This window comes from Sinohyriopsis cumingii, chromosome 18, assembly GCF_028554795.1.
Source record: "Sinohyriopsis cumingii isolate HCF-2022 chromosome 18, ASM2855479v2, whole genome shotgun sequence".
Lineage (NCBI taxonomy): Eukaryota > Metazoa > Mollusca > Bivalvia > Unionida > Unionidae > Sinohyriopsis > Sinohyriopsis cumingii.
Genome location: NC_142978.1, coordinates 13,072,223 through 13,209,728, shown reverse-complemented (window position 1 = coordinate 13,209,728; position 137,506 = coordinate 13,072,223). Strand labels below are relative to the sequence as shown.

The 137,506-nt window shown below is 37.2% G+C and overlaps 2 protein-coding genes and 6 non-coding genes across 8 annotated transcripts; 6 read left to right on the top strand and 2 right to left on the bottom strand.

Annotated features, from left to right (window-relative positions):
- The first annotated feature begins 740 nt into the window (after positions 1–740).
- Positions 741–823, top strand: Trnal-uaa (transfer RNA leucine (anticodon UAA)). Its single transcript has one exon. It is a non-coding gene; the product is annotated as a tRNA-Leu (tRNA).
- Positions 824–4,810: 3,987 nt separating this feature from the next.
- Trnal-uaa (transfer RNA leucine (anticodon UAA)) lies at positions 4,811–4,893 on the top strand. Its single transcript has one exon. It is a non-coding gene; the product is annotated as a tRNA-Leu (tRNA).
- A 23,356-nt stretch (positions 4,894–28,249) lies between these two features.
- On the top strand, positions 28,250–28,332 carry Trnal-uaa (transfer RNA leucine (anticodon UAA)). The gene has a single exon. It is a non-coding gene; the product is annotated as a tRNA-Leu (tRNA).
- Positions 28,333–28,700: 368 nt separating this feature from the next.
- On the top strand, positions 28,701–28,783 carry Trnal-uaa (transfer RNA leucine (anticodon UAA)). Its single transcript has one exon. It is a non-coding gene; the product is annotated as a tRNA-Leu (tRNA).
- A 2,674-nt stretch (positions 28,784–31,457) lies between these two features.
- LOC149776089 (uncharacterized) lies at positions 31,458–32,369 on the bottom strand. Its single transcript, XM_089942585.1, has one exon. The coding sequence runs from the start codon at positions 32,367–32,369 to the stop codon at positions 31,458–31,460; it is 912 nt and encodes a 303-aa protein (XP_089798711.1).
- Positions 32,370–50,048: 17,679 nt separating this feature from the next.
- On the top strand, positions 50,049–50,131 carry Trnal-uaa (transfer RNA leucine (anticodon UAA)). Its single transcript has one exon. It is a non-coding gene; the product is annotated as a tRNA-Leu (tRNA).
- Positions 50,132–75,743: 25,612 nt separating this feature from the next.
- On the bottom strand, positions 75,744–115,696 carry LOC149776086 (uncharacterized). Its single transcript, XM_089941416.1, has 11 exons — positions 115,585–115,696; positions 92,344–92,477; positions 91,476–91,563; positions 90,412–90,595; positions 86,918–87,137; positions 86,315–86,442; positions 85,479–85,660; positions 82,805–82,915; positions 79,113–80,226; positions 78,233–78,457; positions 75,744–76,836 (listed from the first exon to the last, which is right to left on the bottom strand). Exons 2-11 carry the CDS (start codon positions 92,474–92,476, stop codon positions 76,666–76,668), a joined length of 2,556 nt encoding a protein of 851 aa, XP_089797542.1. The 5' UTR covers position 92,477; positions 115,585–115,696; the 3' UTR covers positions 75,744–76,665.
- LOC149776087 (small nucleolar RNA SNORD36) lies at positions 104,949–105,023 on the top strand. Its single transcript, XR_016416307.1, has one exon. It is a non-coding gene; the product is annotated as a small nucleolar RNA SNORD36 (small nucleolar RNA).
- Positions 115,697–137,506: the final 21,810 nt, after the last annotated feature.

The window sequence follows — 137,506 nt, the reverse complement described above, 5'->3', positions numbered from 1 at the left end:
TTTAAGGGCCAGCCATATTTCTCGAAAAGAGATAGCCTTTCCATTGCCTACCCCTTTTTAAATTTAAATTTAAATTTAAATTTAAAAAAAAAAATCCCAAAAGCCCGAACTCTATTCCCCATGTTAATTTCCCCTTGTCGCTAGACAGACCCACACTATAGTTCCATGTTAAATTCCCCTTGTCGCTAGAGTGACCCACGATTTATTCCCATGTTAATTTCCCTTGTCGCTAATGTGACCCACGATTTTTCGCCATGTTAAATTTCCATTGTCGCTAATCTGACCCAGGGGTCTCTGTAATGCTAATTCCCATTGTCGCTAATCTATCCCCATTTACTACTTGTAGGTTTGTATTGTCAATAAGAAATATATATTTCTTTCCTTGTTTATCTCGGTTTTTTCTCCATTTTATGTGGTTGAAAACTTGGAAAATTCATTTTTCTTTTTAAATATATACATTGGCTGCCGTGATGGGAGAAATGCGTATTTTTAGGATTTTACAATGGATGTTTTTCAATTTAATATACAATATTGGACTTACTGTTATTCAGTCTATAGTCCGGACGTTAGTACATATTAGTATTTGTAACTGACATAGGCTCGAATGCATAAATGATGACAGTTCCGTACATTGACTTTACCTTGTACATTTGTCACGTATCATATATTTACAGCTCATTTATGTATAAAATCTAATGCTTATATCTAGTGTCTTTTTTTAAGAGGCGAGAAGATATGACAGTACGGTGGCCGAGTGGTTAAGGCGTTGGACTTAAGATCCAATGGACGCATGTCCGCGTGGGTTCGAACCCCACCCGTACTAAAACTATTTTTTTTTAAAATGTCTTTTCAAATGAAGAGCAACGTACACAGGATGTGTTGCTAATGGCTGAATTACTGGGGTGACCCGAGCAGGAAGGATCCCAGTTTATTTAAAATATGTGCTTTCATCGGGTTTCATTGTACATAGTGATGAATAAGTACATCCATAGTTCCTCAAAAGTATGGCTCAATCATTCGATAAATAAGGTCTGTTTATCAATTATCTTCAAATGTTGAGTTAAAAATTGCATTTGTTTAAATGAGGGTAGAGCAGATCTAAATGCTTGACTTACTTGCCTGACCCGAAGGAAACTGGTGGCATGGGGTGAATCAAAAGGACATCCGATTATTACTTTACGGGAAGACCCCTTAAGCTTCCAGGTGGTCATAGTTACTATCAAAATGACCAGTATATAAAAGTGATAACTGGCAAGCTGAAATAAATAAATCTAACATCAACATAAATACTGGTAATTTTTTTGTTATAATGATAGCGCCAATTAGAATTCTCATGGAATACAGCTTAAAAAATATAGCGGTTTGTTAGATTTATAACCCAATATATATTTATAATAATAAGGCTAAATAGAATTATCATGCCACATATACTTTTAATGACAGCGTTTATTAAAATTAGCGCGGATGATATATTGTTAATCATAGCATTAATTAGACTTAAAGTGCACCACATATTCATAAATACAGTGTTAATTAGGAAATAATACAATACATATTTACCATGATCGCGCTAGTTAGAATTAGCATGCAACAGATGTTTACGAAGATAAAAATCTCAATATATGTAAGTTATATATGATATTTATAATGACTGTGCTAATTAGAAATAGAAAGCAACATATTATGCATATTTACTGCGCTAATTCGAATTATCACTGCGATATCTAATTATAATGATATCGCAAATTAGAATTGATATTCATACTGATAACGCTAATTAGAAGTAGACAGCAACATACATTTATAATGATATCGCAGATTATAGTAAGGATGCAATACAATCTTTATAACGAGAGCATTATTTAGAATTAGCTTGCAAGCGATATTTTGAATACAGCGCTCTATAGAATCAACAGGCCGTCAAAATGTACAATGATATCGCTAATTAGAACAAGAAAGCAATCAATCAATATATATAAAGTTGGGGTGGGTGGGCTGGAGAGGGTAACCGGGGATTTGTTTGAACAAGCACTAGGAGAGGCCTGGGTGTCTCTTACCCCAGGTCCCGTGATCGCTCTCTACGGTCCTGCTTGCACTATTGAAAAGGCATATCAATCGTTAGTAACACTGCTAAATTGGCTTTTTAAGTTAAAATGATATCTGATTTTTTGAAGAGAGCTTGCATTGCAGTATTCTACATTTAATTTCCCTTAAGTAACTGTCGACAAAATCCTTAATGATGTGATTGAATTGAACGTAACGAAATCAAGTAGTCGTGATAATGCAAGGTTGAATATGCTCAAAACGGGTTCTTCCATCATCGCTTTATGACGTACTCATATAATGAACTTTGCCTTAAGCTCTAGTATCTGTCCCGATGTTCCATATGTGGCCAGGGTGAACATCTTTCATAAAGCAGGTACAGCTTCTCACTGTGACAACTCCTGACCAATATTTGTACTTTCATCAGTTTCAAAACAATTTTGAGAAACACGTTTACATGTAGCTCTGTACTGATTTATCGACCTTTAAATTGAGTTTAGGTCTCCCACTCCTGTATCAATGTCCTGCTTAAATTAACGATGAAACGGCTGAAATAGTGAAGATGAAATTAAGCTAATTGATGATGTGAACAATCGACCACTCATACATAAACTTTAGACTGCAGAGACGTCAAGATGTTATGCGTCTCTGGTTCGCGTCATACCTAAATAAGAGAACTAATCAAGTTTGGATTGGGTCCAATTTATCAACACTTAAGACAGGTTTTCATGCTGTGCTACAGGGATCTATGTTTATTGTGCTTTTGTTCTATATTAATGATCGACATTAGACGATTCGGTCTAGTGACGTGGATATGTATACAGATGACACAATATTATGTACCTTCTCAAGCAACTTTGAAGACATGGATGGTGTACTAAATACAGCCGTAAAGAATGTGATGATTGGTGTCTGACTAATTATATGAGAATTAACTCAAAGAAATCGAAATAATGTGAATTGGTTCGAAGAAGTAATGTTGTCGAACCTAATGTGTCATTGACTGGAATTATAGATAGATATCGCTAAAATATTATGAAAACACATGAGTGTTTTTTTTTTATTTCTCACATTCATATAGTATATTATCAATGCATTTTTAAAGATTCACTAACAATTTCTAGTGATGACACAACTGATAGTCTGTGATTCCAATGTTCCCAATGCATAAAATTGAGATTGAATTTTGATATTGCTTCTTTCTTTTGCTAACGGTTTTTATGGTGGGCGACAAAATCGCTACAACTGCTGTATATTTCCATTACTTACTATCGAGTTTAATAAATCCAAAGTATGTTCTGTCAGCATCATCTGTTTATAGCCAATTTATACAGTCGGTTTTGTGATATACAATTGTTGCTTCATTTTGTTCATGAATAATACTTAACATCTGTATCAAGTGTCATTTCAATTAATTTAATTAAGTAAAACCGATTGTTATTTGTATGAAATGGTTTCGAATTGCTGAATTATCTTGTTATTTGCCCTAACAGTGGAATTTCTTATCATTTAACATGTGTATAAATTTAAAGTAAATATGAAATCGGTAAAGTATTTTAAAAAGTCAGGAATTTTTTAAATTTCTTTTATCTACATCGCAAAGAGGTAATTAATGGTTCCGTGGAATGATGTCTCTAGTGGGAAAACAGGAGGCAAATCATTTTGAAGCTCCTGCATGTGTGTATCAAATGTTCCCAATACATAAAATTAAGATCGAATTATGATATTGATTCTTTCTTTTGTTAAACGATTTTATGGTGGGTAACACAATCACTACAAGCACTGCAGATTTCCATTACCTACTGTCCTATTTAATAAATCCAAAGTATGTAATGTCAGCATGATCTATTTATAGCCATTTTATATAGTTGGTTTCTGATATACAATTGTTGCTTCATTTTTTCAAGAATAATGCTTAAAATCTGTATCTAGTGTCATTTTAATTAAATTAATTAATTACAATCATTGTTATTTGTATGAAATGGTTTCGAATTGGAGAATTATATTGTTATTTGCTCTAACAGTGAAATTTCTAATTATTTAACATTTGTATCAATTTAAAATAAATATGAAATCTGTAAATTCTTTTAATAAAATCAGGAATTATTTTTATTTCTTTTATCTCCATCTCAAAGAGGTGGATAATGGTTCCGTGGAATGGTGTCCCCAGTGGGAGACCAGGGAGCAAATTTCCCGGAAGCGCTTGCATTGTAATCATTTCCAGGAGATCCTTTTAACCATCTGACTGTAAAGAAAACTCCGTCAAGGAAACGTTTTAGTTATTTTGCGCTCATTTGTGTGTGTGTGTGTGTGTGTGTGTGTGTGTATAGTCAGTTGGGGTTTGTTTCACCCTTGGGATATTGTTCACTGTAGGTTTGTATTGTCAATAAGAAATATATATTTCTTTCCTTGTTTATCTCGGTTTTTTCTCCATTTTATGTGGTTGAAAACTTGGAAAATTCATTTTTCTTTTTAAATATATACATTGGCTGCCGTGATGGGAGAAATGCGTATTTTTAGGATTTTACAATGGATGTTTTTCAATTTAATATACAATATTGGACTTACTGTTATTCAGTCTATAGTCCGGACGTTAGTACATATTAGTATTTGTAACTGACATAGGCTCGAATGCATAAATGATGACAGTTCCGTACATTGACTTTACCTTGTACATTTGTCACGTATCATATATTTACAGCTCATTTATGTATAAAATCTAATGCTTATATCTAGTGTCTTTTTTTAAGAGGCGAGAAGATATGACAGTACGGTGGCCGAGTGGTTAAGGCGTTGGACTTAAGATCCAATGGACGCATGTCCGCGTGGGTTCGAACCCCACCCGTACTAAAACTATTTTTTTTTAAAATGTCTTTTCAAATGAAGAGCAACGTACACAGGATGTGTTGCTAATGGCTGAATTACTGGGGTGACCCGAGCAGGAAGGATCCCAGTTTATTTAAAATATGTGCTTTCATCGGGTTTCATTGTACATAGTGATGAATAAGTACATCCATAGTTCCTCAAAAGTATGGCTCAATCATTCGATAAATAAGGTCTGTTTATCAATTATCATCAAATGTTGAGTTAAAAATTGCATTTGTTTAAATGAGGGTAGAGCAGATCTAAATGCTTGACTTACTTGCCTGACCCGAAGGAAACTGGTGGCATGGGGTGAATCAAAAGGACATCCGATTATTACTTTACGGGAAGACCCCTTAAGCTTCCAGGTGGTCATAGTTACTATCAAAATGACCAGTATATAAAAGTGATAACTGGCAAGCTGAAATAAATAAATCTAGCATCAACATAAATACTGGTAATTTTTTTGCTATAATGATAGCGCCAATTAGAATTCTCATGGAATACAGCTTAAAAAATATAGCGGTTTGTTAGATTTATAACCCAATATATATTTATAATAATAAGGCTAAATAGAATTATCATGCCACATATACTTTTAATGACAGCGTTTATTAAAATTAGCGCGGATGATATATTGTTAATCATAGCATTAATTAGACTTAAAGTGCACCACATATTCATAAATACAGTATTAATTAGGAAATAATACAATACATATTTACCATGATCGCGCTAGTTAGAATTAGCATGCAACAGATGTTTACGAAGATAAAAATCTCAATATATATAAGTTATATATGATATTTATAATGACTGTGCTAATTAGAAATAGAAAGCAACATATTATGCATATTTACTGCGCTAATTCGAATTATCACTGCGATATCTAATTATAATGATATCGCAAATTAGAATTGATATTCATACTGATAACGCTAATTAGAAGTAGACAGCAACATACATTTATAATGATATCGCAGATTATAGTAAGGATGCAATACAATCTTTATAACGAGAGCATTATTTAGAATTAGCTTGCAAGCGATATTTTGAATACAGCGCTCTATAGAATCAACAGACCGTCAAAATGTACAATGATATCGCTAATTAGAACAAGAAAGCAATCAATCAATATATATAAAGTTGGGGTGGGTGGGCGGGAGAGGGTAACCGGGGATTTGTTTGAACAAGCACTAGGAGAGGCCTGGGTGTCTCTTACCCCAGGTCCCGTGATCGCTCTCTACGGTCCTGCTTGCACTATTGAAAAGGCATATCAATCGTTAGTAACACTGCTAAATTGGCTTTTTAAGTTAAAATGATATCTGATTTTTTGAAGAGAGCTTGCATTGCAGTATTCTACATTTAATTTCCCTTAAGTAACTGTCGACAAAATCCTTAATGATGTGATTGAATTGAACGTAACGAAATCAAGTAGTCGTGATAATGCAAGGTTGAATATGCTCAAAACGGGTTCTTCCATCATCGCTTTATGACGTACTCATATAATGAACTTTGCCTTAAGCTCTAGTATCTGTCCCGATGTTCCATATGTGGCCAGGTTGAACATCTTTCATAAAGCAGGTACAGCTTCTCACTGTGACAACAGTAGTGAATGGGGGCACCGTAGCGACAATGGGAATTTGCATTACAGAGACCCCTGGGTCACTCTAGCGACAATGGAAATTTAACATGGGAAAAAGTCGTGGGTCACTCTAGCGACAAGGGAAATTAACATGGGAATAAATCGTGGGTCTGTCTAGCGACAAGGGAAATTAACATGGAGAAAAACCCTGGGTCACTCTAGCGACAAGGGAAATTGAATATGGGATTTTTTTTAATAAAAAAAAATAAAATTTAAATTTAAATTTAAAAAAAAGGGGTAGGCAATTGAAAAGTCATTCTCTTTTCGAGAAATAGGGGTGGCCCTGAAAAAGGCCTTTGGGTTTTTTCTTCTTCTTCTTCTTTTAACTTCTTAACTTCTTCCACCATCCTCTTATTTTGTTCATCATTCCTTTCTTCTTCTTTTCTGTTTCCGGCATCCAGTCCGGGTGGCCCATGGCCCGGAACTTCTCTTGGATTTTCATCGAGTTTGCGTTTAGTTTTTCTAGTTCTTCCTTTTTTTTCTATTTTCTTCTTCTTTTCTTTCCTTTGACCACTTTTCTTTGATCTTCTTGTCCTCTTCGGTCAGCACATTCCTCATTACTTCTTCCGCTTTCTGAAGTTTTTCTAACCCCCACTTCGCGAAACACCAATCTGTCCATTCTACAATGTCTTCTAGAGAGCACCTTGCACTCGTCACATGAACTATCGCTTCTTTTAACTTACCCACTTTCACATACGGTGGGTTAATTAAACCTCTGATTCTCTTCTCCTCATCCTCTATCATTTCTTTTACAATATTTACGGATAAGTGGAGGCTGGTTACTTGTCTTGAGACGAAGTCTTTTGTCACTGCATACCTCCATTCCTGTTCAACCCTTTCTGCTACACTCAATCCATCCACCATCCAATACCAACTTCCCATAAGATCGTTGTATAAAGCTGAAGCTGCTGGCATCTTCTTGTTTGCTTATTCCGTAGAATGGGCTCCAATGGCCAACACTGTTAGTTTTATACTGAAAGCGCGGACGTGATGGAAAACATCCCCTAAAAACATAAAATTGATCTTACCTAGATCATGACCAAGCAACGCGCGGACGTGAAGGAAAACATCCCCCTACTTTCTCATTTCATATAATAAAACCCAAACTATACTCTCCACATACGCTAAGAAACCCATAATCTACTATTCACACAAACATACCTGAGCTCTTACAAACACTAACACACAAACACATACCCTCACATTTTTTAAAAAGAGTTAGTGTTTATATTCACACTACTCTACCTACACACATTGGCAAATTGATGGTTATTTCTTTTCTTGAGTATCGGGTAGCCCTTAAAAGGGCTGTTTTTTTGAACTCCAGATGCATCTATCTAATGATGTCACCTTCCTGGCCTGGCGCCACACACGCATCTTCTTCCCCAGTCTCCTTTCACCTTTCTTCTGGGGAGCGCAGAGGGAGGATGATTCGCTTCAGCACCCCAATCCTCTGTCTCGGGAATATTGTACGACATCCTCTCTCCTATTTTATTTTCCTCTTCTTCCCTCTGTCTTCTCTCCTCCTCTTCCTTCTTTATTCTTTCCTCTTCTACTATAGCCTCCGCGGCCAGTTCATTTAACAGGCGCCTGACATATTCCAGATGTATCTGGAGTTCAAGAAGTTTGCTTATTCTGCTATTCATTCTTGTGTTGATCAATCAACAAGGGTAGCTATTCTGCCGAACGAGTTTCAATTTATAGTGAAAGCGCGGACGTGAAGGAAAACATCCCCCTAAAAAACATAAAATTGATCTTACCTAGATCATGACCAAAAAAACAACGCGCGCACCTAAAAGAAACACTCACTCACTTTTTTATGCTACCCATCACTATTTTAAAATTTTTTATAAATCACTTCAATAGACTATCCACATACGCAAAGCAATCCAATCTAACCCCAAATATACACCTCAAACACCAAAAAAGACATCATTTTAATCTACTATCCATACCAACGTACTTGAGCACTTACAAACACAAACACACAAACACATACCCTCACATTTTTTAAAAAAGAGTTAGTGTTTATATTCACACTACTCTACCTACACACATTGGCAAATTTATCGTTATTTCTTTTCTAGAGTATTGGGTAGCCCTGAAAAGGGCTGTTTTTTTGTTTGCTATGGCAATCTTTTTTTAGTTTCTAAGAATGCGATGTCCTCTGAGGATAGACTTTCTGGCGATAGGTCTGCTTCTTCGGAAAGAGAAGAACTCTTTGGTGTCGATACGACAATCGACAAAGCCTCTGTCAGCTTCAGGTTGCTGCTGCTGCTGCTGCTGTTGTTGTTGCTGCTGTTGCTGCTGTCTCTGAAGTCTGTACTTCTCTGTCCATTCTTCTTTCTCCCTGTTCACTTCTTCTCTGAAGAGCTCTTCTATCAGGTCTTCAGTGACTTTTAACATTCTCACATTCTCTATTTCTTCTGGCTTCGGTATCAGACTGTGTCTGACCCTATGCAAATTCACGTAGGCTTCGTTTAGCTTAGCTAGTTTGGAGCACATCTTCGTAGGAGGATGAGTCGACAATGGATGGTTAGACTGGAATCAACCCGGTTCTTAAAGTCAAAGCGCAGACGTGAAGGAAAACATCCCCCACACGGTTTTCGAGTCGCAACGTTCAATGAGTGTCATGAGAGGGATAGTAAGAAATGAAAGAGCATCAATCCAACATTCTTATAGCTAAACAAAAGACAAAGGCATTTTTTTCAAAACACAACATTTTTTATTCAAAAATCACTTAACACTAAACAACAACTCTAACATTTTTAACAATAATCCAACAATATAACATCAAACAATTGTTTCAAATCACAAACATTTTTTTCAATTTACAGTCTACTTTAAACAGGGCTGACAACGTTGTGAATGAAATTGTGATTTCCACTGTTGGAAATCATTAGGCCATTGATGGACACTACGTTTCCTAGCTTGAGACAAAAGATAAGCATAATGGTCACAAAACCATCGATCTACTTTCACATCATTTCTAGAAGAAGAACGAGGATCAAAATGAGTCACTAAATGTCCTAAGGAATAGCCCAGGCTGCGATGATGCAGAAAATACACACAGTACTGTCCACACACCAAGGAATCTGTGCCTTGTAATTTCACATTATTGAATCGGGTGGTCTGAGCATTTCTTCTCATAAAGTCAATGATATCGTCTTCCAAAGGGGGCAATCCGTACGAATCGAAATATTCCACACATCCTTCTTGAGGAAAGTAGACGGCTACCCAGTGGGTTCCTGGGAGATGACTGTCGTCCGTGTTGATCACGTAAGCTAGATGGTCTTTAGGTTTGCGATGAGGAAGTTCATCTTTAGCACAGACAACAGGATTCCAAGAAGCCGTATACGAACTGTGGTTCAAAAGGTAATAAAGTTCCCAGGTATCCATTTGTGTGTTGTTTTCTTCTTCACAGATAATAATAAGTCGTCAATTCGATCCTGACTTTTTGCTTGAAAATGTCTGACAAATAACCGTTTCTTCGTTTCGTCTCCTCACTCTGATTCAGGAGAGCTTCGATACGATGGATCTCTTGAGTGGTTAATGGTGGACAAGAATGTTCACGCAAGTCTTTATACCACTGGTGCAACACGTCTTCGTCCGAGATGAGACTCCAAGCATCGTCCAGATACTCGTCCAATTTTTCTTCTTGACTCAACATCAGGCATTTATCGTGTTGAATTTGACTGGGATGAGCGTTTTGACATCCATAGCAATTTTTCTTGATCAATTCCGTCATTTTTTCGGCCAAGTGTTTGGCAAAACAGCAGACTAAATGGGCTTCTTGTTCTGGCCATCTTGACTTCATCATGACAACTTCTTCGTCTTTGTCTTGAGAATCTTCTCCTTCCACGGTCTCCTCACATTCCATCTTTAAAGTTTCTCCACTAGGTAAAGAGGGATAACAGTCTTCCATGGCTTCTAATAATCTAGAATGACTTCTCTCAAACTGTTGATTTCTATGGTATTATCGAATTCTGCATACAGGATGACGTTCACTGTCTCGTCCAGTGGCTTTGCAAACTGAAGTTCCACACGAATCTGGCCAGATTTTATAGGGTGGAAATGTCCCTCGTCACTGCCTTGGTCTGGAGTGAAATCGAAAGCCCACAAAGCATAACCTCCTGCGTAAAGCTCGTACGTAATGCCGTGACTGGTGTTGGTTCCTAACTGTCCCGTGGCTTCGTACAAGGACAAGTACGACCTCAAATAATTCCCGTCACCAAATTTAGGTTCGAAAGGTCGGGTACACAAGGTCTTGCCATCGCGACTGACTTCGATCTTGGACACGTCAAAGTGTTGAAAGTAGAAAGGATTTTTAGCGATAGCTCCGTTGAAGGCTGTATTCTCGACGATACCAACGATTAAACGTTTGGGTAACTGTCCTTGGAACAGATGATCTTCGATCATGGATCGCTGTCCCCTAGGAATGGTGAAGGTTTTCACTTCTACGCGTCGGATCGGATACTTGGCGGTCGTTCTGCTCAACGTCTGACTGATGTCGTTTCCCACTTTAGGTAACACTTCCACGCGGCGTACGTAGAGTCTGGCTTCTTGGATTTTGGTTTTGTAATTATCGTCACTATCAGCTATTAAATGGAAAGCGGCACTGCTGAGATTCAGTCTCTCCGTTTAGCAAATATTTCTCTTGCAACCACATGTCCAAATGCAAACGATCCATCAGTTCTAAACTCTTTCCATCTTTGATTCTGTCTCTTCGTTCTACAAATCCATCATTGTTGTCTTTGGTTGTATTAGTTTCGAATGTTTCAAATTTGCCTGCTTCGTCAGCTTCCCATACCACACAGGCATTGAGATGAGTGTTTTTGGCGTCTATTCCGTACGTCAAGAGATTTTCCAGGTACGCTCGATAAGGGTAAGTATCCATGCTGCTACTGACTAGTTTGTTATTCAAGTACAAGTCCACTCCGCTAAACAAGGAATGCATGAAATTGTTGACGGGAGCTACTGGCTCAGTGTCTATAGCATTTCCATTCTTATCTTGAACTTTGACTTTTCAAGTACAAGTAACTGCTATTCAGATCGATGTAATCTTCGGGCTGTCCTTTGATTTCAAACTCGATGGGAGCGGAATCGGTCAATGAGGAGACGGGATGAAATTCCACCCATTGGGATTCTTGCATGGTCATCATGGTGGGTGGCATGGCAAACAGATCCAGTTCTGTCTTGGAACGGGCGCAAGACTCTCGGTGCATCATTTTTTTTTGTTGCTGTGTCTCAATAATCGAAAACGTCTAAGTCTCGAACGGTTCTTCTTTTCTTGGCCTTTCTAGCTTGAAGTCTGGTGAAAGGGTGTTTTCTTCGTCGTCTCTTTCTGCCTTGTCCTTGCTGAATGCCTGACTCGGTAGCGTGCAGGGCATTTATAGGTGTGTCTCGTCGGCCCAAAAGGTCTTTGCCCGTTTGCAGCAAGACATTTTTGCCTGCCCTCATGAAGGCTTCTTTAGGATTTTGTTTGTCGATGATGACATTTTGGAGAAATTCTTTGCCTTGTGTCAGTGCCGCATCTTTCAAGGCGTGCAATCCGCGTGTCACCATCGGTTTCAACACCGGGGCCGCCGAACGAAAGGCCGATTTTAACATATCTCCTAAACCGTGTCCTCGCTGTCGAGCAACCCCTCGGTACACTGGATACATGACTTACGAGTCGTGAGAGAACCGTTTTCGAAAATGGAGTTTCACCGTGACTTTCCCTTTGGTGAATGGAATATTTTGTCCCAAATCTCCTTTTATAGCAATGTTGACCGTGTCCAAATACGACTTGCTGACAGGCAAATAGTGAGGATGTACAAATTCCCGGTGGACGTGGTAAGTGTTTCCACCTTCCTGGTCACTGGTCGTGGTACTATCCACTTTGAAAGGAATGACACGCAGTAACGGTACAGAGGTGTGTCCCACCACGTTATACTCCACCACATCGGAGTTAACGAACATCAAATTCAGTCCTTGGTTCAGTTCTACAGGGAATCGAAAAAACTTGTAAAATTCCGTATTGCTGTTGATCTTCGGTTTAAAATTTGGAGCCATTTTTGTGTCTCCACCTAAAATATCAAACAAGTCACGATTAAAACTGATGGACAACGTTTGGGTATCCTGAAATTTCATCAGTAAGCGACGAGCCACTTTATGGTACTCCAGGGTGACACTTTTTTTGACTCTGTTCAGGGCTTTGCCAAAGGCTAACTCGAACCTGGAAGTAATGGTGTCCACCAAATGTTGGCCACTAAAATAAAACCCTGCCGGAATTTTCAAGGTGTAGATATTGAAGGGTGAATTGTTGGATGGTCTTGTGTCCCCTGAAAACCCGATGTCATTCATGGCTTCTTGTAATTGTTGGTTCAGGATTTCGATCTCAAAAGTGTTTTGCTTTTCGGTGATGTTTTGGATTTGTGTAGGGTGAATCATTTCTACTAAAGCCACTTCCCAATGGGCTTCGTGATCTAACTGGATGGCTTGAGGTAATTTAGCCGTGTAACAGCACAACGTGTTGTGGGGAAACACCTCCATGGAACTGTCACTGGGTAAGGTTAAGTAAAATTGGCTTTCGTGACTCATAATTCCAGAGTTCTGTGGCTGTCCGAGGGGTTACTGGACGTCAGAGGTGTGTCTCCGCCCAAAATGGGGTTCTGGTTGTGATTGTTGATGGAGTGGTGACTGGCACTGGCACTGGACACTAGGTTCCCGTGGTTCCCGTTCGAGGAGAATTTCAGGGAGGGATTGGGAAGCAGGTAACCGATGCAACTGCTCAATAAAATGGTCCACAATTGTTTGTCTCCTTGTTGCAAACTCAGATTGGCGATGGCTGCCCCGATGACACAATACACCACGAAGATTTGGCAGAAAAAGACGATTTGCGTTTTAGGCACACGTTCTCCGCACCACACCCACAAGGGTTGTTTTTGTAAATCTTGCACAGAAGAACTAGGTGAAGGAGGAGTGGTCGACGTAGCTGCGTCTGTGTGAAAGGGCATGATGGTCACTTCTTTTTATAGTCGATGACTTGCGAAGCGTCGATCCAAGAATCAAAACTGGGTGGATATCCTTTCCAACGTACTTTGACTTCTTTGACACGTCGTTTGCCCACTTTACGGGTTCTGCGTTCGAGAATGCTTTCGATGTCGTACACGTCGTCTTCTTTTTTGGTCACACGTTGTAACTCGGGCAAATAAAACGTTCCTTTGAGCACTTCTCCGTTCATGTCTTCCAATTTAAAGACGGTAGGATGACGGCCATGCACTCGTCCAGTGACGCGAAACAATTCGGTCGTCCAGTTAGGTAAGTAACCTTTGTCGAAAGTGCGTTTGGTTTTGCCAATGCGCACCCAATCTCCTACGGCCAACTCTCCACTTTTCTTGGGGACAGCCCTCGTCGGGGATGTACCAAACAGGCGCTCAAACACCAACACTTTGTTGTCGGGAGTCACGTCTTGCGGGGCACGTCCGATGCTTCGATGGTAAGATTGGTTGTACGCTTGCACCAGGTGCGGTAAGATGTCGATGTACTTCAGAGTGTGGTGATGCGTAAAATATTTCCACATGCGTTCTTTCAATGTGCGTTGAAAACGTTCCACGATGCTGGCTTTGGTTTCGGGATTCTCGGTGGTAAAAAAATGAATGTCACGCTTCTTTAATTCTTTTTGGAAAGCTTGGTTCAGAAATTCGGTGCCTTTGTCCGTTTGCCATCGAAAAGGGTGACGACCGCTTTGTTTCAACACCCGTTGCAGGCCTCGCACTAACTCGCTGCTTGATTTGGAAGTCAAGGGCACGACCCAGGCAAATTTGGAAAAGACGTCGATGACACAAAACAAATATTTGTAGCCACGATTGTAGCTGGCCAAATGAGAGACATCGGCTAAATCGGCTTGCCATTGATGATCGATGCCTTCCACTCGGGTGCGACTTCTGGCAAACTTGCGCCGAATGGGTTTGTGTAAAGTGTAGGTAGCTTGTTCTTGTAACCATCATTGCACTTGAGGTAAACGGAGACTTTTCAGTCGCGTTTTGGCAGCACGATACAATTTTTGAACTCCTGCGTAACCTGCAGGATGAGAGGGATCGTAGTAAATGCTGGCTAAGACTTTTTCCATTTTTTGTGTTTGTGTGTTAATAAGACACCCACTCTTGGAGGATGCTACTCTTTTTCTCTTGGGGTATTTTCTTGGATTGCAATGCTTTGCGTGTGCGACCGGCAATAGGTGTTGAAGAGGAGGAGGATGTCTGAGCGGGGGATATCGGTTCTTGTTTCACTTCTGTCTTCACTTCTGTCTTCACTTTCTTTTTCTCTTGTGATGAAGAAGGGGTGGCCATCATCTTTTTAATCCATCCAATTCTGGAGGTAGGTGGTGTTGTTAACTTGCGTACTTTTTCTGGTGTAGTTTGAAACCCTTCTTCTTCTTCTTCTTTTCCTTTTTCTGTCTTGGTCACTGGTACTGGTGGTACTGGTACTGGTACTGGTACTGGTGATGGTGCTGGACTTTTCATCAAGGTCTTAAAATGTTTCAGAGTGGGTAGAGCTGTTTCGTCTAAAGCTTTCTGGTGAAAGAGTTGCAGTCGTTGCAAGAGTTGACCGTACTTTTGCGATTTTTCTGTTTCGGACAAATCTTGGCGATCCATCAAGGACTGCAATTCATGTTGTAACTGGGACATTTCGCTCAAATTGGGATTGGGAGGTAAATGCGGGGTGCGTTGTTCTTGCCACGCACTAAAGCTAGTTTTCGTCCTTCCATGGGGTTGTCAGGGGTCGATTCTGAGATCTTGGGACTTCCGAGGGCCTTTTTATCTTGCTCCCACCAGTCCTCCCAACATGGTTCCCAAGACTCCTTTCAGTATGGGGCCTAACAAGAGAGGCAAAATGCCTCCACGTTGGACTAACATCTTCTTCTTTTGACGAATGGGAATTTTCTTTTGAACCATTTGGCGAAGAACGTGACGATGTTTGCTTAAGCATTGTTTCTGGTGTTTGGACAAAGGGATCGTGCCTTTCAAGACGTTCAAACAACATTCGCACACGGTATCGATGACCTCTTTGGAGGCCGATTGAATGAGTTTTTTTCGTAGGGGTGGAGAAGCTTTGGACAGGACAGATAACATGTCCCCATGTTTGACTAAACGTGGTGGTAGTCCTTTTCTTTTCTTTCCTTGGGGTTTTCTGGAGGGTGACATCTTTGAGTGTTCAGGAGCACCAAAAAAACACTGATACCCTACTTGGTCACACACTTTTTTTTATACTGGAACGCGTCGCCACTGATTGTCTTTACGTCGTATTAGTTTGAGGACAGGCATGACACGTCGTGGAGGGGTACGCAACGGACTAAATCGAGCCAGTTCTTGCTTGGACAAATCCAGTAAACTTTGTAACATGCCCGATCTTTCATGGACTTTGATTTTGGGAGCAGGTACTTTGTGAGCAGCAGCCACTGCCACTAAATTGGAGGGTCCTGCCACTGGGGAAGTTCTTTTTGGGGTCATCAACGGAGAAGTTCTTGGTGTGATCAACGTCTCCAAGTACTCTTCAGTTCCTGATGTCATCAACGGAGAAGTGGACGAACGTGAGGATGCCGGAGACGCAGTCACTGCCGTGGCAGATCGTGGTTTGCGAGTGTAAGGTTGCGTCCTGGCCGAAGTGCCTCTCTTGCGACTAGTTTTCTTCTGTGGGCTTTTCTTTTTCTGGGGACTTTTTCTCTGTTTCTTTTTCTGGGGGCTTCTTTTCTTTTTCCGGGGTGGTGGTGTCTGGTCAGAGGAGGGTCCCGCCACGGGAGAAGTTTTTCTTCTTGGGGACCTGGTCTTTTTCTTTTTCTTCTTGGGGCTTCGTTGGATTTTTTTCTTGAGTATAACTTTAGGGGCATTAGGATCCCATCTTAAGAGAGAGCGAATGATGACCCCTCCTAGAGTACCGCTCCCTCCAGGTTTCAAAATGATTTGTTTTTTGGTTTGAGTGTCGATGCGGAGATCGGCCAGTTGGACCAAAGCGACTTTGTTTCGATCGAAAAAGCGTTTGGTTTGATGAGGAATCTGAATGATTCCTTGAAGTATTTGACGTGCCGTCACCGTGAACCATCGTAAGACTTCTTTGAGACTAGCTTCTAAGACACGAGCTCGTATTTGTGGATTTTTTTCTCGACTGATGCCATACAAGGCACGAATCAATTTGACGGGAAGATGCGACTGAAGGGACGTCATGTTCACACTGTGTGTGAGACAGACAAAAAGGGTCTGAGGTTTTTATAGATTTTTTATGTGGAGTGAAATGAAGTCGAGGACGGAGACGTGTACAGGACAAGCCCTCCGTCTTGGCACCAGTGGTGAAACAAGTGGGTACGAAATCGCAAATCCTCGGGGGTCGTAGGTTTCAAATCGACGAGTAAATAGGCGTGTGGAGTTTGAGTGGCATCGTCGTACGCCTGAGTCAGCCAAGGCGTTCCTAACTGTTTGGCTAAGACTTGCACTTGCGATTTATCTCGAGGGCTTTTAAACAAGACCACGTAATGCGCATTGAGACTGATGGTGCGATGGGCTTTACTTTGTTGAAACAAATTTTGGGTGATGTAAACGACACTGGCATTACGGTGATGCCCTTTGCGCGTGAACCACAGTTTAATTTCTTCTTCGTCTTCTCCTAACATGTCGTCGAAAATGACCAAATGGGTTTGACGGGAGTCAGAGACGATGCCGTCGTCTTCTTTAGGAATGCCTTCCACAAACACGATGGAATCGCCTTGACTTTCTCGCAAGAGACTGTACGCCAATTGCCACTCTTTGTAACACCACACGATCCGTTGAGGTGGCCGATCGATCAAATGATGTTTATGTTCGATCAAACGTTTGACGAATTCGGTTTTGCCTGAACCGCTAGGTCCAGCAATGAGCATGTTAAAGGGATGGCGAAGATACAAAGCCTCCCAACTGGCACGATCTAAGTGTTCGTCGATGACTTTGACAGTAGAGGAAGAGGGAGCAGAGACAGCAGAGGTAGCCATTGTGTGAGAAATTTCACTTGTGACACGAAAACAAACAAGACAAGAGTTTATATACTTTTTCAGAACACGTTTATTGAATGTTTTTTTTCAAACATGAATACGAAAGACAAAAATACATAAAAGCCAAAGGCTTAAGTACAAGGATAAAAGGTACATGATAACCATTAACGTGGAATAAAAACAAGTGTCTGTACAACAACATGTTTTGGGTAATGTTCTAACCAGTTCTATAGTAGGGGGTAAGGTCACACAAGTGTCCTCCCGAAAGGGTCTTTCAGGCCTGTCCACGACAGTCCCGTCCTGGGTGACGGGTTCTTCTGACATGAATGGATACAGTTCTTGTAATAATCGATGGTAATGATCCACGGTTTGAATATGGTCACTGAGTTCCTTCCACGGAATCTGTTCAATGACATGTGACATAAGTCGTGGCATGGCAGCCTGTTTTTATATTCCCTTTTTTTCGGATGCAATACACGTACTTTCTAGCCAGAGATCTTCGTTCTCCAGTAGGGAATTTAAATGTTACATACTGTAACCGAAACGTCAGAGTTCGTTTAGAAGTTTCGTCTTCCGCTAAGCAGATTCCACGTAACAAATGTTGGTAATCCTTTACCTCGTCTTCCTCAATACGTTGCAGTAAGTGAATGTCGAAGTAACCAAAATTATGAACATGTACATCATTGGCGACCTCAAAGTTTTGAACAATGTCTGACCACTGAAACAATTTCTGACGAATCAGTTTTCGTATACCATTCAGGTACCAGTGGTTAAAGATCTGGTGACGTAACGGATGCAATTGTTCTTTACGTTTGACTTGTATTTTCACCAGTTCTCGGTAAATGTGTTCTCTCAACTCCACAGGCAAAGCACGAATGTTCTCTTGTAAAGTATCCATGAATAGGTCAGTCCGTACAATTCACAATCTTCTCCTAGAGCAAAAGTAATCCACATAGTGAGTAATTTCTGGCCACTGCCATGCAGGGTAACGTCCAAGAATGTCACTGAACTCTTTTGATGTAAACGGTCTAGAGTAATACAATAGGACGAATGCACACTTGATCCAAAGAAATCTAACACACTGGTTGACTTTTTTCACTTTCCTCTTGTGAATATCACGGCACAAAAGTTCTACAGTCACCCATTGAGATTTCACTCTGGCAAGTCCCTGCCAAACTTCCTTGTAAATCTTCTCTTGCAGTTCTTTAGGTAATGATTCAATATCGTTTTTGAAATGAAGTTTAAATACTAGTCTCGTTGATGTCCAACATTTCATTCCTAGCCAAACTGGTTTCTTCTTCGTCAACGACATGGTAAGTTACTTTAATGTCTCGGTCCCACTAAGGATAAGTAATGACAATTCGGTGACCATCGAGCATGTTCTACGTAGGCTGAATCTTGCGGTTCCCAGTGGTGAAGTGACACACCGCAACTGAAGCACTTGACTTTATCTCCTTCGCCCAAGTAGAAAAATCCGGCTCTGGCTAATTCTTCGGGGGTCGGTCCTCCCAGATACTTAGGCCATTTTCCTTTGAACGATTGAAGACGATTTTCAAAGTCGCAGTATTCCGACAAACGCACAGGAAACGAATATTCGTCTTTCACAGGTTCGTTTCGATGAGGGTTGAGTGACATGGGTAGGAGTTTGCTCAGGGCTGGATGACATCCGTAGCGGGGTAGACGTGAAGGTGAACATTCCCCTTTAAAACGAAACCCAGTAAAATGTCCAAGAGGACGAGCGGCATCACTTTCACATCCCTCAGGTTTGACACACACAGCATCACTTTCCATGATAGGGGTCGTAAGAACAAAGTTCCCATGATGCTTTACGGCATCGCTCAGGTCACAACGTACAGCATCGTACCCATCGCAAGGCTCACAATCGCATTCCACTTCAGAAGCCTCACACTTGAATTGTGCCTTTCTAAACAACTTGTTTTGTGCTTCTCTGAAAGTATTCATCTTGTTCGCTCGGTCTTGGTAGTCACAATGAACTATCGATCTTGCCTACGGTTCCTTTTTTATATACAGACCAATACCGACGTGTCCATACGGTAAGGTGAAATGATTGGGAAGTCTCACTCGCTTCTGGTACACGATTTGATAGATTTTTTCCAGGGGTCGACTGACGATGTGGTGAGTGGGTAAACGTACAATCTTGTTCGGTTGATAGGTGGTCACTTTAAAGTTTCCATCCCGATTGCAAGGCTTCTTTCAATACCCCAAAGTTGACCACTCGACTGGTACGATAATTCAGAGTCAGTCTTTTCACTTTGCACGTCGTGTGCACTTCTCCTTGTTTGTCACGGTATTCGTAGCCGTAATTTTTGGGACCGCCACTGACGAAACTTAGAATCTTGTCGTCGGGATGCTCGTCTGTCCAGGCTCCTAAACGGTCTCCTTCGATGTCAGGGTGCTGTTGACTCGGGTGATGGATGTAAATGCAACTGTCCGTGTCAAAGTACAGGACACGTTCTCCTAACAGTTTTAAAGCTTCGTACAATTTTAAGCGAGCATGGGCTGTCACGTAAGCCGCAATGATGACATTTCCAAAAGGGTCGTCTTGTACAAAGTCCAGATCTTCTTCGTAATTGACCAAGATCAAATCCTCTCGAACGACGTCCACGTGTTTCATGTATTTGGTTTTGTCGTGAATGATTTGGAAGTAGCGGGAAGGTTCTGTCAAATACTCCGTCTTGGGTAAACACGGTCGTTGTGCCATTTTACCCCACAAGCAATTTAACATCACTTTGGCAAACGACCGCCTGCCTTCGTTTTTCTCGATGTGGTCTAAAGAGATGCCTTCTTGTTCGTAGTATTTCTCTTTGAATTGTATTTGGTCTTCGGGAGTGTGACACCAGGAAGGATAGCCGCTGGCTTCTTGCTTCAGTTTCAAAAAGGCATCCACGTAGTCAGCGAAAATGCCTTTCTGACTGAGGTCACCCTTGTGGTATTGTTGTGTCTTAGGAAAGTGGCAAATTTCGTACACTTCTAACAGTTGGTATCCCATGTCCAAAGCTTTGAACAATTCTACGCTGACCCAGGTTCCCGTCAAGGCACGTTCTTCCTGGCTGCGATGACAAGGTTGGTCTTGCTTGCACGTTTCGGCACAAGTACGGCACAAGGGAAACATCAGTTTGCCTTGACAATGGTGAGGTAAGACGGGATGGTATAGGTTCGTGGGAGGCAAAACTTTACACTTGATCAAGCCTTCGTATTGTCGAATGTTTTTCAGGTCGATGTGTTCCGTTAAAAATTGCGGGTGCCCTACAGGAAAGCGACAATATTTGCACACGTAGGGATACAGCGAACACACGTCCAAGTATTTGATTTCTTCTCCTTTCTCTTCGTCGGCTTGGTACAGCAAACAGGTGGCATTGGTCCTTCCTCCGTACAAACTATCCCTCGGGTTCAACGGGTCCATGAACTGGTAACTTTCCACGAGGCGTTTAAACTCGGGATCGGTTTTCATACGGTGATCGTACTCGTGTTCCCACATTTCCACCATTTGGTATCCTTGCTGTTCTAACTTTAGGCGCCGCTGACAAGTGTCCTGGTACAAGTCTTCCATGGTTCGTTGCAAAAACTGATTTTTAGTGCCACGTTCAGGGTAACAGACGGGACATCCGTGAAATAAGCAACCGTTAAACTCGTACACGATCTTGGAGTTTTCTAAGTCCCAGCCATCGACCGAATACGTTCCGATGGTCTTTTCACCCCCTCCGTTGCGAGCATGCTGAATCCACTTGTCTTCCTTGTCGCACAAGTAATGTAACCAACGTAGGGCTTTGACCGAGTATTGACGTTTGACAAAGTGGGTCGTTTGAGGACTGATGACAGCCACGGTGTTTTCAGGCATGAATCGTTGTCGATACACTAAGGAACACGCTTTGGCAATGGTGCAAGCTTCTTTCAAAGGATCGACCCCTCCGTGTTCCATGAACAGTTCTCGAAATTTTCCACAGCAACGCCGTAAAATGTCCACGTCGGAACGACAATACTTTAGCATTTCTTCCTGAAAGTCGAAAGGGTCCGAGGCGTGAGCCTGGTACCAAGCGTAGAAAGCTTCTCGTTGTTCGGTACGCATGTTGTCGGGGTCGTAATAGTGAGCCTCAGGTAAATGGGGTAGAACGGCGTGTTGATTGGCTTCCGTATTGAAAAAGTGTGGAAAGCACCCTTTAGCCATTTCTGTCATTCCAAACGTTTTAGGCATTCGACTCAAAGGCATGGCCAAATAGCTGATCGAATCTTTAAACTGTACTTGTCCCACTTGCATGAAAATGATTTTGGCTCCGTTCAAAGTCACTTTAGGACGCTCGGTGCCTTGTTCCGTATAGTATCTGAGAAGAAACTGTCCATCGTATCCGGAGAAAATGTGAGCCATCACTGTGGCATGACGATGACAATCTCCGTAACGTTCGATGTCCTCTTGGCTCCACGTCTTGTCGATGAGGTGTAAGACCCATTGGGCAAAATCGGCTAGCGTGTTCGGTCCCCGAAAGATTTTTTCACGCCCTCCGGGAATCTTGCTGCAGTGAGGGCAATGACTGAAGATAGGTTCTTGAATGCACTTCTCGTACGCTCGATGAGCCACGCAGAAATTAGGGATGTGAATGCCAGTCTCTTGCATGCATTCGAAATCGAAAAAGATGAAATTGCCTTTCTTCTTGTGACCGTCCTCTTTCTCTGGTGGGGGTTGGTATTTTTGCACGTAGCATTGGTGTTCCAAGTCCACGATGTGGTGACAAATGTGACATTTTTTCTTTCCTGAACATACGTGTGCCTTGGTACTATTGGCACGTATGCCTTGTCCACACGTAGGGCACAATCTCAGGAGTTTACAAGCACATTTCTTCTGTGAACCTTGTGTTTTCAGATGTTGTTGGTAACAGGTAGGGCTGACAAACGTGCGCAGACAAGTTGAACAAGGCACTGGTTCTTCGCTCAGACAGGGTGGAGAGGCCAAACATCCTGGGCATTTCCATCCACAATGCTTGTGTTGCTCTCGATTGTTATAACCATAATCACATTTCTCACAATAATAAGCATATCCCAGGAATCCGGTGATGGTGGTAATGGTATCGAAATGGTCATCGTGATAATAAACATGAATGTATTTTCCGTCCTTAAAATCTTGACCTCGAAACAACAGAGGTCCGCGCATTTCTTGAGGGTGCACTTTCAAGGTGTATCGTGGAGCTAGGGCATCTTGCAATTTTTGCATCTCAGGAATGCCACAGGGTGTGTCTTTGGACAGTCCGGCTTGTTGCAACAGGAGTTCTGCTTCGTTTCGTTGTTTGGCTCGATGGGATCGTTGAATAGTTTTCCAGGCTCTTTTCCATTCTGCCGTGTCGTTCTTGTTGGCATAGGTTCGTCCCACCACGATGGCTCGGGCTAAACACATCTGGCCTTGAGGGTTGTTAATTCGAACGAGACTTGTTTTGGTGTTGCGAAGGTCGTCCACCAATAACATCTTTTTGCGTCCAGTCCCTTGAGGAGGAGAGACGTGGGCCATTTTCAGTGTGGCTTTACCATCGGTGATGTCAAACTGGTCATTAGATTGTTGTACGTGTTGAATCTTGTCCATGACTTTGGAAGGGGTTAGTTCTGCGGGTCTGCTAAACTCGATCCAAACAGGGGATTTCAAGCTGTCGTGATCTATGGATAGTGTCAAGCGATCGTCTTCTTTGGGTTGACATTGTCGCTTGAGTGCGGTGAGCAAAGAATCCCACATCTCGGTGATAAACCCTTCTGCTTTCTCCAATGGTACGTCGGACTTGAAATCTTTAAACTTCACTGTGTAGGTGTAAGCCGTGGTTCTAAATTTTCTAGAGGAGCGCTTTTCCGTCTCTCGAATGGAATAGTACTTTTCAGGGTTGACTAAGGGTGGTGAACTTGGTTTAGAGGGTTCGGATTCTGGTTCACTCATGTCCTCTTCAAAATCACTGGCATGAATTTGTGCCAAGATTTCAGCTCTGGTACGAGGCGATAGATCACGTTTCTGCCTCTTACCTTCTTCTTCTTTCTTCTCGAATGAATGGGATCGTTTCATCTTGAGTGCAAAACGTCAAATGACTCATGTTTAAACACCATAGACTAATTTATAGTCATGGCAAACCAGCGTATATAAAAGGGTGTGCGTCTTGTCCTTTCACTATTCATTTCACTCTCAAGCCGAGCACAACGATGGAAGAGACTAACCAAATCGAACGTTTCATCAGAGCTTTGCGAGGGGTCATTAGAAAATTCTCTTCAGACCAGCCGACGGACTACTCTCCTTCCTTTCGAGATAAAAGTCAAGATACTTGCTATATCTGGCAGAAGAAAGGGCATTGGTCTTCAGAGTGTCCAGACCGTCAAAAAAGGAAAAAAAAAAACAGGGACTAAAAAAGACAAATGTCAAGATACCTGTTATTATTGTAAAGAAAAAGGACATTGGTCTCCAGATTGCCCAAAAGAGAAACAAGAGGAGTCAGAAGAAAAGGATTCTTCAGAAGAAGAGAGGGATTCTTCAGAGGAAGAAGAGGAAGAAAGAAGACAATTCTATTTACAAGAGGCAAAGAAACAGGAGAAGAAAAGAAGAAGGGAAGAAAATGAGGAAATGACGGTGAAGAAATTCAAAAAACAGAGAGACTAAACAAGGAGGCAGAAGAAGTCAATGAACTTTTTATTAAAGTGTTGTGCTGTGAATTGTGAATTGGATTGTAAAAAATGGATAAAAGAATAAATTAATGATATAAGGTAAGTGTCTTTGAGTTTTGATTTTAAAATAAGAAGCTACACTCACGCACTCATACAAAGATACGTACTATAGGGGGTAAAATGGGCTGTTTACTATTTTTTTTTTTTGAGTTATTGGCAAATTGAAAGGGCTATCTCTTTTCGAGAAATGTGGGTGGCCCTGAAAAGGGCCTTTTTTATGGTGTAGGGGTGAATTTAAGCAATCAACTTTAACTGCCTTAAGCCTTTGCCACGGCCAAGGCCTACTTCTGGACTGCGTAATGTTGATGATGATTGGGTTGAAATCACTAAGGGTGGTACGGTAGGCTTAGTCACAGGGTTGACCTGTTTAGCTCGGGAAGGTCGTATTCTCTTCGGTCGTGATAAAGAAGTCTGATACATTTGTTTCAGACTCCTTAACTCCGCTAAAATGTCCAACAGTACCGTGACCGTTTGATTTTCACCCTCTTGTTTCTTTGCTGTTGCTCCTACTTCTTCTTGCTGTTGTTGCTGTTGTTTTTTTCTTACCTCTTCTTCTTGCTGCTGTTGCTGTAGGAGAAAAGCTTGTTCCGCTTCCTTTTGTCGTTGTATAAATTTCTCCAATTCTTCTTTCTGTCTCTGCCTAAAATTCTCCACTTGCGGTAATGAAGAAGGTAACGAAGGTTCCGGAACAAATTCTTGCGAGGAGAGAAAATCCACAAAATCCCAATTCACCTCTTCTGAAAGTAAGTCCGGGTTCCCTTGGGCGGTCTCCCCTGTTGGTGCACCCCAATGGATCGTTTTCTGAATTTCCGTCATGTTGAATCACTGTCGCATAGATTGACTGCACACAAGCGCTAGCGAATCTATATAGACCAACTGACGTCACAGACTACTCTCTTCGGATTGGATGCGAGCTGACTGAATTTTGTAACGCGTGTTTGGATTGGTGAATGAACTCAGTCCGTTTCAATCCTACCTCTACCTATAAATAAGCGCAGTTCACTGCATTGATTCACCTGTTCTCGTCGCTTCAAGATGTGGACCACAGTTGAGTCATCCACCCTTGTGTCTTCCATGATGTTTAGGACGGACATGCTCATGTATGTCCGATCCAAGTGGACCGTTGTCCACAGGACAAACATCAGCCTGTGGATACGTAGGATCTACGTTGAAAGACAAGGATGCCTGAAAAGAGTGCTGATTTACGGGCCAACAGTGAGACGCAGCCTAAGGACAAGAAGAAGACCAATGCGGTGCCATTTATGTTAATGAATACATTAACATAAACCCAAAGGCCCTTTTCAGGGCCACCCACATTTCTCGAAAAGAGAATGACTTTTCAATTGCCTACCCCTTTTTTTAAATTTAAATTTAAATTTTATTTTATTTTTTTTTAAAAAAAATCCCATATTCAATTTCCCTTGTCGCTAGAGTGACCCAGGGTTTTTCTCCATGTTAATTTCCCTTGTCGCTAGACAGACCCACGATTTATTCCCATGTTAATTTTCCTTGTCGCTAGAGTGACCCACGATTTTTTCCCATGTTAAATTTTCATTGTCGCTAGAGTGACCCAGGGGTCTATGTAACGCTAATTCCCATTGTCGCTAGGGTGCCCCCATTCACTACTGACAACTCCTGACCAATATTTGTACTTTCATCAGTTTCAAAACAATTTTGAGAAACACGTTTACATGTAGCTCTGTACTGATTTATCGACCTTTAAATTGAGTTTAGGTCTCCCACTCCTGTATCACTGTCCTGCTTAAATTAACGATGAAACGGCTGAAATAGTGAAGATGAAATTAAACTAATTGATGATGTGAACAATCGACCACTCATACATAAACTTTAGACTGCAGAGACGTCAAGATGTTATGCGTCTCTGGTTCGCGTCATACCTAAATAAGAGAACTAATCAAGTTTGGATTGGGTCCAATTTATCAACACTTAAGACAGGTTTTCATGCTGTGCTACAGGGATCTATGTTTATTGTGCTTTTGTTCTATATTAATGATCGACATTAGACGATTCGGTCTAGTGACGTGGATATGTATACAGATGACACAATATTATGTACCTTCTCAAGCAACTTTGAAGACATGGATGGTGTACTAAATACAGCCGTAAAGAATGTGATGATTGGTGTCTGACTAATTATATGAGAATTAACTCAAAGAAATCGAAATAATGTGAATTGGTTCGAAGAAGTAATGTTGTCGAACCTCATGTATCATTGACTGGAATTATAGATAGATATCGCTAAAATATTATGAAAACACATGAGTGTTTTTTTTATTTCTTACATTCATATAGTATATTATCAATGCATTTTTAAAAGATTCACTAACAATTTCTAGTGATGACACAACTGATAGTCTGTGATTCCAATGTTCCCAATGCATAAAATTGAGATTGAATTTTGATATTGCTTCTTTCTTTTGCTAACGGTTTTTATGGTGGGCGACAAAATCGCTACAACTGCTGTATATTTCCATTACTTACTATCGAGTTTAATAAATCCAAAGTATGTTCTGTCAGCATCATCTGTTTATAGCCAATTTATACAGTCGGTTTTGTGATATACAATTGTTGCTTCATTTTGTTCATGAATAATGCTTAACATCTGTATCAAGTGTCATTTTAATTAATTTAATTAAGTAAAACCGATTGTTATTTGTATGAAATGGTTTCGAATTGCTGAATTATCTTGTTATTTGCCCTAACAGTGGAATTTCTTATCATTTAACATGTGTATAAATTTAAAGTAAATATGAAATCGGTAAAGTATTTTAAAAAGTCAGGAATTTTTTAAATTTCTTTTATCTACATCGCAAAGAGGTAATTAATGGTTCCGTGGAATGATGTCTCTAGTGGGAAAACAGGAGGCAAATCATTTTGAAGCTCCTGCATGTGTGTATCAAATGTTCCCAATACATAAAATTAAGATCGAATTATGATATTGATTCTTTCTTTTGTTAAACGATTTTATGGTGGGTAACACAATCGCTACAAGCACTGCAGATTTCCATTACCTACTGTCCTACTTAATAAATCCAAAGTATGTAATGTCAGCATGATCTATTTATAGCCATTTTATATAGTTGGTTTCTGATATACAATTGTTGCTTCATTTTTTCAAGAATAATGCTTAAAATCTGTATCTAGTGTCATTTTAATTAAATTAATTAATTACAATCATTGTTATTTGTATGAAATGGTTTCGAATTGGAGAATTATATTGTTATTTGCTCTAACAGTGAAATTTCTAATTATTTAACATTTATATCAATTTAAAATAAATATGAAATCTGTAAATTCTTTTAATAAAATCAGGAATTATTTTTATTTCTTTTATCTCCATCTCAAAGAGGTGGATAATGGTTCCGTGGAATGGTGTCCCCAGTGGGAGACCAGGGAGGAAATTTCTCGGAAGAGCTTGCATTGTAATCATTTCCAGGGGATCCTTTTAACCATCTGACTGTAAAGAAAACTCCGTCAAGGAAACGTTTTAGTTATTTTGCGCTCATTTGTGTGTGTGTGTGTGTGTGTGTGTGTGTAGTCAGTTGGGGTTTGTTTCACCCTTGGGATATTGTTCACTGTAGGTTTGTATTGTCAATAAGAAATATATATTTCTTTCCTTGTTTATCTCGGTTTTTTCTCCATTTTATGTGGTTGAAAACTTGGAAAATTCATTTTTCTTTTTAAATATATACATTGGCTGCCGTGATGGGAGAAATGCGTATTTTTAGGATTTTATAATGGATGTTTTTCAATTTAATATACAATATTAGACTTACTGTTATTCAGTCTATAGTCCGGACGTTAGTACATATTAGTATTTGTAACTGACATAGGCTCGAATGCATAAATGATGACAGTTCCGTACATTGACTTTACCTTGTACATTTGTCACGTATCATATATTTACAGCTCATTTATGCATAAAATCTAATGCTTATATCTGGTGTCTTTTTTAAGAGGCGAGAAGATATGACAGTACGGTGGCCGAGTGGTTAAGGCGTTGGACTTAAGATCCAATGGACGCATGTCCGCGTGGGTTCGAACCCCACCCGTACTAAAACAATTTAGTTTTGTTTTTCTGTTCTAGTAATGGATGACTTACAGGAATGATCCGAATTCATCTATAAAGCAAGAAGCATCCTACTTTATTGAAAATAAGGACATACATCAGGATTATATATAGAGATGAATAGGACATCCATAGTTCCTGAAAATTACGGCTCAGTCGTTTTACGCTTTTGCGATTAAGCAAGGTGTGAGTACCAACTGTCGTTAAATCTTGAGCTAAAGGTTGATTTTCTTTAAACTGTGGCAACGATTTACTTCTTAATTAGTAAATCATACACTGATTTAGTCATGCAGAACAATGATTCTATTTGGCGACTTTGGTCACTCACTATTGCACTCCAGTTTCCTAGGCTTGACAGTACGATGGCCGAGTGGTTAAGGCGTTGGACTTAAGATCCAATGGACGCATGTCCGCGTGGGTTCGATCCCCACCCGTACTAAAACTATTTTCTTTAAAATTTCTTTTCAAATGAAGAGCAACGTACACAGGATGTGTTGTTAATGGCTGAATTACTGGGGTGACCCGAGCAGGAAGGATCCCAGTTTATTTAGAATATGTGCTTTCATCGGGTTTCATTGTACATAGTGATGAATAAGTACATCCATAGTTCCTCAAAAGTATGGCTCAATCATTCGATAAATAAGGTCTGTTTATCAATTATCATCAAATGTTGAGTTAAAAATTGCATTTGTTTAAATGAGGGTAGAGCAGATCTAAATGCTTGACTTACTTGCCTGACCCGAAGGAAACTGGTGGCATGGGGTGAATCAAAAGGACATCCGATTATTACTTTACGGGAAGACCCCTTAAGCTTCCAGGTGGTCATAGTTACTCTCAAAATAACCAGTATATAAAAGTGATAACTGGCAAGCTGAAATAAATAAATCTAACATCAACATAAATACTGGTAATTTTTTTGTTATAATGATAGCGCCAATTAGAATTCTCATGGAATACAGCTTAAAAAATACAGCGGTTTGTTAGATTTATAACCCAATATATATTTATAATAATAAGGCTAGATAGAATTATCATGCCACATATACTTTTAATGATAGCTTTTATTAAAATTAGCGCGGATGATATATTGTTAATCGTAGCATTAATTAGAATTAAAGTGCACCACATATTCATAATTATAGCGTTAATTAGGAAATAATACAATGTATATTTACCATGATCGCGCTAACTAAAATTAGCATGCAACAGATGTTTATGAAGATAAAAATCTGAATATAGATAAGTTATATTTGATATTTATAATGACTGTGCTAATTAGAACTAGAAAGCAACGTATTATGTATAATTACTGCGTTAATCTGAATTATCACTGCGATCTATATTTGTAATGATAGCGCAAATTAGACTTGATATTCATACTGATAGCGCTAATTGGAAGTAGAAAGGAACATACATTTATAATGATAGCGCAGATTATAGTAAGGAATGTACAATGATATCACTAATTAGAACAAGAAAGCAATCAATGAATATCTATAAAGTTGGGGGGGGGGGATGAGCCGGAGAGGGCAACCGTTGATTTGTTTGAACAAGAACTAGGATAGGCCTGGGTGTTTCTTACCCCAGGGCTCGTGATCGATCTCTACGGTCCTGCTTGCACTATTAAAAAGGCATATCAATCGTTAGTAACTCTGCTAAATTGGCTTTTAAAGTTAAAATGATATCTGATTTTTTGAAGAGAGCTTGCATTGTAGTATTCTACATTTAATGTCCCTAACGTAACTGTCGACAAATTCCTTAATGATGTGATTGAATTGAACGTAACGAAATCAAGTAGTCGTGATGATGCAATGTTTAATATGCTCAAAATGGCTTCTTCCATCATCGCTTAATGACGTACTCGTATAATGAACTTTGCGTAAGCTCTAGTATCTGTCCCGATGTTCCATATGTGGCCGGGGTGAACATCTTTCATAAAGCAGGTACACCTTCTCACTCATTTATGGATCACTGCTTAAATTAACGAAAAAACGGTTGAAATAGGGAAAATTAAATTAAAGTAATTGATGTTGTGAAGTATCGACCACTCGTACATAAACTTTAGACTGCAAAGATGCGAAGACATTATGCGTTATTGGTTCGCGTCATACCTAAATAAGAGAACTAATCAAGTTTGGATTGGGTCCAATTTAACAACACTTAAGACAGGTTTTCATGCTGTGCTACAGGGATCTATGTTTATTGTGCTTTTGTTCTATATTAATGATCGACATTAGACGATTCAGTCTAGTGACGTGGATATGTATGCAGATGACACAATATTATGTACCTTCTCAAGCAACTTTGAAGACATGGATGTTGACCTGAATACAGCCGTGAAGAATGTGTTGATTGGTGTCTGACTAATTATATGAGAATCAACTCAAAGAAATCAAAATGATGTTAATTGGCTCGAAGAAGTAATGTTGTCAAACCTAATGTGTCATTTAATGGAATTCTAGTTAGATATTGCTAAAATATTATTAAGACACATTAGTGATTTTTATTTCTTACATTCATATAGTATATTATCAATGAATTTTTAAGAGATTCACTACACATTTCTAGTGGTGTCACAACTGATAATCTGTGTGTCCAGTGTTCCCAATGTATAAAATTGAAATTGAATTTTGATATTGATTCTTTCTTTTGCTAACGGTTTTTATGGTGGGCAAGAAAATCGCTACAACCGCTGCATATTTACATTACTTATTATCCTGTTTAATAAATCCAAATTATGTTCTGTCAGCATCATTTGTTTATAGCCCTTTTATATAGTAGGTTTTCTGATATACAATTGTTGCTTCTTTTTGTTCATGAATAATGCTTAAAATCTGTATTTTGTGACATTTGAATTAATTTTAATTAATTAAAACCGGCATCCAGACAAAAGAGCGCCGACAATAGCGCTCCGACATAAGGGCTCCGACAAAAGAGCGCCCTTTAATTGCCAGCAAAAGAGCGACAAATTACCCGACAAAATAGCGCCAGAGACAATAGCGCAGGTTATACAGATAATATAATGTTAAAATTTTTTAAATAACTTAGATGAAGTGTACACATTTTGAAGATGAGAAATCACTTAAATAACGTATACGTACTTTGATTTATAGTTAAATTTCTAAACTGTGGGCAAAGCCTCGTAGATAATCCATCACGTTATCGTTGGCATATGTTGTAAGAAGCGCTTGTAACCTTCCGTTGAGCTGGACATATTTGTTCTTAGAAGCTTGTGGCTGAATCACTCCAGATAGATGACGTTCCATTTCTATTTCGACATGATCTTGCTCCAACCGGAAATGGTTGATCAATTTGAAAATCGATGGATGATTGCAGTCAACAGTTTGTTGGAATAACCGATTCCAGGCTTCAACAGAGTTATTTGTACGTGGAAGATTTTCATTAGCGCGATCATGCACATTCCACATATCCACAGCGAAGCTAGGATTAGCTCTATGGTTTCTTCTTCGTCTTCCTATGTACGTATCCTCCCAATAACCTGCAAGTGACATAATTTCTTGCGGACTAGCCTCCACCAAATTGCCAAATGGAGCAACGACATCATTTGCAGGCACAAAACTCAAGACCAGTATCATCTTCACTGCCATGCGGAATTCCTCGTTGTCGTGATAAAGTTGGGAGAGACCTAATTCTTGCACTTTTCTCCAGATACACTGCCCAAAGTGAAAAAGACAACCGACGAGATGCGCATTGGGAAAAACGTGCTGAATAGCATTATGTGTAGCTTTTTCAAAATCGCACATAATGCTTGCTGGATTCAAAGCAGGTCGAAGTTCCATAATTCTTTCCAAAACTCGTCTATATGTTGCTTCTGCTTTATCCTGGATGAGGCAATAAATCAATGGAACTGCCTTACTATCAATTAGAGCATGGATTGTAAAATCCTGATAGAAAAGTGCTGGTGCGACTTTGAAAGTTCCATCCACAAACCAATGTTCATTTGATTGGAGACGATTTATATTTTCCATTGTTCCGAACATCAGGATTCTGTCTTCATCATTCATTCCTGAATCCCACAAGATAAAATTAGATCCTCGTGTTGACGTTTGAAGAATTTTGGGAATCGTTATTTCCGCAACGTTCTGTGGATTAGGCTATGGCAGCTGTTTGCGTTTCCTTTGTTTTTCTATTGTACATTGCGGTGCGGTATATGATGGTAAATGAGGTGCAACGTCAATCGAAATTCCAACTCTAGCTTGTTGTATAATCTGTCTCGGTTTTTCCACCCGTTCCACTGCTCGTCTATTGTAGCAGACACAACCTTCGCTGCTTCGTTTCTAGCTGCATCCGGATCGTGATTGTGTCCCAGTGATGACTGAACGTTGTCATTTAACACTTTCACCCTTCCACGGCAACCATCTTTCTTGCAGCATCTCCATGACGTACTTCCATCAGCATTTTTCTTTGTCTTTGCGATATCTGTAGCCGTCGACCAATAAAATAATCTTTCCTTTCTGTGATTCGATCTTATCCATGTTTCTTTATTAATAAACTTTTTACAAATAAAGTTTCTACTACACTTTTCACTATATATGTGCAAAATGACATCGTTGATTCTTAGCTCAATAATTAACTTCTACTCAAAACTTTGAAAAGAAACTACACTTTATTGCGCTTAATTGTCGGCGCTCTTTTGTCGTGTGCTTTTTTGTCGAGTCACCATTAAAACCCATTGTTATTTGTATGAAATGGTTTCGAATTGCTGAATTATATTGTTATTTGCCCTATTTCTTATCATTTAACATTTATATAAATTTAAAATAAATATGAAATCTGTAAATTATTTTAATAAAATCAGGAATTATTTTTATTTCTTTGATCTACATACCAAAGAGGTAGATAATGGTTCCGTGGAATGGTGTCCCAAGTGGGAGACGAGGGAGCATATTCCCCGGAAGCTCCTGCATTGTGATCATTTCCAGAGGATCCTTTTGACCATCTGACTGTAAAGAATCCTCCGTAAAGGAAACGTTTCAGTTGTTTTTTTCCATCATGTGTGTGTGTGTGTGTGTGTGTGTGTGTGTGTGTGTGTGGAGTTGGGGTTCGGTTCACCATTGGGATATTGTTCACTGTATGTTTCTTATTTTTAATGAGAAAAATGTATTTCTTTCCTTGTTTATCTCGGTTTTTTTTTTTCATGTGGTTGAAAACTATTTGTTGTTCTTTTTTTTAAATATATAAATTGGCTGCCGTATGGCAGAAATGCATATTTTCAAGATGTTATAATGGATGTTTTTCAATTTAGTATAAAATATTGGACCTACTGTTATTCAGTTTATAGTCCAGACGTTAGTACATATTAGTATTTGTAACTGACATAGGCTCGAATGCATAAATTATGACAGTTCCGTACATTGACTTTACCTTGTACATTTGTCACGTATCATATATTTACAGCTCATTTATGTATAAAATCTAATGCTTATAGAGGACTTCCGGTTATGACATCAGAAGGAAAACACGTTTGATGATCGCTCCGTGAATTTTCAAGTTTTTTTTCCTTTAATAGACATTTTTGCTGTTTTAATTTGTTACAGGTACGTTGATAAGATTTGTTTGATCGCATTCATATATAAGTTAGATATATTTTGAGTGTGTGGATAACTTTATCCACCACACAAAATACTATTTTCTGTGACAATGAATACAAAGCCTGGTCGTGCTGCACGTGCAGCACAAGGAGCTGACTCACACTCTAATGACACCAGTGGAATAGCTAACAATAAGAATGGCATGTCGAGTAACATCGATAGACAGACAGGAGCTTCTCGTCGTTTTGGGAAAGAATGTACCGTGGTGATTGATGTAAAGGATGTGAAGAAAATAAAGGCAAGTGATATTGTTAGAAGTGTAGAAGAATTAACCGGAGATATGTCGGTCTATGCAGTTGTGCCCAAAGGTGCAAATTTGTATGAGGTCACACTACCGAGTAAGGAAGTAGCATATAATACCTTGTGTGGAATTGATATTGGAAGTGAACACTTTGATTGTATTCTTTTATATTCAGACACTATTATTGTGTCAATTCTTCATTTACCAGCATACATCAATGATGATGATATAAGTATGAAGCTCGGTGAATACGGAGTAGAACTTCTTTCTCCCATTCAACGCAGATATTATCCTGGAACTAGTGTGGCTGATGGGACTCGTTATGTCAAATGTAAATTTCCACAGCAGGTAAAATCCTTGCCTTACAGTCTGAAATTTCAGACTGTCAATGGTCAACAATACTTTAGAGTATTACACAATAATCAAGTTAAGGTATGTTCTAGATGTCTTGATCCGGGACATGTTATAAAAGACTGCCCTGATTTTGTATGCTACAAGTGTGGGGAGCAAGGCCATGTAGCAAAAAATTGCACAAGGCAAAGATGTGAAAGTTGTGGAAGTTTTCCTCTTATGTGTACATACAGGATATGTGACAAATGCCACAAAGAGGCGCAAACATGTATGTGTTACAGAGAGGCCATTGCAGGCATTCATTCGCAAGTTGATGATGATATGAGGGAAGACATATTGGAGTTACAGAGTGACGAAGATGATAAAGAAGAAATTGAGAATGCAAAAAAAGATAATGAGAGTGGAGAAAGTGGGGAAGAAAAAGAAAGAATTGGAGTTGATATGACCAATGTAGAAATAGAATCTGAGGAAGTAAACAACAATCATACAATTGGAGATGGATCGGGGACAGATTCAGATGATGACAGGAAGATGGCTGCAGACGTTGTTGAAAGATCAAACGAATCACGTACATGTCAAGAAAACGGTACTAATATCGAAAATTTCAAAGTAGTACAAAGGAGAAGGAGAAGGTTTAATCCAGTACCTAATATGAAGATGAATAGCATGCGACGAACACCTATGAAGAAATGATCAAACACTCAACATTTTTTAATACTTTCAATACACTCATCATAATCATGGCTTTAAATATTGTATCTCTAAATGTAAATGGCTTGCGTAATTTGAATAAACTAAAGTCTGTTTTAGAAATATTTAAAGAGAAAAGAGGCCATATTTTATTATTGCAAGAAACCTTTTGGGATGATGAGTTTGTTGAAAGTATTAGAGAAAATGAGATTTGGAATGGTGACATATTTTATAGTAATGCTGACAATAGGAGGGCAGGTGTTGCTGTTTTAGTAGTGAGAGAATTGAGAAATCAGGTGACACAAGAAATGATTGAAAAGGGTAGGATTTTACATCTTAAAATAGCTATTGATGATAAAGTGATTGATTTAATCAATATTTATGCTCCAAATGTTGTGAAGGAAAGGTTTAACTTTTTCATGAAGCTAAATACATATTTACATAACAGTACTAGTGATAGCACTATCCTGGCTGGTGATTTTAATACAACTTTAGCAGGTATTGATCGACATAACAAAGCCTTACATATTGATGATGTAGCAGTGCGTGAACTTTATAAAATTATTCATGATAGGAATATTACCGATTTATGGAGATCACGAAATCCTAGTACTCGTAGTTTCTCCAGAAAACAAGTTGTACTAGGCGAAATGAAGCAGAGTAGAATAGATTATTTTTTGATTTCCTCAAAATTGCACTCCAATGTGCAAAATATTTATTATGCAGATACATCCTTTAGTGATCATTCTTTTGTATACCTTAAACTAAATACCTGCAAAGTGGAAACAGGGCCCGGATTATGGATATTAAATAACAATGTTCTTTTTGAGGAAAAATATGTACAAAGAGTGAAATCAATTCTTACCGAGGGAAAAACTGACGAAATGTATTTCAGTGAACCACTCATTTGGTGGGATAATGTAAAATACAAAATTAAAAAATTTTCCCAAGTATACTGTACAAGAAGAAATAAGGAAAGATTACAAGAATACTTTACATTGCAAAATAAATTAAAATCATTTTCAGAAAAAGTCGCAAATAAAGAACCATATGACATTAACAAATATGAAGAACTAAAACATCAGCTAAGTGACTATGAAACTGATTTTTGTCGGGGTGCTATATTGAGATCTAAGGCCAAATGGGCAATTGAAAGCGATAGAAATACTAAATATTTTCTAAATCTTGAGAAATATCGACACAACAAAAATGTAATCAATGAATTGATTGATGATGATGGTGTAATTATTTCAAATACAAGAGGAATCTTAGATGAAATACATCAGTTTTATAGTCATTTATATTCTTCGGTAACTGTTGATGATAATTGTACTGATTCACTTTTAAATTTTGTAAACTGTTCTGTATCTGATGAGGATAAAGATATGTGTGATGCCATAATAACAGTTGATGAAATACATACAGCTATAAAAGGGATGGCTAAAAATAAAAGCCCCGGCCCGGACGGATTGACAGTAGAGTGGTATTGTAAATTTTATGATTGTATATATGATATTCTGTTGCACATCTTTCAGAGTGTTAAGAATGACAATATTATGTCGAGATCAATGAGATTTGGGGTTATATCACTTATTTATAAAAATAAGGGGGATAATAGAAGATTGCAAAATTGGCGTCCTATCAGTTTACTTAATGTAGATTATAAAATTTTGGCAAGGATTTTGTCTACACGTTTAAAAATGGTATTACCCAAAATTATTTCTCAAACTCAGACATGTTGTATAGTTGGGAGAGATATTGCTGATACGATAGTCACTGTAAGAGATATTATAGATATGGTTGAGAGAGACAATCTTGAGGGATATATCCTAAAAATTGATCAAGAAAAAGCGTTTGACAGAGTTTGCCACTCATATTTGATTTCTGTTTTACGAAAGTTCGGTTTTGGTGACAATTTTATTCAGTGGATAAAGATATTTTATAATGAAATTAAAAGTAGTGTTAAATGCAATGGTCATCTAACGAAACCCTTTTTAATTAAAAATTCAGTCAGACAAGGTTGTCCTATATCAGCAATGTTATATGTATTAGCAGCAGAACCCTTAGGACTCGCTATCAAAGCAAATCCCACTATCAAAGGTATTCCACTCCCACTGTCTAGTAATACAAGTAAAGTTTTTCAACATGCAGATGATACAACCTTGACATTAGCGGACACACAATCCATTAATCAATCTTTTAATGTACTTGACTTGTATTGTAAAGGATCTGGTGCAAAGGTGAACAAGGAAAAGACAGAACTTCTGTGTATTGGATCTGGTAAACTTACTGATGATTATTGCAAACAATTACAAATTCAAATGTGTGATCAAGTCATCTTAATTTTGGGAGCTTATGTTGGAAAATGTGCAAAGTTATGTGAGCAACTGAACTGGAATGATAGATTGTCTAAAATTAAAAACTTATTGCAACTGTGGTCACAGAGATATTTGACAATACAAGGAAAAGTAACAGTTGTTAATAACTTATTAGTTTCTAGAGTATTGTACATAGTGTCAGTTCAGCCTCTTCCTGATATGATTGCTGATGAATTGAAGCAATTATTTCTCAGATTTATCTGGTCAGGAAAGTCCCATTTGGTTCACTATTATACAATAATTGGTGATAAGCGAAATGGCGGACTACAGTTAACAGATATAAGGATGAAAATGTATGCATTCAGACTAAAATTTTTAAAAAGATACTTTGATGTGAATTGCCATGCTATGTGGAAAAATACCTTTGATCACTTTTTATCTACTGTCCTGAACATGAGGTTGACCAAAGAGTTGTTTCTCATGTCTTTAAATAAGCAACAATTGAATACCCTACCTATATTTTACAGAGAAATGTTTCAGGCATGGGAAAAACTTAGAAATAATATCGATACAAATATTGATGTGAGGAATGTTTTTGAACAACCTCTCTTTTTAAATCCTAATATTACATGTGCTGGTAAAACGTTGTTTTTCGCAGAATTTATAGAAGCAGGAATTGTTCGTGTTCAGGATATTACATATGAATTTGTACCTGGAATACTACCTTATAGAGCTATTCAAGAAATGATATACAAATCAAATTCTGAGATCAAAACAGATAAGATAAAAAAAGACTATAATTGCATAATAGAAAGTATACCATTAGGCTGGAGAAATATTGTTGCAACAGAGTCAAAACCCACTGTAACCAATGGGAGAAATAATATGTTTCTCAGAGTTGATACAAAATTATATGACCTCTGTTTATGTACAACACAACTATTTTACAAGCTTTTATGTACGTTGATTTTTCAAGAACCAGCTTCTGTTTCCTTTTGGAGTAAGATATTTAGTTTGGAAAAGCATAAATACTGGAAATTGATACACCTACCTTTCAAGACCCCAGATTGTACAGAATTGGATTACAGAATAATGCACAATCGAATATTTACAAAAGAGAGACTAAAATACTATGGCAAAATTGATAATGACTTATGTCCAGTGTGCCAGTTGGAAATAGAGGATTTATTTCACATGTTTTTGAAATGTCCTGAATTAAGCTCTTTTAAGAATTATATTGTATATATAGTTGAGATTCTTTTTAAAAATTGTAGAGTTGGTGTTCTCAATAGCACTTCTTTTGAACAAATGCTCATGATAGGATATAACAAAGAAACAAAATCAGTAAATAGTTATTTTTTGAACTACATTCTGAGCATTGCTCGATTGTGCATTTACAAAAGAAGAAACATTATGTCTTTATTAGGGAAACAAATAGACATCGAAAGATTGTTCCAATATTTGACTAGAAAATATATATTATATGCGTATCAACATTACAAAGACAAAAATCAGACTTTGATTACGAAGTATTTTGTAAAAGATAATCCTTTAATGAGAATAGAAGAGGATAAAGTGTTTATTACATTGTAGAATCATTGTTTTGTACTATACCATTACAAAATAAAATTTTAGAATCTTTGTTCTGTAATATAGCTTAACAAAATACTATTGTAGAATCATTGTTTTGTAATATAGCATTACAAAATACTATTGTAGAACCATTATTTTGTAATATAGCATTACAAACTACTATGTACATACTGACTGTATATTTTTAACTTATATACTGTACAAAGCGTTTTTTAAATAAAGAAAGAAAAAAAAAAAAAAAAAGGCGTTGGACTTAAGATCCAATGGACGCATGTCCGCGTGGGTTCGAACCCCACCCGTACTAAAACAATTTAGTTTTGTTTTTCTGTTCTAGTAATGGACGACTTACAGGAATGATCCGAATTCATCTATAAAGCAAGAAACATCCTACTTTATTGAAAATTAGGACTTACATCAGGTATATATATATAGAGATGAATAGGACATCCATTGTTCCTCAAAATTACGGCTCAGTCGTTTTATGCATTTGCGATTAAGCAAGGTGTGAGTACGAACTGTCGTTAACTCTTGAGCTAAAATTTGAATTTCTTAAAATAAATTGTGGCAATGATTTACTTCTTAATTAGTAAATGATACACTGATTTAGTCATGCAGAACAATGATTATATTTGGCGACTTTTGTCACTCTCGATTGCACGCCAGGTTCCAAGGCATGACAGCACGTTGGCTGAGTGGTTGAGGCGTTGGACTTAAGATCCAATGGATGCATGTCTGTAAGGTTTCGAACCTTCCAACCCATCCCGTACTAGAACCTTTTCTATTTCGTTTTGTTTGTTCAGTGAAGAACTATGGAGACGGCCTGTTCTGCCAATAACTGATTTGCTGGGATGATCCCAATTCAACTATACAGCAAGTAGCGTATTATCTTATTCAAAACAATCTAGCGGTTTTCATCTGCATCATAAGTCGGCCGTTTTGATAGATATCCCCGTATTGAGAATGCAATGGTCCAGTTAGAAATAGACTCATAGTATTCAATATATGCCCAAAATATCAACCCGCTCGGAAAATATTTATCAAAAACCAAAAAGAGATTGGATCACCACACACATACCCAGAGTTACTTATGGACTCTAACAAAATTAAACAATCAGCATATAAAAATATAAATCAATTCATAGGCTCAGCAGGACTTAGGAACAAAATATAATTACTATCCCCACAAAACCAAAAGACCCAGTAACTAGCTAAATAAATTTAGAAGCCACCACATAAAAACCAATAACATATCATTCAATTTTATAAAAGTATTAATAAATAATTCACTTACGAAGCACCTATAAAAAACTAAGGAAACCGCAAATTCGGATGTCCTAGATGTCCTTAACGAACCGAGTAATCAGCTAGGATTCCGGTCCTAGATGTCCTTAACGAACTGTGTAATCGGCTAGGACTCCGGTCTCTTGCTAAATAAAGTATAAATAACATTCAGTCTCTAAAAACATTAATTAATAAATAACTTAAAGAGGTAATATCTAAAAACTTATAAATAACATAACGTAGGAAACACACCCTAAACACCTCGACTAGTAATACCATAATAACCTTGAAAACCTCTCTTCATACATGATTTCTACTAAGAACCTATATAAACAGCATAGAACATCCCCCCGCCTTTTAGAACATTTTGAAAAAAAAAATTTGCAAGAAACACCAGGCAAATGCAACAAGAAACCAGCGATGTAAAGCAACCAGGACCGTTCCTCCTTCCCACTGATGACAGCCAACCATTCAACTGTAGGGACCTTTATAGACCCACAGATTGAGGCCAAACTATCAGGGTTCCTTGAATCCATAAATGCCTGGGGGAGGTGGCACCATCCCCTTCCCCAGGAACAACTAGCAGGCTGCGGTGCAGTCAGAAAAAAGTGGCACATGCACAATTGTGCGCACGCCACTATAATTAAACTCAACAAGAACAACGACTCATATGGTAACGTGATATGGCACGTGGAAATTCTGTATATAATGGCGAAGGCAAGGAGATTTGAGATTTTAATGTGCATCGTCCTCGGAGGAAGAAGACTGGAAAATAAGTAAATAAAGATATTCGTTACGTAATTTTCATAATAAATGTGCTTGAGATGAAGTGCCTGAAGAAGGTCTTCCACGACTCGAGAGATATTAGAAATGACAAAGATAATCGTTGCATTGACATTCTTTTCAAAGGCAAGCGTCAGGGTTCGAGAAAAAATTGGCAGCAGTCGATATCTGTCTCTGAGTTATAACAGAGTAGAAACAACAAGGGGGAGGTTCGCTACTAAGGGGGTAGGGTCCAGTTTTTATGAATAAATTTAATGCCGCAATCAGTGACTTAGTATAAAAAATCATAAAAAATCAAATACTCAAATGAGTTCAAAATGATCCATATTTTTAGATACCTATATTAAAACAAAGCATAATAATAGTATTCACTTGACCAGAGAAGTCAATGGCAGTTCACAGCAGAAGAGGATCATGCACCCCAACCCCTATTTTATACCTGCATTTTTCACATCCAAATGCCAGCATGTGGTGCTCACAGTGCAAACGCAAGCCCTTTCCCTGGATGAAAATTTTGAAAAACATACTACTAAATAGTTTGATGCAATTCAGAATAGTTGTCATCCAAGCCGTTTTTGAGATACTCTAGTTGCCTTGAACCCACGTGTTTACTGCTATGGGAGGCTAGCTCTTCTTCCTAGCCAACTATTGGTATTTCACTATCAACATACTGCAGAGCAATTATGGAAGGTGTACATGACTGACATCAATTTCAAGAACAACACCAGCCCAAAACACCTAGTTCACAAATATATCCATATCTATCAATACTAAACAATAATAGCTGAAAAAGTCACACCATAGCCTTAAGTTAAGAAATTTGCCAGGGGCCGATTTACGAAACTGGACCCTGCCACCTAAAGTCATAAATATTCCTTTACGCACACTCCCTTACACGTCATAAATTAATTGGTGCGTGCGGTCGGATTTGAAAGTGTTTGTATAATTAATTTTGAGCATGGTGTATGGAATACTAGACGATGAATCAGTGCCGGATTACCAAATAGGCAGAATAGGCACCGGCCTAGTGGCCCCGCGACAACGGTTCAAAATAATACTGATAAAACGCTTTAGGAGATAATTTGCGAGGGGGCCCCAAGATTTCGACTGCTTATGGGCATCCACAGGGTTTAATCTGGCACTGCGATGAATGACTTCTAACACCACCTGATTCAAGGCGCAACTAAGTGTTGAGGATAGACATGTTGCTGCAAAGTTTGCTCTGATTGACGAAACTTTCGGGATGGTTGATAGCAGTTCGCCCAAGAGGAGACTCCGACATTTAAAACCTACCGCCATTGAAGGTATCATTCAAATTGTAAGTTGGCTAGCAGAGAAACTATACGATAGCCCGAGTAAGTCAATTGATGGCAAATTAGAGCATCCCTGTATGCTGTTCATGACTTTATTACCCAGCTAGCAACTGCTACAAAAAATGTTGCGGCGCAGGAATAAAACAAAGTGCCGTTCTCTGTGCGGTCAAGTATGCGCTGATGTACAGCCACAGGGGTTGCATGCGTCTGGGGCGCATGAGACCTGCCATAGCATCTTAGCACCGGACCATATTAGTATATAACATGTTAATATTGTGCAAGATAGTAAAATGGAAGGCATATTTTCTCTTGTGAGGAAACCAGATTGTAACACTTTCCCCTTGTATTTGACCCCCAAAATTTGCGCAAGCTCAGCATTTGAGCCCATCAAGCGAAACAGGCTCCATGATTCCGCTGCAATAAGTAGTATACATGATGAAAGTTCGGTGCCATGTTTGCGATTGCATGTCTCTACCACTGATTAATTGCCAAATCAGACAAATCAGACGAAATCGTGTCATATCAAACCAGCCATTGATGGAACTGGTTCCTGGTTAGATTATAAGTCCCGTTTCAAGACATATGCCAACTTTAATGGTTGGAGTAGCGAAGAAAAAGGCTTGTATCTCGCCGATTTCCTTCGCGGACATGCACAAGTCGTCCTTAGAAACCTCAAATATGGTGCTAGTGAGAATTATGAGAGTCTTTCAAGGGCGCTTGAAGAACGATTTTCACAGCCCAATCAATAGGAATTGTACACATATGTAATAGAGAGAAGACAAAGAATTGGCGAAACACTTCAAGCAGATGGACAAAGTATTAGGAGAGTTGTGCATTTAGCCTATCCAACAGCAATATGTGATTTCACTAATATTCTGACCAAAGAAAATTTGATGGAAGCACTGGTAGATTCGGATATTCAACTCCGATTTCAACAGGCGCGGTCAAAATTTTTAAATGATGCTATACCCAAGCCGTTGAAATGGAGCCTTTGATCGCGTAGAAATACAGAGTAAGGGCGATCATAGGTACTATCGTCATTTAGGAGCCGATGAAAAGAGTGGGAGGAACTAACATAATCAGTGACGATGGAGCATTTGCTGTTTCCACGGAAACATATGATCAGAGAGCTCCGTGACAAAGTAAGTATCTTGAAAACGTCGTCTAAGCGTGATAAAGTTCCAAGTAGTAACGTTGGTGCACATTCTTATGAAAATGCTTACTCTAAATCCCTGACTCGCTTCAGATGTTTCAAAGTGGCCAGAGGAGACATATTAAGAAACATTGTCCAGTATTAAACCAACCTAAAAAAGATGATTGCAAATATACCAAGGGTCATTCATCGAAGCCGACACTGGGATCACACGAGACTACGCATAATCCACGTGACTGGCTCATTATTTTGGGAGGTCATATGATACAAGATGAGGCACATTTACATTGAACCCTTCGTACTCTAAGGCACCCCACGTGATGTTTGCAGTGTATCCTGTGACAGAAGTATCGTATAGAAAAAGACGCAAGTCACTCTGCATCATAAATCATGAGAATGCTTTATGCAAATTCAACTGAAGAAGATGCATGTACTGAATTAAATAACGTTTGGTTGGAGCTGATTGAAAATGTTTCATATTTACGGAGGACAGAGTCTTTTCTCGAACCAGCCGTTTTGAGTTTAGTATCCAGGGGTACCTTGTCTGAAATTGTAGCACTAGTGCATGATCACCATGTACTGTGTAGTGTAAAATTTTAGAATTGTTGTCAGTAGTGTGCATGGTGGATTGTAGCCATCTTATAATAATGTCCCTATTCACTGCTCCCCAAATGGACTGGAAACTAAGAACAGATTGGTTTCATTATTCTTAGATGATAGCTGCCAATGACTGACTTACTGAGATTATCACAATTATTCAGTATAACAACAAACATCCTAATTTATCCAAGACATGTACTTACATGCGTGACATGCACTTAAGATTTTGATTACATTTAGAGACGAATGCTACATCTATGTTTTAGCGTAATCGTTCAAACTCTTGTTAAAAGAAAATAATTGAAATAAATATTGCTATATGCTCATCAGGCTTGGTATAGTCTATTTAAACCGTGCCGACAACTTTTTCATTTCCTGAATTGCCATATTTCTTATAAATCAAAATACGTCTATATTAATTAAATAAGTATTTCATTTTATTATTAATTGTTTCTAATTTAGAAAGTCTCCAATAATTAAATGTGCCTGTTTGATGGCTGAAGCAGTTTAGAGAATAAGGTCAGGTTTCACTTTAATTGGACAAATGACAATTTTTGGGGCAATTCACTTGAATTTCTAAATATTCTGACCTCACAGTTGGCGTCTGAGTGGTTAAGGCGTAAGACTTATAATCCATTACGCTTGGGTTCGATCATAACCCGTACTAGAATATATGTTTTTTGTTAAAGGCCCTGTGAAATAGGACTACGTTCAAAATTTGTTAAAATTAATGGGCCTATTAGAACGTAGTTCCACAAGTGATATCGCTGTAATGTCAAAAACAATGTGTCTCACACAAATACATTTCAAGATCTTATTATGAAGTCTATAATCAAAATGAATCTCTTTACGTTGGTGTGTCGTTTTCTTAGACACCTGTATGGAAGGATGAAGTAAACTTTTTTCAAACGAGGGTTCACTTGTATTAAGTTTGTTTCCATGTAATGTTGCCTTAGAACACACACACACACACACACACACACACACACACACAGATAGACGAATATTATATGCAGATTTTGCAGACATGACTCGGTTTCGAAGGGAGTTGCAACGTTACACAAACTTATTTGACGCTCCCACTGTTTCCTTATAGTCGAAAATTCATGCATCATTGATGTGAAACTTTCAAGCTATTATCATTAAGACAGGCTGACATTCCCAAGTCTTCGGTACTGATTGTTTATCTAGATCAATTCTATTATCAATGAGACAGGCTGACATTCCCAAGTCTTCGGTACTGACCGTATATGTAGATCAATGCTATAATCAATGACAGGCTGACATTCCCAAGTCTTTGGTACGGACCGTATATGTAGATCAATTCTATTATCATTAAGACAGGCTGACATTCCCAAGTCTTTGGTACTGACCGTATATGTAGATCAATGCTATTATCAATGAGACAGGCTGACATTCCCAAGTCTTCGGTACTGACTGTATATGTAGATCAATGCTATTATCAATGACAGGATGACATTCCCAAGTCTTTGGTACTGATTGTTTATCTAGATCAATGCTATTATCAATGACAGGGTGACATTCCCAAGTCTTCGGTACTGATTGTTTATCTAGATCAATGCTATTATCAATGACAGGGTGACATTCCCAAGTCTTCGGTACTGATTGTTTATCTAGATCAATGCTATTATCAATGACAGGATGACATTCCCAAGTCTTCGGTACTGACTGTATATGTAAATCAATGCTAGTATCAATGACAGGATGACATTCCCAAGTCTTCGGTACTGACTGTATATGTAAATCAATGCTAGTATCAATGACAGGATGACATTCCCAAGTCTTCGGTACTGACTGTATATGTAAATCAATGCTAGTATCAATGACAGGATGACATTCCCAAGTCTTCGGTACTGACTGTATATGTAAATCAATGCTAGTATCAATGACAGGATGACATTCCCAAGTCTTCGGTACTGATTGTTTATCTAGATCAATTCTATTATCAATGAGACAGGCTGACATTCCCAAGTCTTCGGTACTGATTGTTTATCTAGATCAATGCTATTATCAATGACAGGGTGACATTCCCAAGTCTTCGGTACTGATTGTTTATCTAGATCAATGCTATTATCAATGACAGGATGACATTCCCAAGTCTTCGGTACTGACTGTATATGTAGATCAATGCTACAATCAATGAGACAGGCTGACATTCCCAAGTCTTCGGTACTGATTGTTTATCTAGATCAATGCTACAATCAATGAGGCAGGCTGACATTCCCAAGTCTTCGGTACTGACTGTATATGTAGATCAATGCTATTATCAATGACAGGATGACATTCCCAAGTCTTCGGTACTGACTGTATATGTAAATCAATGCTAGTATCAATGACAGGATGACATTCCCAAGTCTTCGGTACTGACTGTATATGTAAATCAATGCTAGTATCAATGACAGGATGACATTCCCAAGTCTTCGGTACTGACTGTATATGTAAATCAATGCTAGTATCAATGACAGGATGACATTCCCAAGTCTTCGGTACTGATTGTTTATCTAGATCAATTCTATTATCAATGAGACAGGCTGACATTCCCAAGTCTTCGGTAGTGACTGTATATGTAGATCAATGCTATTATCAATGACAGGATGACATTCCCAAGTCTTCGGTACTGATTGTTTATCTAGATCAATGCTATTATCAATGACAGGGTGACATTCCCAAGTCTTCGGTACTGATTGTTTATCTAGATCAATGCTATTATCAATGACAGGATGACATTCCCAAGTCTTCGGTACTGACTGTATATGTAGATCAATGCTACAATCAATGAGACAGGCTGACATTCCCAAGTCTTCGGTACTGATTGTTTATCTAGATCAATGCTACAATCAATGAGGCAGGCTGACATTCCCAAGTCTTCGGTACTGATTGTTTATCTAGATCAATGCTACAATCAATGAGACAGGCTGACATTCCCAAGTCTTCGGTACTGACTGTATATGTAGATCAATGCTACAATCAATGAGACAGGCTGACATTCCCAAGTCTTTGGTACGGACCGTATATGTAGATCAATTCTATTATCATTAAGACAGGCTGACATTCCCAAGTCTTTGGTACTGACCGTATATGTAGATCAATGCTATAATCAATGACAGGCTGACATTCCCAAGTCTTTGGTACTGACCGTATATGTAGATCAATGCTATAATCAATGACAGGCTGACATTCCCAAGTCTTTGGTACTGACCGTATATGTAGATCAATGCTATAATCAATGACAGGTTGACATTCCCAAGTCTTTGGTACGGACCGTATATGTAGATCAATTCTATTATCATTAAGACAGGCTGACATTCCCAAGTCTTCGGTACTGACTGTATATGTAGATCAATGCTATAATCAATGACAGGCTGACATTCCCAAGTCTTTGGTACGGACCGTATATGTAGATCAATTCTATTATCATTAAGACAGGCTGACAATCCCAAGTCTTCGGTACTGACTGTATATGTAGATCAATGCTATTATCAATGAGACAGGCTGACATTCCCAAGTCTTCGGTACTGATTGTTTATCTAGATCAATTATATTATCAATGAGACAGGGTGACATTCCCAAGTCTTCGGTACTGACTGTATATGTAGATCAATGCTAATATCAATGAGACAGGCTGATATTCCCAAGTCTTCGGTACTGACTGTATATAAGCCATGCTAAGTTCTATATAGAGCAGTTGCATAGAACATGGACCGTGATGCATAATGCACTGGCAAATCAGGGTCTATGTCGTTTTTTTCTTCCCTACTGATTACTCTAACAACTGCATAGGCCCAGTTAACAGCTTCACTTTATACCCCCCCCCATCAGTCTCTGTGAAGTACGTACTATATGTAGATCGATATCGTAAGCATCTATAAATAGCCCTTGAATGATTTACAGTTAAGACCATACATTATTTATTCAGTGTAACTTTCTTCAGCTGTTCAACAAATTAGGTACTCGGGAATATGGTTAAAATAAATCAACGTTGTCTGCAATGAAACATTTAGATTTTTCGATTCATTCTTTAAGAAGCAATACGTAAACAAGGGTGGAAAAATGAGGGATTCGAAAATTGAATGTTATGAAAGGAAAAAAGTGATTGCCTCAGAAAAATGTAAATAATACAACGCGACCATTCTCTTTTGATATGATTTGCAGTTTTTTGTGCGGATCCGGGTTTGGACTAGTTTCCCCCCTAGATTAACCGGTGTAACAAAGCAATGATAAGTAGACAAAAATTGAAGTGAAAATACCGCGTGAATTTTTTTAAATTTTTTAAATCAGTAAGCTAAACAAAATTAAACTTGGAATAAATAATAAATATATAAGTAAATAAATACGATCCTATACCATGACTTTGCTTGGTATATGGACAGGTTTGTTGGCAACACATTTATACAGTTTTTGTTTTACCGCAGACTGACTAAATGCAAGATTACTTCAACTTTAATACATTCAAATATTTGAGAACGGCTTTAATATATCAGCCCTAGGGTTACATATAACCGAGGGTTGAACAGCTCCAAGTTTACATGTAACCGAGAGTTGAATATCACTAAGGTTACATGTAAACGAGGGTAGAATAGCTCCAAGGTTACATGTAACTGAGGGTTGAATATCACTAAGGTTACATGTAAACGAGGGTAGAATAGCTCCAAGGTTACATGCAACCGAGGGTTGAACAGCTTTAAGGTTACATGTAACAGAGGGTTGAACAGCTTTAAGGTTACATGTAACAGAGGGTTGAACAGCTTTAAGGTTACATGTAACAGAGTGTTGAACAGCTTTAAGGTTACATGTAACAGAGGGTTGAATAGCTTTAAGGTTACATGTAACAGAGGGTTTAATAGCTTTAAGGTTAAATGTAACAGAGGGTTGAATAGCTTTAAGGTTACATGTAACAGAGGATTGAATAGCTTTAAGGATACATGTAACAGATATGATCAGTAGCTGCATGTCGAGTATGCGTTTGTATCATGGGCGTCCAGCAGTAATTTTTCCGTGGAGGTGGGGGTGGTGTGGGGTTGGGTGGGGTAGAGGCAAGCCATAATCCTGTCCGGGGGCAAAGCCAAAATCAATATCATAGATTTATATACTGAGTAATGTATTTTAAAAAAAATCGAAAGACCAGTGGCGAAAGTGTACTGCATCAATTGATAACTTGATTTTCATTAGCCAATTAATGGGGCAGTATTCAGTGCCGTGTACTTTCATATTAAGTGGGCGCGATCATTACCATGTCAACCGGTAGCGTGTGAAAAAATGGTCTGGCATTCTTTAAACGTCCAGCTTTGGGTTTGAAAGACGAATGCCTGAGCAAAACATCAGTACCAACTTTGTTAAGCAAGAAGAAGGCCTTTATTGCGAATAGCAGCGAAGATTCTTAAATAGATTGCGCGAGAAGGGTCAGCAACGTGTCTTCCTTTGTTATTATTATATGTAGGCCTGTATTACATGTGTATAGGTAAATTGTAAATAAACTATACGAGCCCATGTGGTATGTCGCTTGGGCGAATCCATCTGTAGGCTATCTCGCTTTAAGCCTGTTTACCCTCTGTCCGTTCCTCCTTGTATCTGTTTCTGTGTATGTCATTCGTATCTCCACAACTTTCTATTTATATCGATGCATAATTCAAGCAAGGTCAACATCCATCAGTTATCGGTTAAATTATATTATACATTAATAGACCATACGCTGATTATTCAAGTACTGGTTATGACTGGTGGTTTGCATCAACAGACAGTTTGTATCGCAGTACGGTGGCCGAGTGGTTAAGGCGTTGGACTTAAGATCCAATGGACGTATGTCCGCGTGGGTTCGAACCCCACCCGTACTAATAATTTTTTTTTCTTGTTATATTATTTAATCTACTATTCAAAATATGAAATTGATAAAGGACTTGTTTCTTATAGCCTTAAATAAGCAAAGTTTGCAGGTCCTCCCTATGTTTTACAGAAAACGTTTCATGCATGAGAACTAAGAAATAATATAGACATAATATTGATGTGTTGACGACTTGACCAAAGTTAAATTTTAATAATATATCTGATGATAAACAATTGCTGTTCGAAGAATTTACAGCGGCAGGAATTGCTTGCATTCAGGACGTTACGTACGAATTTGTACTGGATCCTTGCTTATAGAGCTATTAAAGAAATGATAGATGAATCAAATCGCGAGGTCAAAACAGAAAAGACAAAAGATTACAGTTGCATAACAGAAATAATACCATTAGACTGGATAACTATTGTCACAAGAGAATCAAAACCCATTGATTCCAATAGAAGAGATACCATGTTTCTAAAAGTTGATGCCAAATTGTATGATTTATGTTCGTGTATACCACAAATATTTTACACGCTCTTACATAGTTTGCATTTCAAAGAACTAGCTTCTGTTTTCTTTTGGAGTAGGAAATTTATTTTAGAAAAATTTTATTATTGGAAATTTTACACTTACCTTTAAAGACCCCATATTGTGTAGACTTTGATTACAGAATAATGCACAATAGAGTATTACAAAAGAGAGACTAAAATATTATGGGTTATATAGTGGCGCCTCTAGATCCAACAATTATGGAATTGAAAGAGGCTATGAAGAAAAGAGCACGCATGCGTGAAAAGCTAAAGAAGCACACACACACGCACACACCAAAAGAACCCGACCCCCCCCCCCCCAAAAAAAAAAATAAATAAAATAAAATAACACCAGCTTGGATAGCATTTCATTTGAATAGTAACGAGTTGTTTAGTTCACGACGTTCATCAAATTTATCAAGTAGGGAAAGGGCCTGCATTCGCACCGTGAGGGTCTCTTGTCTTCATGGCTGTATTAAAAAATTAAGTGGACCCTCAGAGGACTCCTGGTTGCCGTGCAGAAAATTACGAGTTTTAAATAAACCCTATAGGTCTAAACCGTCTAATAGCTTGTCTAACATAGCTATAATATTTATACACATATAAAGGACTGTTTAATGATTGCTTTCATGGTGTATTTGTAGATCTATAAGCCCCGCCCCTGGCCCCATCTTAGGTGCAACGGGTCTTCCAAAGCCTTAATCCAAGCCTGCTTTAGTTCAAAGACGACAGACGAGCCTGACAATGGGATGTGTGAATTTGGGACTGGTGTATATAAACTTCGTTTGTCATTGGCTTAAATATACTTATCAAGACAAGTGAATCATATTTATATGATTTATTGTAGCTATCCAAAAATACGGCACGTTTTGACCTAACTGAAATACTGTTTTGATTTTTATATCAGGCACGTTGATGCGGAATCAGATTAGTACACTATTTAAAAGCCACTGCTATTTAGTGCCGTTATTATTATATGTTTATCTGTGTGTATACAAATAATTATAATGCAGAATCAGCCCCATCTGTAATCATTATATGTTTATCTGTATGTAAATACATACTAATAATGCAGTCAGCCCCATCTATTATTATTATTATTATTATTATTATAAGTTTATCAATATGTATATAAATAATTGCAATGCCTTATCCTCACCATACTACTTTCCGTTGTATTTATTTCTGTCTTATTTACTGTTCGAAAAAATAAAATAATTAATGTAGGGGAGGTAACTGCTTCATGCACCTCTAAGAAGAAAATCATGCCTGGGTACCTAGCTGTTGTGACAAAATAATTAGGGTAATAATTCATTTTCATGCTTTTTGTGTAGATGTAAAGCTCTACGCTCCTATTTTAATGAAACTTACACATATGTCAGAAAAGAACACACGAAACAGTACGTAACTTTATTTTGCACCAGACAACACACAAAACATTGCGCAACATGATGTCGCACTAAACAACACAAAACAACATTACATAACATGAAGTGAAACGTTCCCATAAGTAATTTCACTGCACAGGAGCCAATATACTTTATAAAACTCGTAAATAAACATACTTTTATGACTGGTGAATGCACTAATGGAATAGTCTCATAAATAGCGATGGGTGTGGCATCTTCTACTCCATGTTGGTACACCGAACAACCTTTCAACCTTGATAACGCCACTGTCAAGTTGACCTCCGGAATTCCTGTATCACACCTGAGCCAAATAAGACGTGTATCAATGGTACACATATATCTGCTGAAATCCATCAATGTTACATATTTATCTGTCGAATAGTCTAGGGCCAATAATCAATTGAAAATAAATGGAGAATGCAGAATGCGTCAAACAAAAATTTCCTGTAAGATAAATATTCAGCTTTTTGGTTTATTATGTGAGCATGCACATTATTTGTTCATGGATCATCAGTCGTGTAAAATGGTTACACACGCAGTTTTCAGCTACATTTCTTCTTTCGACATATATAACAGTTTTCTTTGAACCCAAAATTTTATTTCCTTAAAGTAAGTATTAAGAATTCATATCACGGAGTGTAAGTTGTCCAATGTGTGGATTAATGTTTCCTATCGCTATACCAGTTGCCATGGTGAACATAACATTTGCTGTGCTTTTACAGGCCTAGAGGTAAATACACAGGTCATGTCTTTACGGATTATAACATCACGAAAAGCATTTTTATGGGCTGAATTACTCTAATTACTAATTAGTCTGAAAGTTGTTGAAGTTATGGCTCTCCTTTGCTAAAGTCATTATTTCACTGAACATCGCTTGCTTTTTCTGTTTCTTGTGTGTTTTTAGATCTCAATTTGCTTGCAAACTATTGGGATTAATGTGAACCAGTCATATTGGTAAAAAGACTATCTTGAAGTACGTTTGAAGTACGTCCAGATATTCATCCTGATTATGTGGCATAAACGTCTTGTTTTGACGTATTATCTTCAGCAAGACTTGTGTTTTGTAGTATAAAGTTATTAGAAGCTAAACAGTTGAATTATATATATATATATATATATATATATATATATATATATATATATATATATATATATATATATATATATATATATATATATATATATATATATATATTGTGTTGGTCCCTTACCTAAGACCAAGTCAGGTAACCAATACCTGTTGACTATTATGTGCGCGTCAACAAGGTTTCCAGAGGCAATTCCTTTGAGAAATTTTAAAACTTTGATAAAGTTTTTTTTAAACTTAATTTGGCTTACCCAAATCTGTCTAATTGGGTCAAATGTCAAATTTTAGGTCTGGAACTTTCCAGCTGATCATGCTTGAATTTAGCATTCAGCAGTTCAAGTCAAAAGTGAAATTATGGTTTGACAGAACTACAATTGAGAGAACTTTTGAGTCTGGTAATAGAGTTCTCTCTTGCTCATTATTCAAATTTTTCTTCAGATTAGATATTACGGCTCTTACAAAGTTAAGAAGAAAATGAATGAGTTAAATTATAATATTTGTGCTCCTGATATAAAAATAAATTAAAGGAGTACCAGTATATTGAAAGAGATAGCCAGGTTAAACATGCAATTAATTTAGTTGTACCTGCCCCCCCCAGTGAAGATTTAAGTGAAGGAATATCATCGGATTCTACTGATATTGGAGTGACAAATCTTCGGAATTCAGAAATTATAAAATATCTGGACCAGAAACTTTCAAATTTGCAAGAGCAAGAAAGAAATGAACTTAAGTAGTTATTATTTGAATATGAGCACTTATTTCCAGATGTTCCTACAAGAATCAACATATATTTCCATGACGTTGAAATTGTAAATTCAAAACCTGTGAAACAATACCAGTACAGGACGACCCTCTCAAACAGGGATACTTGAAAAAAGAAATTTAGGATTTGCTGTAAAATGATTTTAAAGAGCACAGAAAAGTGACTGGAGTTACCATGCGTACTTGTTCCAAAACCAGATAAAACTTTCCGTATGTGCACTGACTATAGGAAGGTGAATAGTGTGACAAAACAGATTCATTTCCATTACCAAGAATCGATGACTGTATTGATAAGATCGGAAATGCCAAGTATGTCACCAAATTTGACCTTCTGAAAGGATTTTGGCAAATTCCACTAATGGAAAGAGCAAAGGAAATTTCGGCATTCGTGACTCCAAGTGGAATTTACCAATATAAAGGAATGCCGTTTGGGATGAAAGGGTCGCCAAGTTCTTTTCAACGTCTCATGAATATGATTACCTCTGTTCTAGACAATTGTGATGCTTACATCGATGATGTCATCATCTACAACGATACCTGGATATGTTCAGTGACCACAATCCCCTTACTTTCATCGGCAAGATGAAAAATAAAAATCAGCGACTACTAAGGTCGAGTTTGTTGTTACAGGAATACGCTATTGACATCAGGCACGTCAAGGGAAAATATAATTTAATAGCAGACGCACACTCTCGTGTATAACAATGTATTATTTCATGTACACTGTGTGTAATTTATAAGAGTTCTTTTTAACCTCATGTATAATTAATTAAGGGTAAAAAGAAAGTTTTTTTTTATTTTTATATATATCTTTCTTTTTCTTTATGGGGAAGTGTTACGTATATTTGATTTAATTTAATTGTTTGTAAGTTTTAAAATCTTTCTATTTTTAATTTCATTACATATTAAAATAATGAAGTTTTGTTTGCTAGGAACTCGATACTTTTCTAGAAAATAGTTTGACCTTGACTGTTCATTTGTAAACACCTTAAACTTACCTAGTTCCCGACCCTGATTTAGAAATCAGTGAGAGAAGTAAACAACTTTCTATTTTTATCCTATTCTTAGAATAAAATGATTGGTTTTTGTCAAGATCATTCTGGGACTATGTGCTAAAAGGCTGTAATTATACGAATGCATAAAGTTGCTAAGCTCGAATGAAAAGTGTAATCTTATATGTATTTCGTGTATTTTAAACATAAAGGCTTTATAGATGTATCTCTAGAATGTAGTATTATATATATATATATATATATATATATATATATATATATATATATATATATATATATATATATATATATATATATATATATATATATAATTTATATACAATTCGTTCATCGAGATTCAAAACAGCTCTGTCTCCCCATGATGTAGCCGTATTTACACCGTTATGAGTAACACCCCCTTGTTAAGAGAGCCTGAACTCTTTCTTCTCTGTATCTCTCTGTCTCTCTTTCTCTCTCTGTCTCTCTCTCTCTCTCCATGGGCAAATTCCTTCTCATAGAAAGAAAAGAGAAGAAGGTTATGAACACAAAATCTCTTTCATGACAGATAAGCGTTATCACTAACAATTAGCAGATCATCTCTCATTCACTCATATTTTGCAACTCTAAAATCACATTTAGGCATCAAGTACTTGGGAATTTTGGTAATATCATGGCACTATGATGGTAAAAAAAAGATAAGAAACTCATGGGATCGCACACAGTTCTGATACGAAATGCATTCATAACACATGATACAAATAATATAGTGGTTTTTTTTGCCGCAAAGAAGTCACGTTTCTAAAAGAACAAAATCATAATTAGTCTTCCATATAATTTACGTAATTTAGCATATGATTCAATCAGTAACACAAAACTATAGGAACTAACCTACCAGCAAACTTATGAACTTTGAAATAACCCAAGAGCGCGCGCGCGAGAGAGAAAGAGACTAGTTGAACGCTGAAGAAGCCATCAGATATCACTCGTCAAGCCTTTGAGTGGAACCCTTATGGCAAGAGGAGAGTCGGCAGGCCAAAGAAAACACCAAAATGTTCCAATGAGGAAGATATAAAGATGGCGAGAGCCAAGTGGCGAGGAGGTCAAGAAGACACAAGATAAAGTGCAACGGAAAAGTGACGCAGAGGCCCTATGCTACAGGAGGACACCCCCCCACCCAAGTTTGCTGATGATACCGAAATACTATATATTCTTTAAATATGAAAATGTTTACAGTGGCAGGGGATATTTTCATTGGTTGTATCCTCAACGATTCTTAATTGAAGATTATCAAGTTATGTTTTCAGATATTTTCTTTTAATAATTAAAAATGTCGAGATAATTTGTCATAGGTATTTTGTGGCTATGCTATTATTGAGACTAATGTTTGTTTATGCTATTATTGAGACTAATGCGACACTTAAGACACGGAAATAGGACAAGGAAGTAGAGACAGCTACCTGTAGCAGTAGGAAGTCTGAGTTCCAGGCAATTATCTTGAATTGTATCAATTTGTTTAGTACTTAATGATTTTCAAAGCATTACCTTGGGAACGGGCCTGTATTTGCAGCCTGAGTGTCACCTTGTTTCAAGAAAGACATTCCTGGGCCCATGGTGCATAAACTTGCCTAAATGCGGCATTACTGTCCCTTGTACCCTCTGAGGAGTTTGCTTGCATACGCCTCGCAGTGTTACTCAACTTTGGAGGATACATTAAATGGTTAAATACCATCGTGAGAAACCTTACGCTTTGCTAACTGCATCGCACTTAATTTATATTGAATTTTCTGCTATCTTTTCTTTACAATTGCTTTAGTGCAGAATATGAAGGTTTAACCAAATACCTGGAATCAAAAGTCATGGAGTTTTTACTTGCACAGACGAGGCACAGGACTGGATAAGTAAAATGTATCATGCGGCAGACCTCACCATACACAGTAAGAATAGAATATATGTGAGCCGCCATACAGGGACTGATTTTTTTCTTATCCATCCCTTTTGACTTGATTTCAATCTGTGATTGAGAAAGACGTACTCGTGTCCCAATGCACGGAGTCGACAGAATAAGGTATAATGATACAGGGTCAAAACAGTCTAATGGCAGCAATATATTCGGAAAGAGTATGGGCTGCGAGGAGCGTGGTTTTGGGTGGTATTGAAAAACTGTACCCGACAACAAAACCGGTGTTTCCGTTGTTAGTTTTTAATGCTGTTATGTTTTGGATGCTGTTTGTATTTCTTGGCTTTATTTTCGACCACACCAACGCCTTGATTCATCGAACATATGTAACATCTCAGCCTATATTTCTCAGCCAGTTATGCATATTTTCTGTTACTACTACAGTAAATTGTCAATGTCAGCCAGCTACCAGGCGAGACATCGGCTAGCATTAGCCCTTACGGGCAGCAGCAGAGAGGGTGAACAGACCATAGAATTCCGACAAAACAAATAAAACAAACAAATAAAATCATCTCGTAGAAAGGTCAAGATTTTTACAAATGAACTTTTCCTTGAGATGTTTTATTTCTGTAATGACCGATTGTACTAATAAAACCTCAGTTCGAAATAGTAGCTGAAAAAATAAAGAACTCTACGTGTTTATTTATTCTTGTTTATTTTTTTGACGACCAACGTTGGTAGGTACCCTCTCTGCTGCTCCCCTTCTGCTGATATTAATTAAATTATTATGTTATAATAAAATGATACATCCAGAATCTCATACTGCAAGAACAGCACGAGAACGATTAGAAGCAATTAAAAAATTTCTTCCTGTCAGAGACTCATTCAGAAAAAATTGCAAGCGCAGCAAGAAGCACAAGTTGAGTATGAAGAAGAAACTAAAAAACTATTTAAACCCGTCACTGCAGCTACTGAGAAAGTTACAACTGTCATCAGAGATCTTCTTCCGGTATCAGAAAAAATAGCAAGAAGAACTAAACAGGCAAAGAAGATTTTACGAGACCTTCCAACTGACATAGCTGCAGCTCAACCTCCACCTGTTGGTGAGGAAATACTTGAAAGTATTGGAGAACTTCGTACTGAAGTCGCCGATGTGAGAAAAAAAACTTGCATCTAAATCCAAATCAGCAGGAGAAAACTTAAAATTAATTGCAAGATTTAACGAAGGAGTTGTTAATACTATTAGAAAAACTGAAAGAGAGAAATTACCTGAGATGATATTAGATAATATATCTGATAAATCTAATTTTTTAAACCCCCTTAATGAAAACACAAGTGATGACAATTTCATTAAATGGATATATCGCGTATATTACAACAAAAAACAAGCTAAAGGTTCAGAGTTCAAAAGTCTTGAAGAAGAAGTAAAAAGACTTTACAGAGAGAGACTGAAACAACCAGAACAAGGAGAGTCCTCCCAGTATCAGCTTCCTCCACCTCTGCAACAAATAGAACAACAACAATCTTCTTCGCCGCAGCAAAGGTTGAAGTCGGAAATTAAAAGGGCTAAAGAGTCACTTAAATCACCCTCCTCGAAGAAAATTTCTTCACCTTTACGTAAAATTTCTGCACCGGATATAACATTTACACCGATAGATTCACCACATGGATTTCGAGGAAGTGACACACCCACGGTCACCACTGAAGTACTTACTTCGGTAATGCAACCACCAGTATTTAAATCACCTCAAGATGAGCCTAAAACAGGATCTGGTTTATGTCCTGATAATATCATCAATGACGTGTCACGGTTAGAAGTTCTCATAGGAGGAAAACGTGCCGGAAATAATTCACCAGAAATAATTAATGAAGCAGCTGATATTTGTCGGCGACTATTTCAAGGTGGTATCATGGATATCGGCGTTTACCGAGAACTTATTGATGAGCTCGTTGATGACTAGTTGTTAGATAAATGGTAAATAAAATAAGATGATAATACATAATAATCATCGCAAACCTGTACAGGTCAGAGCGGTAAACTCACGATTACCAATCTATAGTGTTATTTACGGAAATGGACTTGGTGATGTTATTCAGGGATTATTTACAAGGATAGCTCCAAAAGTAGCACCTGTAGCAAAACAATTATCGATGAAGGCTATTGATATTGTTCGTGATAAAGCTCCTGGTGCAATTGTCAATGTTGCTGGTAAGGCGTTCTCGGCGATCAAGGAAAGACTAGCACGATTATTGCGACGAAAACAACAACCATCAGTGAAACTGGCAAGTACTGAGATGATGCCCGCAGGCGTAAGTAAAATAATAAATCAAGCTGCAAATCAAAAACAAGCGGCGATATCTGAAGAAGCGGAAAAAAATATAACAGCAAATTTAATAGCAGGAAGTGGTCTTCGTCGACGATGATCATCATTTGGAAAAATGATAATTATAATAAAAATGTTCAGGCGCGAATCAGACCCAGTATTTGATATGGAGGCACCTGTCCTTAAGTATGAATCGGTACGTGATTATCAGTTTTATTCTTATGACGCAAGACAACCAAATCAGCGGGGGAGAATCGAATTACAGGTTCATGATACAAGTAGATATTTCTTGCCCGCTGAGGCGTTTATTGAAGTAGAAGGTAGACTTGTAACGAATGTTGTAGCTAATACGCCATATGCTGCTAATTTGCGTGTTGGTTTTGTCAACAACGGGATCATGGCATTATTTAGTGGCGCCACATATATGATTGATGGAAAAAATATTGAATCAATTCAGAATGATGTCGACGTTGCTACAACAATAATTGGTCTAGCGAGATATTCTGACGACTTTACAAGATCAGCTGGTCCAACAATGATGTTTGCCAAAGATATTACCAACAACGCTGATCATATCAGGTATGCTAAAATACGGACACCACAAGATACTGCAGTTGATCCACAGCCAGTTGACTTTGAACACGCAGCCAGACCAGCTGCTGCTTTTGATATTGTAAAAGGTGATAGCGCGACTTACAATCTGGGATTTGCAACACGCCAAGCAGCGCTGTCAGGAGATAATAGAAATTTTTCGTGTGCAATTCCATTATCTCACATCTTTGGATTTTGCAGAAATGTTAGAAAAGTCATCTTTGGAGCTAAACACACAATTGTGCTCGTAAGAAAAGGTGATGATAATGATGCAATCTGGCGAGGTGCTGGTGTTGCTGATGGTAAAGTAAATATATCAAAACTTTCACTGTGGATGCCAGTAACGACTCCATCTATTACTGAGGAACAAAAATTACTTTCTTTTATGGATCAAGGCGGTAAATCATTGCTATCATGGTTAACAGTAACCACAGATGCTGCTCAAAGCAATATTAATGGTTTATTTACATGGCATATAGCATCACAACAGGGTGTTTCTGCACCACGACATATTTTTATTGCACTGCAAAATATTGACCGGACGAATGATCAAGAACAATCACATATGATATTTGATAACCTTGGAGTTAATGAAGTTTCCTTACGGATAAATGGACATCAAGAACCGGCTGAGGATATATTGTTAAATTTTGATCAAAATCATGTAGCGCGCGCATATCATCGTTTAATGTCATTCATGGGACGTGATCAAAATATAGATACCGGTTTGCAAATATCACAATTAGATTTTACAGGTCTATATCCGATTTATTATTTTTCACTAGAACATCTTGATTTATCCAAACAATCTGTCGTTGATATACACTTTCGAGCTCATGTTACTAACCCACCACCTGGTGGTGCCTTCTACAGAGCGATCGCGGTCATACTTAGCGACAAAGCCATGTTACTTGAAGGTGGTAGTGGTCGAATGAGAGTTGTTGATGCACCAGTGGAAAATCTTTAATTATTCAGAAAAAAATATTATTTATATAAAAAATGTCGTATAGTCATGTTAATGTTACTCTGACTCCCGGTCAGGTAAAAAAGCTTCAGTCAAAAACCGCCAACAAATGCGGAACTAAAATATCACTAAAACGAGATCAGATTAGTGGTGGTCCAAACAAATTATCGTTGACAAATAATCAGATTAAACATTTCAATAAAGCCCTAGAATCAAAAACTGGAGTTCAATTTCATCTCTCCCCGAGCGCCATCAAAGACATGTTTAAAACCGGTGGTATATTTCCACTTCTTGCGGCCATTCCGGCATTAATAGCTGCAGCTGCTCCAGCCGTAGCAAAAGCAGCCGCGTTAGGTGCTGTTGGAACAGCTGCTGGAATGGCACTAAAGAAAGCAACAGGGCAAGGATACAAAAAAAAGGGACGCGGCTTAAGATTGCCAGGATCTCGGTGGGGGAGAGGCCTAAGGCTTCCAGGATCACTTCGTTAGACGTTCCAGCATCAAATTTTGATTTACTTGATGCTGCTAAAAAATTAAAAATATCTGCCTTTAGAGGTGTTTTTATGCGAGATCAATTACCGAAACAACCAAACAAACTCGAAACAGGTATTATTAATCTTGACGAACGTTCCGGACCCGGTACTCATTGGGTATCATACGCGGTTGATCCACGTGGAATCATTTATTTTGATTCGTACGGGTTAGCTCCACCTGTTGAATTTATCAAGTATGTCGCACCACTTCACGCAACAACCTCTGGTTGTAAAGTTTGGTATTCAACGCTACCCACACAAACAATGACAGATCCGCCAATATGCGGCCGTGAAGCAATTAATGTACTCGACGCTATATCAAAATCATCCGGGCCGCCACATAAAGTCGTGCACGATTATACAAGCAACCGATTTGTTGCGCGTAAGGCGTTTTAAACAACGGATCTTATATAATGGTTGATATTTACGGAAGATCTTCGCGCGTTAAGAAAAAGCCCGGCGACGTTGATCTGTCGAAGTATGCGACTAAGGATGACCTTGCTGATATCATGAACCTGGCTGGAGTTGACCCAGATGAAGTTGTTATTTTTCAAGATCGATATGGTAAACTAAAAACCAGCAATATCAAATGGAATGATATAGTTCGACGAGTACTTGGTGCAGTTACGGATAATATTCCCGTGTTTACTGACGGTGGTAGAATCAGAGATTCAAGTATGTCACTTAAAACCATCAGAGATGAAATTGCAAAAAGTGTTGCTAATCGTATGAAAAACACCGGTGACACAATGACAGGTGAACTCAGCATGAACGGAAACAAAATAGTAGCTGTAACAACTCCAAAATCTGACAACGACGTCGCAAACAAACTATACGTCGACGACGTGGATGGAAAACTATCCACGCTGCGGGCCGAGTATGACGTTCACACGGGCGCTTTTGTAAGACTTCGAAGAAATTTTCAGAAAACCGATGATGCCATAAATAAGTTCTTTGGAACTCCTCCCGTCATTGACATGAAACTCGTTGATATCAAAACTGACCTAGACACGATCAAACGAACACAGCTAGACATCATAGCGGGAATTCCTGAGATTATCAATAAAACCAATTTGATTAAAATTGCAGCTGGAATAACTCCCGGGCATATCACAAACATCGTATGCACGGTATCATCGGGATTTGCAACATGGTCGCAGCAAAATAATACTATCAAATATACCGCAACAGTCACTGGCGTGTACAGGCTGTCTGTGTTTAGTGCTGCAAAATTTGAAATATTTACAACGTTTCCATGGCGTCATTCCACCGACAGGTTTTCCGGGGTTGTATCTGTTGTATTAAATAGCGCAAACGAAGAAATATTTATTCTGCAAGCAGCTGATAAGAAATTAACCGCAACATCCTTCTGGTGGTGTTTGGAATTTGTAGCTGAAACACCTCAATTGGTTACTGCATAAAAATATATATGGACGGTGCACAATACAGATACAATCAAGCACGTGAATGGCAGGCGGCGCTAAAAGATCAAGTTGATCAATATACAGTAAAAGTAAAAAAATATCGACGACGATTGGTTATCGTTGATGTGATTGTTTATTCAGTATCCGCTGTTGTTGCTGGAACCGGTGTAATATTATCAGCGTTGACAACGATGGCACCAGTAGCTGTAACTATTTGTATTTCAGCAGCAACAACTATTGCAGGTGTGCTTAATATCATCACAAAAAAAATATGTACTTGCACGAACGAAAAATTATCCGATTACAAAATAAAATTACATACAGCGACGGTAGCATACTCGAAATTATCCTCGTTGTTATCAGCGAGTCTCAGTGATGGAATTATATCTGATTTCGAATTTTCAATGATAACCAAAATATACGACGAAGGTATCGGTATTAAAGATACAAGTATCAATAATGACAGAATTACTCCAGCAGATCGTGACCAACACAACTCCGCCAAAGATAACGATGATCTCGGTAAGTTCAGTTAATCCTGAATTTAGTGTTAATTTTCCTACTGCAATTCCAGTAAAAGAAATAGCACTAGCGCAATTACGAGTATATTACAGCTGGCCAAATATCAGATCAAAATCATTTAATGGTACACCAGCAAATAATTCGCTTGTATTTGCTAACAAGAACAAACCCGATGGAACACCTGACTGGGTTGTTGTTGGAATACCAACTGGCAGTTATGAGGTCTAACAAATCAGTGAGGAATTTCAACGTAGAATAAAATCAATAACGGGAAAAGAATCAAAAATATCAATTAATGTTCATGAACCCACCCTGTCCTCGACGATTGAAATAAACTCGCCTGATTATGCCGTTGATATTTATCAATCTTCAATCAGATCCGTGCTAGGATGGCCTGAAATTCCCCGGGTGTATGTAGGACCACCAGAACCGAAAAAATCTGATTATGTCACGGATAGGCAATCATATCATGAAATTAATCCATCATACGGGGGAAAACTACGTATTTTAAAAAATAAATCAATGCTTAGCCATTTTATCTTTCACGATGATATTGAGGCATGGATTTTTATAAATCAGGGGGAAACAGGAAATGTTTTTGGTCTTCATCGAGGTGATATTATTGAATATTTTCAGGAAATCAATCAAGAATGTAAAAAACAACTAGATCAACTAAATCAATATTTTAAGGAACATATTTTTGACATATCAGCGTCATCACGTGAAAAAATCATCACGCGTGTGGAAATATTAAATCAGCTTATATCAGATATGGAATATTTTAATAACCGAATAGTTCAAGCGATGGTTAGTTTAAAATCATTTACACATTTTGATGCATATAAATGGTTAGAAAAATATAAATTAACAGAAGCAGATGTACCAAATTTTAAATTTCCCGGGTATAGTGTAACCGAGTTAAGAAAATCTGTCAATGACGTCATTGATGAGTTTTTTCCTAAAATACATGATGCATGGAGAAAACTAGCACCGTATCCAACCGTTCTTAGATATGATAATGATCCACATGGCGGCGGAAGACACATATCTCCGGGAATCGTTAATATAACACCGACGGTCGCGGTCAATCTGGTTTGTGACGTAATCGATGGCAGCTATCAAATAGATCTCGGAAGATCAAATCAGGCTCAACAAGGATACATCCTGTACACGTTCACACCACAAGTTCCCCCTGGAAGTTTAATCGTGCAAGAACCAACTAATCCTGTGTATTTGCGGTGTCACAATAATATGTTAACACGAATCAATTTTAAACTCACAGACCACCTTAATCGCTTAATTGACATACGTGGAGAAGAACTTGTGATAAATCTGTATGTAAAGTCGTAAGACTTTTATCGTAGATCTTTGATTTTAAAGATCCAGTAATGTACCAGCACGTGAGGGTTTTATACACTTGAAAACGCGCGTTTTCACAATTTAGCCATTGATGAACACGGAAACGAGGATTTCTTATTAACACAAGAACAGTTAGATGAACTCCGTCGAGATCATTTGTAACAGAGATCAGGCGCACTCCTGCATCAAAGTCGAATAAATATATCTGATGAGGTAATTCATCTTTTTTAAAATGTTTTATTTTTTTTCTGAAAATTTGATCATTTTCACATAAATCTGAGTACCAACTCACCCATCAGAGTTATAAATAAATAATAATTCAGAAATAAAATAATAATTCAGAAATAAATAATTTGTAAAATTAAGAAATTTGCACAATTTTATGCTTTTGATGGGGTAAATGGTAGTCAAAATTAAGAAATTTGTACAATTTTATGTTTTTGATGGGGTAAATGGTAGTCAAAATTAAGAAATTTGTACAATTTTGTTAAATTTCAGTAAAAAAAAAAAAAATAAATAAATAATAAATCTGAGTACCAAGTAGCCCATCAAAATTATGAATAAATAAATCTGAGTACCAACTAGCCAATCAGAGTTATAAATTGCATAAATCTAAGTACCAACTAACCCATCAAATTCAGAAATAATATTTCTGGTCAAAGATCTCAGTCATCTTCATCGGAATTACTACTTTGGATCGTTTCACCAGTAACGAAGTTACTTTCTGACATAATTTTTCTTAATTGTCTTATACGAGTACTAATCGTTTTCTTTTCCTCGTACTCGTGGGATAATAACGATTTAATTCTTTCTACGGCGGCAGAGAGAGGAACGAACTCCTTCACATGATCATCTTCTACGGTAGCTAGCGACTGAAACATTGCCGCCTGAATCCGCTTCATGAGCTTGTATTCAGATGATAGTGTGTGTGTCCCCTGGGTTTTACGTTCTTGTAAAATCTCAAAGTCAGAAACTATTTTTTCAGGATTAAGTTCATCAGATATATTAATTCCATCTTTTTTCAATTTTTTAATATCAACAATTACATCATTGATATTTTCATGGTTCATTATATAATATATAAATCTTTAAAATAAAAAAAAATTATCCCTAGAACCCCTATCGAGTGTTTAGCGAGTTCGTCGGGATGTTTCAAGGACAGCACAACCAAGAACTCGTAGCTTGCCACCGCAATCTACCAAGTTCATTAGGCAAATATTCCCTCTACGAGAGCCCCTAACCCGCCAAACAACGGTCTAGAAGGCCCAAGAGGGAGGACGGCACAATCCTCATTAAACTCGTAGCTTGCCACCGCAATCTACCAAGTTTAGAGGATATACACATAACATATAGCTAACTAAGGACGGCACAATCCTCATTAAACTCGTAGCTTGCCACCGCAATCTACCAAGTTTAGAGGATATACACATAACATATATACAATGAAATGGTTATATACAATGAATGAAGAGCCCCTATCGAGTGTATTAGCGAGCTCAGATTATGCATTGGACGGCACAAACATATAACTTAACTAAGGACAGTACAAACATATACGCTCAGCAAAAATCCCACCCACAATAATTAATCCAGTGGGTGATACGAAAATATGTATCAACCACAAGTCAATATTGTGGTTGAATTTTGCTGAGCGGGGGGTTTTGCGGTTCCCCCATTATTATAAAAATCGCAATTATGCGCACACCACCGACAAATTGTCAGCCATGGGGATTCGATCCTGGACCGCGAGCGTCACAGTCCAATACCATACTGATTGAGCTATCAAACCTTGTTACGAACATATGTTTCGGAAGTTAATATATAGTTAAGCTATATAGCTAAGGAACCAATATTTACACTAAAACAACAGTTTCTGAATAATAACAGTTTCTGAATATAAAACAGCGGTTTCTGAATAACAACAGTTTCTGAATATAAAACAGCGTTTTTCCTAAGCAGACTGCGAATCAATAATAACAGTGGCATGAACACACCTGCAGATCGATTACCATGACAACGGTTTCTGTTCTGTACCTGTATTACAGCTTCCTTGCGGATCAATAACATTATCATGATTTCTCGTAATGTTGTATGATGGGAAATATTTAAAAACCATAAATAATACTTCTACGAGTAATTAATTACGATGCAATTAGTTAAACTGACTAATTACGATCATAAAAAATCAAAAATCTACGAAGAAAACTATATATCACAAAGTAATCTCCATTTTATATAATCAAAAATTCAGTAGTGTATGGAGGACATACTGTGACATAAATTAAAAAAATTAATTCAATGTGGTGATGATAGTTAATAATGTGGTGATGATAATTATTGATACTGAAAGGTAATTTTCTGTGTATATTTTTTCGAGAAAGCGGTTTTATATATATTTTCTGCCACTCTTTGTACTGATTGCGGGTGAATATCAAAATATTTCGCAGCAGAAGATATCGAACGCAATATTATTTCTTCACCAGTTTCTGTGTTTGTGGAAATTACCGCCCTCTTTCCGATTGTCATACATCTTCCTGTATTACCACATGCAGAGTTCACGCTTCGAGTGACAACTCGAAGGTTGTGTAGGGAGTTATTTTGAGTATCCCCGTCAATATGATCAATAACAAGACCGTCTTTGATCATCCCATTATGACATTCATACGTAAATCTATGACATAGATAATGTTTCTTTCCCCCCCCCCCCCGCATGTGAACATCAGATAACCAACATTAGTAATATAACCAACTTGTCTCTTCAACTTGCAGTGTCTGATGATACCATTAATATTTGATTCATAGTTTGTTATGACAGGATGTGGGACAAATATATTTTGCTCCATTATAATAATATTATTTGTTTAAATCATTGTTTGTCTGAAATCTTGATATATAATCCCCCACGGATTTTATAGCGTTTTCACCGCTATTATTTTTTTTTGTCATACTATCTTTTAAGTTCTCTGAACCGTTTTCCGCCGCACTTTCCACATAATTCTGTTTTTCCTCGCACTCCAATACCACACCGCAGACATGGTATTGGTCCTAGACTTCCTCGTCGTATGTTTTGTGAGTGCATCCAACAAAATTCCTTTCTGCAGGATTTGTTGCATCGATTTACTGAGCCGATCATCAACCATCTGCATTGAGACATTGTATATATATATATATATATATATATATATATATATATATATATATATATATATATATATATATATATATATATATATATATAATATTTTTTATTTTAAATATTTGTTTTAATTATATGAACGAGTTTGAGAGATTATCCCAAACTAGGCCTGTTAAATATAAATTCAACCTTGACAGATTATCTTCTGACTTGCCAGTGCGAGATTTGGTTGATCCGAAAAATAAAAGTTTGATCTCGAAAATTCACGACGCCAAGAAAGAATTTTACACGGATGGTGCATCTCATACATGGTCAACGTTCAAGATCATACGCCTTGACAAAGTCACGGACGCCACAATGAACGACAAGCGAGCGGCAACTATCATTAACTACATCGCTGAATACGAGGGCAATCAAAAATATTTCTTCAGAGTAAAATTTATTGTATTAACAGAAACAGGTAGTTGGATTATCCGTGACAAATATGATCCTGTCCTTGGCAATAATAAAACTGTCATATTAAGTAAAAATTCCAGACCGGGTCTACTGGCGGGTATTGACAAATCGTATTATGAGCGAGCATATCCTGTAACAGCGGTTATTTATGGAATCTATGAGATAAATAGAAAACGCAACGTTGATAAACTAGCGCCGATGAAATTTTCAAGGTTAAATTGTGTAGCCGAACGAGTAATAGAACACTTTACAAACGCGATGCGTGGAAATGGATTAACTGATTTAAGGCGTGAAAAAATAAACTCGTGGGCTGATTCAGTTAAGGATACCGGTGCTACAATAAAAGATGTTGCTGAGTTAGGAAAAATATTAAAATTTCCAATAACCGTAGCGACAATAACGGGAGAAATTCTGTACCAATCGAAATATAAATCGAAGGGAGCTCCAATAAATATTATCGATCATAACGCGCACGCATGGACTAACGCAGTAACAATATTTCCACGTGATCGAACTGTTAGATTTTACCCCACAGATAATTCTGATGGAGGCATGCTTGATTTTATCAACAAAATAAGTAAAACCGATCCTGTATCGGTATGGTTATTTAAAAGTAATGAAGAAGGTGAATTTGATCAGTTTGTCAAACCAAACGGTGAAATATATCGCACAGAATCCCTCCATGACGAGATGAAAAATCTCGCGAGGTTTTTACAGTGCAAGCACGCGGAAAATACTGACAAATTACTAACTAATTGTTTTACCGTTCCATCTGTTGCGGCTCATTTCGCCAGAGAAAGAAATTCATGGAAACCAACACGATTTGATTTACTCGAGGACGTATGCGCAAGTTGCGTCGAATATGGACATGGCGGATTATGGAATACCAAATACAATTACAATGATGTTATTTCGGTTGATATGGTTGCATGTTATCCAGGACGTTTTCTGGGATACGGAGATTGTTCTGTGTACTTTGAAAGATTTGGTCACCCAACAAACGAGATGACGCGAGTGGCAATTAATGGACCATTACCTGATTTTGATCTGACTGGATTCGCCTGTATTGAATCATTCAAGTTTAACGAAAATCTTCACAAGATTTGTTATGTTTGGTTTGGTAGACATTTTTGTGAAAAACGTTGGGCACCTATAGTTTTGTTGCGATATATGCTAGATTGTATGATACTGACATCGTTGGTGGTCAGTGAGGCAATTATATCATATCATGCACAGACCAAAGTTTGGTTGCCTATGTCAGATTCTGAAGTTATTAGCGAGTTTAAGGAAAAATGTCCTGATGTTTCCGAAGATGATATTCCTAATAAACTCAAAACCGCAAAAGATCTCGGTAGAAAAATTATAGGTAAATTTACTCAAGGTGGTGCATATGATTATAAAAGACATCACGCACGATTAATTTTAGATGATGCCGAGTACGATTTTATAATCGCTGATACAACAGCGAAAAATATATTTGTAAATCGAGAAAGTGTTTATTTATCCGACGGAACAAAATTGGGTACGATCGTTAGTTACATAAATGACGTATCCCCGCAATATACTCATCTAAGATCTTCCATGTTGGCTTATGTTTCTATAAATTTATTATCGATGATTAATAGATTTCCTGAGACCGCAGTCAGAGTCGCAACAGATTCGTTTTATATTTCGAGTAAATATTTAGAACCTGTTATGAAATTTACAAGTAATGATGAACGATGGGGTTCGTGGAGAATAAAAAAGGAACTATTACACAATTATGCAGAATCAGCAGATGTTCCAATGAGAGATTTTTATCGTAAGGGTAATAAAATATCAGAAATGTCGAAAGCACCATCGTTGAGTGATCCAATAACCAGATATAAGACAGTATATCTCAATGGACCTGGTGGATGCGGCAAAACAACTCGAACGATTAATGTTTTTAGAAATTCAGATATAATCGTGCTGACACCCACACATAGACTTGCACGTGAGATGAAACAGCGGCAAGTACAATCGTGTACGTATCATAGTTTCTTTCGGTGCCGCGGAGATACATGGACTCCTGAACGGATGGGAGAAAAATATATACCTAAAATAATTATTTGGGATGAGATATGCACGGTCTCATTGGATACATTAAAAAAGTTTCTTGATTGGTTGTTGACGAAAAATACCGCTATAATAATGTGTGGCGATCATGGTCAACCGCCGCCTTTTGTTGGACCATCTCCACATGATTGGTTAAAAAATTTCGTTGATTATTACGAAGAAATAGATGAAATCATAGAGCTCTTGATGCAAATTTGAGGGAGTTTAAAAAATTAATCAGATTACAATCAAACAAAATGCAGTGTGAAATAATACGTGGAGTGATCTCAGAGACCTCAATGAGTGATTTTTTGAAATTATGGAGACCCACCGATTTGATCGTAGCAAGTAGAAAAATAATCAGAGACGCTTTACAACAACAGTTATTTCAACTACATAAAGAAAAATATTCAGAATTACCCGTACCGTTGTGTTATAGACCATCAGATACACGAAAACAGAATATTAATGTTGATATTCCAGGACCCTTGACAGAGTCAAGGAAACAGAATCTCGTATTAAATGATATTGTCGCCGTTGATATCAGTGTGGTCGAAGATGCAATACACGCTGACAAATCTCCATGGGTGTTGGGATACGCTATGACAATCCACTCGTCTCAGGGATTAACTATTTCTGATACACGAGTCTGGATTGTAGACGATCGCATCGAGTGGTCAAATTTAGTTTATTTAGCGGTATCGAGGGTCAGAAATATATCTCAATTACGTAGAATTATAATTCCTGAAATCGTTGATAAATTTAACATCATCGATGATGATATAATAAGAAAAAAATTAATCGGATACAAACAATCTGATAAAAAAATAAACACGACTTTGATCTTGATGTTGAATTTATTATTGAGTTAAAACAGCAGCAGAATAATCATTGCGCAAGTTGTAATTGTATAATGTTATGGCGGTATTCGAGTAATGATTCAAGACAATTTACCGTAGATAGAAAAGATAATAGTCGCGGTCATACACGAGAAAATACCATGTTAACCTGTCTTGAGTGTAATCGACGTCGGGGTGCAGGCACCCTTAGCGCTAGCGCCTTGGGTGCTAGTTAAGTGATCGAAATCACTGAAGTGATTTTGGTGGTAGTTGTGTATCCGCGGGAATTATTTGTAGTTGTTCACGTGTAAATCCACGCTGAGGAGCGGCCGAATCTAATCTGTAGATTGCAGGTCTGGAAACGCCAAGGTTTCTCCCAGTGGATCTTGTCACGGTAGATATTTTGTGTGTGGTAACACTCCAAATAGGATCAGTCGCTCTCGCTTTACCACCTTCAAGTTCACCAGGCTCATATAAATATCTGACTGTGACATCACCTAATATTTTTTGTTTTTCAACATCTTTTCGTTGTGTTGGTATATTTTTTTTTGTAATTGCATTAATGGGTTTCATGTTGGTTGTTCGTGTGATCTCATTATTTAATGCAGCTATCACGCTTGGTAATCTTGCCACCCATTCGCGAGATCTTTTATCCTGAATAAATTCCCTCGCGTATTGATATCCAAATAACCGCTCAGCAAGTGTTCGATTAAATCGCTCAACAATTGCTTGATCACGATGAATTGCAGTATGACCTCGTCGTATTTTGGTATTATGTCGTTTCATCAGCGATGATACTGGACCAAGAAATTCCTTACCAGGATCAACCTGTAGTAGCTGTGGCCATCGCAGACCACCTTGTGGTCCGAGTCCTCGTTGATAAATTCGTTCAAACGCATCGGCTACTTCAGATGATGTTTTCGCTGATAGCGGCTCTGCTTCTTTATATCTACTTGCAACATCAACTACGGTTAGCGCGTATTTGTACGTTTTTCCACGCACAGTATCATGCGGTAAAAACAGAATATCAGCTTGATGAACTTCATTAGGAACACTGACATCGAAATACGCGTACTGAATTCGTTTAGGACGTGGTAGATAAATTTGCCATATTGCTTGTTTGGATAACCACGCTTTAGCAGTAGAATGTTTAACCGCTGCTGCATCAGCGAGTTTACCAATTGCTGCTTTGCCTCTCCAGTATCCTCTTGGTGAATAATAAATTATTTCCATTATTAATTACCAGCTCCAAGCGCTAATTTACCTTTCATCGAGGATCTTACTAACCAATTAGCTAATGATTCTCTAATATTTTTATTTTTTATAGAATTTAATGCATGAATTAATTTCACATCTGCAATATGCCTATGTTGTAGATTTTGACTTTTATAAGCTACATCATGAGCATGACAAGCTCGATCAATAGCGTTTATTGGTTCCTCGCCTGGTTTTGGTTGATCTTGATTATCGAGCCTGATATCAAGCCTGGTACCAGGACCGCAATAATTATATCCTGGTAGATGTTTTTCTCCACTGTATTTAGCCCATGGAGCACCTGGAAACTTTGACATCAAATTAGCAATATCACCACCGCGCTTATTAGGTAAAAACGAAAATTTCTTTTCTACCGCATATAGAACATTTTCCACCGTACGCTATTTTTTTATTTTTTGTTGTAACCGTAGCTAAATCAGTGGTTGGAGTTTTAACTTTACAGCGTAAACAATATAAATTCATGTTATAATATATATGGATATAATTGATTTCTCAGCAACTCGGCAGCGAGAGCCAGTTAAACACCATCCTGCGCTACCGAATTCCATCAGAATGATTATCATAGGACCATCTGGATCTGGTAAGACGCAGTTATTACTTAATCTGATAATAAGATGGTTGAAATGGGATAAATTATATTTAGTAGCACCATCCGTTGATGATCAACGATGTTATGATGTACTTAAAGATTTCAATGAAAACGCACGATTACTGGATGAAGATAATGATGTTATAGAGTTTATAACCGATATTAATGAAGCACCATCCGTAGATTCCATAGACGGATTTATTAATAATTTAGTTGTATACGACGATGTGATGCTAGATAAACAATCAAATCCAGCCAGAATATTTTCCCGAGGTAGACACAAAAATACAGACGTGATCTATGTTACTCAACGATATACACAAATTCCGAAGGTGATCAGAGATAACTGCAACATTTTAGTTGTGTTTAATGGCGTAGACACACATACACTTAGAAATATTCATCAAACTTGGTGTGGTGGTGACATGGATATAATTAAATTCAAAAATTTCTTCTCACGAGCGCAAGCTACTCCGCATGGATTTATAACAATAAATTTACATGATCCAAGAACAAGATATCGTGTGGGTCTTGATAAAATATTTGGGTAACAGGGGTGATGATAAAATTAAATTAAATCAAACAGATATCATTAATATAATGAACAACTGTGCGTGGCTGCGTCAAGGAACAACAGATAAATGCAACAAAAGGTGCCGTGGAGAATATTGCAAGAAACATAAATATCTTATAAAGAAAAACCCTCATGCTGGTCCACGAAGTTGTGTTGGTTGTAACAACGGTGTTAGAGGATTATATCAGATTTGCAAAAATTGCGGTGGAGATCGATATCGAAGTTTGATGATATATTATAAACACAGAAAGAACATAAATTCAAAAATAGAAAAACCACCATCAGAACTTGAATATTACTTGAAACATAGAACAAATAAAGATGAAACAGATGAAGATGAAACAGATGAGGAAAAACGACAGCGAGAACGCGTTGAAAAATATTCATCAAACTTGGTATGGTGGTAAATTAATAGCAGCAGAGAGGGTACCTACCAACGTTGGTCGTCAAAAAAATAAACAAGAATAAATAAACACGTAGAGTACTTTATTTTTTCAGCTACTATTTCGAACTGAGGTTTTATTAGTACAATCGGTCATTACAGAAATAAAACATCTCAAGGAAAAGTTCATTTGTAAAAATCTTGACCTTTCTACGAGATGATTTTATTTGTTTGTTTTATTTGTTTTGTCGGAATTCTGTGGTCTGTTCACCCTCTCTGCTGCTCGGGCTGACACATTTTACCAGCAGCAGTGATAACCGGGCACATAATTCGCTAGTGGCCACGAACTAAACAGTTTGATAATGTCGTATTTTCAATTTTGGACCGTTTATCTGACATTATTGTACGCACAATTATCACAAAGTAGGTATAGTTTTCCTATAGTATGTGCAGCTTCATATTTTTGATATTTATTACCACATGTTAAAATATCACTTTATGTGATTCTGATTGGTCCAAATAAACCCATGAAATTATTGTGCAGTATCCTCTTTATTGATTGGCTGGGATCGTGGGTAAACGTTTTTAACCCCGCCTTCTGGAATGTTTAGTTTGAATGAACAATTTTTTGGCGGTCATTTTTGAACTCGACTCGAAAGGAAATTGAGGAAACATTATCTCGGCTGTCTGAATATGGATATGTTACCCCATACAGGGGTTTGTTATGTCATGTATAACAATATCATAATGAGAAAAATGGCGTAAAACTACAAGACAAGAACAACAATAAGAAGTAAAACTAAGGGCATTGCTTATTTGATGGCGGGGTGGGGAGAGGGAGCGGTATATTTGTAACATAGATATAGAAACCACCGCATATACAAGCGTGGTTTAATGTTATCTTACATAAGTAAATAAACTCACCTCTGTTCACCGAAGAATTAGGACATATATGGGTCTCCTAACTGACAGAACTTTATCCAACCACAGCGTCTTTACGCAGTATATATGGAATGCAAATCCGACTCAAAAAGAAATTTGTTTACGTCTTCTGTACAGTCTATTGTTCCAGTCAAATACTGTAAATATCCGGTCACAAATGCATTGCAGTCAAGGCTCGCAAAAGCTGGACATTATTCAATATTTAATCCTCTATTTATGAAACAGAATGCATGCATTATTCGTGGTGTGTATGTAGCACACATAGGTAAAAGATGGCTACTGATTGTAAGAGTTTTAAGTCCATCCATATGAGCGAGTTGATGAAATTATAAAACATTATTTTCTACATTTATTTTACGTAAATGACAGCATCTGCCGTGCAGTTTCTCTGACTTTTTGATTAAGTTTTTTTTTAAAGCCATTCTTTTTTCTCTTTAGAAGAAAGCATGGTGTCGCACATATGAAATACATCGACGAAATGTTCATGTTTTACTTGCAAGCTGCATGCTTTTTTCTGTTCGATGCTATACAATGTCATAACTTTGTTAGATCGTATTGAAATGCAACTCAGATTTTAAATTAAAACTTTGTGAAAATACGATAAATTTGATTTATTTGCACTTATGGTCCATATTCAAAGAATAAAAAGCAGAATGTAAGAAATAGGGAAAACAAAATTTAAAATGATTGTCGACCTCAAAATATTAATTCAAGGTTACTATAAAAATCCACTCGTCCACGTAATTTGTTTATTATGAAGTGATTGAAGTGCAAATTGAATGTGGGTACGTACAATGTAACTACGTTAGTTTATTTCATCTCACAGTTATAGACAGTACGGTGGCCGTGTGGTTAATGCGTTGAACTTATAGTGCAATCGATGCACGTCTGCATGGTTTCGAACCCCACCAGTACCAGAATACGTCCCTTTTTATTAAAGGATGGAATATGTACAACGCCTTTGTAATTGAAATTACACTTTTATTCAAATTCTAAAGGCATCAGCTATAAGAAGATGATTGGCTATAGAGAAATTATCGAAGATACGCATGCTGTTCAGTTGACGTCATAACTAACATCCAGACAAACCACTCTTATTGCGAACAGAACAAATTTTGTTGGAGAAAAACAATTCATCAGGAATACATTTTTGATTAAAGCACTCATGATTGATAGTGAAAAGGTTGTATATTTTTCGTTTGACGATTTTATGAAAAATAAAACTGGAAAATGTGTTAGTTTATGTGATTCTAGCTTATACACAATGTAGTAGGATGAAGGAATACATCCGGGATCTTTTTGAAGTAAATGGCTAGAAGCTGTTTCCCAACATAGTGTGGAGCATGACCATCACAAGACACGTAACAATAGGTGGGGGTGGAGTTATCTCAATGTTTTAAAGATATTTATTCACACAGGACCCTATATAACGGAAGTGAACTGACTAAAATCAGATGCTGAAAATAAAAATAAAATATACATGCATAGAGATCACAAATTAAATTAAGTTGACGCACTAAACCGCATGAATACGACTGAAGTTGCTCCCGACAACAGCTTATGCTAAAGACCAGTGCATGTATAATTTAATCCTGGCTTCAGGGACCTAACCATATTCATGTAGACGACAAATATGATTAAGACACATTAAACAATGTCATTGAGACGCACGGTGGCCTCTGATAAAAGATTTTGCTTAAAACAGGTTTAAGGGACTTCATACTAATCATAGTCGACTAGAGGCAATTTATGGATCAAGCATGACGGACTGTCTTCTTTTGGCGTAAGACTTTATGACACAGAATGGAGACATTTTCACTAAAGGTAACGTCGAAATCAGATTTTATCGTTTTCATGACAGCGAAAATCTGTGTCGATGAATTCATCGCGGCATAAGCCTTCGAAAACGTCTGATTCTGCTGATGGGAAAGTCAATGATGTGACAGTGTACATGCTGGTGGTCCTTTAGTTTAATGTCAGTAGCGCACGACAGACATTTCATTCTTGTGACGAACACTTTGCCACCAGGTAGAGGTCTCTCTCGTTTGTCCTTCTGGAAAAAGTCATACGGATTATTACAGTGTTTGGTAAAAGTGTTGGATTCCTCTCATTAAAATGTTAAAAAGTAAATAATGGTATTTCATATATTTGAGAATAAAATTTTTAAAACACTAAAGCTTACAACTCAGATTAATAGACTGATTTTTATAAATTTTCATTCCGTATGTAGACTTTCTTATTAAAGGCTATATTTGCTTCGTCAGATTTGTTATTCTTTTCACATCTACTAACAAGGGGTCACACGGCATTCCTCATGTTGTCATGCAAAGGCAATGCCTATGAAATCTTCATCTCCGATTTCCACTTGTTGAACACTTAGTGACACAAAAACACTAGATAACCATTGGAATTATTTAATATTAAAAATCAAATACTTCTTGGAGATATAAAAAGAACTCTAATAGGAAGGTAATTAAAACGAAAAATTAAAAACCTGTGTACTTTTGATGCTTTTTTGTTTATTGAGTTATAATTAATTCGTTTACGTGGTTGCTACTGATTAAATGTGAAAATTATAGTTAATTCGTTTACGTTGTTGCTATTGATTAAATGTGAAAATTATAGTTAATTCGTTTACGTGGTTGCTACTGATTAAATGTGAAAATTATAGTTAATTCGTTTAGTTGTTGCTACTGATTAAATGTGAAAATTATAGTTAATTTGTTTACGTTGTTGCTACTGAGTAAATGTGGAAATTATAGTTAATTCGTTTACGTTCTTGCTAATGATTAAATGTGAAAATTATATTTAATTCGTTTACGTTGTTGCTACTGATCAAATGTGAAAATTATATTTAATTCGTTTACGTTGTTGCTACTGAGTAAATGTGAAAATTATATTTAATTCGTTTACGTTGTTGCTACTGAGTAAATGTGAAAATTATATTTAATTCGTTTACGTTGTTGCTACTGAGCAAATGTGAAAATTATAGTTAATTTGTTTACGTTGTTGCTACTGAATAAATGTGGAAATTATAGTTAATTCGTTTACCTTGTTGCTACTGAGTAAATGTGGAAATTATAGTTAATTTGTTTACGTTGTTGCTACTGAGTAAATGTGAAAATTATAGTTAATTTGTTTACGTTGTTGCTACTGAGTAAATGTGAAAATTATATTTAATTCGTTTACGTTGTTGCTACTGAGTAAATGTGGAAATTATAGCTAATTTGTTTACGTTGTTGCTACTGAGTATATGTGGAAATTATAGCTAATTTGTTTACGTTGTTGCTACTGAGTAAATGTGGAAATTATAGTTAATTTGTTTACGTTGTTGCTAATGAGTAAATGTGGAAATTATATTTAATTTGTTTACGTTGTTGCTAATGAGTAAATGTGAATAAAGCCAAGCTGAATCCGTTTTAATCAGTATATTAAGAAACAACGCTTACGCTTTCCTGATAACGTCTCAAGGCTGGGAGGCTTTTGACAGCTACTTCGGTACCTCCGTATTTTAAATGAAAATCTTTTATCCTATCTTCCAGCGCTCGAGGTGTCATTCCGCGGTCTTCGCGGAAAGTCATTCGGGGAATCTTGAACCTCGTCCGTCTTGTACGAGGCTGAGAACGTGCGGATGAGTCAGAGTTACGTGATGCATCATCATCATCATCTTCTTCCTTGAAAAGACAAGAAATGGTCATTCAAGGTAAGAAATAGTTCTTTTCAAATGCCGGATTAATTCATTTTTTGTTCGTCTGTTGCGATTCCATACGTCCATGATTCATTAATGCAAGGACTGTAATATCGCCATTAAATCGCCCTCAATGCTAATTAGGGAAGATCTAGTAAGAAACAAAGTTCTTATAATCTTTCCTTTAATATAGTGTTTTAAGATTTCGTTTGTATAAAACAGTTGGTATATAAACGAAATAGAGATATCAGTGTCTAAAAAATCTGTTCATAATTATAGTTAAGATTTGTTTCTTTTAATAAAGGACAAATTAACGTAAAAAATCAAAAGTGTATGCGAAATAAATTTATAAATAGAGAAGTGCAGTGGTGACAGGACAAGTAACCGAGTTAATGACACAACTATTTTGTTTTTAAAAAACAAAATGAAAACATTTTAGCGCTTCAGTATGTCACTTATTTCATTTATCATGCATATAATTGATTAGTTTAATGAGACATTATGCATTACAATTAATCTCATTTTATCATGTGAAACTACATGTATGTGTTAATGATTGATCACTTGAGAGTGGTACATGTATGAAAACATGTATACTAACACGTTTCTGTATATGTTTTGTGCGCCTAAACTTGCACTACCTCAATTATGGTGAGATCATCATCCCCATCTTCATCTTCTTCGTCCTCTTCGCTCTCAAGACTTTCCTCTTCTTCTTCGTCGTCCTCCTCCTCTACCTCTTCCTCATAGTCCACCTCTTCTGATGAATATTCTATATCACTGTCTAAACCACAGATGACCTTAGTTCTCGGAGTATCAAGCAAAACCTCAGACATGATCGACTCATCCCGAGTCATTTTTGTCATGCGGTCATCTGCCAAAAGGGTTTTGAATTTCGCTATTAGATGGTTACTTCTCTCATGGTATTCAAGCACAGACAGCTTTTCTTGGGCAACAGTACTAGCGTATGAAGAGATCTCAGAGCTAAGAAGACTTGACCGCACAGAGAAACGTCTCAAAAACTTATTCATTTCATCAGCGTGTTTAAATTTCGAAACTTCAACCTTCAGCACTTCCTGAAGTTCAGAGTCATCCAACAAAGTCATTGCTTTGAGCTGAAGAATGCTCTTTGGTGCCCGCGCCTCTCTCACATTTCTTCTTCCTGGTCGTATATATGGTTCAGCGTTTTCAATCTTCTTCAGCTTTTCACGTATGCGTGCTCTTTTCTTCATAGCCTCTTTCAGTTCCATAATTGTTGGATCTAAAGGCGGTACTAAGGGCGCCTTACCGACTTTAAACCATCCTAGAAGGTTCAACATCTCTGCTTCTCTTTTTGCAACCTTTTGAGTATTGACGGTCTTCATATATTTCAAGGATTTCACACGCATATCTTTTGTCACCATTTGTATAAGACTCGTCAGAAGCGGGATCTTCGAACTTATCGGATTCTGGAGCCTGACGGTGAGCTTCGTGTGGATGTATGCGCGGATCATTTCGCAAATTTCTGAGGTTTTGCGCCTTATCAGACGTCTAAAATTTCGTAGAGGAAGTACGTACACTTCTGTAGTAGTGACACACCTCACGGATTGCATGGATGTTTTGAGGTTGAGCATTACTTCAGTTTCCCCAATGACTTCCCTACCTTGTACGAAGCAGAGACGGAAATGCTTCCTGGTCATGATTAAATCAGATCTATGTCTCTGTTCTTTTTCAACTTCTTCATACTTTTTGATGAAGGTTCTTCGTCTGGAATCTCTTAAACATGAATAATAGTATATATTGAAACACGTGACCATTAAGGATAACAATAGACGACATGACTGTTATGAGTTACAATGTTCGGAGTTTTTAAATTAAAGTCTCTGCATCTGTCGGTCGCTCTAAAGCTTTATTTTTGACAACAGTAAGAATGTTTCAACTTCAAATTCGTGTTTCTGTGATTAAGATGTTATATAATTTTCATTCTTCTGCTGTATGATTTGTATTTCCTTTTCCGTCTACTTTGAATAATAGCCAGACAACTTTAGCCGGAATTGCACCGACCAAAAGGGGCAAGATGGCCACACAATTCCATTGACCAGTTGGCCACACAGTTTTATGTGACAAACAGTAATCTGCTTCCTGCACAAAAGACAAGTGCTTTACTCGACCTATGAAACTGAAAACAGCTTGCATCAGTGAACTACGAAAATTGCATATATTATCGTAACTGGCTCACGAGATCTCTTGGCTGACGTAGCAACCCATTTCACGAGCAGCACTAATATGATGCTCACTATTTCATAACAATACTGCACGTTAAGCCACTATACGGAAAGAATATATATGCGATTCATTAAGCATAAACAAGTATAATTTGGTAATATATTGCTAAAAACTAAATACATGTTTTGTTGCGAGTCGACGGAAGGAACGAGTTTGATATGACTTCTGGACAAGTCGCGGTCGCCAGGATTGATAAGCCACATCAATTGAACTCCCCTCCCCCCGGTCTAGGAACAGAGAACGTATGCAGTTTTGTATTTATTATATATCCCCTATTTTGCGCTATCTAAAGTATTTTTGCTGTACAGTATGAGTGAAATTCAAAACAAAAGAGAAATTATACAAGTTCGAGTCACAGAGTCTAAAAATATCGATGCGTGAACGTCAGAGAAGACACTTACGTTGTTCCAATCTGGATGTGTGAAACTGAAATATAGACTTTACAGTTGCATCGAACGTCAAATCAAACATGTAAGGATAAAAGGGTATGTAGAAAATTACCAAAATACGGACAAAATCTGCTAAAGGAATTACAATTATTGTCTATAAAAACTTGCAGAAAGTTTACTTAACTATTAAACTTAGAATATTTAAGATAAGAAATGTATTTTCAATTAAAGGAAATATAAAAAAAGATATATACCTTAAATAAAACACTGATGATACCAACACCTGCTATGTCTACACATTAAAGCTACATTTTTATTTAGAATGTTAAATTGTTATAAAAACATGATTTCATGCATTCCTAATATAGAACAGTGAAAGAATAATTTTAAGGTCGGATCTAAGGCAGGTTGAAAGGTAAGATTCGGGAGGAAACAACCGGAACGTTTTTTCAAGTACGTTTTTTTGTTTGTTAGACGGTTAAAAACATTCTCTGGAAATGCTTATAATGTGGGAGCTTCTGGGAGCTTCACCACCTGGACCTACATAAGAGTCCCGTCCTTCACACCCTTTCGGCAACCATTTACGCGCCCCCCCCCACGATATTTCAGGATCCGTTACCGATTTTGAATCAATATATAAGAATTGCTCTAAGTGTCCCCGACAAGACAGCATGTCAACGAGCTAGGGTTATTCACAGAACTTTCTTCGTCCCACATTGAAAATGTCAACATGGCATTTGCAACTGTACAAAGCCCATCCATAAATAACTCGAGAGATGGCAACGTTAAGCGCGAAACACGTGCTCTAAATGTGCAAGTGTCACCAACAACGATCTGATCCCAAATCAAAACCTTTTCTGCTTCAAAAAAGGTATTTTACCCAATCGAAAAACAAAATGATATGAAAACAATATCTCTTTAAAACATGGTGAAAGTAAGTGTTGTGTTCATAAATTTCAACTTAACTCAGCGTAATCATTCTTACTATTAGTTTGCATCATAGACGTTTTCAATAAACTAAAGTGCTGCAATTTGAATATCTGGGTGGATTGCGGTGGTTTCACATGAGTTGTGAGCTACGAAGAGCACGCTCGTTATACTAGTTTAAATCAGAATTGGGAAGAAATGCAGCTAAACATTAAGGATCCGTTGGCCATCTATCGTTTTTTTATTGTACAAATTTAGTTAAAACTGCTGCAGGACCTACGACCTTGCGATGATAAAGTAATATTCTAGTGAAAAATGGTGTTGAGAGTGAAAAACGGGTTTCTCGATAAAAATATTTCTCCAAGCTTGCATTCGATGGCGAGAAAGACGATGGTTTCCCCAAGGGTAGTTTTCCAAGCCTGAATTCGATGGCGAGAAAGCAATAGTTGCCCTAAGGGTAGACAATAGAAAGTAAACAACAGGAAACAGTACACCAATCGCTGAAAGATAGTTACAAAACGGAGTTTAGAACAAACATGATATACGGGACCAAATAATTTTTGTCAGATAAGAATATTGATAATTTCTTTGAAGAGAAAGTATAAAAGACAAATATTCCAGTCCATCAATTGCACTAGAGAAGCTAGTAGATGTAGATTATCCCCAAACCACTAATCTATTCAAACCACTAATCTATTCAAACCACTAATCTATCCTGAAAATTTCCAACACTGTCTAGTGAAAATGTTCACCTGAGCCATTCGAATTCATTGAAATACACATCCGTGGAGGTTTCGAAGGGCCACAGATCTGGATACTGTTTTCTGTGGGCGTAAGGCTCGGCAATCATCTCTGCTAAGCCACTGAAATCACGGAACGACATGATAGGTATACTCCAAGCAGAAAAGATAAATGTTGGGTTCGAGTCATGTCCTTAGAATACTTTCTGAACTTGCATCAATGGTGTAACCAAGTGGTAGTGTGAAATCCAAGAATTCTTCATCTATTTCTCTATTTTTGTTTAAATAAACAACCAAACATTTGACTCGACTAAAAAATAATGCATGCGATTGATGAAACTTCCATATGATGGGAACATAACTGCGCCACTGGCTGTAGCTGAAGTTTCTGGGCAACATAAAGCAAATCTTATGTTTATTTAATTTGCATTGTGTGTTGTCTTTCCTCCATGATTCTATGTCATATATATCTATATTATATGTTGTCTTTCCTCCATGATTATATGTCATGTATATATATAGTGTGTTGTCTTTCCTCCATGATTATATGTCATGTATATATATAGTGTGTTGTCTTTCCTCCATGATTATATGTTATGTATATTTATATTGTGTGTTGTCTTTCCCCCATGATTATATATATATATATATATATATATATATATATATATATATATATATATATATATATATATATATATATATATGTAGTGTGTGTGCGTTGTCTTTCCTCCATGATTATATGTCATATATATCTATATTATATGTTGTCTTTCCTCCATGATTATATGTCATGTATATATATAGTGTGTTGTCTTTCCTCCATGATTGTATATTATGTATATTTATATTGTGTTTTGTCTTTCCCCCATGATTATATATATATATATATATATATATATATATATATATATATATATATATATATATATATATATATATATATATATATGTATATATATATATATGTATATATATATATATATATATATATATATATATATATATATATATATATATATATGTATATATATATATATATATATATATATATATATATATATATATATATATATATATATATATATATATATATATATATATATATATATATATATGTAGTGTGTGTGTGTTGTCTTTCCTCCATGATTTATATGTATATAGTGTGATTGACCTTGGTCAGTAATTGAGTTCAGGGCCAACCTGATAAAAAAGACCACCTGGATAATTAAGTTTGAATTTAGGACACTAGTATTAACATTGGAACTTTCTGGTGTACCTGCTGTTTTACGTGTTCTTTTCTAAATTTTAGTAAGAGACCTGACCTTGTTTACTACATAGAATATCCCGAAAATGAATTTGATGTGAAAATGACCCTTATCCTTGTTCTCGCATTTGGTCTAAAGCTTTTATATAAGGGACAAGTAAACAAAAATCTTCGTTCCATATCTTAACATCAATCTTATAGGAATCACTTTAAGTTGTATTTCAGTTAGTATTGGGGAGGATTTATTTATTAAAATTATTCGCTGGAATTACGTTTCTGACTAAATCACTGTTCTGGGAATAGTGTAAATCCTTTCAAAGACATTTTGAGTTATATCATTGAAATACATAAAGACTGTTGGTACATTACAGATTCGAGACTATCGGAAGATCAGCATGTTTACTGTTGGAATTTATCGGAACACCGCTGGAATTCATTCAGAATAATCACAACTTTTGGACTTATGTTAGAACTTTTACGACTATTTGGGATTTAATTCACAATACTTTAAGTTCATTTTAAATTTTCACCTTGTATTTCTAGGGAATAGACTATTTGTTGTATTTAACAACTCTTGTTGGTTTTAGCTCTTTTCTGTTACTTCGTTTCAGACCATATAGTCTTAACACAAAACATGTACAAATAAAAGTCTAGAAAAGGTATATCAAATAGAAAACTAATTTGGCAAAGAGAGCAGCATTACGTTTCTCTCACCGTGTCAGCACAAGTAGGCAAGTTGTTACCACCGAGTTCTTTTGGATGCACAGTTTTGTTAATGCGAGAGAAAGTTTCATCCTGAACTAATCTAAAAATCGCAAATCGCATTAAGTTTGTCAGCTGTAATATAAAATCCGAAAGGTATAAATTCTATCAATCAAACTGCAGCAGGTCTTCTTAAATCTTAAAAATAATCAATATTGTATATATTTCTGGCAAAAGGGGGGCAATCTAAAAGATTGAAATGAAAATATATTGGTTAAAAGGTATAAATATTTCCAACATGAGAAAAAAGTTTGACAGTTATTTGTTTCACCAATGTACATGTGTGTAATGTACCTATGTACATGTGTGTAAGTTACTAATGTACCTGTTTGTAATTTATCAATGTACATAAGTGTAATTTACCAGTGTGCAATTTACGAATGTACATGTGTGCAATTTACAAAGGTACATATGTGTCATTTACCAATGTACATTTGTTTAATTTATTATTTGTGTAATTTATCAATGTACTTATATGTAATTTTCCAGTGTACATGTGTATAAGTTTCAGTCTATTTAACGTCTCCTACATGCTTTTGTTTTATTCTTCCTAAGGCAGGCTAATCCTGAATTTATTAACTACAACACAGTCTATTAGCATCTACCTTGGTCATGACCAAGATTGGTCCATATCAGAGATCAGTCATTTTTACTTACTTTATAATGAAGTGGATTTTCTTCACAGGTTTTCCCTGCTTAACTATGAAAGTATTAGCCGGTTTGGTCTCCCGTCTCAAGGAAATCTGAAGCCCGTTTTTTACTTCTCGGTCCAGATGACAGAAAAAAGGGTGGTTGTCAACGAAATCAGAAAGCTCTCTGGCTTCTCTGTCATGATGTTCCTTTAAATGAATCCAGAAAAAGCATGATCGTCATTGAAATCAATAAACACAGAAGAAAATATAAAAATGAATTTATTTACAAACTTTTACAAAATCTGGCAAAAGCACAGCATATAACTGGCACATTTGATTTCAGCTTAGGTCTCTTTGAGTGGCATATAGACATGTAATGGATGCTTGAATAAAGACATTTATGCAGCATCCCTCATTTATGGATAGAAACAATAACCGTGCGGTAAAAGACGCCATGTATCAAGTCTTACAATATACAGTCCACGCAAACATCGGGTAAACGTCACGAATCCCTCGCCATCTGAGTCAAAATGCCTCTCGCGCGTCGGAAATTGTTTTTAGAAACTAAAGTTTGATTACTCCTATATTGTTGAGAAAAATCTGTCCTAATTTGATATTTAATAAATAAAGAGAACTATATTGATCAATTATAGATGATACCTTAGAGAGGAGTTTGCCTTCATATTCAAGAAGTTTCAGAACGTGAGAAGCTTTCTGCGCCATCTGTTGCAAAACTTAACCAGATTAAAATAATCTGGGAATAATCTGTACCTTGATGAAACAATCAGATTAAAATAATATGGGAATAATCTGTACCTTGATGAAACAATCATGATAAAATAATCTGGGAATAATCTGTACCTTAATGGTCCGATTAAAGAGGTATTCTTCGAGAACAAGAACGTCACAGTCCTCCTCGGCGACAACTGAAGCCGTTACCTGACCGTTGTCATTTACAACTATGGCCTCACCAAAGTACTTTCCACGTCCTACAAAAATACCACAAATGGCGTTTAATCAGACGAATGACAAGGGCTTGCATTTTATGTTAGATTTAACACATTCAATTTGTTTTCACAAAACTTTCTATAAATGATTAAGTTGACCGAAAATAGATGATACTATAGAATAGTGGCGTTTGTTGGATAAGGTGTGAATGGTTATGATAGTGAATGAAGTCAGCATTTGGAAATTGTCGAATAAAATGTGCAGCATTCATTCTTACTGATAATAGTACAGTCTTTAAATGTTAGGTTTGATATCAGAGTTAACCTCTACAAAATAACTTCAAAAAAAGCACAAACTCTATTTTATCTTTACATATATGTGGAACTACGTCATATATAGTTCTTCGACAGTTGAAACATAATCATTTCTTGCATATAAAGATTCCATACCGAACTTGGGCGATTAATTTTCTCTCTGCTTGAAGTATAAGAAAAAAAAAAGGGCGTGCCACCTTACCATATTTCACAACCAATCGTCCGTAGATGGGACGCGGAGACTGAAGTTTGTTGACTGTTACCGTAACTTTTTTTGTGAAATCAGGTACCATGGTTTTCTTCAGAGTCTCGTCTTCACCATAAGGGGTGCTCCTTCCACTTCCGATCTGCTCTCGGGGCTCCATGCTAATTTCGCTGACAGGACGAGAATAATCATCTGCCTGGCTTACGTCAACTAGTCCCTGAGGTTAATATCATGGGTGTATTTTAGATGAAATATTATGCTTCTACAAAATTCTCAAGCAATTTTGTTAGCTCGCAAGTACATTTGGCGTAGAGGAGTAGAAGCGTGCATTTTCCGGGCAAGAGATTTGTTAAAGCAGAGATTGTTACTGCTATTCATTAGACTGTAACTTACGGAACTCATTAGTGTACCTTATTCTTGTCGCTAATATCAAGTTTGGTAAGGCATCAATACCTAATGCTATATCCAACAGAGTGCCTTATGAATATGAACTAAGAACACGTCCTTCTGTTTAGAATGTTTATGCATATCTTCATAGTTTTATTCATACTAAAATCCTCGCTGTGTCTAATAACATCCTACAATCATTTTTTTAAAGCTTATATATCTCGGCGCTAAAATCCACTCTCTCAAAAAAATCGAAACGAAAGAAACATCGTGTTGTTCTTATAAGCACAGAGTTTAAAGAAATAATAAACGTCAGAAAAAGACGACAGTCAATAATACTTTTACCGTTGTATAAATGTACAAGAGCTTAAAGAAATCAGCACGGAAAATAGGAATACATACTTGCTGTATTTAGGATTCAACCACGATGTTTTCCACTAATAGTTGTGCAAGTACCATATCAATCACATTGTATGATTCGCTGAATTTGTATAAAGCTTAAGTAGTGCGCTAATGGGGATTCGAGATCCAATTTCGGTTTTTCCAACCAAGCCGAAACCCCTACTATATTCCCGATAAATTTTCCTTCCACACGCTTGCATCCGCGATTGTAACCTTTGTGAATCCGCATGGAAGCGAGTCCGCATGGAAACCAGAGTTATGGCTTTCGGGGATGAGGAGCTGCATGACTGTGAAATCCCAGACAAAGCTATATACGTTGACAACATGGAAGTCATTCACTATTAGAAAATTATAGTGGATTATTGTATTATGTGATTAGAAACCATACAGGGATGCAGGAATTAACTTATCAGGCCAATGGCGCGTTTGTTACGTCACAAAAAGATGAAATCATTATATAGCTTGAATGCCTCGAATCCATTTGTCGAAGAGGCCCGAAAGGTGTTATATGATTTTTCAAAGACGTGTCTGGAAAATCTGATAAATGAACCGGGTTGGGGATTGAAATGGAGCGAACAGGACGAACGCCAATTGAAGAACATAACAAAACCCAGAAAAATCATTATATGATATTGTACAATAAAACTTGAAGTCCTTGACGTTAACTGAGTGAGTTTAACTGTTGGCGACCTTGAAGATAGTGACCCTATCACCGAAGGCAGATAATATTCATCGAAGACAATGAAGACGACCAAGACAGTGAATACAACTTAGATCTTTGAGATCACCATCAGGGGTAAATCAATGCCTTTGGTGTATATTATATAGAAATAACAACAGCACTTACACGTATAAACGACAATATAATCGTTTGCAATGGCAGCGAATATTTGGAAAGATGCTCAACCCTGGGAAATGATGGCAATTTTTGGAAGATTTATTTTAGAGCAGAGATACACAACTCATAAAGTCAATGCTCAGGGAAGGCACAGTGATTGTAGGAAACTGCAAGTTCAAACGTGATGAATTCGTTGAAATTTCTTGGATGTGGATGTACAAAAATCTGCCTCTATAACAAGTGTTCGACTTTTTTTCTCTGACATGGTTGGCGCGATAAACCGAATAACAAGATTGAAAAGGATCTCCAGTCTGGTAAATTAATTAATGGAAATGCTGCAAGAAATTTCATATATACGATGTCGGTGTCGATGATCGTCGGAGATCAAATTCAGTTTGAAGGACTCAAGATCTTTTCAGTCAGGCACTTAATAATCGTTGGCTTTGTGTTTAAGATTTATCATTGCATATACGAGGTGGATTGTAAACAGTCACGTGAAAAATTCTGAATAGCCACGCAATGACGTTGTTGCGGAATTTACAGATGAGGTGTTAGATCATCTGTCAGGGTATGCAACACTTCGATAGCGACTCTGTGCCTCATGTCGACCAATATCTTCATGAAAACAGCATTGCTGGACCCCCGGATACACTGAAATATAACCTTACCAAGGGACAAATATAAATCAACCGTTGCGACCACCCTGGCGTGGCAAACCTTGCATTAGCACACGAAAACTCCAAGACACAGACTACGCCAGCAGGCATGAAAACTCCAAGGGATGTTTTTATACAACGATGAAGTGGAATTTGCCGTCAAGTTCTGTCCCGTTACATTCTCTTTTGATTATGTTAACCTACATCGACTCAACTAAGAAGAGAAATATCTCAGCTATTATTCAAGAAGGACGTACTTGTCCGTATAATAATTCCTGGGCGAAAACGAGAACGATCGTTTCAGATATCAATCAAAGGCGTAATCAATGTTGTTTAAAGTGAACGTGTTACCAGGCCTCCAGAACGCACAGTCGCCGGAGACTTAAATATTATCAAGGATGATATTTTGTATGATTTACTGTCAGTTATACCAGTAAAATGGGTAACTGGTTAGAAGTACGTATGCATGTTGCACCCGAACAAGTCCAGCCTGTTGAACAAATATACTACGCTACCAATATTATTAATAAAAGAACTGTGATGGACACTGAAAAAAATAATTGAAGCGGAACAACAGCCGCGAGATGAAATCACCAAAGAAAACAGTTTTACTCACGAATTACAAAACCCTGTGTATTGTGGTGGATGCGATTTGTAGACTTGCCGTGGAAGGTCTCAACACGGTGACTATCATAAGCACGCCAATTAGATTTGCTGTTAAAGCTATATCGATTGTAGCCGTGGATACAGACGTGTCTATTCGGAAATTCTCGCGGAGGCCCAAAATAGTCTCAGCACTATTGCCAAACTGTATTCGGTGTCCATCGAAGATAAAACGATTACCGTAGTGAAATTCAAAACAATGCTGGGTATATTGGAAAATCACTGGCAACCCCGCGTTCAAATCTGAATCCGAGCCAACAGTTGTCAGTGCCTATCGATTTGTCTACGAGCACACAATGCTTAACCAGAAACCCTTGACGCGAGCATTCACAAGGTAACACGCGGGCTACAATCGCAGATCCATGCGTGTAGGAATATTCCCAAGTGGCGAAAATTAATCTGGAATATAAAAGATGATTTCCAGTTGCGAAACCTATCTGAGAAGTCCATTAGCACATTACTACTTGTACTTGCTAGTCTCGTTTGACCAGACTCTCTCTAGCTGTATTAGTCTCGCGAGCGTCTGGTTAAACGCGACATGATACCTGGAGGCTGGTTAGGTGACCAGACGTGTTGGTGCGTGATGCTGAAGCCTCGAAGCTGGATGGAGTTTTCGTCTGCTTGTATGGAGAGGGAGCTTGTGTGGGAGGCATGGATTTAATAGATGGATCTATATAGAGGGCCGCAACTCCGTGAAGAATGATGAAGAATCTTTTCTCTCCAATTAAACTGTGAAAGGAACAATAAGGAATGCTTTCCAGTGAAAATTTAGAATTAGAGTTGCCGCTAATATTAGTTCTTTATTTACCTTATCGAATCTTGTTTACGACAAAATTTGATTTTTTTCATCATGGATATTCTACTCTGCCTAACCATACGCGAATACTATATTTTTTTAGTATACTTCCTTTCAATACCTCCAGTATGTTGTAACAGGCGAATGGGGACAGTAGCTGCGGTGATGCAGTCGTTAGCTTGCCCCGCTCGAAACAAAAAGGATGCAGGGTCCTGTCATCAAACGGCTGAGATTCGTGATGTGTCTCTTGGCAAGGCCCTCTACTCTAATTACCTCGGCACTAAATAACCTACTTAAGCTGCTGTGACCCCAAAACACCAAACTGAACCAAGACAATTAACGTGTATATTTATTCTGGAGGTTAATTAGCACGTATTGATGTCACTAGTCATACTGTAATAATCAATTAAAACAAAGCAATATTAATAACAGAAGGAGCTATATTTCATTTGCATAAAATTGTAGAAAATGTCATAAATCGAAATGATTGCTTTAACAAATAATATAACAACATCAATGGCTACGTGCAAAATGCGAACAAAACTCATGCTACAATTTTTAAGGACAGATGACATCTTATGATTAAGTTTCTCGAGGACAATACTGATTATTCGCAACAGCTTAGTTTCGGATATCGTAAGCGTCTAGCCTCGTTTTGGATATTTTAAGCATCTCAGATTGAATACCTTGCATCTGTTGAAACTTGTTAACTGATTAAATTCAGAAGGCGTTCACTGGATTCACGAGAGAGAGAGAGAGAGAGAGAGAGAGAGAGAGAGAGAGAGAGAGAGAGAGAGAGAGAGAGATTAATACCGTCTATTATGTTCGCCTTGACGGAAAAATGTGCTGTCCTTCTTGGTAAAGATGTAGGAACCATGTTTTACAATGTCCACCAAAACGTCTGAAAAAAACCGAACTCGAGCTGAAATGACCTATGGTCAACAAACAAGTTTAATTCAATGCACCTGTTGCACCTTTAAAAGCAAGGATTTGTGAAAACAGATCGATGTCAAATGACAACGTTATACGAGGGCAATCATAAATGCATGCATTTATAGAATTTCGATTGCAATATTTTTTAAATAATTAAAGAGAATTTTCTTTTTTCGTCTATGTGGTAAACATGAGAGAATCGGTAGCCACGGAAATCTGGACTTTTGTTTTTACTTTAAATAGTGTATACAGTTTTCCAAAGAAAACACAAGCAACGTTCTTTGCTTTGCAGTTCTCTACACTTACAATACAAGACGAACTCTTCAGCCATTCTCGAAAAACTCCTACGCGATAATGATGTAAACAATACTGCTTTTTAATTCACAAAGAAAAGAAAATCTTCATTTTTCTATATTGCTCTGATTCTCGTCAATATTAGCTTACCTGGCCGAAGTCCAAGTGAGTTTATGCCATGGCCCGACGTCCATTGTGCGTCATCCGTCCGTTCTTAAACATTTGCTAATTTTGACTTTTCAAAAACGGCTTAGTAAAATCTGTTCGCATTCGCAACAAGCATCACGATATCAAACCATTTGAAACTGTACAAACAATGACATTCAGATATCAAGTATGGGCGCCATTATAACCTTACAACAACTTTTATCGAAATCTGTTGTGTGGAACTATTCACACTTAGTCGCTAAACAGGTTTTGGCCAAATCTGAAAATAAATATAGTAACACTTTACCTGATTCTAGATTCTTAAGCAGCGCACTTTCTTTTCTAAGCCAAGGAATGACGTCTTCAATATCCCGGATGTCACGTAGCGATGGGTGCTTGGAAATAAGGTTCACAAACTCTTGGAGGTATTTTGAAGGCATCCTGTTGAAATGAGAGTGCCATTTCATTAGTCTCGTTCAACCAGATCACCGTGTGGCTTCGTGAGATTTCTGCCAACGTATGGTGGAGATTTGACGGATCTACACTAGAAGCTGGCTGAACAAGACTACGATTCCATAAATCATATTATAATTTCAGTTATCATATGTGGTCTTAAATATCCGATAATTTACATCACGATAGTCGGATAGGTCAAACTGCCCCTATTTGTGTGTATGTGTACCCTAGATTACCTATAACACTATACAGCCCATGTTTTCGCTATATACATGTCTACTTATGTGTGTATGTATGTATGACTTTACAGCACTTTTTTTTGGCTATGTGTCTGTCTACTTGTGTGTTTATGAGTATACGGCCTATGTTTTGGCTATGTGTCTGTCTACTTGTGTGTTTATGAGTATACGGCCCATATTTTGGCTATGTGTCTGTCTACTTATGTGTTTATGAGTATACGGCCCATGTTTTGGCTACGTGTCTGTCTACTTGTGTGTTTGTGAGTATACGGCCCATGTTTTGGCTATGTGTCTGTCTACTTGTGTGTTTATGACTATACGGCCCATGTTTTGGCTATATACCTGTCTACTTGTGTGTGTATAAACTATACATTCCATTTTCAGCTATATGTCTGTCTACTTGTGTGTTTATAACTACTATACATCAAATTATTTTGGCTATGTGCCAGTCTACTTGTGTGTGTATGACTTACAGCCCATTTTTGGGGCTCTATGCATATCTACTTGTGTGTGTGTATGACTGACTAGCATCAGGGAGGGTAAACAGACCAGAAATAACGCTTCCTACCGAGGGTGAAAACATGCAAGCGTCAAAAACGCTAAGTAGAGAAGGGTGAACAGACCAAATTTATTTGCGCGATAAAGCCTTCCTACGACGGGTGAAAAAAATACAAGCGTCATTGAGACCGGTTGTGTGTGTGTGTGTGTGTGTGTGTGTGTGTGATATATTTACCTGGGTCGTCACCGATGTGTGTGTGGTTCGAAAAGGTAACAGGTCTCTCAACCAAATATTTTATCAAGACCTATGCGATATCGAGACCGAGGGTCATGAAAATTTATCGTGATAAATCCACGAGGAATCGCTTGAGCGCGTGAAACGAAGTTTTTAAGCTTAATAAAATCCATGTCCCCTGAACACCATTAAAGACAACCAAAAGATTACAGTTATCTCTTGTTATGTATATTTGATTTAATTATATCTGATTTAATGTATATTTATTTCAATTTAATTGTTTGTCAGTTCTTTAAAAAATATTTTTCATTACATGATATGGTAATGTAAATTTATTCACTAGAGATGATACTATTTTTTAGAAAATAATTTGACCTTGACTGTTAGTTTATAAACACCAGGTGTTGATCTAAATCCTGACCTTGTTTAAAAATTTTTACTTTAAAATGATTGGTTGTTTCCAAGGTCATGATGGAACCTTGTCTTTAAGATATAAACAATTTTTTTATTTTTTATCTCATAGAGTGAAAATGATTGGTTTTCGTCAGGGTCACACTGGATAAACGTGATCTGTAACAAGTATTTGCTTCTATAAACTACCAGAAGATGATCACGTGACCCTTGCTTACGTTTTAGAAAGCTCCTATAACTCATGTTTTGGAGAATTAATCAGTAGAAGCAGGGCTGTTAAACTGTTGTATGTTGTACTGTTTGGAGTTATTTCAAATTGCTTGGTTTGGAGTTATTTCCAATTACTTGGATTCAAAAGGATTAATCCTGTTATTTTTCTGGAAAATACGCGTGCTCATGTAATATCGTGGAACACGAACAGTTTATTTTATTATATCAAAAAGGATTCAGCTATCAGAAACCGGAGTGATAATTCTTGTTTATATAAGGAACTGTAGACTTCAACACTACAGATAGCAGCATTCGTCATCGTCCATCTTGGATTCGTCATAGGGATTAGAACGTGATATCTGTAGAACATTTTGTTATTAGGACTACTAAAATTGTAATCTCTAATTATTTTTGGATCAATTTTGGATTTGATTCTATAAAACCGTAAGTTCATATTTTTTCATTTTTCCAGAATTTTTCCAAGGAAGTAAATTATTGTATTTTTAAAATCTTGTGTTTTCACTCTTTATTGTGTTACTGTTTATTCGAGCCTAAGCAAGTGACATAATATCTCTGATCACTTTAGGCATTTGCGTATATCGCTGAGTAACATATATAATATCGATGTTTTTGTGTCTGCCTTGGGAAAATATCCGAGCTGGATTTGATTGTTTGTTTAGCATCTCATTATCGTATACTACAAAATTATTAAAATTACCATCAAGATCATTTATGGATGTCGCATCGCTGACGTCGGTGATGAAATCAATATCATTACCGTCCTCGTCCAACAACTTTGCATTTTCATTAAAATCTGTAAGCAAGTCGTAGCATCGCTGATCATCTACAGATGGTGCCACTAGATACAACTTATCCCACTTGAGCCATCTCATGATCAGGGTATCAGGGTAAGCAATAATTGTGTCTTACCAGACCCAGATGGACCTATGGTAATTGCTCTGATTTGGTGGTGATGGATGGTGTGTGATTGGCTCTTGCTTTCGTGTTGCTGACATTCATGTTGTAGGAATATATAATAATTATATGAATTTATATTATGTTCGATGTAGAGCACCCACCTGACCATTGAATTAAAACAATAACGACGAGCAATAAAAAGCGTGCACTTACAGGGAAGAGTGTAAAATGTGGTACCAAAAGATACAAATGTATCTCTCACCTGACGATTGTCAGGGGTGGAGATATCGCTGATTCACTGGAAAAATTACCAGGGGCTCCCTGGGGTAAGTATCCTGGCGAAAATCATCTTCCTGGATATAATTATTGTCGTCCTGGAACCCGACTTAAAATCGGACTTAACGAGAAAGTACATCCAGCACATGGAGAGTATCCAGTAAATGCGATTGATCAAGTGTGCCACATTCATGATGTTGCGTATAAAAATAAAGATTTACAACAGCGATATATTGCAGACGTGAAGTTGATACAGGCGTTAAAGTCTGTAAAAAAAATAAACCTTTCAGAGAATCACTTGCTAAGTTTTTGATAAGATCTTCGATGAAAGGTAAACTGGTGCTAGAGGCCGGTAATTAGTCGGCAGATTATTATTATAATAATGGACACTATTTAGTACAGTCGAAGAGGATATTAGAGGGGTAGAGCAGCGATTAATAAACTTGCTGATGCAGCAGGTGTACCACGTTCTGTTGCTGCAGACTGGTTAGCACGACAGGCAATATGGTAAATTATCTAAAACCAGCGAAAAATATTCAGTGCGCAAAATTTGATGTCAGCACATCCAATGAAGTTCATCAGGTACATATTTTGTTTTTACCACATGATACTATTAAAACTGGTAGACGTTAATCGCGCACATACAAATACTCATTGACTGTCGTTGACGTTGCAAGTAGATATAAAGAAGCAGAACCACTATCAACAAAGACAGTAATTGAAGTTGCATCTGTGTTTGAACAAATTTATCAACGAGGGCCTTTGCGATGGCCACAGTTGCTGCAGGTTGATTCTGGCAAAAATTTCTTAGCGGCGGTAACGACGATGATGAAACAGCATAATGTCAAAATCAGACGAGGACACACTGCAATTCATCGTGATCAGGCAATCGTTGAATGATTTAATCGAACACTTGCTGAGCGATTGTTTGGATATCAATATGCGCAGGAAATATCCTTGAATAAGGTTCAGGCGGATAAGAGACTCCGTGAATTGGTTGCAAGACTGCCAAGTGTGATAGTTGCGTTTAACAATGAAAGTACTCGTGGAATTTCGATGAAACCTATCAATGCAATTACAAAAAAACACATTCCAGCAACGACATGACTCTCTCTCAAACAATCAATACTAGGTAATCTTAATATCAGATATTTATATGAACCTGGCGAACTTGAAGGGGTTAGAAAAAGAGGGGTTGATCCAGTCTGTAGTATATGCTCACATACAATTTCCAGGCGTGGTAAGATCCACGGGTAGACCTGCAGTCTACAAACTAGATTCAACTGCTCTTCAACGTGGATTTGTACGTGAACAATTACAAGTGATTTATGAACATACGCAATTATCACCGCCTTCACTTTTGTGAACTGGTTCCTCGACGTCGATTTCATTCAAGACAGGTTAGCATCACATTTTCGCGTGTATGGCAGAGACTACTATTAATTCTATCCACGGTAAACGGTCGTGGGTTATTAGGAGAATGCTGCCACACCATTACTGTATTACAGCAAGCACAATGTTGTTTTGTTGCTGTTTTAAATTCAGCATCGAGATAAAAAGTCGCACTTACTTTTTTGTGATATTGCTGATAACCAGCTAATTTTTGTCTTACTATATCATCGCCATTGCCAGTAGTTTGATTATTAATCGATAATAAGTTTATTGAAACATAAACTAACATCGAAGATTTTAAATGAGTAATCTATGGTGAATCGCCATCAGTATAGCTAACAATTGTACCTAATTTAGTTCCATCTGACAAGTAAGCATTATTTCGACTTATAAATGTGCCTTTCTCTGCTGTATCAGCAATTATAAAATCGAGTTCAGCGTCGTCAATAGTTAATCTTGTGCAATGCCGTTTATGATCACATGAACCACCAATTATTTTTCTGCCAAGTTTATTTTCATTCAATTTTATTGGGATTACGCACAAATTTCACGTTCAAAATACATCTCTCAACGACAGGCAGCAAAACTTGTTTCTGTGGAGGATACGATATTATTGCTTCACTTACAACCAACGACGCTAATATTTCAGCATCAATCATTTGTCGTAATATCACTGTTGGAACCTAACAGCGTTCGTTAAAATGACGACAAAACCAAATATAAACAATCGCATGGAGATTTTCCGTAAACTCAAATGATTCAACACATACAAATCCAGTTAAATCAAAATCTGGTAAATGTCCATTTTTCGCAGCTCTGATCATCTCGTGTGTTCGATGTCCAAATCGCTTAAAATAATCAGCACATTCACAAATTCCAAGACACCTTAGAGAATAACAGGCAACCATATCAACGGAGATAACGTCCTTATAATCGTATTTAGTATTCCACAATCCGCAGTGTCCATATTCGACAAGAAATTCCAATCTTGTCCGTTTCCATGAATTTTTCTCCTGAGCAAATTACACAGCAACTGACGGAACGGCAAACAATTAAAGAGTAATTGTTCAATTTCATCGGTATATTTCAACGCAAGATTGTTCATTTCAAACTGATCATAATTGTCACATTCAGAACTTTGAAACAACCACATGGATACAGGATCGATTTTACTAATTTTATTTATAAAATCAAATATATCACCGTTATAAAATTTAACAGTTCTATCTCGTGGAAATATTGTTACGTCGGTCGACCACGTGTGAGCGTTATGATCAACGATCTATATGGAAGCTCCATTTGATTTATGTTTTGATTTGTACAAAATCTCGCCGGGTATTGTTTTCACCCTTTTCGGAAATTTCTTTTCCAACTCAGCAGCGTCGTTGATCGTAGCTTCATGCTGCTTGACAGGCTCAGCCCACTCATTATTTTTTTTACGTCGAAGATCTGTTAGACCATTTCCACGTGCCGAGTTTGTGAATGTTCTATAACTCGCTCAGCTACACATCGGTGTGAGATTATCAATGCTAGGTTTATTATTCAGCGGATATATCGCATGAACAACTGACGTCACGGGCACTTTCATAATATGGTTTGCCAATACCAGTCAACATTCCTAAAAATTTATCTTTGTTTGTCGAGATAATTAATAACTGTCCTTGCTCGCTGGTCATTCATTGTAGTATTAATTTCGGGGTTATCGTCTTGCCTAATTCTGAATGTTGACCACACATGAGCTGCATCATCGTTGCGAAAGTCTTTCTTGGCTTCACATATACTATTGATTAGAGTCTTATTTGCCAAAGCTCGACTCGGCAAGTCAGCGTTATTATGTCAAGATCGAATCTAGCTGGAGAAGGCTTAATTGCAGATAATCTCGTAAATTATCCCATATTATAATTAATGCAAATACATATAAATTTAAATTAAACTTTAATTTATAATGTACAATGATTCAAGCAAAAAAAAATTGAAAGTGGTAGATGATTGGATCTGCAGCTCCTTGTAATCGGGTTTGTGTAAATGAATTCTGTGGATACCACATGCAGAGTGTGCGACGAGAAGTATAGGACCAAAGTCGTGTTTGAAATGTAATGTCTGAGTCGGGGAGGGGGGGGGGACACAGGTGTGTAGAATGCGGCCGTAAAAAATACAGAGCTTTGAAACGGTATTATGATAGAAAATAATGGTAATCAGTATCTGATAAAAAAACCGTCTAAGCCTATCTCGCTAAATTTTCATGACAGTGACAAGGTCACCGGAATATTTTTTTCAGTAATACAATAGTAATTTAGACAAATAATATTTATTATATAAACGGAGCAAGGAGAATTTGTAACACATCCTATCGTTAAAAGTTACGAGGCATCACGTGATGGTATTATCAGAAGTTGCAAACTAATAAAAAGGGTACGTTCGGTTGATAATGCTGGTTATCTTAGATCTACAGTTGGGGAAATGGTATTTCTGTCGTAAATTTATTTATTAATGTTTTCACGGACTGATCAAAAATGTCTTAGGATTGATCATATTAACGTCAGAAAACTGGATAACTCTTGAAATAATTTGCAGGCTATTACACAGAGTCAGAATTGTAAACTTGTAAATACTGGAAAATATAGTAAATCTGCAAAATCAAATATATCTGTCAATACAGAGACATGGGAAGAAATAGAATTTCAATCGATACATGCAGCTGCCAAACATTTCTGTATTTTCTCAGGTTCGATAGAACGTGTTTCAGATAAAATAGCCAGATCAGCATTTCCAAAAAATACAAAGAAAGCACACTATTTAAGTACGCCGCCTCTTCTGAAGCAGAACAGAAAAATACTGTAGTAAATCAGAATAATACCGAAGTAGAACAGAAAAATGATTCTGAATTTTCCGATGAATTAGATATTCTTTTGTTGTGTTTAGGTATTTTGCCCCACAAGTTAAAATTCATTGAAGGGAAATAACTCTGTCAAGTAAAGCTTCATCCAGTGGAGAGATTTAAAAGTAACCTCGCTTTTATTTTATATAAATACTTCCAGTTATAAATGAATTATTATTATTTTTTTTTTTTGTGGGTGTTTTTATAAAACATTATCCTTGTTATTCTCACCTTGTCAGGTTCCTTACCCGCTCCAGACTTTATCAAAAGGATTATTTGTTAAGAAAAAAGAGAACAAATAAACCACGCCCCCTGGATGAGCTATTTCGGGATTTCAAAATAAAAATATGTCTAGCTATATAAGAAATAGAATTCCAATTATAAGTGGGTCTCCACGCCAAATTCGAAATTCAACATATAACTGAAAAATCACGTACACCTTCCCACCATGTCAGCACGTTGTGGGTGCTATTTTGCACTACTCCGGGGTTGATTTTGGAAGAGGTGTGTAAAACATTTCAGTTATCTGTTGATTGTAGAGAAGGGCCCCCTGGTGGTTATGCACTGTGTAAATATGTAAATATGTATATATGTAATTTGCTGTAAATATTGTAAATATGTAATATATGTAAATATTGTAAATATGTATATATGTTGCTGTAAATACTGTAAATAGGTAAATAGTAAACATTATATATAATGATGTAAACATGTAAATAGAGTTAAGACTGTAAACCCCATAAAGCCGTGGCACTGTTCCGTAGGTAGATACACACTAGCAGCCGAATACAGGTTTATCAAATTACTTCAACAGGCAATGACACTATCACTAGTTTGTGTCGATGTTGAAATGTTCGGCAGTTCGTTCCACTCGCAACGGCGATCGATAAAAATTAGATCAGAGCTTTCTCGGGAATATGAAACAAAAAAGACTTAGTGCGCGTGTAAGACAGTTGAAAATGGTTATGACCTATTGTGAAAGTGAAAGTTATGAAAGTGAAACTTGTAACGGATTGCAAACAAAGTGATTTAAGCAAAGTGAAAGTTGTAGCGGATTGCAAACAAAGTGATTGTAAGCAGAGTGAAAGTTGTAGCGGATTGTAAACAAAGTGTAAGTTGTGAAAGTGAATGTTGTAACGGATTCACGGGATGTTTATAATATTTTTGTCGGAAATTTGGGTAGTTACATCCTTGGACCGTTTAAGGCAAGAATGTACATTATTCAGGATCTGATCCTTATCACATACAGCCGTAATAATATGTTTTCGCTGAAGCTCATTTAACTGCTCATTCGTTATCAAAAATCTGTCATCGTCACAATCATCAATAAGTATATTAACACTAAACTTTTCTGTGTGGGGAGGTGTCAAGATTGTTCTGACGGCACTTTTGAATACATCTTTGTTGTGTATAAAAACCCTCGTGTGTTGGTACATTATATAATATTACACAAAGAATTATTCATAAGATCGTAGATCTTTGAATCTGTCAAGGCAGACTCAGAAATAGATTTTACAAAATCCTGATTTTGTCAGGATGACGCTCTATGAGCGTGAAGATCTACGATGACGCTATGTGAGCGTACATACAAACTTATTATCTCCTTGTAAATCAAGACGGTATCCGAGATGGTCAGTAAGTCTGAAATGTATCCGTGACAACAGTGGATTATGACATCGCAAATAAACCGGATTAACAGGTTATAATACAATAAATAATCCAGATGGGACTTCAGGAGTGAATGTATATAGAATATATCTATGTTGTGCTTGTTTAGATTTTTCAAGATCGATTTGATAACTTCCTTCCATTGCATCATATACAAGATTAGCTGCGATCGCTGTTGTGATATTGACAATGCCCGGTGAAATATGTTGACCTACACCGTATGGATCATCATTATACTTGAAGATGTCTGTCGGTGGGGATATTTTTCTCCATGCGGCAATAATTTTGGTGTAGTTTTCATCGATGATATCATTGACGGTTTTATTTAGTTCTTCGTCATTAAATTTTGCTATATCTACCTCAGTTATTTTATAATGTGCAGCAAATAAATGTTGAACGGTATTTGTTCAACTGCATGATATGTATCGGTAACCACTGTTCCAGTAACAACCCAATTGACATACTCAAGGTCCGATGCAACCTGATTTATATTTTGTACCATTTCAATGATTTTATTTTTAGACTGTCGTTGGGATACTCTTGCACGGAACATTGGAATAACTGTCGTAGAGTCGAGGATACAGTTTGATGTTCAATTTTAATTGCATTAGCAAATGGATTAATAAACCATTTATCGATAAATGCATTACCGGTTTTGTGATCAATATCATATACTGTTTTTGATAGTCTAGAAAGCTTTTAACCATCATATTCACCATAAAAAGTTTGTCTATCTGTGTCGTCAACTGGCTCCATGTATTTCCATGGATGAGGTTTTCGATAATTGGAAAGTGTGTTGTTGTAAAATATTCTTTTGTCTGAAACATAGTAACCGCGTTGAGGTTCTGGTGATCCCTGATGAACAGGTGCTATCTCCGGCCATCCTAACAGAGTTTGGATCGACGAATGATATATATCGACGCTGAAGTTAGGCGTTTAAATTTCTAACTCGGCAGATAACGTTGGTTCGTGAACCGCGATAGCTATCTTTGATTCTTTTTATATGATAGATTTGATTCCGCGCTGAAATTCATCGTTAATCTGTTCGATTTGATAACTACCGGTAGGTATGCTCACAACATTCCAGTCTAGTGTTTCATCGGGTTTATTTTTATACTCAAATACCAGTAAATTATTTGCCTGCAACCCACCAAAAGACTTTGATATAATATTTGGCCAGCTATGATACATTCGCAATTGTGCTAGTGGTATTTCAATAGCTGCAATCGCAGTTGGAAAGCTAACGTCAAATTCCGGTTTGGTTGAGCTATCTGATATCATCGTGGTTGTGGGTGGTGTTGTATTAGCGGCTATTTGTTCCAGCCATTCTTGCGACATTATTATTTAAATCAGGAAGATCTAATATATATTTTCATAGAAGACAAGTGAGATTCTACCTTGCCCGGCGCCTCGTGGTAAATCTTAATCATTTCTGTGAATTACTGATCTGATATTACTCCATCACTGAAACCTGATGATATGAACGAATATATTTTTGGCGTGTGCGTGTGTAACCGCTGTTAATTTATCTGTATATTCGTGTAATTTATCAACCCGGTAGGTAATTATTGTTTTGCGATGATATTAAGAATACCGGCAATTCCTGTTGCAAAATAAACACCAATTCCTATCACTGGTGCTATCACGTAAGTGGCTGATAATGATCCAATTATAGTTACTGTTCCAGCGATGACCGCAGAACCAAAATATACAATTATGTCGATAACAACGACACGTCTGAGATATTGTTTTGCTTTGCTGTATACTCGTCAATGATATTTTTCAGTTGGGTATGCCACGAACATATATGTTCGTATCTGAAACGTTCAGCGTCAATTGGGGAGTTCATTATTACTATGTAACCGGAACAATTCAAGTAGGTGGCATACTGGCGACGAAATCAAGGCATCAATAATACAACACGAGGGCGCCTTTTTCTTCGAGTTCCACCACAAATATTTCCTCGTCGATTTACTCCAATATCACTAACATAGACCCAGAAGATCCAGTTAGTGGATAACGCCGTGAAATTGTGGTAGATGTTGTAAATGTTGTAACGCCGGGTACTGAGATCCTGTATATGCCGGTAACCTTAGCGCGATGTTTGACGGATTTATTGAGTGGTGTCCATAATGCTGATCAAGTCGTTACTGTATCTACAGGGATGTAAGATCGGTAATCTCTTTGATGTCATCGGTAATCTTTTTGATGTGAGAGAGCTTAACGTCGATGACTGCTGAAATTCCAAAAATTCATTAATGGTTCTGTTTTTGTTTCTACGAAAATATACAAATGCGGTTACATGATTAGAATATTCAGATCTAAACGTGGTCAGTCTATCATTGATTGTTATTAACGAAGTCATCTCGGGATGTTGCTGTTTTCAACCTATTTATTTATTGCAGCGTCATCGTTTGATTCTGGTTGTCTGAGACCAGTAATTTTATTACTAACCATTTCGAGATCGCCGTTCCTTACATCACCGATGTTAGTAACATGTTTATTGATCTCAGTTCTGATAGTGGCGTTGTTGTTGTCCACATTTTTTGTTGCCACATCATCGTCTGATTTTGGTTCTCTCACATTGATGATTGTATTTTTGCTCACGTTGAAATCGCCATACATAATATTTCCATTTCTTCTGATACGTTCTGTAATCTCTCTCATGAATGTTAAAATTGATTCCTCTGAGTTTTTAATTTTACTGCCTTTAGCAAACACCACTAAGTTGCATTAGGTCGCACCTGGAACCGGGAGATCAATATCTGTCAACGTCTTTAACCGTCGTTGCTGATCCTGAAAAACAACAACTTCATTTTGGTCTGCATCTGCGAGACGCAAAAGATCAGCGAGTTCATTCTTGACTTCGCCAAGGGTTCGATATTTAGATAAATCACATTTGGGTTTGTCTTTAGCAAATATTTTGTAAATATCTATCATTGTATATTATACTAAGTCCTGTTGAAAACGACCACTTGTATTTTCGTGCACGACGTTATGCGGTGGTTTCTGAGACCTTAACACAGCGCCGAGCATAGCGAGTACTTCACGACCACATATTGGCGGATCAGTTATTATCTGTGTTGGTAATGTTGAATACCATACTTGCATGTCACCGGCTAAGCCACTATATCATAAAATGTCTTTTGGTAGCGCCACCCGATGCAAATCGAAATAAACAACTCCACGTGGATCAATCGCGTATGGAACCAAGTGAGTGCCTGGACCAAAACTTCCATCGAGATTAGTGACACCGGTTTCAACAGTTTGGTTGTCTTGATAATTGATCACGCATAAAAACACATCTGACGTTTCTGATGTTTAGTTTCTTAGCAGCATCAAGTAAATCAAAATTTGGATACGGGAAGCATCAACGATGTGTCCCTAGCAGTTTTTGACCCCGACCGTACCATGAATAGGGGGTTCCTGGTAATCTTAGATCCCGCCCTTTTTTTGGAAGCCTTTAGTCCGTGACCTGTTGCTTTCTTTAATGCCATCACAGCGGCAGTTCCAATAGCACCAAGTGCAGCTGCTTTTGCAACAGCTGGGGCTCAGCGGCTATCAATGCTGGAATAGCTTCAAGAAGTGGAGATATACCAACCGTCTTGACTGCGTCTTTAATGGCACCCGAAGAAAGATTAAGTCTAATGCCGGTCTTTGATCATTTTGGCTTCATTGAAGTGCCTGAGATGACGTTCTGTCAGTGATAGTTTATTTGGACCACCTGCGATCTGTGATGATTTCAGCAATATTTTTATTCCAGAATTCTTTTTTGATGCTCATTATAGCTTTTTAATCTGACCAGGAGTCAGAGTAACACTAACATGATGATATAATATTATAATATGAGTCATTTAATTACAGGTTTTCCACTAGGGCATAACTGACTCTCATTCGTCCACCAACACCTTCAAGCAGCATTGTTTTGTCTGAGAGTATGACAGCGATTGCTCTATAACCAGTAACACCTGCTGGTAGTGCACTTACTCGAGCTCGAAAATATATGTCATCGACTGACTGTCTAAACAAATCTGGATGTTCCAGCAAGAAGTAGTAGATCTGATACAACGTCGGGAAATTCCGCTGAGATATTTGCAAACCAGAATCCACATTCTAATCACGCCCCATAATTGTTATCAAACGATGATAAGCACGTGCAACGTGATTATTTTCAAAATCCAGCAACACTTCTTCAGACGATTCTTGATGCCCATTTATTCTCAAAGAAATTTCACTAACCCCAAGTGGGTCAAATGCCATATGATTTCGTATATGAGAATCCCGTCGTTCGATATCTTGAAAACTATAAATACATGTCGTGGTGCGGAAACTTCCTGCTGTGATGCGACTGCCATGCAAATGTACGAACAGTTGTACTCGTGATCGAGTCTGTAGGAATCGTCAACCATGACAGCGTTGATTTTCCACCGCTGTCCATAAAAGATATCAGCCGTTGTTCTTCAGCGAGTGATGGTAACATTACTGGCATCCACAACGAAAGTTTTGTCAGTGTCACATTTCCATGAAGTTCCGCGGTTGCACCTGGATCAACTCCTTCAGCGTGCCAGATATCATTGTGGTCTGTGGATTTTCGAAAGATAGCAACTGGATGTTTTGCCCCGAAGATTACTTTTCTAACATTTCTGCAGAAACCACAGATATGTGACAGTGGTATTGCACAGCTAAATCTCCCCAGAGCATCAGTTTGATTTTTTCGTGCTGCGAATCCCAGATTAAAATTCGCATTTACAAAGTATAAATTTTCAACATCGGCGTCGGCAGCTGCAGTGTGACTTTTTGGTCTCCGGAAAGTATATGGTCGGCTATCAGCACGATCAGTGGTATCTTTTGCAAACATCATTGACGGACCAGTAGACCGTGAATAATCATCACTGTATCAGGATAATCCCAATATTGTCGTAGCAACATGAACATCATTATGACAAACCTCAATTTCCCGACCATCAGTAATATATCGTGTACTGTTAAAAAATGCCATACTGTTGTTATTAACAAACCCACCCTGCGCATCACCATAAGGATTACCATCAGTTTTTATAAGTCTACCCTGAACCTCAATGAATGCCTCGGCGGGCAAGAAATATCTGCTTGCATCCTGAACTTGTACTTCGATTCGTCCACGCTGATTTGGTTCTCGTACGTCATAAGAATGCTATTGATAATCACGCACAGACTCATTATTGAGTACTGGTGCGAAATGTCAAATGCTGGATCAGATACACGTTTGAACATTATTTGTATTTGTAGATGTCTAAATTGATGCGCCATCGACGTTTAACGTCGGCGACGACGAGATAATCCACTACCCGCAACCTAATTTGCAGTTATATTTCAAGCTTCTTCACTGCTAATTCCTTCAAGCGTTCATTTGCAGCTTGATTTATTATTTTACTGGCGTTTGCTGGCATCACTTCAGTGCTGGGTAATTTTAATAGCTCAGGTTTTCGTCGCATTAATCGTGTTAGTCTATCCTTGATTGCTGATAATGCTTTACTAGCAACATCACCAACAGTACCAATACCTTTACCACGAACAACGTCAATAGCTTTCATTCTCAGTTGCTTTGCAATCGGTATTGCTTTTGGGGCTATCCTTTTGAATAGACACTGAACAACATCGCCGAGTCCATCTCCGTAGATTACTTTATATGTTGGTAATCGCGAATTTATAGCCATGCCCATTGCAGGTCCACGTTGAGCATTATGTATGATCATCTTATTTTATTGTCACTGATCTAATTGCGATAATCGTCAACGATTTTAACAATGAGAGACCGATAAACATTAATGTCTATGATACCGCCTGTAAATAATCTCTGACAAATAGCAGATTATTTTAATTAATGAGTTCTGAGTAATTATTGTCGACTCGTCTTCCACAAATTAAAATGTTTAGTCTGTGCACGTCGGCAAGGACTTTATTGGGACAATGTTTATCAAGGCCTCCGCTGGACAAACCACTTCCAATTTTTTCGTCTGATTCCATTTCTTGTTCCTTTTGTTTTTTAAACTCGTTTACTTCCTGTTTTGAATTTATCAAAATTATCATTAAGTCTGACCCGCTGATCATTAATAGCGACGAGATATAACTTTTAAACCAAATTTTCAGGTTTCATATTTTTAACATAGTTGAGGTATAAATATAAACTTCTTTTATCATATCCATATACTGCAATATCTTTTATTTGGGTTGGATCCCTACTAGCAGTGATACCTTCGGGTGTAAAATTATCCATTACATTTATTATTTTTGGCAGCGGCGATGACTGTGGTTGAGGAGTTTGCGAGGGCGGTGGTAGAGTTATTTTGTCTGGGTTTTTTTCAAGGCTGAATTCCCTCTCTTGTCTAGATTCTTCAAGTTGCATCTTCATTTCTTCTTCTCTTTGTCTCCTTCCTTGTTTTGATCGTTCATGATACTCATCTACTGCCTGGTTAAAAATGTTAATCTGATTAACATCTCTCTCAGATCTAATCTGTGAAACATCAGTAGCGATGTGATATACATCCTCAACCCAGTCGGAAGATTTCAGTGTTAATATATTCGTGTTTTACATACCGATATCTAAACGCGGCAATACTAATTATTTGGCTTGGGTCCCTGAGAGCGGTAATACCTGCGAGCGTAAATTTATCTGTAATATTAATTTTAGTTTTTGGAGGAGGTTGTGGTTGAGGAGGTTGCCGGGGTGGTAATTGAACTGCTTGATGACGGCCAGCAATATCAACATGTAATATCTCAAGAGCTTTTTGTTCTGCCTTAGCTACTGTAATAATTTTCTTGGTTCGACAATTGGTTTAAATAAATGTTCTGCACATTTTGTAAATTCCACCTGAGACTCCTGGGGCTCTTGTAGTTGTTGCTTGACAGAATCACGGACTGGGAGATATTTTTTTTAATTGCCTCTAGTCGTTGTCGACCTAATTTAGCTGTGCGATATTCCATAGTCTGTGCTGAATCACTCATTTTACTATTGAGATAATAATGATTTAAATACGCCACATTTTTTTTACACACACATTGCAGCAGAGAGGTGACGATCCAGGTAAATATTTTTGACACAAAAAAATATAACCCGGTTAGATGTCTCGGTGACGCTTGTATTTTTTCACCCGTCGTATTAAGGCTTTATCGCGCAAATAAATTTGGTCTGTTCACCCTTCTCTACTTAGCGTTATTGACGCTTGTATTTTTTCACCCACCGTAGGAAGCGTTAAAGGCTAAAATAGAGATCCATTTGTTACGACGGGAAGTAAAGAAGCTCGTAAAAGCATACCACTTTGAGTATTGGTAAATTTTCACATTTTCACATTTTCATATTGTCACATTTTCATATTGTCACATTTTCATATTGTGTGTTTTGTGATCAATTTTTGATTACACTTTTGACTGTATTTTCAATTTTCAGTTACAATTTTGTATTTTTTTTCATGTTTTACTATCTTTACTAATCAGATGTTTTTTGGTGTGATTTTTGAAGTTAATTTTATCTATCTTGTGCAGCTGTATTTTGCATTTTGCATATAACTTCAGTTATTTTGACATTTTCCAATAGCAATTTACAGTCTAGTTAGACTGGTTTTTGTGCATTTGGTAGAGCGGGACCCACCGAGTGATATTCACTTTCGCTCGGTGAACTCTAATTATACACTTCAATTAAGACAGAGATTAGTATATGTCTAACACAGAATTATCACCGAAGCAAAACAAAATGGAGACAGCACTTAAGTATACATACAAAGGGGCAAAGTTAGAAAATTATTTCCATGTACGTTTGGAGAAGGGAAATGGAAGAGATATCTTGGTAGCACAACCTCCCTCGGGCTGCCAGATGTTGGACTTCGGGGTGGTAAGTGACAGTCCGACATAATTACTGTCTTGAAATTAAAAGGAATTTCAATAGACAAGATAAAGGGAATTTAGAATGGGTGGAAAAATAAAATTATTATTTACCCCAGAGAGTTTGATATTCCCCTAATTGATGAAAGTGAAATAGAAGTCAAGAGGTTTAAACCACTGGTATCAAAAGCACCACCCATAGCAAGGGAGGTGGAGCCAAAAACAAGATAGATCTTCATATCCGTGCTCCCTCGCGAGGTGGATAGCGAAGTATTAGTAGACAAGATGCTACATAAATTTAGAGTAAATATCAGGGGACAAAAAATGGCAACGGATGGGGGTACCAGACCATTCAGATGGGAGTAAGAATTATTACCGTAGCAAAGGAAGGCACAGGCAAAATCCCAACATTTTTTTATGTACTTGGATTTTTAGTCAAATCTTGGTATAAGGATTGTGAGAAGGAAAGTGTCTGTACACGATGTAGAAAAGTGGGACATGCGCATAAAGATTGCCCAAACCCCTATGTCCCATAAACCTAGGCTAGCGTTGCAGCAGCAACGTTAGCACCAAATGAGGGGGAAATTGACAAAGATCCAAAAGCCCAAATTCCGATTACAGATGATCAAACTACAACCCTAGTGATAAATGCCCCGACTACGACACAATCAGTAGTTGATACAACGGTGGTTAGCAGCGCACAGGAGCAACCAGATGACATTACAAAGGAAAAAGATCTAGATTGGGATAATTTCCAACCCCCCCCCCCACAAAAAAAATCATCTAAACCAGAAGTAAGTGGATTCGAGGAAAATATCCTAGCACAAAACCCATACTTCTTGATTCGAATTGAGGATGACAATCCCATATAGAATGAGGAAACTGGAGAGGAAGTATGTCCGGTGGACTTAATGGGGATTATACCCCTCACGTCCACCCCGGCCCAAAATAAGGGGAAACACCAGACTGCCTCATTAAGCTCCTCCCTGGAAGGAGAGTTGAGCTTAGATGACATTGGACAAAACAAAAACCAACAAACAGTAATTCCGCCAGTAAGGACAACAACTGTGACAAGAACAACAAAGAAAAATAGACAAATGGATGAAACTGAAAACGAAACAAGGACAGACAACAACAATGATATGGAAACGGACCAAGACTAATACTTAGAAACAGATACCGAAGAAGGAAATGACAAAACAGAAGACGAAACAAGCTTAGAGGAAATAACCGAAGAGGAAGTACAAAAATCTAAAGAGGCTCTGGGAATAATCCAGAGCCCTACTAATATATAATAAATAAACTCTAATCCATCAAACTTGAGATAACAATACATACATGTGAATATTTTAGATTACAGCGATGCGGCACCCGGTTAAGTGTAGCCTTAAAAACGGAAGAAGTAAACTTCCGAATGGCGACTATTAATAGTAACGGAATAGATAAAGCAAAAGTAGAAAAACTTACCGAAGAAACAAACTTTGATGTGATCCTGATACAAGAAACGCACAATGGAATCTCACCAGAACTAAAATACTTATTAGAAGACAAACTAAATGCAATTGTTATCTGCAACGATTATATAAATAAGGACACTAGGGTGGAGTAGCTACAATTATAAAAACAAAAAACAAGGAATAAGCGTGAAACGTTTTGATGAGGTTTTTTTTAAAGGGATTCTAATACATATTAAAATTAAAAAAATGGCATATAATAAACGTTTATATACCAGCAAATACAAGCAAAAACAATTTTTTATTGAAAACCTTTTTATTTATTTACAGGAATATTCAATGGAAAACTTAATTCTAGGGGGTGATTTTAACTGGGTAGGAGATCAAATTGACAGAATATCTGATTTGACAACAGATGACAAGCATTTTAGACAAGAAATGATAAACTTAATAAACAAATATAAAATGTGCGATATATATAGGAAACTGAATCTAATAAGAAGGGAATATACATATGAATACAAACTTGGCCAAGCAAGCAGACTAGATCGATTCTATGGGACAAATTGTAATCCAACAATATATAAAAATGCAAAGATAACTGATTTTAAAATATCTGATCACAATATGGTGTTTGTTGAGCTAAAAAAAAACAAAAAAAAAAAACAACAGATGTAAGTGTGGACCAGGACAGTGGAAAATAAACAATAAAACTTTAAATGACACAGAATTTACAAATATAATAAGAAATTAAATTGATGCCTTTAAAAATTTAGAGACTCTCGATATAATAAAGGAATGTGACATTTTAAAGAAGATAATAAAAAGAAAAGCCATACAATATTCAAATACAAAGACAGAGAAATTTAAAAAAGATAAGAATCAATTAAAAATAAATTTAGATAAAACAAGGAATGAAGAAAAGAAACAATTGTTAAATAAAATAAAGGAAATAGAAGAAGAAGAATTCCAGGGAAGAACTATCAGGGCGGGGTAAATCACGGAAATATACAAAACAGTTCAGGGTCTATATAAACGGGCAGAATTGAGAAGAGAAAAAAAAGGGGGGGTGGGATAAAATCCTTAACAAAATAAAAGTAAATAATGTAATCTATACAGAAAAATCGGATCTTTTAAATGGTATTTTCTCTGACTATAAAGATATATATACCTCACAATGCATCGATCATAATATAATTGAATCCTACCTAACAAATATTGAGTGTGAGATGATATCAACAGAACACAAAGACTTGTGTGATGATGTCATCTCGGACGGAGAAATCACGATAAATATCGCTACACTTACGAAAATGAAATCATCAGGGAAAGACGGGCTCACCGCGGAATTTTACCACAAATTCCACGGTGAACTAACGTCAATCCTGAATGCTTTATATAATAATATTTTTAAAGCAAAAAGTATGTCTAAATCATTGAGGGAAGGGATTCTTACAATTATTTATAAATGGAAAGGAGATAGGGATGACATCAAGAATTGGAGACCGATATCACTTTTGAATACGGATTATAAACTTTTAAGCAGGTTACTAACAGACAGAGTAAAGGCTGGTTAAGTAAAATAGTTAATGTAAATCAAACCTGTGGGGGGGGGGGGTAAAGGAAGAGACATTCAAAATAATATTTTGAATATTAAAACTATAATAGACTATATTAATGAGACAGGTACGAAGGGTGCTATGGTACTCTTCGACCAAGAAAAAGCCTTTGACCGATTAGAACACAACTATATACAGAAAGTGTTAGATCAGTTTGGTTACGGATCAAATTTCCGAAAGTGGACTGAAATCCTATACACAGGAATAACCTCATGTGTACAGGTAAATGGAAAATGCACTTAGGAATTTGACATACAACGATCCGTGAGGCAAGGTTGCCCACTATCAATGTTATTATACGTAATAGCAATCGAAATTCTAAGTCACAAAATACTCAACAACCAAGAAATACGAGGTATCCAAATACCAAATCTAAAAGAGGAATTTAAAATGCTTCAACTTGCTGATGATTGTACAAACTTTATAAGAGATGCAAAATCCTATAAACATCTAGAGAAAGAATTTGAACATTTCGGGAAAGCATCAGGCTCAAAAATCGACCATGACAAGACCGAAATCTTGAAAATAGGGAATTGGAGAGGGAACCACCACGGGGTACCTCCCCACCTACTGAGAGATACAGTGAAAGCTCTAGGGGTATATTTTGGGAAAAAAGACACTATAGAAAACTACAAAAAATATAATCAATAAAATAGGAGAAAATGCAAAAATATGGGCCTTAACGCCACTATGCATCATGGAGCGGGCCCAAGTGGCAAAAAAATAGTTGTATTCAAATATTAATTATACAATTAGATCAATAGACATGGAAAATAAATTCTGAATTAGTTGGATACGGAAATAATAAACTACATATGGAATTACAAAACCCAATATATTATTAAAGAGACGCTGTGTAGAGCACAAAGTAGAGGAGGATTGGGACTGCCAAGCCCACTACTACTAAAATTAACTAACATAATAAATAGATTGAAAAAAGTACAACCCGAGCCTAAGACAGCGTGGGAGGAACTATATATCCACTGGTTCGGCTTCACCATAAGAGGCCGACCGGAGATATACAGAAATAATACAATTACGAAAAAACTCGAAGTGCCACGAAAATTCAGATATGTTAAGGAAATGCTTTCAAAATATAGAGATCAAGCAGAATTATGGACAGTGGATACAGGAAAAAACATATGACTGGATAAGAGAGGATGTAACGAAAATAATAAGATGTAGAGTAGAACAAGACAACTGGGGGGTAAACTGGGAAAAGACTTGGAAAAATTTGGAGAAAAAAGGTCTGTCAAAATTCAAAGCATATTTTTAAATATCTGCACAACGCCTGGCTTACAGGCAAAGAAGGTGTCAGTCGTCTTATGATCAGAACAATACCGAAATGCCCTTTATGTGAAGTTACCAATTTCACAAAACTCCACACGACCGCCCAATGCGACAAAAAAATATTTAAAAAAATATAAAAAAAGATAAAATAGGATATTGCTAATTATGGAAATATGTAAAAATTACAAGTATCACAGAAGCAATATTTTATATCTAGATGTCAATTTTGAAAATAAAGTGGTTTTAAAAATAATTGACTACATTACAACACGATTCTATCTTGTGGTCAAGTAATAAAAATAATTAAATAACGGTTTTGTCTGTTTTCTTTTATCTACTCCGTATTAAGAATCCTCTTTTTAAAAATAAGTCTACTTTTCAAGGTTGTGTGTCTTGGCCAGGGAGAAGGGAGATGCGGGAGGGGCTTCGGTATACCGCCCAACTAGGGGCGAGTAGCGACAAATACGGGCTGGAGTCCAGCCTTCATCTCTCACCTCACACTACTGCAGACCATTTAGAGAAAACAATAAAATCTAACCAACAACGCAATACTGTTTGCACTAAATAATACTGATAAAGCACCGATACAGTATTCTGTCCTTTGCACTCTTTTCTAACTAAGGGATACAGGGAATCTCCATGTGGGAGAAGTATGACGCACAGACGCCGAAGGGCTATGTCACATGGCGCTACGGGAAGTGAAAAGGCCTTCGGAACAGCATCAGAAAACCCCACATGCTTGGAAATGGACAAACAGAACAACTATACGGGGACAAACTATAAATTTAGTAAAATAACCAAGAATTACCCTTACTAACTTTTAGGGACTAACCCAAAACTAAAACCCTTTTGGAACTTTTATATCTTTAATGATAAATGAGACGGCTAAAATCCCGCAGATAATGGATGCATAAAAGAATAAAGAAAATCCGGCTCCTTACTCGGGATTAGCCTTCTCAGCAATTAAGATACAAAGAGAAAACGACACACTATGATCACGCACATGAAACATTAGGATCTTTTTCTTTCATAAAGCTTGAAAAACACCGTTTTCTCTACAAAATTAAAAAATTTAAAAAAAACAAAAATAAATTATCCAAAATTTTTGAAAATTTATAAGTCCAAAAATGTAAATGATAAGACAACTGGGATATAATTTAAGGAACTCCGACACTGGGGACAAAGCCCACAATCGGACGAACAACCCTTTAGATAACACTAGAGGAAAAAGATAATACCCCGACAAAAAGTTTAGTAGTTAATTAAATTTTTGATCGAAATTCTTTTGTTAAAATAAGACAAACATACATACCTTCGGGGGCAACATACACACATAAAACACCTTTTTTTTAAAATGGGGGCGGGGTATCTGGGTGGTGCCACCCCCAAGGGTAGGAAGCGTTATTTCGGTCTGAAATTCTGGTCTGAAATTCTGGTCATTTTTTTGACTATATTCCGGTCTGCTTGTGTGTTTATATACATCCATTTTTTAAATCCATAAGCCCGTCTACTTGTGTGTGTGTGTGTATGACTATACGGCCCATTGGGGGTGGGGGCTAGAAATGTGAAGATCATGACTCACATACACATACACATATACGTACACATACACGTACACGACGCTGAAAACGTAGCAAAGTCCTACATTAGTCATTCAAGTTTAGCAACTCTACAAATATCTAGGGAAATACCTTTTTAAATAAATTCTCAGTCAAATTGGGAGAAAAGCCAATCGTTAACTAAATCTAATAAATTCTAATCATTGGATTTACGTGTTTTTATTTAATTTTGCCCAGAAGTTTGAATTTTAACCAGAGAAATATTTTGATGGATATGCATAATATATTGACAATTTTCTTTGTAATATTCAGAAAACCTTCGATATATCGGTACATTATGTTGATTTATACTTAAAATATGAAACTGTCATAAAAATTTTGTAGCAGTGATAATAATAATAATAATAATAATAATAATAATAATAATAATGTGATAATGACGATGATAATACTGATTTAGCTAAATAGAAACTAACTTATTTTGAAGCCTTCCGTTCAATCTTTACTTTGTAGAAAAGACTTTGACATAACCACGATATCTTAAAAATAAATAAAAGTACTACCAAATAAAAACACATGTAAACTTACCTTAAAAAATGGAAATTTCGTTGTGAATTTATTGCACAAACGAGGAAACTATCCGTTATTCTCTTTTATCATACTATGAGTTTATTTGCTTGATTTATTTGTGTAACATCTGCTTTCAACATTGTTAGTTATCCCTGTCGCTTTTTAAACACTCAATAAGGAATGTGAAGTCGGAGGTATAATTACTGCCAACATTTCAATCAACTCCATGGTACCATGTGTTCACAGGTAATTACATTTTAGGAAAACTGAAAGGCGCTCTTGATGACAATAGATATAATGGGGATAATTAGTGGTGATAAATACCAACAAATTTCGCCTTAGTTCTTGCTCTCGTCTTTCAAGAAAAAACAACAACGAAACAAAACTAAAGAAAGATAAAAACAAAACAAAAAAAAAAACCAACAAACAAACCACGATCTTACAGTGGTGATAAATCAGAGAGACCATGTATATAGAAAATATGCAGGTGGCTAAGCATATAGAGTACATATATCCACATGTACATAGCGTATATGTAGGTGTCTAAGAGAGAGAGAGAGAGAGAGAGAGAGAGAGACTACAGTATCCACATGTAGTGCAAAGTAATAAAGAAGACAGGCATTTATTTGCAGTTTTTTTCCCATAATATTACAGAATGAAGGATTTAAGAAAATGTTCTGTAAATTGGCTAATGTTATTATATTTGCTGCAATGATGTTAGATTTTTGTTGCTCATTCAGTTATCACAAAACTTGCATTCTTTGGTATATAGTTATCAACATCTAGAAAATGACGAAAATCTAAAATCTCTGATGCCGAAAGATTCTGTTGGAAACATTCCGCTTGCGTATATATATATAAATATATATATATATATATATATATATATATATATATATATATATATATATATATATATATATATATATATATATATAGCAGCAGAGAGGGTGAACAGACCACTTAGGGGAATGGTCACCCTTGTGTTTTACCAAAAAAAATAGTGACCACTCATAGAGGTCAATTACCATGTCTACGATTATTGTTTGTCCCAAACAGAACCGTAGACGCCCCTCTCTGCTGCTATCAATATTGGGAATCATCATCTGAATCATGGGAATCTTCATCTGTTTCATCTTCATCTGAATCTTCGGAATTTGTTCTATGTTTCAAGTAATATTCAAGTTCTGATGGTGGTTTTTCTATTTTTGGATTTATGTTTTTTCTGTGTTTATAATATATCATCAAACTTCTGTATCGATCTCCACCGCAATTTTTGCAAATCTGATATAATCCTCTAACGCCGTTGTTACATCCAACACATCTTCGTGGACCAGCATGAGGGTTTTTCTTTATAAGATAATTATGTTTCTTGCAATATTCTCCACGGCACCTTTTGTTGCATTTATCTGTTGTTCCTTGACGCAGCCACGCACAGTTGTTCATTATATTAATGATATCTGTTTAATTCAATTTAATTTTATCATCACCCCTGTTACCCAAATATTTTATCAATACCCACACGATATCTTGTTCTTGGATCATGTAAATTTATTGTTATAAATCCATGCGGAGTAGCTTGCGCTCGTGAGAAGAAATTTTTGAATTTAATTATATCCATGTCACCACCACACCAAGTTTGATGAATATTTCGCAACGTGTGTGTGTCTACGCCATTAAACACAACTAAAATGTTGCAGTTGTCTCTGATCACCTTCGGAATTTGTGTATATCGTTGAGTAACATAGATCACGTCTGTATTTTTGTGTCTACCTCGGGAAAATATTCTGGCTGGATTTGATTGTTTATCTAGCATCACATCGTCGTATACAACTAAATTATTAATAAATCCGTCTATGGAATCTACGGATGGTGCTTCATCAATGTCGGTTATAAACTCTATAACATCATTATCTTCATCCAGTAATCGTGCGTTTTCATTGAAATCTTTAAGTACATCATAACATCGTTGATCATCAACGGATGGTGCTACTAAATACAACTTATCCCATTTCAACCATCTCATTATCAGATTAAGTAATAATTGCGTCTTACCCGATCCAGATGGTCCTATGATAATCATTCTGATGGAGTTCGGTAGCGCAGGATGATGCTTAACTGGCTCTCGTTGCCGAGTTGCTGAGAAATCAATTATATCCATATATATTATAACATGAATTTATATTGTTTACGTTGTAGAGTTAAAACTCCAACTATTGATTTAGCTACAGTTACAACAAAAAACAAAAAAATAGCATACGGTGGAAAATGTTCTGTGTGCTGTAGAAAGAAATTTTCGTTTTTACCTAATAAGCGCGGTGGTGATATTGCTAATTTGATGTCAAAGTTTCCAGGTGCTCCATGGGCTAAATACAGTGGAGAAAAACATCTACCGGGATATAATTATTGCGGTCCTGGTACTCGACTCGATATCAGGCTCGATAATCAAGATCAACCAAAACCAGGCGAGGAACCAATAAACGCTATTGATCGAGCTTGTCATGCTCATGATGTAGCTTATAAAAGTAAAAATCTACAAGATAGGCATATTGCAGATGTAAAATTAATTCATTCATTAAATTCTATAAAAAATAAAAATATTAGAGAATCATTAGCTAATTGGTTAGTAAGATCCTCGATGAAAGGTAAATTAGCGATTGGGGCTGGTAATTAATAATGGAATCAATTTATTATTCGCCGAGAGGATACTGGAGAGGCAAAGCAGCAATTGGTAAACTTGCTGATGCAGCATCGGTTAAACATTCTACTGCTAAAACGTGGTTATCTAAACAAGCAATATGGCAAATTTATCTACCACGTCCTAAACAAATTCAGTACTCGTATTTCGATGTCAGTGTTCCTAATGAAGTTCATCAAGCTGATATTCTGTTTTTACCGCATGATACTGTACGTGGAAAAACGTACAAGTACGCGTTAACCGTAGTTGATGTTGCAAGTAGATATAAAGAAGCAGAGCCGCTATCAGCGAAAACATCATCTGAAGTAGCCGATGCGTTTGAACGAATTTATCAACGAGGACTTGGACCACGAGGTGGTCTACGATGGCCACAGCTACTACAGGTTGATCCTGGTAAGGAATTTCTTGGTCCAGTATCATCGTTGATGAAACAACATAATACCAAAATACGACGAGGTCATACTGCAATTCACCGTGATCAAGCAATTGTTGAGCGATTTAATCGAACACTTGCTGAGCGGTTATTTGGATATCAATACGCGAGGGAATTTATTCAGGATAAAAGATCTCGTGAATGGGTTGCAAGATTACCAAACGTGATAGCTGCATTAAATAATGAGATCACACGAACAACCAACATGAAACCCATTAGCGCGGTCACAAAAAAAATATACCAACACAACGAAAAGATGCTGGAAAACAAAAAATATTAGGTGATGTCACAGTCAGATATTTATATGAGCCTGGTGAACTTGAAGGTGGTAGCGCGAGAGCAACTGATCCTATTTGGAGTGTTACCACACACAAAATATCTACCGTGACAAGATCCACTGGAAGAAATGTAGGCGTTTCCAGACCTGCAATCTACAGATTAGATTCTGCTGCTCCTCAACGTGGATTTACACGTGAACAACTACAAATAATTCCCGCGGATACACAACTACCGCCGCGATCACTTCGGTGATTTCGATCACTTAACTAGCGCCAAGGGTGCCAGCACCCCGACGTCGATTACACTCAAGACAGGTTAACATGGTATTTTCTCGTGTATGACCGCGACTATTATCTTTTCTATCTACGGTAAATTGTCTTGAATCATTACTCGAATACCGCCATAACATTATACAATTACAACTGGTGCAATGATTGTTCTGCTGCTGTTTTAACTCAATAATAAATTCAACATCAAGATCAAAGTCACGTTTATTTTTTTTGTCAGATTGTTTGTATCCGATTAATTTTTTTCTTATTATATCATCATCGATGATGTTAAATTTATCAACGATTTCAGGAATTATAATTCTACGTAATTGAGATATATTTCTGACCCTCGATACCGCTAAATAAACTAAATTTGACCACTCGATGCGATCGTCTACAATCCAGACTCGTGTATCAGAAATAGTTAATCCCTGAGACGAGTGGATTGTCATAGCGTATCCCAACACCCATGGAGATTTGTCAGCGCGTAATGCATCTTCGACCACACTGATATCAACGGCGACAATATCATTTAATACGAGATTTTGATTCTCAGTCTGTCCTGGAATATCAACATTAATATTCTGTTTTCGTGTATCTGATGGTCTATAACACAACGGTACGGGTAGTTCTGAATATTGTTCTTTATGTAGCTGAAATAACTGCTGCTGTAAAGCGTCTCTGATTATTTTTCTACTTGCTACGATCAAATCGTTGGGTCTCCATGAGTTCAAAAAATCACTCATTGATGTCTCTGAGATCACTCCACGTATTATTTCACACTGAATTTTGTTTGATTGTAATCTGATTAATTTTTTAAACTCCTTCAAATTTGCATCAAGAGCTCTATGATCATCATCTATTTCTTCGTAATAATCAACGAAATTTTTTAACCAATCATGTGGAGATGGTCCAACAAAGGGCGGCGGTTGACCATGATCGCCACACAGTATTATGGCGGTATTTTTCGTCAACAACCAATCAAGAAACGTTTTTAATGTATTCAGTGACACCGTGCATATCTCATCCCAAATAATTATTTTAGGTATATATTTTTCTCCCATCCGTTCAGGAGTCCATGTATCTCCGCGCCATCGGAAGAAACTATGATACGTACACGATTGTACTTGCCGCTGTTTCATCTCACGTGCAAGTCTATGTGTGGGTGTCAGCACGATTATATCTGAATTTCTAAAAACATTAATCGTTCGAGTTGTTTTGCCGCATCCACCAGGTCCATTGAGATATACTGTCTTATATCTGGTTATTGGATCACTCAACGATGGTGCCTTCGACATTTCTGATATTTTATTACCCTCACGATAAAAATCTCTCACTGGAACATCTGCTGATTCTACATAATTGTGTAATAGTTCCTTTTTTATTCTCCACGAACCCCATCGTTCATCATTACTTGTAAATTTCATAACAGGTTCTAAATATTTACTTGAAATATAAAACGAATCTGTTGCGACTCTGACTGCGGTCTCAGGAAATCTATTAATCATCGATAATAAATTTATGGAAACATAAGCCAACATGGAAGATCTTAGATGAGTATATTGCGGGGATACGTCATTTATGTAACTAACGATCGTACCTAATTTTGTTCCGTCGGACAAATAAACACTCTCTCGATTTACAAATGTATTTTTCGCCGTTGTATCAGCGATTATAAAATCGTACTCGGCATCATCTAAAATTAATCGTGCGTGATGTCTTTTATAATCATATGCACCACCTTGAGTAAATTTTCCTATAATTTTTCTACCGAGATCTTTTGCGGTTTTGAGTTTATTAGGAATATCATCTTCGGAAATATCCTTAAACTCGCTAATAACTTCAGAATCTGACATGGGCAACCAAACTTTGGTCTGTGCATGATATGATATAATTGCCTCACTGACCACCAACGATGTCAGTATCGCACAATCTAGCATATATCGCAACAAAACTATAGGTGCCCAACGTTTTTCACAAAAATGTCTGCCAAACCAAACATAACAAATCTTGTGAAGATTTTTGTTAAACTCGAATGATTCAACACAAGCAAATCCAGTCAGATCAAAATCAGGTAATGGTCCATTAATTGCCACACGCGTCATCTCGTTTGTAGGGTGACCAAATCTTTCAAAGTACGTAGAACAATCTCCGTATCCCAGAAAACTTCCTGGATAACATGCAACCATATCAACCGAAATAACATCGTTGTAATTGTATTTGGTATTCCATAATCCGCCATGTCCATATTCGACGCAACTTGCGCGTACGTCCTCGAGTAAATCAAATCGTGTTGGTTTCCATGAATTTCGTTCTCTGGCGAAATGAGCCGCAACAGATGGAACGGTAAAACAATTAGTTAGTAATTTGTCAGTATTTTCCGCGTGCTTGCACTGTAAAAACGTCGCAAGATTTTTCATCTCGTCATGGAGGGATTCTGTGCGATATATTTCACCGTTCGGTTTGACAAACTGATCAAATTCACCCTCCTCATTACTTTTAAATAACCATACCGATACAGGATCGGTTTTACTTATTTCGTTGATAAAATCAAACATACTATCTGTGGGGTAAAATCTAACAGTTCGATCATGTGGAAATATTGTTACTGCGTTAGTCCATGCGTGCGCGTTATGATCGATAATATTTATTGGAGCTCCCTTCGATTTATATTTCGACTGGTACAGTACTTCTCCCGTTATTGTCGCCACAGCTATTGGAAATTTTAATATTTTTCCTAACTCAGCAACATCTTTTATTGTAGCACCGGTATCCCTAACTGAATCAGCCCACGAGTTTATTTTTTCACGCCTTAAATCAGTTAATCCATTTCCACGCATCGCGTTTGTAAAGTGTTCTATTACTCGTTCGGCTACACAATTTAACCTTGAAAATTTCATCGGCGCTAGTTTATCAACGTTGGGTTTTTTATTTATCTCATAAATTCCATAAATAACTGCTGTTACAGGATACGCTCGCTCATAATACGGTTTATCAATACCTGTCAGTAGACCCGGTCTGGAATTTTTACTTAATATGATAGTTTTATTATTACCAAGGACAGGATCATATTTGTCACGGATAATCCAACTATCTGTTTCTGTTAATACAATAAATTTTACTCTGAAGAAATATTTTTGATTGCCCTCGTATTCAGCGATGTAGTTAATGATAGTTGCCGCTCGCTTGTCGTTCATTGTGGCGTCCTTGACAGCGTCCTTGACAGCGTCCTTGACTCCGTCAGTGCGTATAATCTTGAACGTTGACCATGTATGAGATGCACCATCCGTGTAAAATTCTTTCTTAGCGTCATGAATTTTCGAGATCAAACTTTTATTTTTCGGATCAACCAGATCTCGTACTGGCAAGTCAGAAGATAATCTGTCAAGGTTGAATTTATACTTAACAGGCCTAGTTTGGGATAATCTCTCAAACTCGTTCATATAATTAAAACAAATATTTAAATAAAGAAAATTATATATATATATACAATGTCCCAATGCAGATGGTTGCTGATCGGCTCAGTAAATCGATGCAACAAATCCTGTAGAAAGGAATTTTGTTGGATGCACTCACAAAACATACGACGAGGAAGTCTAGGACCAATACCATGTCTACGGTGTGGTATTGGAGTGCGAGGAAAGACAGAATTATGTGGGAAGTGTGGCGGGAAACGGTTCAGAGAGCTTAAAAGATATTATGACAAAAAAAATAATAGCGGTGAAAACGCTATAAAATCCGTGAGGGATTATATATCAAGATTTCAGACAAACAATGATTTAAACATATAATATTATTATAATGGAGCAAAATATATTTGTCCCACATCCTGTCATAACAAACTATGAATCAAATATTAATGGTATCATCAGACACTGCAAGTTAAAAAAACCAGTTGGCGTTGTTTCTAATACTGGCTATCTAAGGTTCACATGTGAGGGAGGGAAGAAACATTATTTGTGTCATAGATTTACGTATGAATGTTTCTTCGGAGTGATCAATGATGGTCTTGTTATTGATCATATTGACGGGGATACTCAAAACAATAATTTATCCAACCTTCGTGTTGTCACATACAGCGAGAATAATACACGTGGAAATACAGGAAGATATAAGACAATCGGAAAGAGGGCGGTAATTTCCACAAACATAGAAACCGGTAAAGAAATTATGTTTCAGTCTATGAACGCGGCTGCGACATATTTTGATATTAACTCGCGTGTGGTAAAATACGTCGCAGATAATATAACCAGATCTACTTTCTCGAAAAATATAAACAGAAAATTACATTTCAGTATCAATAACTATCATCACCACATTATTAACTATCATCACAACATTATTAACTATCATCACCACATTGAACTAATTTTTTAATTTATGTCACAGTAGGTCCTCCATACACTACTGAATTTTTGATTACATAAGGGAGATTACTTTGTAATATATAGTTTTCTTCGTAGATGGTTGGTTTTTTATGATCGTAATTAGTCAGTTTAACTAATTACATCGTATAGTGCCGACGAACCTAACTCATTAGACTCATAAGTATTATTTATGTTTTTTAAATATTTTCCCATCATACAACACATGATAATGTTATTGATCCGTAGGAAGCTGTGTGTAAACAGAAACCGTTTGCCATTGTAATCGACCTGCAGTTGTGTGTTCACTGAACTTACACTCTGGAAAGTTCTTTGACTGGTGCATTAATGCTACTGTTATTATTGATTTTCGGTCTGCTTAGGAAACCAGCTACAAATACAGAAACTATTATTCAGAAACTGTTATAAATACAGAAACTGTTATTATTCAGAAACTGTTATAAATACAGAAACCGCTACAAATACAGAAACTGTTAAATACAGAAACTGTTATTATTCAGAAACCGCTGTTTAGTGTAAATATTGGTTCCTTAGCTATATATTAACTTCCGAAACATATGTTCGTAACAATGTTTGATAGCTCGATCAGTATGGTATTGGACTGTGGCGCTCGCGGTCCAGGATCAAACCCCCATGGCTGACAATTTGTCGGTGGTGCGCATAATTGCGATTTTTATAATAGTGGGGGGAACCGCAAGAACCCATCCCCGCTCAGCAAAATTCACCCACAATATTGACTTGTGGTTGATACATATTTTCGTATCACCCACTGGATTAATTATTGTGGGTGTGATTTTGCTGAGCGTATATGTTTGTACTGTCCTTAGTTAAGTTATATGTTTGTGCCGTCCATGCATAATCTGAGCTCGCTAATACACTCGATAGGGGCTCTTCATTCATTGTATATAACCATTCATTGTATATATCCATTTCATTGTATATATCCATTTCCTTAGTTAAGTTATATGTTTGTGCCGTCCATGCATAATCTGAGCTCGCTAATACACTCGATAGGGGCTCTTCATTCATAATCTGAGCTCGCTAATACACTCGATAGGAGCTCTTCATTCATTGTATATGTTGTGCTGTCCCTGAAACATCCCGACGAACTCGCTAATACACTCGATAGGTGTTCTAGGGATATTTTTTTTATTTTAAAGATTTATATATTATATAATGAACCATGAAAATATCAATGATGTAATTGTCGCTATTAAAAAATTAAAAAAAGATGGAATTAATATATCTGATGAACTTAATCCTGAAAAAATAGTTTCTGACTTTGAGATTTTACAAGAACGTAAAACCATGGGGACACACACACTATCATCTGAATACAGGCTCATGAAACGGATTCAATCGGCAATGTTTCAGTCGCTAGCTACCGTAGAAGATGATCATGTGAAGGAGTTCGTTCCTCTTTCTACCGCCGTAGAAAGAATTAAGTCGTTATTATCCCACGAGTATGAGGCAAAGAAAACGATTAGTACCCGTATAAGACTATTAAGAAAAATTATGTCAGAGAGTAACCCCGTTACTGGTGAAACGATCCAAGGTAACTTCGTTACTGATGAAACGATCCAAGGTAACTTCGTTACTGATGAAACGATCCAAGGTAACTTTGTTACTGATGAAACGATCCAAGGTAACCTCGTTACTGATGATAATGAAAATGAAAGTTTTGGTAACTGGGGTCCATGTCAACGCTGACCACGTGTATTGGTAGTCAAAATCAAGAAAGTTCTAACCTTGTCAAATTGTTCCTAATAAATTTTATTTATTATAAATTTTATTTTTACTGAGGATTTATTTTTTTTACTAAAATCAAGAAAAATGCACAAATTACTTGATTCTGACGGGGTAGTTGGTAGTCAAAATCAAAGAAAAATGCACGAACTACTTGATTTCTGACGGGGTAGTTGGTAGTCAAAATCAGGAAAATTGAGCAATTTCGTTGTATTTTAGTAAAAAAAGAATAAAAATCTCAGTAAAAATAATATTATTAATAAATAAAATTAATTTATAATAAATAAAATTTGTTAGGAACAATTTGACAAGGTTAGAACTTTCTTATTTCTGACGGGGTAGTTGGTAGTCAAAATCAAGTAGTTCGTGCATTTTTATGTTTCTGAGGGGGTAGTTGGTAGTCAAAATCAAGTAGTTCGTGCATTTTTATGTTTCTGAGGGGGTAGTTGGTAGTCAAAATCAAGTAATTTGTACAATTTCAGTAAAAATCAGGAAAATTAATAAATATTATTTTTTTTGTGATAGAAATTTTAATTTTACTTTCATCGACTAGCTTTTTTAGTTGCCTGGGCCGATTAATTTGTACCAAACACAAATTTGTGCCAGTAATAATAAAATATTTTTTTAAGTTGATCGAATTTGATTCTGATCTCTGTTACAAATGTTCTTCTAACTGTTAAGAAATCCTCGTGTGTAAAAACCCTCCTCCACATGAAGATCTACGATAAAAGTCCTTACGACGGAAGTCTTACGACAAAAGTCTTTACGACTTTACATACAGATTTATTACAAGCTCTTCTTCACGTATGTCAATCAAGCGATTAAGGTGGTCTGTGAGTTTAAAATTGATTCGTGTTAACATATTATTGTGACACCGCAAATACACGGGATTAGTTGGTTCTTGCACGATTAAATTTCCAGGGGGAACTTGTGGTGTGAACGTGTATAGGATGTATCCTTGTTGAGCCTGATTTGATCTTCCGAGATCTATTTGATAGCTGCCATCGATTACGTCACAAACCAGATTGACCGCGACCGTCGGTGTTATATTAACAATCCGCGGGGATACGTGCCTTCCGCCGTCATGTGGATCATTATCATATCTGAGAACAGTTGGATATGGTGCTAGTTTTCTCCATGCATGGAGTATTTTAGGAAAAAACTCGTCAATGACATCACTGACAGATTTTCTTAACTCGGTTACACTATACCCGGGGAATTTAAAATTTGGTACATCGGCCTCTGTTAATTTATATTTTTCTAACCATTTATATGCATCAAATTTTTTAAATGATCCTAAACTAACCATCGCTTGAACTATTCGGTTATTAAAATATTCCATATCTGATATAAGCTGATTTAATATTTCCACACGCGTGATGATTTTTTCACGCGATGACGCTGATATGTCAAACATATGTTCGTTAAAATATTGATTCAGTTGATCTAGTTGTTTTTTACATTCTTGATTGATTTCCTGAAAATATTTAATAATATCACTCCGATGAAGACCAAAAACATATCCTGTTTCCCCCTCCCGACTTAGAAAAGTCCATGCCTCCATGGAGTCGTGAAAGAGAAAATGGCTAAATATTCATTTATTTTTAAAAATACGTAGTTTTTCCCCGTATGATGGATTAATTTCATGATATGATTGTCTATCCGTGACATAATCAGACTTTTTCGGTTCTGGTGGTCCTTCATGCACCGGGGGAATTTCAGGCCATCCTAGCACGGATCTGATTGAAGATTGATAAATATCAACGGCATAATCAGGCGAGTTTATTTCAACCGTCGAGGACAACGTCGGCTCATGAACATTAATTGATATTTTTGATTCTTTTCCCGTTATTGATTTTATTCTACGCGCAAATTCCTCACTGATCTCTTCAATCTGGTAACTGCCGGTTGGTATTCCAACAACAACCCAGTCAGGTGTTCCATCGGGTTTGTTCTTGTTAGTAAATACAAGCGAATTATTTGCTGGTGTATCATGAAATGATTTTGATCTGATATTTGGCCAGCTGTAATATACCCGTAATTGTGCTAGTGCTATTTCTTTTACCGGAATTGCAGTAGGAAAATTAACACTAAATTCAGGATTAATTGAACTTACCGAGATCATCGTTATCTTTGGCGGAGTTGTGTTGGTCACGATCTGCTGGAGTAATTCTGTCATTATTGATACTTGTATCTTTAATACCGATACCTTCATCGTATATTTTGGTCATCATTGAAAATTCGAAATCAGATATAATTCCATCACTGAGACTCGCTGATAACAACGAGGATAATTTCGAGTATGCTACCGTCGCTGTATGTAATTTTATTTTGTAATCGGACAATTTTTCGTTCGTACAAGTACATATTTTTTTTGTGATGATACCAAGCACACCTGCAATAGTTGTTGCTGCTGAAATACAGATAGTTACAGCTACTGGTGCCATCGTTGTCAACGCTGATAATATTACACCGGTTCCAGCAACAACAGCGGATACTGAATAAACAATCACATCAACGATAACCAATCGTCGTCGATATTTTTTTACTTTTACTGTATATTGATCGACTTGATCTTTTAGCGCCGCCTGCCATTCACGCGCTTGATTGTATCTGTATTGTGCACCGTCCATATATTTTTATGCAGTAACCAATTGAGGTGTTTCAGCTACAAATTCCAAACACCACCAGAAGGATGTTGCGGTTAATTTCTTATCAGCTGCTTCCAGAATAAATATTTCCTCGGCTCCGATATTTAATATAACAGATACAACCCCGGAAAACCTGTCTGTGGAATGACGTCATGGAAACGTTGTAAATATTTCAAATTTTGCAGCACTAAACACAGACAGCCTGTACACTCCAGTGACTGTTGCGGTATATTTGATGGTATTATTTTGTTTTGACCATGTTGCAAATCCCGATGATACCGTGCATACGATGTTTGTAATATGCCCGGGAGTTATTGCAGCTGAAATTTTAATCAGATTGGTTTTATTGATAATCTCAGGAATTCCCGCTACGATGTCTAGCTGTGTTCGTTTGATCGTGTCTAGGTTACTTTTGATATCAACGAGTTTTATATCGATGACGGAGGGAGTTCCAAAGAACTTATTTATGGCATCATCGGTTTTCTGAAAATTTCTTCGAAGCCTTGTAAACGCACCCGTGTGAACGTCATACTCGGCCCGTAGCGTGGATAGTTTTCCATCCACGTCGTCGACGTATAGTTTGTTTGCGACGTCGTTGTCAGATTTTGGAGCTGTTACAGCTACTATTTTGTTCCCGTTCATGCTAAGTTCACCTGTCATCGTGTCACCGGTGTTTCTCACGCGATTAGCAACACTTTTTGCAATTTCATCTCTGATGGTTTTAAGTGACATACTTGAATCTCTGATTCTACCACCGTCAGTAAACACGGGAATATTATCCGTAACTGCACCAAGTACTCGCCGGACTATATCATTCCATTTGATATTGCTAGTTTTTAGTTTACCATATCGATCTTGAAAAATAACAACTTCATCTGGATCAACTCCAGCCAGGTTCATAATATCAGCGAGGTCATCTTTAGTCGCATACTTTGACAGATCAACGTCGGATTTTATTTTCTTACTAGTAGAAGATCTTCCGTAAATATCAACCATTATAATAAGATCCGTTGTTTAAAATGCTTTACGCGCAACAAATCGGTTGCTTGTATAATCGTGCACGACTTTATGTGGCGGCCTGGATGATTTTGATATAGCGTCGAGTACATTAATTACTTCACGGCCGCATATTGGCGGATCTGTCATTGTTTGTGTGGGTAGCGTTGAATACCAAACTTTGGAACCTCTGGTTGTTGCGTGGAGTGGTGCGACATACTTGATAAATTCAACAGGTGGAGCTAACCCGTACGAATCAAAATAAACAATTCCACGCGGGTCAACCGCGTATGATACCCAATGAGTACCGGGTCCGGAACGTTTGTCAAGATTAATAATACCTGTTTCAAGTTTGTTTGGTTGTTTCGGTAATTGATCTCGCATAAAAACACCTCTAAAGGCGGATATTTTTAATTTTTTAGCAGCATCAAGTAAATCAAAATTTGATGATGGAACGTCTAACGAAATGACCCTGGAAGCCTTAGGCCTCTCCCCCAACGAGATCCCGGTAATCTTAGACCGCGTCCCTTTTTTTTGTATCCCCGCCCTGTTGCTTTCTTTAGTGCCATTCCAGCGGCTGTTCCAACAGCACCTAACGCGGCCGCTTTTGCTACGGCTGGAGCAGCTGCAGCTATTAATGCCGGAATGGCCGCAAGTAGTGGAAATATACCACCCGTTTTAACCATGTCTTTGATGGCGCTCGGGGAGAGATGGAATTGAACTCCAGTTTTTGATTCTAGGGCTTTATTGAAATGTTTAATCTGATTATTTGTCAACGATAATTTGTTTGGACCACCACTAATATGATCTCGTTTTAGTGATATTTTAGTTCCGCATTTGTTGGCGGTTTTTGATTGAAGCTTTTTACCTGACCCGGGGTCAGAGTAACATTAACATGACTATACGACATTTTTATATAAAATATATTTTTCTAAATAACACGATTAAAGATTTTCCACCGGTGCATCAACGACCCTCATTCGACCACTGCCACCTTCAAGTAACATGGCCTTGTCGCTAAGTATGACCGCGATTGCTCTGTAGGCGCCGGGAACAATTGGTGGACCGGGTATATCAGGAGGAGGGTTAGTAACACGAGCTCGAAAGTGTATATCAACAACAGATTGTTTGGATAAATCAAGATGTTCTAGTGAAAAATAATAAATCGGATATAGACCTGTAAAATCTAGTTGTGATATTTGCAACCCGGTATCTATATTTTGATCACGTCCCATGAATGACATTAAACGATGATATGCGCGCGCGCTACATGATTTTGATCAAAATTTAGTTGTATATCCTCGGATGGTTCTTGATGTCCATTTATCCGTAAGGAAACTTCATTAACTCCAAGGTTGTCAAATATCATATGTGAACGTTGTTGATTATTTATCCGGTTAATATTTTGCAATGCAATAAAAATATGTCGTGGTGCAGAAACACCCTGTTGTGATGCTATATGCCATGTAAATAAACCATTAATATTGCTTTGAGCAGCATCTGTGGTTACTGTTAACCATGATAGCAATGATTTACCGCCTTGATCCATAAAAGATAGTAATTTTTGTTCCTCAGTAATAGATGGTGTCATTACTGGCATCCACAATGAAAGTTTTGATATATTTACTTTACCCTCGGCAACACCAGCACCTCGCCAGATTGCATCATTATCATCACCTTTTCTTACGAGCACAATTGTGTGTTTAGCTCCAAAGATGACCTTTCTAACATTTCTGCAAAATCCAAAGATGTGAGATAATGGAATTGCACACGAAAAATTTCTATTATCTCCTGACAGCGCTGTTTGGCGTGTTGCAAATCCCAGGTTGTAAGTCACGCTATCACCTTTTACAATATCAAAAGCAGCAGCTGGTCTGGTTGCGTGTTCAAAGTCAACTGGTTGTGGATCAACTGCAGTATCTTGCGGTGTCCGTATTTTAGCATACCTGATATGATCAGCGTTGTCGGTGATATCCTTAGCAAACATCATTGTTGGACCAGCTGATCTTGTAAAGTCGTCAGAATATCTCGCCAGACCAATTATTGTTGTAGCAACGTCGACATCCTTCTGAATTGATTCAATATTTTTTCCATCAATCATGTATGTGGCGCTATCAAACAGTGCCATAATCCCGTTGTTGACAAAACCAACACGTAAATTAGCAGCATATGCCGTATCAGCTACAACATTCGTTACAAGTCTACCTTCTACTTCAATAAACGCCTCAGCGGGCAAGAAATATCTACTTGTATCATGAACCTGTAATTCGATTCTCCCCCGCTGATTTGGTAGTCTTGCGTCATAAGAATAAAATTGATAATCACGTACTGACTCGTACTTAAGGACAGGTGCCTCCATATCAAATGCTGGGTCTGATTCGCGCCTGAACATTTTATTATAGTTACCATTTTTCCAAATGATGATCATCGTCGACGAAAACCACTTCCTGCTATTAAATTTGCCGTTATATTTTTTTCTGCTTCTTCAGATATCGCCGCTAGTTTTTGATTTGCAGCCTGATTTATTATTTTACTTACGTCTGAGGGCATCACCTCAGTACTTGCCAGTTTCACCGGTGGTTGTTGTTTTCGTCGCAATAATCGTGCTAGTCTTTCTTTGATCGCCGAGAACGCCTTACCAGCAACATTGACAATTGCACCAGGAGCTTTATCACGAACAATATCAATAGCCTTCATCGATAATTGTTTTGCAACAGGCGCTACTTTTGGAGCTATCCTCGTGAATAATCCTCGAATGACATCACCAAGTCCATTTCCGTAAATTGCTTCATAGATTGGTAATCGTGAGTTTACCGCTCTAACCTGTGTGGGTTTACGATGATTATCATGCACAATCATCTTATTTTATTTACCATTTATCTAACAACTAGTCATCAACGAGCTCATCAATAAGTTCTCGGTAAACGCCAATATCCATGATACCACCTTGAAATAGTCGCCGACAAATATCAGCTGCTTCATTGGTTATTTCTGGTGAATTATTTCCAGCACGTTTTCCTCCTATGAGAACTTCTAACCGTGATACGTCATTGATGATATTATCAGGACATAAACCAGATCCTGTTTTAGGTTCATCTTGAGGTGGTGGTTGCATTACCCGAGTAGGTACTTCAGTGGTGTCCGGGGATGAGTCACCTTCTCGAAATCCATGTGGTGAACCTGTCGGTGTAAATGTCATTTTCGGTGCAGGAATTTTCTTCGAGGAGGGTGATTTAAGTGACTCTTTAGTCTTTTTAATTTCCGATATCAACCTTTGCTGTGGCGAAGAAGATTGTTGTTGTTCTATTTGTCGCAGAGGTGGAGGAAGCTGATACTGGGAGGACTCTCCTTGTTCTAGTTGTTCCAGTCTCTCTCTATAAAGTTTTTTTACTTCTTCTTTAAGTTTTTCAAATTCTGAACCTCTAGCTTGTTTTTTGTTGTAATATACGCGATATATCCATTTAATGAAATTATCATCATTTATTTTTTCAAAACGGGGTTTTAAAATACTAGATTTATTAGATATACTATTTAATATTGCTTCAGGTAATATCTCTCTTTCAGTTTTTCTAATTTCCTCAACAACTCCTTCTTTAAATTTTGCAATTAATCCTACGTTTTCTTCTGCTGGTTTGGATTTAGATGCAAGTTCTTTTCTCACATCGGCGACTTCAGTATGAAGTTTTTCAATACCTTCAAGTATTTCCTCATCAACAGGTGGAGGTTGAGCTGCAGCTATGTCAGTTGGAAGGTCTCGTAAAATCTTCTTTGTCTGTTCGGTTCTTCTTGCTATTTTTTCAGCCTGCACCGCAGTTTGTTCTAATACCGGAAAAATACCCTTTTTCCTCTTCTCATCTTCCTCTTTAATATCTCCCCATATAGTTTTTTCAACAGCCGCCGCAGCTTTCTTAGTAGCTGCAGTGACGGGTTTAAATAGTTTTTTAGTGTCTTCTTCGTACTCAACTTTTGATTCTTGCTGCGCTTGCAGATTTTTTCTAAATGAGTCTCTGACAGGAAGAAATTTTTTAATTGTTTCTAATCGTTCTCGTGCTGTTCTTGCAGTATGAGATTCTGGATGTATCATTTTATTATAACATAATAATTTAATTAATATCAGCAAAAGATGAATACAGAAGTTTGATGATATATTATAAACACAGAAAAAACATAAATCCAAAAATAGAAAAACCACCATCAGAACTTGAATATTACTTGAAACATAGAACAAATTCCGAAGATTCAGATGAAGATGAAACAGATGAAGATTGCCATGATTCAGATGATGATTCCCAATATTGATAGCAGCAGAGAGGGGCGTCTACGGTTCTGTTTGGGACAAACAATAATCGTAGACATGGTAATTGACCTCTATGAGTGGTCACTATTTTTTTTGGTAAAACACAAGGGTGACCATTCCCCTAAGTGGTCTGTTCACCCTCTCTGCTGCTTATATATATATATATATATATATATATATATATATATATATATATATATATATATATATATATATATATATATATATATATATATAAACGTTTAAGAATAGTACTTATATCAAATAAGATATTTGTATAAAAAATTTTGCCAAACTTTTTAACGTTTCTTTGTGTTATAATAAAAAACTGAAGTATCTCCTTTCTAATGCTTTTTTTATATCTGACTATACATCGAATGTAAAACCAGAAATTCGCTACCAGTCTCTCTCATGCCCCATACAATGTTATTGCAAGATAACCGTGATGGGGGCTTTTCATTTTGTGATTGTGGGATCTATGTCAGATATAAAACATTTAGTTCTTGATTTAAACCATCCGTCCTTTATGTATTTCGTTACGAAATTTCTAAATGTGAATATTTGGTACAGTTATTGTTCGTGAATGAGTATCTGATAAAGTATGCGCGAATGTTGAGCGCTGATACATGTGCGTATGTGTGTGAGCATGTGTGTATGATTTGGATTTTTAACGTAGCTTTTACAATTTTGCAGTCATATCTCTACGATGTCTGCAGTGTGGCAGTTTTTAGCGACATCTAGCACATGGGGCATCGTGCCGCTGATACGTAGCATCATGTCCCGCCCAGTCACATTATCCTGACACCAGGCAGACCAGTCATAACACTAACCTCTTAATGCTGAGCGCAACGAGAGGCAACTGATACCACCATTTTTATAAGTCTTTGGTATGACTCGGCGGTGGCACGAACCCGCGACCTCCTTCATCCGAAGTGTATACCACGTATACCACCGGAACGGTCCTTCATACATTCGAACTCTCGTTGTTTGAGATTTGATGCATTGTATATTCATAGATGTGACCTCTCATTATAAGAGTCTTTGCTTTGTATATTCGTATGTAGGACCTCCCATTATATTTTGCTTGTTGATTTATTGTGTATTCATATATGGGACCTCTCATTATTTGAATGTTGATGCATTATATATTCATATATGGGACCTTTCATTATTTCATGAAAAATACCAGCACCAAGTCTTCATAGTATACTAGCACATTTGTTTTTCAGATACAATGAAATAAACGGAAGAAACTTGCAGAATCACAGGCATGTACAAAATGATTTCCGTTTAGTCAAAAACTGTTTCGTCTGACCCGACGACCAACGCATAACATAGAGATATAATCTCACGGCTTGTTTTTCCTTCTCATTTTCATTTTGTCATTTTTGCGGGTACGAGGCAGATTTGTGCATTTTGCGAGTTATGAGATGGATAGGCAGACGTGACAGACTGAACTGGTTAAGAACATTTGTGCGTGGTATTCACCATATCATATCCTCAAATAATTCCTGTTTTCTTCATTCTGATATTTATGTGTCAAACACACACACACACACACACACACTGAGAGAGAGAGAGAGAGAGAGAGAGAGAGAGTTGATGAGGGTATCGTTTTCATATGGTCTTCTAGAAAAATTCTTCACCTTTTAAAGAAGTGATTGGTGTTCATATCAGCAGAGGTACGGTCAAACTTGCTTGATTCATCATCGTCCTATTTAAGTGCTTTTCTTTGTTTTTGCAAATCCCAATACAGGAATATGCAAATCCCAATACACGAATCTGCATTACTTACTGATGTAGACTCGACTGTTAAGGATGTGAATTTCGAGCAGGATGGGAAAGAAATAGGAGAGAAGGAGACGAAGATCAGCAACAAGAGAAATGGTTACTTGTTGTAACTGCATGATTTGGAATTAATTCTTCGTGTCTCTTTTCGAATGTAGACACAGTTCGAATAAAGAAACGATGCACATAGCTAATGCTGATGAAGTAGTCAAGACAGACCAATATTATTATCATCATCATTTTCCCCAGCAGCAGAAGTAGCAACAAGAACAACACTCTCTCCCAGAAAAAAAAACCCATCAATCTTCAGTAGCAACCACCGTTGTTTGGTCCCACGTACTAAGCAAAAGACCCAACTTATTCTCCGAAATCAGACCACCTCCCAATTAGCACCACTTTTTCTCAGTCTGGACTGTGGCATTAATTTAGAGGTATTTGTATTTTTATTTGTATTTGGAAACAGACATTTTTTGTTATCGAAATAAGACAATGACACGATCAAATCACCATGTAGCGATTCTTTTCAGGACAGAATTAAAACTGATTTGAATTTGTATTGAGTTCATTAAAGTTGTATCAATTTAAACAATGTCAGTGACCAGAAGACATACTTTACTAACATACTGTCCATTTCTTCCGCTACTCCAGCTCAAAAAGTGTCAATAAGTACACGGTGTCACTGTGTCTACTCCCAACTCAAAAGTGTCAATGTGTACACGGTGTCACTGTGTCTACTCCCAACTCAAAAAGTGTCAATGTGTACACGTTGTCACTGTGTATACGCCCAACTCAGAAAGTGTAAATGTGTACACGGTGTCACTGTGTCTACTCCCAACTAAAAAAGTGTCAATGTGTACACGTTGTCACTGTGTCTACTCCCAACTCAACAAGTATCAGCTTATCTACTGTGTCGTTCCATCTTCTCCCAACTCAACAAGTATCAGCTTATCTCTGTATCATTGCATCTACAACTTGTATATTGTGTCACTGTGTCTACACACTCCAACTCAACCGGTATCAACTTGTTTCCTGTGTCATTGCATCTTCAACCTGTCTATTGTGTCACTGTGTCCACCCCCCCACCCCCCCCCCACCCCCCAACTCAACCAGTATCAACTTGTTTACTGTGTGTAACTAGTCTAGGTCTTAAATTATGTAACAGAAGAATGTAAAACCAACCCTAACCATGACATTTTAAAGTAAAATCACAAGACATTTATTTCTTTACAATACAAGGTGGAAATTTAAGAGACACTTACAGCATTGTGAATTAGTCTCAAATAATCATAACTGTCCTATCGCAAGTCCAAACTTATAGCATGTTCCGTTTGAATTCGAATAGTCTTGAATGTCATGACGTACAACAATGATGCCATCCAGATTGTCTTTGACTGAGTTGACAATAATTCAAAAGTCATTGAGCAATTTGGTAATTCCTATGAATATTTTAAATAAATAATTCCCCTTGAATTTTATCTCATGTCAACAACACAACGGTAAACCTTGATCATGGATTCTCACAGATAGATAAAGAACAATAATAAATTATTTATTTATCAAATGCCTATTTATACACATTTTCATTTGACCTATAATGTAACAGAATGTGAAGATTTCCAACGGAAAGATCTAGTCTTACAGAAAACAAGACTGACGTTGAACTCTTACGTAAAGATGTTATTCACAACTTTTCGTCATGGAAAAAAAATAGTTATGTAAACATGTTGTTTACAGCTTACATCCAAGGACAAAAGTTAAACACACAATATAAATGAAATATTCATAACATGTCTCATTGTGTCTACTTCCAATTCAACAAGCTTGTATACTGTGTTACTCTATACCATACAATACTGAACGTATTGGGGCCCCGAGTGGCGAGTGGTCTAAAGCGCTCTCCGTTACGGATCACTGCCATCTCACCTCTGTCTGCGGCGGTTCGAGTCTGGGATTGAGCCAATGTGGGTATGTGAGAAAGCTTGCCAGTAGCTTCTCGTGGGTCGGTGGTTCTTTCCGGGGTTTTCCCGGGTTCTTCCTCCACCATTAATACTGGCCGCCATGTATAGCCTATCGTGTGCTGAAAAATGGCGTTAAGCCCCAAAACAACAACAACAACAACTGAACGTATACATAGTAAATTCATCTACTATAGGTAGTGACCATTTAATTTTCCGGGTGGTGGGGGTGGTGGCTGCGATTTTGTTGTGCTGAAATATTTGTCTTTTCTTTTCTTTGAGGATACTTATTTGATTTGTTTTCTCAAAATAATATAATATATATAATATGGTGTTATTTTCCAATAAATCAGAGGAGGATATTTTCCATCTATTGAGAAACGATATTTTTGAAAGTGTCAAGCCCCTGCCCCAAAACGTTAAATTGTTTGTCCCCATTATAA

Excerpts from the sequence above, each read along its gene's own strand:
- LOC149776089 (XM_089942585.1), bottom strand. The coding sequence starts at position 32,369 with ATGAATGATGAAGACAGAATCCTGATGTTCGGAACAATGGAAAATATA.
- LOC149776086 (XM_089941416.1), bottom strand. The coding sequence starts at position 92,476 with ATGCCTTCAAAATACCTCCAAGAGTTTGTGAACCTTATTTCCAAGCAC. Across the intron at positions 91,564-92,343 it reads GCTTAAGAATCTAGAATCAG|ACGTTTTGGTGGACATTGTA; the intron begins GTAAAGTGTTAC and ends GGTTTTTTTCAG. Across the intron at positions 90,596-91,475 it reads CAAGGCGAACATAATAGACG|TTTAATTGGAGAGAAAAGAT; the intron begins GTATTAATCTCT and ends TTCCTTTCACAG.